The sequence below is a fragment of the Macaca mulatta genome, chromosome 17 (genome assembly GCF_049350105.2).
Source record: "Macaca mulatta isolate MMU2019108-1 chromosome 17, T2T-MMU8v2.0, whole genome shotgun sequence".
NCBI lineage: Eukaryota > Metazoa > Chordata > Mammalia > Primates > Cercopithecidae > Macaca > Macaca mulatta.
Genome location: NC_133422.1, coordinates 32,580,469 through 32,724,647, shown reverse-complemented (window position 1 = coordinate 32,724,647; position 144,179 = coordinate 32,580,469).

The window sequence follows — 144,179 nt, the reverse complement described above, 5'->3', positions numbered from 1 at the left end:
ACATTGATGACTCTAGTTGCTTTCCTTATTAAATTCCTTTTTGTTCTACTTTATTTAGCAGTCGTCTCTAGTGTTGGACTAGCTCAGCCATGCAATGGGATTGTTGTCCTTCTTTGGGCAGTGTACCCTTGGGGACCATGTGGAGATGGTAGTGGTCATTCCAGTTTGAATGTCTCCATTCGGGAGGTAAAACACAGGCAGAGTCAGGGCAGCACATGCAATAGCTATTTTTCTGGATCTCTATTTTGCTCAAATGCTTGCAGTTTCTGTTTAGTGTTTTTTTTTTTTTTTTTTTTTTTTTTTTTTTTTTTTTTTTTTTTGAGACGGAGTCTCGCTCTGTCGCCCAGCCCAGGCTGGAGTGCAGTGGCACGATCTCGGCTCACTGCAAGCTCCGCCTCCCGGGTTCACGCCATTCTCCTGCCTCAGCCTCCCGAGTAGCTGGGACTACAGGCGCCCACAACCGCGCCCGGCTAATTTTTTGTATTTTTAGTAGAGACGGGGTTTCACCGTGGTCTCGATCTCCTGACCTTGTGATCCGCCCGCCTCGGCCTCCCAAAGTGCTGGGATTACAGGCGTGAGCCACCGCGCCCGGCTGTTTAGTGTTTTTAAAGGGTGTCTATTATCTTGTCTGTAACCTAGTAATTAAAAAGACCTAACTTACAGACTGGATGCTAGGAATAAATGAGATAAATGTAAAGCACTTAGTACAATGTAGAGTGCATAGACAGAATTTAACAAATGATAGAGTGTAAAATGTGTCAATAATTGTTCCTGTGTTTTTGGAAGTTTGTATCTAATTGGGGACAAATATACAAAACAATTGAATTGGTAAATAGATGCTTGTAGACTAAGAGATAGCTATGATCAAAGTTGAAAATCAAAGTTACTTTGATAGAGAATAACTGGGAATGAGGGGGCTGTTTTGGAATGAGGGCCATCAGGGTAAGCCATGCTGAGAAAATGCCATTTAAGCTGAGACCAGAGAAGGAAGAGCGAGAAGAGCTGGGTGAGTGGCACTCCATGCACAGCAAACAGAAATTATGAAGCCTGTGAGGTGGGAAACAGATGCGAGTGGCTGGGATGTGGAGAGAGACGGGTGAGAATGGGGTGAGGTGAGGCCGTTTGGATTGTACTCCAAGTACCTGCTACTCAAAGCGTGGTCCGCACATCACCTGGGAGCTTGCTGAAAGTGCAAAAACTTGAATGCCACCCCAGACCCCCAAGTCAGAATCTGCACTTTAACAAAAACACCTGGGTGATCTCTTTCCCATTTTGAGATTAATAAGACTGGCTTAGGAAGTCACTGAAAAGTTTAGACAGCACAGTGGTGCGATCTGCTTTATATTTCTTAAAGAATCACTTTAGATGTTATAGCAAACATTGATTAGAGGGCAGTGTTTTTATTGCTATTTTATTACTCCTTTTGAAGTCTTCTGCTTAGTTTACTGCTCATTCCAAGACTGGATCCTACTGCAATCTGGCCATCTTCCACCTGAAATCCAGCCCACTTGGCCCCAGCCCTGTGTTTCTGCTTATGCAATGCTCAGTGCCCCTGCCTACCTCCCTTGTACTTTTGAGGGTCATGTGCTCTTGTATTCGCCATATCCCAGCTCTGACCAAATTAGAAACCTCCACCCTTGTACATCCTGATGAATGCCTCTGAGGCCAGAGACAGTGCCTGTCCTTGACTGTGCATGCCACATCTTCAGCTGGTTCTTCCAGACCCAGTCTCTGCCTCTGAGGTGGTTTCATGCCACATCCTTTGGTTCCCACTGCATGCCTCTTCCATGCCCCAGAAATTCTGGGACCATGTGAAAGAATGAGCATTCCAAGTGACTTTAATTAGATTCCAAAGATGAGAAAGGAGTTCACACATAAATGCTAGCCACACTTATATTAAAAAATAAAACTTTTTAATCGATTGTTGGGGGGAGCTGTTAATGAGCTAACTACTTTTAATTTAATATTTGACAGTAATTGCAACAGAATTACATTTAACAAGACAGGAACCTCTATGGGTTTTTAGCAGGCAAATGAGGTAACAGAACAGTTCCTGTTAAGGAACTGAAATATAATCAAAGGAGGCTTCATGCCTGTGGCTGAGTCTGAGTGACAAGACTACCAACAGTAACCCCCAAAGACGGATGATACTGGTTGTGTGGAATAAGAAACAATACAAGATTTCCCTGTGCTTGGCATAGAACAGTCAAAACGCAGGGCCTGATGGAGCATATAGGTTGTTGAGGATGGTTGGAGATCTTGTTCAGCTAAAGCTGTCAAGGAGGCTGGGAGCCAAGGGAATAAAAGGCACTGCTTAATGAGTTCTAATAGAAGTTAACAGGTAACTTTCACAGTGATGCTACGAGTAGATGTAATCCCTCTCCATTATGTGGCAATATTAAGGAATACTTTTTTCTCATTCCATGTGTGCTCTGGAGAGAAAAAAAAAAAAGCAGATCGTGTTGCTGCTCAGCATCCTCTCAGAGCGGCATCATAAAACTCAGTCCTTATATTAGCAAGGTTCAATCAGCCCCACGAAATGAGGGCAGCATTAAAAGAGGTGTTTCGATGAGGGATAGAGGCAGGTTGGTGGAAGCATTGTAAGCATTTAATCAGGTCACGTTGCATTTCATCCTAGGGCTGCCATGGGAGATCTGAGTTAGGCAGCTGGGAGTACCGGAGAGGCATGGCTCCAAAATTGTCTTCATTATGCACTTTCTTGAAACCCTCTGAAGAAGCTCACCTTTCTCACCTCAAATGGCTATGTCATCACCTTTATTTCGGCTCTAACTCTGGCTTTAATGGATTTTCTGAGCTTCCAGCTTTGAAACCCATATAGAAAGAACGACCTCAACTGAGTACCATAGCTGTTACTCAGATCAAATGTCACCAGTCCTCAGGGACAGCTTTAACTTCACAATGATGTTCAAATTTGGACAGTGTAAAGCCAAGCAAATAGATTCTATATATTTTCAATGGTCTCTAGAAAAGGCATCAGAAAGAAGACTCATTTTCTCTCAGTTTAACACTATATTTGTTATAAAACAAACAAATAGGTCAAATGCCATTTTTATACAATTTTATGGGGGGAAAGAATGTGAGAAGAAAGAAAAATAGCTAACAAAATATTCACATTGCTATATAAGGAAAAGGAACCTTTGGATACAAAGTTCATATCTGACAGGTAATGTGACAATAAAAGAGGGAAAAACATGAATTAAAATGCAATGAAAAGTTCATACTCTCCGTGCACAGAGAAATAAGTGAATGTCCTTAAATTGATCACTTCTCCAGCTGGAAGAAGGGCTTCAAATGATTGATGGATGTGTGATGCTTTTTTTTTAAAAAAAGATATATGTTGAACTATAGTGAGATTAATCTAAGTCATTTTTCAAATAATATATAAATGAATTTCTAATATACTGTGCTTTGCATACAGTAAGAAGTTAAAAGTGCTTTTAAGATTAATTCAAAACTAAGGGATAGGTTGATAATAGAGAACTATGAACCATACATATTTAGTATGAGGAAAAAATGCTCTAAATATTGGGATTAACTTGAGAGTTAAACCTAAAAGATGGTGTCAGACAGAGGCACATTGTGCAGAGAGCCAGTAACAGTCATCACAGTGACAAACCATTGGGTGACTCCTCAAATTCTCATCAATGAAACCTAGCAGACCCATCACCAATTATACATGGCAAGATATAGGTTTTTATAAAATGTTGAAACAGACCCAAATTGCATGCAAAAATGTAATTCTCCAAATTAACTGCTCATGAAAATTACATGGGAAGTTTCTGAGAGAAGAGGCTTTAAGATCCACTCTACAGGCCAGGCGCGGTGGCTCATGCCTGTAATCCCAGCATTTTGGAAGGCCAAGGGGCGGATCATGAGGTCAGGAGATCGAGAACATCCTGGCTAACACGATGAAACCCTGTCTCTACTAAAAAAACATAGCCGGGTGTGGTGGTGGGCGCCTTAGGAGGTTGAGGCAGGAGAATGGCATGGACCCGGGAGGTGGAGCTTGCAGTGAGCCGAGATTACACCACTGCTCTCCAGCCTGGGCAACAGAGCAAGACTCCATCTCAAAAAACAAATAAAAAGATCCACTCTCCACTGACTGAATCAGTACCATAGTTTGGACCCCAGACTATTTCCTGTAGTTCAAAGCCTCTGCTCTTTTTCAGCCTAAATAGGCATATTTTTTGATGCCAAAAAAAAGGAAGGGGCACCATGTTTATAATTGTAGTGCCTGCTACAGCTGCTGAATGAAAAACTTTGCAAGCATATCTGGACTATGCTGACGATCAGTGATTGGGAATGATTGATTTAGAACATAAGTTTCAGGAAGACAGAAACTATCTTCTCCACCATTGGTTTCAGATGCTTACAAGGTACCTGCCACATAGTGATCACAAAGCATTCATTGAACTAATCAGGAGATTGGGGGACCTGCAACTATCTATTGCTGTTTTTTTCTCTCTTTCATGTAAAATTGAAGATTTATGAATGTCACATCCAGAGGCAATACAGGTCAGGCACAGCGGCTCAGGCCTGTAATCCCAGCACTTTGGCAGGCCGAGGTGGGTGAATCACCTGAGGTCAGGAGAGACCAGCCTGGCCAACATGGTGAAACCCCATCTCTACTAAAAATACAAAAATTAGCCAGGCGTGATGGCGGACACCTATAATCCTAGCTACTTGGGAGGCTGAGGCAGGAGAATGGCATAAACCGAGGAGGCAGAGGTTGCAGTGAGCCTAGATCACTCCACTGCACTCCAGCCTGGGGGATAGAGCGAGACTCTGTCTCAAAAAAAAAAAGAGGATTAGAGTGGAAAGTCTTTCATACCCACATTTTGTAAGGTGTCAGAATATCTGGACCCAGGAACCTTACCTGCATTGACTTTTGAGACCTATGCAAATTATTCAGCTTTGTATCTTCCCTTGTGCATACAACAACCACAGACTCATAGGAGGTGTACAATGAATAGCATTTATTGAACTAATCAATGTATTGACTTTCACAGTCATTAAGGTAATTTAGATTCATTAGTTACAAGGACAAATTTTATAGTAGACCTCTTCTAATTTTTTTCAAATAAATGGACACTAAAAAGAAACTATGAACTATATTTAAGCTATATGAATCTCACATTAATTCATACAATTCACAGATCAAGAGAAAGCTATTTGAAGTTTCTTCAATGGCTTAACATTTTAAATTTTTTATCAGTCCTTCATTAAATCAATAGAAATGAAGGCATGTAAAAGCCCAAGGAGTTTCTCCGTAATATTCAACGTGATTTACCCATTTCTGTGGATTCACCAGCCAGACAGAGTGAGAGGTAGAATTATATCTTCTATCTTAGAATTTCTGTCAGCTTTCATTATCCACAGCACCTCTCTATCCATGTGACAGAGTTCTGATCAATGGGATATGAGCACAAGTATTCTAGCCAATTTCTGCATCATCATCTTAAAAATGAAGCTGCCTCTCTTGCCTTCTTCTCTTTTTTTGTTTCTACTGGATGGCATCTGGACTTGTCAATGACCTAGCTTCAACCAAATAGACATGGACAACACTCTGGAGGAGGATGGAGCCACATGATTGAAGGAATTTGGGACCCTGAATGACTGTCTTGAGCAGTCTTACCTACAATCCTGAACTGCTCACCCTTGGTCTACATGTGAACAAAATAATCTTCTGCCTTGATTGAGTCTCTTTATATGTGGGGTTTTTGTTTCAGTAAAGCATTAGTAAATATTATACTTCCTATTCGAAGATTCCATAATTTCATATAATCTGACAGGCCAAACATCTCATGTTTCTTCTACAAGAGGTACGGATTGCCAGTTTTCCCCAAAGTCTACTGTATGGGTTCAAGCAAGTATTCTACTTTGTTATCCTACACAGCTGACAACCAGCAAAGAAAGTGTTCTCAGGTAACTGCGCCAAATACAGTAGTGAAAAAGGTGAGACCAGGAAGCTAAAAATATTATGATACACAGCATTTTTGACCTGGATATATCATCCGAAGGTGCATTTTGTTTGGCATACTGTAAAGACATCCTTTGTGACAAGAAACAATATTTGTGAGCCTATTTCTGGTCATGTGCATACAGTTAATTAGCAAACTTCCAACTTACTGTGCGTGCAAATTTCAAAGTTCAAGAAGTGGCAATTTGCCCACATAAACCTTATACAGCTTTTATTGTTTTGTCAGATCTGCTCATTTAAATGCACAAATTAAGTACTATGTGTTGTACCTACTTAAAAATATGGTAGGATTCCTTGGAAGACATGAAAATTAAAATGTCAGAAAGAAAAAAGCTTTTCTATCTTACCCTCAAAGGGTGCTGTGGGATAAAAGCCAATTTTGGAAATGTGTTGCCTACCAGGCCAAATGTGGCAACAAAATCTAATGCTTCTGTTAGATCCTTCCCACCCCAACTCTCTCTCTCTCTCTGTGTCTCTCTCTCTCTCTCTCTCTTCCACAGATGCCCTGCAAGAAAAGTCTATGTTTACTGGGCATTGAGAACACATGAGCTTCAGGGATACAATGAACGAGTTCACCTCCCCTTTTGAAAATGTTCCATTTAACAGTTCAGAACCAAAAACAGATCCAAGATTCTTTGGTCTAGATTATTCCTTTTTGTTGTTTCACATAGAACAGGCCTCTTCATTCTTATTTTTTTCCAAATTTGTTCTTGCATTACTGTTTTACCACTTTTCCCTTTGCCCTGGCTCCTTCATGACTGGGACTATCCTCTACTAAAAAAGATAAAGTTTTCCTCCACAGTAGTCTATGAAATTGTGTTAAACCATAGTTATTCTCTCGGTATTTTTAAATGCTTTGTGTGAGACTACTTTGAAATACATGACTTATTCCTATATTTACTGAAATTGTTCAATGGTTTCCATCATAAATTAAGTCACTTAGACATCCTTGAAGATGATGAATGAACTCCTCTAATTATATTTGGCATTTCAAAAAGACACAAACACGCGTGCATGCGCGTGCACACACACACACACACACACTTACTCTTGATAATGCTGCCCAGGTTAGCAGACATAAATTGTTTTGCTTTAGGCTAAAATTATTTTAATTCAATATAGCTATACCAGTTATCTTGTTGCAAGCTGGTCAGAAACTCCATCAACAGGTATATAGCCATGTGTGTGTGTGTGTGTGTGTGTGTGTGTGTGTGTGTGTGTGTACAATTACCCATCTATCTGAGGGTTTCTGCATCTCCAGATTCAACCAACCATTGATTGAAACCCCCAGATACCGAGGACCAACCGTACTATGTCATTTTATATGAGGGACTTGAGCACTTGTGGATTTTGGTATCCACAGGAGTCCTGAAACCTATCCCCCATGGACATGGAGAACTGAATAGATATATACACATATATAGCCATTAAAAATTACATTAATCCTTCTCCTTCATAATTTCATATATATATATGTAATTTGTTTCTGGTAAATGTATTTTTTTTTAAATAATGGGCCTACTGGAGTGTGAAAAATAATACATTTTTGTGGCCCTTAAAATTTAGGATAAATCTATCATCTCTGGAGATTTTAAAATTCTATCCCTAAGTGATTTAAGCAATTTCTTCATGATATGAACTGTCAAACTATTAACTAGAACAATCATGAAAAGTTCTGCTTGTGTTCCACACATCCCTGCTTAATTTTGTTATTAGAGCAGGTGGCAATGCCCTATCAACAACCAAAAGGAAAAGAAACCTCTCCTATTTCCCAATCTTTTACTATTCAGAAAAATAAGCAAAATAGAACGTATACCAATTTTGTTCTCCTGACATTTTCCTATGCGGAAAAAAATCCTCATCACTGCCCATTCTACCCTCCCTTGTTTTTTGTTTCAATTTTTAATTTCGAAGTACATTTTTGACTGAATAATTCCCACCCTATTCGCATTTCCAGAGGCAGTTTAAAAGAACATAAAAGAGAGAGAATGTGGCATCATATTCTATTGTCACTGTTGCTCTCTGCACCAAGCCCAGCCATCTGAAAGATATCCACATCTCTGGGTCTCATGTCGAGTGTTTACTTTTTATCATTTCAAAGCGTTTCTCTCTGATAGCTCTCCTGTCAAATTTATGAATAAGTCTAGAAATTTTCAAGATAAGCTGAAATCAGTCTTATTTGTTGGCTTTCTGACTCAAATTCCCTCTACCTCTTCAGGGAGGAAGCTTCTGATTTTAGAATCCAACTGCTGTATGTTTCTTTGCCCCAACTCTCTCTGTAAATCACACTTGGTTTCACAGATTTGATAAAGCCTGCAAGCTTATAATGTCCCTGCCAGAGCTAGCCAAGAGTTACTTCCTGGGGAAATGAAGCCAGTCGGCAGCACTTCTAGCAACATAAATACGATCCTATTAGATGGAAGTCAGTGGGCCTGTCTAACGGTGGGGATTTGCCCAAACAACTCCACAAAGTAGCATGATCAAAGTGATAAAAGAAATTTCCTAAAATGACAGGGGGGGAAAAAACAACAGAGGGTTCTGTTTTGATTTTGTCATCTGCCCTTCAACTCTGCTTGGATTCCACAGCAAGAAGGATTTTCTACCAATACATGACCTGTTTCTATATAAAAATGAAAGCTTATCCACTACTACAGACCATCTCTCACACTTCAGACCCCATATCACATCACAAGCTACTGTTTTGAGAAGTTTAAGCACAGAGACTTATATCGAGGTTGACAGTGGTGGAAGAGGTACCAGTAGTTATAGAAATGGAGATATCGAGTTTATGCAATTCATGTCTTTGAAGAATTGTACTATCACATTGACCGGTATTTTATCCATGAATAAAAAGGGTATATATGATAGAGCTGATAACGTATTATTATCTTAAGAACTGCCTTGCTCGGTTGGTTCTTATTTGACTTTATCAAAGCCCATCAGCTAACATGGAAATACGTTGCCTGAATGTTTGCTACTACATACACACAGTACATGCATTTGCTTCTATTACTGACACAAAGAACGCCCATGCATTGTTTAGGGCAGGAGGGGAAGAGCTAGACAAGCCATTCAAAATCTAAAAGAAAAAAGGTCTGTTTGGGGTTTTTCTCCCCCTAACATAGAAGCATATTATTACAGTTTACTCCCAGATGAGGGTATTTGTATTTCACTAAATTCATGAGTTAGAGTTCATCAGTATTAACAGTAAAGTCTGAGAATAAAGAACCCCAAGCTTTAAGTACTAAATTCAGTTATGATAGTTAGACAGGTTAGATTGAATAAATGATAATGATGCCATTGTTTTTACTTCTAACACTGTCTTTAATAAAATACTTTTTTAAAAAAAGATAATTTTAAAAATCTGACAGGACCTTAAAGATCAATTAGTCCAATATTATGATTTTGTAGATGAGCAAACTGAAATCCACAGGGTTGAGTTTCTTAACACTGAACAAATAATTGTGGGATATAGGAATTACTAAGTGCATAAAGAGGTTGAGATTGCATCCAGTATGACTTGTTGCTATCTGGAATAAGAATTGGTGTTCAGACTCATGCCTGTGTTATGGGCTCCTTGTTCAGATACTTAGAAAAAAGTATAATAAAATGTGATTAAGAGACATTTTTCCTCAAGGCCCTGAAAGGGTTTTTCTGACAGGGAGAACTTGCTTTCAAGTTTCTCTTTCAACATTGTCTTGACAAATTAACGGATGAAACGAAGATTAAAGTGTCTCAAATTAGACATTAAATTCTGTGAGTTGTTTTTACTATGTAATCAGAATTAAAATAAAAATTGGGAATCTGCCAGTTCCCAGAGCTTCTCAGGTCTTTACAAAGGAGGAACTCACTGTCCCTTCATCTTGTTATTAGGAACAAAACTCACCAAATAAGCATTGCCACCTTGGATAGTTAGTAATGGGTTGCATTTCATCATGAGTGAGGCCCCTACAAAGGGTCCAATCATCCGATCATTTTAAGGAGACACCGTAAAAAAATAAAATAAAAAATAGTCAGTATTGGATGGAATGCCACTCATTTCATCCTCAGTAAGCTAATAGATGCCAGCCACTGTGTCGCTTGACAACCAGCTTGTGCCAACTTGCTTGACAGAGAAAAGGCCATTCTAAACCTGTCATTTAAAGTGCATCTGCTCTGGCAGAACCTCATACGAGGAATCCCTTCGTAAAAAGATCCTTCTGAGGATAATATAAACCTGCTGCAAATAAAAATAACCATCTCAGTCCAAAGAATTAATACAAATGGTGATATAGTGCATTCTTGCTTTCTTCCCACAACCCATGCCAAGCAAAAAACACGAAGTTGTTCATCGAGATAATTTTAGTACAGTCTCATGAGAATCATACCAAGAGAAGTATTCTGAGGAAGCTCCTGTGCAGACTCCCATTTTCCAGGAGTAGTGTTTAAAGTAGGTCAGCATAACACACAATGCCTCATTTCATTTCCATTCTGAATCCTCTTCCAAATATTTACTCTCGTGACTTTGTTGAAGAAGACAGTGATAGTTCTCCTACTGCCTTCCATTGAACAACGGTGAAAAATAGAAAAATCTGTTCAGTCTCTCATTCAGCTTACAAAGTCAATTAGTAGAACCCACCATCTAGTGAGACTAGCCCTCATATCTCATGTTCAGAGACATTTGAGAACATGTAATAAAGTTCTGAAATGGTTGGTTTGAGCTGCCATTTTCAGACCTTGTGAATTTAAGTTTACAGTGTCCTACCCAAGAGATGACAGAAATATTTCTCTTGATTAATCATTATTTCTACATTTTTGTAGCACTCTCCAGTTTTCAAATAATTTTTAGACTTACCATTTCATTTAATCTTCACAACTTTATGAACTATCAATTTTAAAGAAGAAGAGAATGAGGCTCAGGACATTTAAGTGGTTTCCTACAAGTCACACAGCTGGGAAATGTATATATTTGAACCCATGTGCAATGGACTCTTGTCATGTTTTGCTCAGCAGCATTCCAAGGCACCCCTAAATGGAGAGAATGCACTATTGTGTGTTCTTTGGCAATAGACTCCAATTAGCCAACTGTGTGGAGTATAGTTGAGCCAGTAGACATTCTATAGGTATATGCTCCATAAATAACAATGTCCTTTTCAGAACTTAGAATTCCAATCAACCATTGCTTCTCACTACTGACACTTTTCTTCTGCACTATCTTTCTGGTCAAAGCCTGCCCACTCTTCTTTAAGTAAATGTCATAGGAATCAGGAAAAGTTTGATTTTCCTCTCCCAAGTCTCTCATAATTAGGGTACAGAGTCACAAAATGCAATTATCTATTCAGAAGTTCATCCTCTGGTCCCTAAAACTTGAGGGAGGAATGAAAGGCACAAGGAGCAGCGAGTCCTGAGAGAAGTGATAGAGAGATGTGGCACCTAGCACAGTGGTGGTGACTGTTTGGCAGGAATAACTCTGAGTGCAGACAGCTAACCACCCAGTTCTTTAATAAATATTTGAAATTCAATGGTTGATTGGTGCAGAAGATTCTTGACATCTATGATTGCCCAATATTATTTAATCAGAAGTTGATATGAAATGATCAGAGAGAAAGGAGTATAGGAAGAGGATGACAATAATTATAGGTTGTATATACAATTCTTATAATAGGGCTTCAGTGAATATAAACAGACACACATACATATATAAATTATGTTTATATATTTGAAATACTCAGTAAGTTTACATTCTACATGAAGAGATCTCCTTCTTCCTGTCTCCTTGCCCCTGACTAAAAAAATCGGACTATGGAGCTCTTGGTAATTGTCAATTTTTTGCCACAGACTCAATCTTTTCTAGCCATAACTACATCTAACAAAACAAAACAAAAAGCCTTTGGTAAACACACACAGTAAAACAGAGAATCACTCGTGGGAAATTGGTAATGGCACGTGCATATTTTTAAAACATTTCTTTCAATTGCCAGTAGCCTTGTCTAATCAGGGCACCTCTATTCTGAAGGAGCAAATATCAAAGTCAAGATGAAATGTAAATGCAACATTATAATATATGGCATGTAGAATGAAGATATGGCAAAGGTTGACATTGATGATGATTAAACCGTTTGGGATTTGGTCGTAGAGACATGAGGATGGAATCCATAATCACCAGCCTTCCTCTCATCTTTATACAGTACCTGCTAATATACACCAGCTTTGTAATTACCTACTAAAAGATAGGTGGGGAGTTCATTAACCACGCTAATTACAAGAACAATTTATGCTAAATCATCAGCAGGAATGTTAAAAACACTCCTTGAAAGCCAAAACAATGTAAAACCGACCTTAGTGGATGCAGAACATCTGTTCTCTGGGTCAGGATAAAAGAGGAAATCACCAGAAAACAGAGTGGATGACAGAAGAAAAATATTTTCTTTGTCATTCCCAACTGAAAGACAGGTGCAAGTCTATTATGTGAAGAGAAGGGTATGTGTTAGAGATGCTGACCTCACAGGTAAAGGGGACCACTGGCAACTGCTGGCTCCTGGATGCTTCACCACTTGTCACCCAGTAGCCCGGTCTGTCATCGCTTGGAGAGATTCCACCGTCTGCTTTCTTCTCTCTGAAGTATGAGTCAGACAGAGAAGAGCAATATTCCATAAGTATTTTGAGATGTTTTAAATGTCATGTCCATTTTTACGTAACTCTACCACATGTTCAGAAGTCAAAGAACAAAAGATGATGGCTGACTAATGACTTGATGGTGCATGATAGAGAAGTTTAATTGTAAAATTAGAAGAAAAAAATTACTGTCAAATATACTTTAAGACATCACTTAGTAAGTATATATAGGCACCAGGAGCTAAATTTTACTGAAGGGTTTCTTTGAACCTTAGAGTTTTAGGACTATTATTATTTCATGATTATGAAATAATTCCTTGTGATTAGGTAGTGTCAACTAAAATTATTTTTTTACAAAAGCTATCCATACCTAAATGCATATAATTACCTTTTTCCCTGCAGGAATAGAATTTTTGAAGGGGGAGCTGATTCAGGTTATGCTTTAGGTTCTCTTTAAAATGGAAAAGCTTCTTTGGAAATTTTCCATGTAATCGTCATCAGAAGCCTCCTTGGTTCCAGCTGCACTAATTAGAGGTATGCACATGAGGTTCTATGTAAGGAGAGGGGAAAGGAACATTAATGACCCAGACTGTTATATCACTTGTGAGATCCTCTTTCCACTGATCTGATACCAAATTAAGTTCCTTCCTGACTTTTTTTTTTTCCTTTTTGAGACAGAGTCTCGCTCTACTTTTTTTTTTTTTTTTTTTTTTTGAGACCGAGTCTCGCTCTGTCGCTCAGGCTGGAGTACAGTGGCTTGATCTCTGCTCACTGCAAGCTCCGTCTCCTGGGTTCAGGCCATTCTTAGGCCTCAGCCTCTCGAGCAGCTGGGACTACAGGTGCCCGCCACCAAGCCTGGCTAATTTTATGTATTTTTAGTAGAGATAGGGTTTCACCGTGTTAGTCAAGTTGCTCTTGATCTCCTGACCTTGTGATCCGCCCAACTCAGCCTCCCAAAGTGCTGGGATTACAGGCGTGAGCCACCGCACCCAGCCAGATCTTCTGAGTTTTAAAGACAGTTCACAACTCCACATTGGTATGTGAAATTAAGTCTTAAAATATTGCATCAATGTTTTTGATACTAAGACTGAGTAGGCTAAACAACACTTACACATAAGCATATCTAACAGTTAATAACAACTGGTACAGAACTATCTCTTGTCTCTTACTTCCAAGGAAACATCTTCCTAGAGCACATTCTGGCTAGAATCAAAATTCTATAAAAAGGTTATGCAACCTCGTCTTCTCGTTTTAAGAATGAGAAGACAGAAAGTTGAGATGTCTTGGCAAAGGTCATAGTGAAATAATCTTGGTTAATATCAGCGTCGCAGTGAGAGTTTTGTCAGCAAAGACAAAAGCAACTTAAACTTTTCTAGTAAGAAGAGATTGAATACAGGGACACGAGTGATAAGAAGGGTGAAAGAGTGAGAATCTGGGAAAGCTGCTTCTGCTTGTCAGGGTTGTTGCTTACCTTCCCAGTCAGGAAACTGCAGAACTGTGAGAAACTCCTAGCAAGAGAACAGCTACCTGAGCAACAGGGTAAGCAACTCATAGAAAATGAAGCCTATCAGCCAGCCCTCTGCTACCTGAGGAGCAATAGGGGGCTCCTACTTTTTGAAATTTTGCACTCATGCTTCTTTTTGGCAAAATCTAACCTTGAATTCTATCAGCAAGAGATTCTGAAAACAATGTAGTTCACAGACTTTCAACCCCCGCAATACAAAGCAGAGCACACAAGAGGAGCGGGGACATGCTGACTTAACTGAGAACCAGGCAATCAGCTAACTAATCTAATATTTAATCTATGCTGATGCCTACTTTGGTCCAATTTGTTACAAACTCATTGTCACATAGGCCTTCATGAGATAGCTTTATGCTTATTTCATGAGAGGACTAACAAATCTATTGTCAAGGACAAACTATTCTACTGGGAGAAGAGCTTAGGAAGAAATGGAAAACTTTATCTATTGGAAGTTCACTCTAGAGTAAAAAAGATATGATGGCCCAATAAGAAATAACGGTCAATAACAAGTTAATTTATATGAAAAATCTGAGCCTGCATAACTATTTCCACCCTAACTTTAATCATGTTACTAAGCTGTACCTTATTGACAGCATGTATTTAAAATAAAATAAATAAGACGCGTAATAATGCTAAGGAGATATAAGTAAGAGTACAAGTGTCTAGACCTAGGGCAGGTACAAATCAAACTCAAAACAGTCAAAACACAGAAGCAGAATTTGAATTTATTAATGAATTATATTTTTCTTTGTCTTTTTTTACTTTTTGAAAGCAACTTTTAATGTATTAGTATGGTAAATACCTTCCAAAGGTATAAATTGCTCAGTATTTGATAGTGAGAATCACTGTATATACATTTTATATCATACAAATTATGAACTCACTTAGAAAACACAAAGAAATCACTTATTTCTATCATAGAGAACTTCCAGAAGAACATTTCTTATTTTCTCTGCCAAAAAAAAGAAAAAAAGAAAAACAGAGAAACTCTAGAATAAGTCACTAGATTAGAGATTTTAAATGTGAGACTTCAAACTATCAGAGTCCTAGAAGAAAACCTATGAAATACCATCCTAGACATCAGCCTTGGGAAAGTATTTATGATTAAGTCCTCAAAAGCAATTTCAACAAGAACAAAATCTAACAAGTTGGACCTAATTAAAGCAAAGAACTTCTGCAGAGCAAAAGAAACTATCAATAGAATAAACAGACAACCTATAGAATGAGAGGAAATATTCACAAACTATGTATCCGACAAAGGTCTAATATCCAGAAGCTAAAAGGAACTTAAACAATTCAACAAGCAAAAAACAGATAAACCCATTGAAAGTGGGCAAAAGACATGAACAGACACTTCTCAAAAGAAGACATACAAGTGGCCAACAAACATGAAAAAATGCTCAACATCTGTAATCAGAGAAATGCAAGTCAAAACCACAATGAGATATCATTTCACATCAGTCATAATGGCTGTTACTAAAAAGTAAAAAACTAGGCCAGGCACAGTGGCTCACAGCTGTAATCCTAGCACTTTGGGAGGGAGAGGGGGGCAGACTGCCTAAACTCAGGAGTTCAAGACCAGCCTGGTCAACATGGTGAAACTCTGTCTCTACTAAAAATACAAAAATTAGCCAAGTGTGGTGGTGGGTGCCTATAATCCCAGCTACTTGGGAGGCTGAGGCAGGGAACTGCTTGAAACAGGGGCAGAGGTTGCAGTGAGCCAAGATCGCACCACTTCACTCCAGCCTGGGCAAAAGAGTGAAACTCTCTCTCAAAAATAAATAAATAAATGAATAAAATAAAAAAATCAAAAACTACCAGATGCTGAAGAGGCTGCAGAGAAAAGATAATGTTTATATACTGTTGTATATTGTTGATGGGAATGTAAATTAGCTCAGCCACTATGAAAATAAGTTGGGAGATTTCTTAAATAACTTAATAAAAAACTACTATTTGACCCAGCAATCCCATTACTGGGTATACAGCCAAAGGAAAATAAATAAGTCTACCCAAAAAACGTAGGCACTCATATGTTCATCACAGCATTATTCAAAGACATGGAATCAACCTAGGTGCCCATCAATAGTGGATTGGATAAAGAGAATGTACTACATATACACCATAGAATACTACATAGCCATAAAAAAAGAACTAAATCATGTCCTTTGTGGCAACATGGATACAACTGGATGCTATTATCCTAAGCAAATTAATGCACAAACAGAAAACCAAATGCCACATGTTCTCACTTATAAGTGACAGCTAAGCACTGAGTACTTATGAACATAATGATAGGAACAACAGACACTGGGGACTACTAGAGGGGAAAGAGGGAGGAGGGGGCAAAAGCTAAAACCTACCTATTGGGTACTGTGCTCACTGCCTGGGTGATGGGATCATTCATACTCTGAACCTCAGCATCATGCAACATAGCCACATAATAAATCTGACCATGTACCTTCTGAATCTAAAATTAAAATTGAAATTAAAAATAAAAAATAAAGGCTGGGCACAGTGGCTCACGTCTGTAATCCCAGCACTTGAGAGGCCGAGGCAGGTGGATCACGAGGTCAGGAGATCAAGACCATCCTAGCTAACATAGGGAAACCTCGTCTCTACTAAAAATACAAAAAATTAGCTGGGTGTGGCAGTGCATGCCTGTAGTCCCAACTACTCTGGAGGCTAAGGCAGGAGAATCACTTGAACCCAGGAGGCAGAGGTTGCTGTGAGCTGAGATTCTGCAACTGCACTCCAGCCTGGGCAAGAGAGTGAAACTCTATCTAAAACAATAAAAATAATAAAATAAAAATTAAAAACAAAAAAAAATAAGTTACTGACCCTTAAATCGAAGATCAGTTTGTGACCAGTGGGAAGTTTACCCCTCTGAGCCCCAATCTTTTCAACTGTAAAATAGCAATATGGTTTGCAAAGCTGCACTAAGATTAAAGGAGATGATGCCTGATACCTAGAAGAAATGCAATAAATATCTATTTTCTTTTCATCTCGTTTGTAAAATTACTTCAGTAGCATGCCATGAAAGAAAATGTTCATAGCAGTGTTTCCCAAAGACGAAGCACTCAGAAATATTGCCTAAGCAACAATTTCCATAAGTATTTAAGGAAAGCTGGAAAAATTACATTTTCATTCAAATACTTCCAGTGCATGTTTAAAACAGTTAAGCACTGGTAAATTCTACTTGGATGTTTAGAGTTACTGATTTGTAAGTCTTCTCTACAATAGGCCTGCTGATGAAAAGTCAAAGTTCTTTTCTCCATTATGGCACTAATTCACTTTGTAGCTCTGAACTTCAGTTCCCCACAAGTAATATAAGAACTTACAACAGCTTAGTTATAGAATTATTATAAAACATGCCTCTGTAATAAAAAGGTAATAGGAACAGACATTCATAAGAGTGCCAGTGGGCATAAGCCCATGGTAAAACTGCTTCAGAGAGACAATGAAGCACATAAATTAGCTCCTCAGTTTTCTTATTGATTCAGCTCTTTTCTACTGAATCATGATTCAGAGAGTGAGTGGGGATGAAAGACAGTTTGATCTGATGTCAAGCAAATACAGTATAGTTGGGCTGTTGAATAATAATAACTAACGTTTTCTGCAGTTTACCATGTTCCTGGCATTTTTCAACATGTATAAACACGGTATTAATTCATTTAAGCCTCAAAGCAACCTTGTGGAGAGTCTACTATGACCTCCATTTTACAGGTGAGGAAACTGCGACACCAAAAGGTTAAGTCAATTGCCCAAGTTACACAGCAAGACAGTGACAGAACCAGGTTTTGAACCAAGTCTGTCTATCTTCTTAACCACTCAGCCATTCTGTCACTGAATATGGTTTTCAATAGAGTTGTATCAGTTTGGTCATTATGGAACTTACCCTAAGTTTTAGCAAATGTGAGTCTTTTTCTTGTTTGTTTGTTTTTGTTTTTTGAGACGGAGTCTCTCTCTGTCGCCCAGGCTGGAGTGCAGTGGCCCAATCTCCGCTCACTGCAAGCTCTGCTTCCCGGGTTCACGCCATTCCCCTGCCTCAGCCCCTTAGTAGCTGGGACTACAGGCGCCTGCCGCCATGCCCAGCTAATTTTTTGTACTTTTAGTGGAGCCGGGGTTTCACCATGTTAGCCAGGATGGTCTCGATCTCCTGATCTCATGATCCGCCCACCTCGGCCTCCCAAAGTGCTAGGATTACAAGCGTAAGCCACTGTGCCCAGCCAAAATTAATTTTTAAAATAGCAAGAATACCTATATTCATATATATATAATTAGAGTTTGCACATTTGGCATATGTTTAGTATGCATTTTAAAGGAAGTACATTTATTCACATATACTAAAAGAAATTCTGAGGATGTCTGCTTTCTGAAGTTTAGCAGGCTGTTGCTTTCAACCACCACTTTAAAGTATTGCACGTGTTTTCTCAAAGCTTTAGCTGAAATTTCCAAGAATCGCAGGTCACTCACAGAAAACTGCTTCTTTGGTCCTCAAAGTGGGTATCTTTTAAATCAGGGATAAATTACAAGCTAAGAGGAAGAATTTTTACCCATATGTTACGTATTTTCTAGAAAACTCTTTACAAGGCCAACGGTTATCTGCCTGACCCTTTCATCAGCACCAAATTCATATTCAGAGGAAAAAAGAAAGTGATTTGTGTTTGGGGGATTCTCCAATCCTAACTACACAAGTAAAAGCTACTTCAAGCTTTTTGCTTGCTCTGACACCCATCTGCTAAAATTCATTAGAGAAGGCTAAGTGATAGCATATATAAAACCAACATTTCCAGTCGAAAGAACCCTGCTTTTAAGGACACGTTTTTCCAAGCTTCCAAAATCAGTAATCCAAAGAACAGAGAATTGGTCTTGAGTAAAAAAGATTGGATTTAAATTATAAAGCTCCGAATTTACTAAGCCCTCTGGATACCAGTCCTGATAATACTGAGAGCAATAGAAAAGCAGTTATATAAAAACTGTTTTCATAATATTGCTGCTGAAGAAGTCACTGTTTTCATTTTCACGTGTTGAAGTAAAAGATCATTTTTTATTTAGCAAAAGCATGTATAGAATATCTCAAGCTTGTATAAGTGAATGAGTAACAAAAAAACCCAAAAGTCATAATTTCATTAAAGAGCTTTTCTGAGAAACATATTTTAAATGAAAAAATTAATAAATATTAAAGTCTTAAAATAAACAATAAACATTTTTTAATGTGAGAGTATCTTGATGTCAAATGATATTCTGAAAAATTTTAAGTTGAGCTCAATGCACATTTTCAACCCTACATAACAGTTACCTCTAGATGAACCTTTAATTTATATATATATATAGAAAATTTACCTTAAACAGTCTGCATAAAAGAAAAGCATAGCAAAAAAGGAGATGAAGATTATGAAGGAAGAAGGAAAGGGGGAGGAAAAGAGAAGGGGAAGGATCTGTTTGAAGCCTTGAGTCATCCTATATCTCTAACACACCAACGCAGTACAGAGAAAAAGGTAAAGTTTGTTAGCTACCTAATTTAATTAAACTATGTTTAAAACACAACCAAGGATTTCAATTACAAAATTATAAAGCTCCCAAAATTTATTGTATGTTATTAAATATTTGTAAAAATTATTTAAATAATTTTTAAATTATTAAATTAAATTCATATAATTATCAAATTAAATATTAAATTAAAATTCTTAATTTTTTTCAGAATTAGATTAACTATCTAGAAGTATCAAATAAAATGACTAAACAACATCATCACTTTCTATTTTTGAGATTTGCTAGAGGAGAGGGATTAATTGAAAAAAAAGAAAACTGAAAAACACAGTTTGATGCACAACAAATTAAAAACTCTACTTTTATGCATCCACAAGCATGAAAATGTAGGCATTATATTCTTAAGGAGAAACTAGAGTTAACTCTATATCCATGAAGTGAATCCTCAATCAGTCCACTGTCTAGGGCCATGCCAACAATGTAATTTTACCTTACATTAACAATTTTTAGGGAAGATTTTTTTATTTCATTTTTCTGCATAAGTTCTCAAGTCTCCTTTCTGGTTTACCTTTGTAGACCTCAAATATTAGGGGATAGGGAGGAATTCTTAAATAAACTTGCACGAAACCATCTGCCAAAGCGTATTCTTTTTTAATGTGGCTAAATTTGTTGGCAGTGGCCTTTATTTTTCTGGAGAGTTAGAAAATGTTTACTTTTCTTCATTTTTATGTGTCAACTCTAACTTAAGAGAGAAAAAATAGCTTATTGATCAGTTGTTAATGAATGTTCATCACAGGCTGAACATACCAAGTAAAATGATTAAAATTCTCTTCTCTTCTATTGGCTCTGATTCCTTTGTTTGGATCTACTGTTTTCTTCCGGAAAGCAGAGGCATTATTTAGAGAGAAATTTCCTGAATTTTTGTGGGGAATTTACATATTGTTATTTTCTCTTATTCACGGAGTAATGGCTCGAATGTATTAATATTACCAAAGCATCCATTTATTCCCAAACCGTAGCTGCTACACACAATCCCAAGCCTGGTTGCCTCTTAACATTATTTGAAAGATTTGTATTGCTCCCAACCAATACAAAATTAATTCCATTTTAAAAATTTCACAAATAATGAGAAAAAAAGATCTTCTTTCCCCTTGTCTCAGCCTCATAGTGGATGCCAATTTATAATGGTGAAAAACTGCCAAACTGCCCAGACAAGCTCAAAGAAACTTCCGTTAAATCCTGTTATCCAGAATTACCTTTTTCTGGTTTCTGGGGAAAGAGACTTTTCATAAGCTGTATGCTCCTTTTACTCTTTCTGCCAACTAACGAGATGGACAGACCTGATAGTTACCTCTGGGAAAAAGTAATAAGTTTGTTCAGCTTGGTTCCACTAATATTCTTCTTGGGACCTTAAAACTGAGAGGGAGCTGACTTTCCACAGCTGTTCCAGAGACTCCATCCTGTAGAAGTTGGGAGGCTCGCTTGGGCTTGTGCATGGGGGCCACTGAGTATCTGAGTCTGCCTAATTCCGCTAGCTAATACATTTGACTAACTGACCTAAGGCCACATCCTTCAGCCACTACCAGTTATGAAGTGCTGTTTTAGCCTCTACTTGCCATTCTTGGATATACATCTGTTTGTTCAGGGGAAGATGAAGATTCTGTGTTTGAAGAGCTGTTTCAAAGCATCCTCCTCCAACATCACCTACATCCAATAGTTCTTTCTCCATCTGGGACCACCTATAGCACTTCTCCATCTCTCATGCAGGGAACTCCATGTCCTCTACATCATCTCACAAGCACTATCATACAGTGGTTTAAGAACCCAGGCTCCGGTGAACATCTGCTGTCCTCACTTGTTCTTTACAAATTTGGATATGTGTCAGTTTCCCTCAATTTGCTTCCTTCTTTGTAAAATGAGGAATCCAATTTCTTAGTTAGTCTTACTATATAGGTTAAATTGATTAATATATTTAAAACATTTGGCATCAGGACCAACACATAGGAAGCACTAAATTGGTATTTATTATCACTGTTATGCACCGAATTGTGTCCCCACATCAAATGTATGTGTTAAAATCTTGACCCCCAATGTGACTGTATTTAGAGAAAGGGCCTTCAAAGATGTGATTAAGGTTAAATGTGGTTATAAGGATGGGCCCCTAATTCAATAAGACTGGAATCTTCATGAGAAAAGAAAGAGGCCCCCTCACACAGGGAAAGATCATGCGAAGACATAGCAAGAATGTGGCTGTCTGCAAGCAAAAGAGAAACCAAACCTGCTAACATTTGATCTTGGAATTCCAGCCTCCAGAACGGCAAGAAATAACATTCTTTTCTGTAATCCACCTAGTCTGTGGTATTTTGATATGGCAGCCCTAGCAGACTAATATAATCATTACTGCCATTGACATTGTTATAACTCTTCATTTATTATCCAAATAACTAGGCAGAATACAGTTAAACTAATTCATTTATTTAAAGCAAATCATCCATGATCACTTTTGTAAACAAGGTCATTATCTTAAATTTTGTGAAGTTGGTCAGCCTTCAAAGAGGAACATGATCCAGTAATTTCAGAAGCCTCAAGTAGTCAATGTATTAATATTACTACTCTTACTTATTCTTACCCTTTTTCTTCCATTTATACAGCCACAATAACTCTGGTTGATGAAGACCCCACAATGCGAAGATGGTTAGGTGCCAATATCCCATTCTCCCTATCATTCATAGTAATAGAACCACCTTTTCAGTTAAACACATGGCCACCTGCAGTCAAGGTTGTATTTCTCAATGTGTTTTATAGCAAGATGTGACCCTGTCACTGAATTCTAACTGATGCGATATAAGCAGAAATATTTCATTGTATTTCCAGAATATCTCCTTAAATGAGAAGGACAGGCCTTTTGTGCCCCTTCCTAAGTTCTACCACCTTGGATATAGGTATCATTAACATATGATGGCAGCCATTTTACATTTTGAATGTGAACCCACCATAAAGATAGCAAAATAGCGGGCTGGGAAGAGTTTGGGGATCTGAAGATTGTAAAGATGACAAAATTAGTCTGGACTGTCTTCCTCCGGATTTATCTTAAATGTGAAAGAAGTAGCCCTCTACTCTTCAAGGCACGATTATTTCTGAGTTTATTGTTTGTAGCAGATATTTTTGATGTCCATCTTCATAGTTTCTCAGCTCACCTCTGAGTTCACCTGCAGTCTCAGCATATAGTTTTCTAGCCCAAGATCCTGTGTTTCTCCATTCCCTGCTTGAGGCTTTTCTCTAGCCCTATAGAAACTTGGTCAGCAGGGCACAGGTGCAACTTGGTACTATGCACTATAGGGCAGTTACCATCTTTGAGGGCAACCTTCCACTACTGACAAATAATCCCTGTCCTTCTGGTAGACCATTCTCACTAATCCTCTTGATTTGTTAAAGGGGGCTCAGTGTACTTGAGTCCCTAGTTTCCCAAAGAGGTAATTTACTATTCAAAATACACTTAATGGCCTTTCTCCCTTTCCTGTCTCACTTTCTTCATCACCTCACTTGTCCTCCGAGAATCACTAATGTCCTGGTCTCAAGGGGTACTCTTGGAAAAAGTCAGCCAAGATACTATGCCTTGCAGTCTAACCAAATTCTAACTACACATCTTGGCCAAGAATAGCTCAGATATGTTTGCACAAATTCCAGACCCAACTTGGCTGGATGTAAGATTCTCAGCTAATGAACAATTAAAAATGGATGCAAAGGGCTTGACTATTAAGAGGCCTAACCTAAGAGCCAGGGCAACTAGATCATGTGTATGAGAGACAAACATCATCCTTGGTTAAGTCTGATCTTAGTTCTTGGCCAGTTCTTTACAATATATAACCAAAGCAGAATGGAGCAAAGTCTAAATGACCTTCTGTCTCCTCTTCTGTAGGAACCATCACATCTTCTCAGATGAATTTAATTCATTCTCATCCAGACATTGTGGGTAAGCAAAGCATTTTTATTTGCCTCTCAAGCGGAAAGGGGACTATAACTCTCAGTATAACTTAAGGGAATATTCTGTACAATGGCAGCATTCTGATAGAAATTGGAGATGTCTATCCAGATTTTCCAAATAAATTAAACTTTAATTGAATGGTTTTATGGTGAAACATTGTAATGCATTTCAATAATCAAGCTCTCTTTTTCAATCATAAATTTTCTTTACCATTAAAACTCTACTTTTTTATGCCCTGGCTGATAGTTTTGACATAGGCAAAAGGTTTTTGAGAAAAATGCTGTTATGAATCCAGTGATTCATTGGAACATCATTCTAAGAATTAGTTCTTTCAAAATTGGGTCTTTCAAGGAAATACATGTTTTTCAAAATAATTGTCCTTGGATCACTAAACCTGGGTATGTAACATCCTCCCTGCCACAAGGCTGAAAAGATTTTAATGTTGTGGAAGGAACTGGTGACAGTGGTAAAGTTAATAGGTTTCTACTTAAGAAATAACTGGACATTTCTCTTGTTTTATGAGGCAATAATTTTACTCCCTAGTGAATAAAGACTGGAAAAAATTGGATCCCTTCCAAAGATATAACCTATACTATATCAAATAGTGCCATTACATTTCTCTTAACTACTTCCTGGAGGTCATATGGCTGCTTACAGTGAAAGCTTTTCTGATAACTTTTTCTGAAAAATCACATTAAACAAATACCAGCCTAACAATGCAAAGACCTGGTGCTCAGTCTTCCAGAGATGACTTATGTAGCTGACTTTCCAGCCTCCAAAATGTATTGCCCCCATTATTACCATAATGTATCATTGCCTTTTATGTAAATAATCCAGGACACATTTAAGTCATTTATACCATTGTTTAAGTCATTTATACCAATTTTATGGGAGGTTCAAGATTCTTGGCCTGAAAAAAAAAATCTCTATTAAAAAGAAGGGGATTACTGTGCATTTGTTCTGTCTTGCTCAAAATGAGTAAGTATTGAAAAGAAATATTTCAAAAGGCAGTGAATCAAGTATATTTGCACATATATTGCCTACCCCAATGCAAATCCTGAGAGAATCCTTGAAAGTCAGCCATTGAATATGTTTCTGCTTATCTGACTTAAAATAGTTAACCTGACACATAAAATATATGTTCATAATACCTTAACAGGCCTTACAAAAATATACAGTTAAATGATGTGATCTACTAAAGTCAGGAGCCAAGTCAGTTCTCTAGAAGAGCAGTCTTTCGTATTCACTATTAACAAATTCACCTTGGAGACCTCCTCAAGTCACTGATTTAAGTTTTCTGATTTAAGTTGTTGACGATGGCCTAAGAAAGATTGCCACCAAGTTTCTAAAATAGCATAAAATTCCATCTCTAAAGGAAGTCTACCTTATGTGTAGGTATTCCATCATGCTCAGAATAAAGGAATCGACTCATTTGAACCAGGCTATACCTGAGATTAAAATAACTTCTAACAATTTTCAGTATGTGTTAATTTTGCCCACAAGGATATTCTACGGGTAATTGTGAGTTTCTAATTATAGTGCTGTGCTTTGAATTTGCTGATTGATGTGAATTTAAAATCTTGTAGTTTTAACTCATTTGCCCTATTAAATAGGTCGGGGGTTGATATTATTATCCACCTACATGTCTAAATACTTAGTTCAGCTGAAAGGTTAAGCAACTTTACCACCAACATATAATGAACTCTTGTTTCATTCAAGCTCATTTTCTTTCTGCCCCTGGAAATTGTTTCTTCAATGCCCATTCTCAACCTGGACTCAAAGAGGACTCTGGTCTGTGTCTCTACTTCTATACTGAAGAAGGATCTGGGAATTTCTTTGGACTTATCTAGGATGCTTGCAGAGAATCACAACAGGCCTTGCCTCACTCAGCCCATGACACCCCTGTTTTGTGGCAGGGAAGTTCCCTAATATTGTGCATTGAGGGAGCCTATCCTTTCTATGTTTTCTCTCCAACCCACAACTCTCAGTACTACTGTAAAAGTCATGGAGAATTGGCAGAAGCTGGTCAAACCAGGAAGATAGTTGCATCATCTTTGGGGTACTCTCACCTCTCCTTCTTCTAACCTTACTTCCAAAATCAGCACAAACCCTCTTTTTCTTTCTTTTATTCAGAACTGCACTGTATCTTGTTCTCAAGACATCTTGCTGTTTAGGTTCATTAAAGGAATTCAGTGAGTTCATAAAACTGAGATCTTGAAATTGAAGTAATAAAAGACCTCTGGTTTCTTGATAGAGCCCTACTCCCCTTTACATGTGGGAAAGGAGGAGTTAAAATAAAGGTGTAATGGTTAATTTTATGTGTCAACTTGTTCAAGCTATGGTGCTCACTTGTTTAGCCCAACATTAGTCTGGATGTTGTCATGAAGGTATTTTGTTGACGTGATTAACATCCACAGTCAGTTGACTTTAGGTAAAGGAGATTACGTTTTATAAGATAGAGGTGCTTCGTATAATCCATTGAAGGCTTTGAGAGCAAAAACCAAGGTTTCCTATAGTAAAAGGAATTCTACCTCAAGACCGAAACATAGAAATCCTACCTCACTTTCCAATCTAAGCCCGCTGTATGGATTTCAGACTCAAGACTGCAACATCAACTCTTATCTGAATTTGTAGCTGGTTGGCCTACAAATTTCAAACACCTCCCTCCACATTCACCGGAGCCAATTCCAAGTTGCTTAAAATAAATCTCTCATGTATTTGTGTGCACATATAAAGTTCTATTGGTCTTGTTCCCTGATTGATAAACAGAAGGGAAATAACATATTTGATATGTATCTGCTATGTGTCTGGAATCATGCTAAGCAAGTTACATATATTAACTCATGTGTGGAGGTAAAGATTTTTATAACCACCATGCAAAATTGTCTAATTTATATTATTCAATTGTCATAAAAGACTCTTCCAAATATCCTTGAGCCATCTCTCATCCTTCCTCACCAAGAACTGCATAATGTGGTGACCAATCATAAATACTACTTCTGTCCTAGGAGAAGAGTTCAAACACAGCAGAAGGCAAATGAATGAACACAGGCCTACAGGAGTTTGAAGCCTACTATAAAAATGAAAAAGAAAACTCCTTGATAGTCTTCTATAAAACATAATATTCAAGAATGAAACATAGAAAGTAAACACTGTGTACTGCTAAATATTTAAAAATATAAAAAACTGCTACACAGATTCCATTTTAAGATATGCAATTTCACACTTTCTAGAGGGGAAAAATAGGAATAATGTAAAATGCTATATAAAAAAGGAAGCACTTTGCAATTTATATATTCTCTGAGGTCAATTCCCATAAATTTCCAAAAAAAGAAAGAATCCAAGTGCCTAGTTAGAGAGGAAACGAAAGAGGTGGAGTGGTTTGCATGCCATTATACATTTGCCTGAAGCATAAACCACATTTTACTTTATTCCAGGGAGAATAGAGCCTGGCTAAAAGATGCAGATGAGAGATTTTAAAATCAACAGCATAATTGGGATATGCTTTGGCGCATTTTTCCCAAAGAAATATAGATATATTTTACCCTCTGATCAACCTAGCATAGGCTATTAGACCCTAGCATAGGCTATTAGACCTTAGCATAGGCTATTGGACCCCAGGCTGTGATCTCTTTGTAGTTTCTTCTTAAATAGGAGTAAGTACCTAGCAGCGGCACAATAATATCGACAACTACAACAAAACAAACAACAATATGAATAATAACAACAGCCATCATTAATTGAGGAATGGTTTTGTGGATTCTATTTTATTTTTTAAGACATTCTACAAATCAATAGCATATAAACTTCAATTAAAAAGTGGTAAATGGCAATGAAAACAGCATAAAAATACAATTTACATCAAATCTAGGGCAAAAAAAGTGCAACCTTGCTAATAAATAAGGGGAATTAAAACAGGACTCCATTTCCATCATTTTTTTGTTTTATTTTGTTTTGTTTTGTTTTGTTTGTTTGTTTGAGATGGAGTTTCACTCTTGCTGCCCAGGCTGGAGTGCAATGGTACAATCTCAGCTCCCTGTAACCTCCGTCCCCTGAGTTGAAGTGATTCTCCTGCCTCAGCCTCCTGGAGTAGCTGGAATTATAGGCAGGAACCGCCATGCCCAACTAATTTTTGTATTTTTAGTACGGATGAAGTTTTGTCACGTTGGCCAGTCTGGTCTCAAACTCCTGACCTCAGGTGATCCACCCACCTCAGCCTCCCAAAGTGCTGGGATTACAGGCATGAGTCACCATGCCTGGCCATTTGTTTTTTAATGAAAATATTCAAAGGAGAGGGAAACAGGCTCCTATCCATCACTAAGTATTAGAAACTAGTAAAACCTCTCTGGAGGACAATTTGGCAACTGGGACTAAAGCCTTCATAATGTGCATACTGTTTGACCTAGAAATTTCTTTTCTTTAAACTTATCTTCAGGAATGATAAATGTGTACAAAGACTTATGTATAAAGATATTTATCCCAGTATTTACAGAAGTGAAAACATGAATATAACTTAAATGCACTAAACAGATATTTAATAAAAGTATTCTGGCACGACCAAATGATGGAATATTGTCCAGGCCAAAACAACATGCTTTAGCAGAATATTTAGCAGTAAAGAAAAATATTAAAATATTTTCAAGTGAAAAATAAATATAAAGGGATGTTATAATTCTAGTGATTGTGGCTTTGCACAACACACTTAGTTTTCACTGGGCCTCTATTTCATTATCTTTGAAATAAGAAGCCTGGTCTGAACGAGGGCTGAGATCTGTTTCACATCCCCAGTGCTAAGGTTCAACATTTTTTGGTTTTGACTAGAAAAGTTTCCTTCTACATTTAAGAGATAGCTAATGGCTTCTGGCACATTCAGCTCTAGGCCAGATCTAATATTACTCCATCAGTAGGTGCCACTAATTCTAACTATACAAATTTTATTTCAAGTGAAAGCCAGTTTAAACAGGTAGGGGGGATAGACAGCATCATCCTTTGAGCAGGAGTTGATGTGGTCTGGAGGCAGAATTTCCTCCTTTTCTAGGTAATCTCAATTTTTAATCCTAAGGACTTTCAACTGATTAGATGGGGCCTGCCCATATAATCTACAGTAATCTCCTCTACCTAACATCAACTAATGGTAAATGTTGACCACATCTATAAAATAGCTTCCCGGTAACACCTAGATTAGACTTAGATTAAATAATTAGGTGCTGTAGCCCAGCCAAGTTGACACATATGACTATTTTTCTCCTGACACCAGGCTGCAATCAGTCCCTTTAAAGCGACACAAATTTTGCTTGGACTTGCAAGTAAGAAAGAAAATAGATTGAAGAGGAGTAGAAAGAGAAGCGATATTTTTAAATGGGTAGGTCTTGAGAGAGGTAAATTTATTCAAAAATGTGCAATGGGACATATGGAACTGAGAGTTTTGGGGGTGGGAGGGACAGGGTTGTACTCTGAATAATTTGAATCACCAGGAAGGCAATGTGCATGTACCAAGAGAATGGAGATGTCATGTGAGAAGATGGAACCTGGAGGAGGGAAAAGAAGTACTAACAGCCTACTGGCATTTTGTTTGATGGTTAGAATGGTAACATTAAGCCCTGGTGTTCATCTCCTGCTGCCTTCACCGGTCTACTGTGGGCTGCCAATGCCTGCTCTAGGCTAATGAAGTGCATGTTGCCTCCATTAACAGGAAAAGTCAGAGTTTCTTTTAAAATAAACATACCAGTTTAATAAGAAAGAAAATGATAGCCCATGATCACCATTTAGGTTTCAGGCACACAGATAAATGTCATTTGAGTTTTGAACCCTAGGAATTGATTAGGAATATGCTCTTTTTTACAATTTCAAAGTTAAGTGATTTAGCATATCCTTGCCTGCTCAGCAAAACACATTCCATTCTTCTATATCCAACAATCTGCCAGCAGAACTCCCCTATTTATCTAGCTAACCACCCTTTCAAAACCATTTATCAAGGGCCTACTGTTTCATTAAACAGCGAAAAACTTAAAATTTTAGAATCAATCTTGACGTTCACCTCCTGTCTATTCTACACCACATATAATAAGACTTCCTATACACTGCCAAAGTGATTGATTATTGATTATCATGTTTTTCTCTTTTATTATAAACTCCTAAATCTCCCCTTCCCAATAGTTTCTCCTTTGAGTACCAGGAAACTCTTCAGAAAGCGAAGTTTGTACATTTCACTGCCCTACTCAAAAAGTTTCCACAGTTCCTCATTTTTTTTATAGAATACACTTTATTTTCTTTATCAGAGACTTCAAAGCACTTCTTATCTAGAACTACCTCCCATTTTTTCCATTTAATGTATACTCCAGTTTGAATACATTCTGAGATTTTCTGCCTAGATGCCTTTGCTCAGGCTGTTTCTTACCAGAATGGCTATTCAACCTTAGCCCAGTAATCCGTATTCAGTATATAAGTCAGTCATTTTTTTCAACGCAAGTGGAAGAAATTGAGCCAAAAGTATCCTACACATAAAAGCAAAATTGTTGGCTTATGTGCTAGAAAACTCCAGAAGTACAAAACAGCTTCAGGCCTAAGCACAGATCTGGTTTTAGGTTTTCAATCTATCTCATTTCTTTATGTGAGCTTTACTTTCAGGCAGTTTCCCTGTATGTGGTGACTGATTAGTAAAATTACTATGTAAGAAGACAGAGGAGGGAGATCAGAGTAGACATCTAAACATATGAATATGGGTAACTGGAGCCTTTCCTTTGCTTGTGTCTGTAGCCACTTTGCAGGGCCTAGAGGCTGTTTTCCACTCAGCTTCTATTACCAATTATCAGCCTTTGTGTAAAGAACTCTGCCATGACTGTGACACAGCAGGCCTAGGCATTTGCTCTGGCCTTTCCTTGCTGTGTTAAATCCACATACCCTCGTGTGGGAACCAATATGTTTACTTTAGAAAGTCATGATTTGAGAAGTTGCACATAGTTTAAAATGCAAGTTAGAACAAAGCAAACGGTCTGAATTATTTAAAACAAGCCTTACCAAGACAATTGCTGTCACTTATTTCTGTAGTTTTTCTAACTCAACTGATGAAAAACGATTCCATTTTCAAAAATCTCATGCTGTCATTTGGTTACCTTGCCACTAGGTGAAAGACATTTATAAGGATCATGATCTTACTGTGCAAACCATAAAACATAAGCCCTAGGCGTATTTCACTGACGTCTTAAAAATTTTGAGACTCACTGCCTGAACTTTGAAGTGAGCCATTCAGTGTCTTCCCTTGTTGGGGGAAATGTATACATATACGTGTGTGTGTGTGTGTGTGTGTGTGTGTGTGTGTGTGTGTATGTGTGTGTGCTTACTTTAAGTAATCACTAAATCACCACTAAATAAAAAATTAAAGGTAGAAGACTCTAGATTTGATAATTTCCTCACTATTTCTTACCTGTCTTTGAACTCGTATTGGAGCCCAAGGTCCACCTCAGTAGCTTATCCTTGATATCTCTCCTGGCTCAGCACCAGTGCCCCTCCGTTGCTTATCTCTCCACTGCTGAATTATGTCTCCCTGGCCATACACGCCTGTGTTACCTACTTGGTCAGTGCAAGATAATCAAAAGAGAAGGATTTATTTTTGCCTTTTCATGAAGTCATAAAATTTTCATTTGGAGATCTCTTAAAGCTATCCTAATCCATCTACTTATCATTGATAAAATTAGGCCTGGAGAGGGCAGGGGATTCTTCTATCAGCATTTAGCTAGCTAGCGGTCAGGCAGGAACTAGGACCATCAATTTTAGGAAACAAAGTTACACATAGCTCAAGCTAAAAGTGCTAAATAGCTGATGGGAGGAGGAAATGAAAACAGTAAATAGGAAAGTGACATCATACTGGTTAAAGGAAATTAACCCCAGTACCATTGTGGTTGTCATTCACCTGTTCCACCTTATCAGTGTCTCCTCTCCTTCTAGGCCAGCGGTTCCCAATGCCTGGGCCACACACCGGTACCAGTTTGTGGCCTGTTAGGAACCGGGCTGCACAGTAGGAGGTGAGCATTACCGCCTGAGCTCCGCCTCCTCTCAGGTCAGTGACAGCATTAGATTTTCATGGGAGTGTGAACCCTACTGTGAACTGCTCAGGAGGGGGATCTAGGTTGTGCACTCCTTATAAGAATATAACCAATGCCTGATAATCTGAGGTTAACAGTTTCAGTGCCAAAAAGGTTGGGGACGGCTGTTCTACGCTCTTGGTAGGATTGCGCTTCTTGCTTTCCCGATGGCTGGGTGAGGCCATGTGACTGTTTCTCTGCATTGAGCTGGGAGTGGAAGTGAAATGTAGCCCATCACCTGGGCCAATGACTGAATGCGATAGACCATAATACTTGTTCTTCCTATTCCCATTGAGTTGTAAGTGACATGAGTCCCCTCAACCTGAGTCCCTGAATAGGATGATGAGGATATGGAGTGAAAGTCCTCAGCTGATTCATATTGGATCTGTAGGGTAAAAAGAAATGCCTTTGTTATTTTAAATATTGCTATTTGGGGAATGTTTGTTAATTGCATTATGACTTAACTCTGTCCAATATAGGCATGTACCACAAAACGATATTTTGGCCAAGGACAGGTGGGTGGCCAGGAGGTGGGGGACTGGGGAATCACAATGGAGGCTGGATTCCTCCCTTCCTGACCAGGCCAGAGGAGCCAGAGGACAATGTCCCCAGGAGTCCTTGCCACGCCAGTGACAGCCAGCTCAATGGCCCTAGTCTGAGTCACATGGATAGCTGGGACAATGGAGACAGTAGCTCTCAGCTGCAGCCAGGGAGCCACCCCTCCTCCTACAGCCAATGTGGCAAGACTTACTGCCAGCCAGGTGACCACTTGAACCACAACACCCACAAGACAGACCAACACTACTGCCTGCTCTGCTCCAAGAGTTCTTGAATCCTGTGGCCACTAAGAGCCACAACGACAACCACACAGATGTCCAGATCTTTGCCTGCCCTGACTGTGGCAAGGCCTTTAAGTCCCACTGCGAACTGGCCAGCCACCTCTGCAGGCTCATGCCAGGGGCCACAGCCAGGTGCCAGCCCAGATCGAGGAGGTCAGATGTCCCAAACCCAGGACTATGGAGGATGAAGTGGGCCTCCGTGGTCAAGGGAAAGCCCAGGAGGCCCCATCAGAAACACCCGGAGGCCCAGGAGAGAGTGCAGAAAGAACTGGAGGAGGAGAAGCGGTGACGTCCATGGTGGCTGAGGACAAGGAGCGGCCCTTCCGCTGCTCCCGGTGCAGGCGCTTCTACCGCCAAGCCGGCAGCCTGCTGACACACCAGAAGGCCCACATCATGGGGCTGTACCCCTGCTCCCTCTGCCCCAACCTGCTGTCTTTTAAGAACCACAGCAGGACCCACACGGACCCCAAGCACCACCACTGCAGCATCTGTGGCAAGGCCTTCCGGACAGCTGCCGGGCGGGAGGGCCATGGGCGGGTCCACGCACCCCGAGAGGGGACTTTCACCAGCCCCCATGGTCCTCGCCACTTCTGCCACAGAATCGGCTTCGTGCAGCACCAGCAGCAGCTCCAGCAGGAGTGGACAGTGGCCGGCTCTGGAGCCCCAGTGGCACCAGCGGCAGGCAGAGGGGACTTGTCATTGCTCCCTCCACCCACCCCCAAGACCCCATTTCTGGGCCCTTCATCCCAGTGGCCTGGAGACCTCAGCTTCTCCCTCTGAACTTCAAGTTTCCAAAGATCAGAATCTGGGGGAGGGGGCGAATACAAAGAGGGGCTTGATCTCCACGTTTTCTCAGGAGCAGTTCGGGCTCCCCATCTCTTCTCCTCTCCCCTTGCGAAGAGGACCAAGATCTGGCCTCTTTCCCAAGAAGACGGTGGTGTGCTCTTCGCGTCCCTGTCCTTGAAGGACCTCCTTCTCCCAGCCTTTGTCACCATGTTCTTCCCAGTGCCAGCCTCTGCCAAGATACCAGGCCACCCTCACCAGCCAGATTGCAACACCAGGGAGAGGGGATGCAGAGCGCCACGGGTGGGAAAATTGTCTGTGGAAGGGAGCCTTTTGCTACAATTTGTAACTTATTGTCTAAAGTCTATTTTGTAACAATTTATTTAAGTTTGAAAAAAAAATGAAAATTGCTGCACTCCCAAAAAAGAAATTTTCAAAACAAAACAACAAATATATCTCAAGGTAGTCCCATAAGAATATAATGGACCTAAAAATTCTTATTATCTAGTGTCATTTTAGCCCTCATTAACATTTTAGCGCAATACATTACTCATGCATTTGTGGTGATGCTGGTGTAAACAAACCTACTGTACTACCGGTCATATAAAAGTCTGGCACATACTATTGTGTACAATACAATCGTACACTTGATAATGACAATAAATACCTATGCTAATGGTTTATACATTTACTATACTATAATTTTATCATTATTTTAGAGTGAATAATTTTTATAATTCTAATTATTACAAAGTTCACTATAAAACAGCCTCAGGCAGGTCTTGCAGGAGGTATCCAGAAGGCCTTGTTATCATAGAAGATGACAGCTCCATGTGTGTTAGTGCCCCCTGAAGACCTTTCAGTGGGACAAGATGTGGAGGTGGAAGACAGCGTCATTGATGATTCCGACCCTAAGCCTAGGCTAATATGTGTGTTTGCGTCTTTGTTTTTAACAAAAAAAGTTTTGAAAGTAAAAAATAAATATTTTTAAAAATAGAAAAAAAAAGTTTATGGAATAAAGATATAAAGAAAATTTTTTATAACTGTACAATGTGTTTGTGTTTTAAGCTAAGTGTTATTACAAGAGTCAAAACTTTTTTTAAAAATTTACAGTAAGTTAAGGCTAACTTATTAAAGAATGAAAAATATTTGTATAAGTTTAGTGTAGCCTATGTACAGTGTTTATAAAGTCTATGGTAGTCTACAGTAATGTCCTAGGCCTTCATGTTCACTCACATTCACTCACTGACTCACCCAGAACAACTTCCAATCCTGCAAGCGCCATTCATGGTAGGTACCGTATGCAGGTGTACCATCTTTTATCTTTTATGCCGTATTTTTACTGTAACTTTTCTATGTTTAGATAGCCTTAGAGACCCAAATAATTACCATTATGTTACAATTGGCCACAGTATTCAGTACAGTAACATGCCGCACAGTTTGTAGCCTAGAAGCCATAGGCTATGCCATATGGCCTAGGTGTATAGTACGCTATAGCATCTAGGTTTGTGTAAATATACTCTTAAAAATGTTCAAACCATGATGAAATCACCTAATGATGCTTTTCCCAGGACATATCCTTGTCCTTTAAGAGGTGCATGACCATACAATCATCATGCTGCTACATAGTGTTTTGTTGTTTTGTTTTGTTGCTTTGTTTTGTTTTGACAGTCTCATTCTGTCTCCCAGGCTGAAGTGCAGTGGTACAACCTAGGCTCACTGCAACCTCCACCTCCCGAGTTCAAGTGGTTCTCCTGCCTCAGCCTCCCAAGCAGCTAGAACTAAAGGCACACACCACCACTCCCAGCTAATTTTTGTATTTTTAGTAGAGATGGGGTTTTGCAAAGTTAGCCAGGCTGGCCTTGAACTCCTGACCTCAAGTGATCCACCTACCTCAGCCTCCCAAAGTGCTGGGATTACAGGCATGAGCCACCACACCCAGCCTATAGTTTTTGACTTTATTTCTTATCTGGCATTTGCAAAGAAAGGAAGTAGGAACAATAAAAGTAGAGAGTTTGAGTCAATGCCGCATTTTGGATCCGAACTACAGTTCTATCACTTACTGTGTGGCCTTCAGAAAGTTACTTAACCTCTCTGGGCCTTTCCCAGAAATTAGTGATAATACTTTTGAAAGGGTCATTATGAAGATATATCAAGCATGCCATACTATCCTGAAGCTTTTCAGTTACTCAATTAACTGCTGTTTCTTACTACTGCCATTAGAAACCAGTTCTTCAGGTTCCCAAGCCACTGCTCTCTGCATGGCACCATCTTATCTCACATTCTCTATCTTACAACTCCTGCTTCTGTTCTGAATGTGTAACAGACAGGGAAGAAATGGCATCATATTTCTAAGAGTGTTAACCTGACACCACCACACCACCACTCCTACCCTGCTCAAATCGTTCATCAATCAGTAAACTCAGTTTTTGAATTTTTTTCTTTTCTTGGATACTCAAATTTCAGAACTAGAACTATATGTGATTCTGGTTGCATTTAAAAATTATTTAGGTCAGCAAAGATTAAATGTTATTACTAATGGCTTGAGATAGGCTAGTAGGGTGACCAAGATTTCCTTTGGAAACCTTTCTTCAATGAGCAAATTTTCTTTTATATAGAAAAATACAATTTGAACAAGATTTTTACCAGAAATTTAATTTAAACAGAGATAAGCTCATAAAGAGATATGAAAGTGATGCAGGATTTTTCTCTTGGCCCCTTTGCCAGACTCCCAGCAGGGGTGCCCCGTCTACTCAGCCCACTGTGCTCAGCCCCTTACAGGAGGGAGCATGTGAGCAAGTGAGTGTGGAATCTGGCCAGCCACTCCAAGCACTGACATAGAAGCAAGCACCGTGCAAGGTCTGTGGCCAGAGCAGGCATGTTGCCTCGAGGGGAACACAACAGTACCCAGGCAAGGGTTCCTGTGACCCTGAAGCCCTAGAGATGGTGTTAGTGAGCTAATTACCTCTTTAGTTCCACTGTCCACAGTCCGATGGACAGCAGTGTGTTAGTAGCTCAGTCAGCCCCTGTCCCCGTTGTGCGAGGCAGCTGCCCTCTACTGACAAGAACAAAAGGACAGTATCACAGCCTTTCTGGGTACCCACACCCTGTGGGTCCCAAGCTCTTGTCCAGCATCCAAGAAGAATGAGGATATGCTGACAATCAAAGAGTGAGCAAGGCAGGGAGTTTTATTGAGTGATGAAACAGCTTTCCATGAAGAGGGGACACGGGAGTTGTCCCCCTACCTGAAGGCAGGAAAGTCCCCCCGGGTGGCTGAGTCCAGGGCTTTTATGGGCTCAGAATAGGGGAAGGGCAGGCCATTGGTAGTATTGGAAAAGGCAACATTTGATCAGTTAAAAGGCATTATTCAGAAAGAATCAATGGGGAAAGGGCAGGCAAACAGGAGCAGAAGTTCTCACTCTGGGTCACAGGTTTCATTAGGGACCAGCAGTCTGGTCTTTCAGCCTTCAGGCTGTGTTTTGGCTTGAAGGTGGGGTTTCACCAGGAACCCCCCATCATCTGCTTAGGCATTTGTCTGCCTTCCATCACTATCAAAACGAGGTACATTTTATTGGCTAAAAAAGAACGAGAAGATGTCCAGTTAATAAGTGTTGCCACTCAGAAAAGAGGAATGGATTCAAGTGATCAACTTAATGATGAAACAAAAATCATGGATTTGACCTCTTGAGATTTAAAGGTCTAAATTGCCTTGAAAGTGATTACCAAAACCATTTCAGCTCACTCACTTTTTTGGGCAACAGAATTTGCACTGACTGATTTTGCTGTTATTGATAGGACACTGTCATATCAATATGACATATGGCACCTTCACAGAACAGGAATAGAGCACCTTCTTACAATAAGTATTGAGTTCCTTTGGTGAAAAGTCTCCTGTGTACACATTGTGTTGGGTGTTCTAATTTCATGCCTGTCTCTTGTTAAGCCCACTCTTAACAATTTAGTCACTGGACTCCAAGTTTATTTTCGTGGATAATTTAGATTATATCTTCACATGTTAGATATTTCTAACTGAATTGTATTAGATTGCTTTCTCCCCACCTCAGTTAAATTTCTGTTCATTCGAGTTATTTAAAATGAACTGTGAGTTGTAAAAACTAAGCAACTAAGTGACCAATTAATAGGATGTCACGTTAAACATTTCCTTCCACAGAGTAGAATGTCCTTAAAATAAAACCATTTCTCCCTATGTCTCTTGGGGATACAGAGAAGAAAAGTGAGTAAGTATGGATTCATGAAACTTTTTTTTTATTCACATTCTGACCAAGGCTGTCAGGAGGTAGGACATGTCTACGACACTTAGGGAGATCACATGTCCTCAGGGAGAGTTTAACTGATATATACACAAATTCTTCCCCCATGACTTAACTTCTGTCACATAAACCACCCAGATTTCTCCCAAGACCTCCCACTATTCTCTCTACCACTGGGGATAGTGGGGGACAACTATTTACTTCATTTACATAACATTTTAACATGATACCACCCAGAAGATGGATCCATGGTAGAGATCAGCTAAGATTTAAGATTTACTTCATTGTACGTGAAATGTGTGCTGTAAGTACTGTTCCTTCTGCAACTGCAAGAATACAAATATGGTATTGTCTTTTTCTTCTCCCTATTATATATGCTTCTTCACAAGTGCCAATTTAGCATAGTTTCTCTAAATTTTACTCACTTAACTCAGTTTATTCCCCTCCAAGATGATTGATAATTTCTGTTTGTCCAACACAATAGCTTTCCTCATTTTATCCATATTGCCATTCAACACTTTCAGATATAGCAATAATATGGCATTCCCCAAATAAAACATTGTTCTGGAAATGTTAACATGTGTTCTGGGGGGAGGGAGATAGTCATTGGTTTTGGGAAAGCTTGGAAAATGTTGGATTAAAGATTTTTAAAATGTCTTTATTGCAGGTCTTTTCAGAGTCTTTACACTGTTATGTGCATCGTAAAGTGCATAAAGAGGAATATAGAACATATAATCCCATATACTCTATGACCATGGTTCTCTTTTTTAACCTAGCTGTCACAGAATCATTGCATATGGAAAACAGTGCTAAGTTCAACAGCAGTTAGTTCAGGATTACTAAGTAACACTCCATAAAATAGCCCTATTAATGACCTGTATGGCAGTCTTTTTGCTACAGCTATCGTATTTATTTATACTATTCCTTATACCAAAAAAAAAAACTTATTATGACTTCAAACGTGATTTAAAATACCATAAAATAAAAACTAAATTAAAACAGAGACATCAGAGTGCAAAAATATGGAAATAATGCTAAAGTAAAGCCAGAGTGTAAAAAATAAATAAATAAATAAAAATTTATTCTAGAAAGTCCAATCCTACACAAAAGCTAATGGGGGTCAAAATTGCTCTGAGCTTATAGTCAAATCTAAAAGAGAAAAACAATTCATTATAACATTTATAATTGTCCTGTAAGATCAAAAGGTACCAGATGCTTTGGAAAGGCATAAAATTTCCTGGTCCTATGGGCTGAAAAATGTTCTCTTTTGGCTCTTTTTAAAAGAGACAATGTGTGATTTAGCAAAATGATTTCCAAATCCAGCTACATATTAAAAATCACTTGGGAAGGAGCATAAAATACATCTTCTCAGTGCCAACCACGAAGTGACTGAAGTAATACTTTTAATATGGTCCCTAGGTGATTCTCCAACCAACCTGCAAGATCAGAAGTCAAGAGCTCCTATTTTAATAAGCAAGGTCTTACAAATGGCCATGTTACAGTTGCTTGAGAAGTTACCTTAGCCCAAGATTTCACCTCCACAAGAAAACATAAACTTGGTCAATATCTTACTTGAAGTTATTCTTTTCATGTATTTTCTGTTGTGCCATTGTTCAATAGCAGAGGAATCTTTTATAAATTAAAATTATATTTGAGCCCTACTTCTCTGAAAGCCTGTGATTCCATTACCCAATTGAAGTATTCAATAAAGTCAGTGAATATTTATTTGGAAAACACTCAGCTACAATAAAACACAACTTAAAAACAAAAACTTTCATTTATAAGCAAACTCTCTTCTCTCTAACTCGAAACCGTCAACATTAATTGGCAACAGAATTCTCCACTTCTGAAAGCTATATAAACAAACACAGATGTCAAACAAGAAACAAATTGATAGGGTACACAAAATTATCTCAGTTGCCTTACAAGGTGACACTGAATATATTAAACAAAAGTTGGAAAGAAAATTTAATTTACAAATTTCACAAGAATATTGGTTTTATATTATAACAGTTAGCTCTTATACTATGAATTTTCCCTCAAGGGGGGAACACCAATGGAGTATAATCTCTAGAAATTTCACACTGTAGTACAAAACAATAAACAGATCAGAAATTATCTAATCAATGTTGGAAGAAATGTCAAAATAAAAGCACAGATTTAAATTCCTTTCAGAGCTGCTTAAAACTGCTTAGTTTTGAAAGGGGAGAAACTGAGGTTTTTTTTTTTTTTAAAGAAGGTGTTCGACAGACAGTTGTAAGGATGACCTCAAAGAGTGGCAAGAGGTCACTTGATCAACTTAGGGTCAGAGGACTTATCCTCACAAATTGCTGCTGTTGGTTGAAAATGCTAAGGACCGCAAGGATATTGTTTTTCTTATTTATCTCAAGTCCAAAATGAGCAAAAAACATAAAACCCAGCAACGGTGAGAGGGGCAAGGAAATGAAATGTTGCTCAATCAATGGAAGACCCCTGTAGCAATCAGAAACCAAGACTGACTTTCCCAGTACTAGACAAGTTCAGGACTTAGGTCACGGACAATTGGACTGCGATGTCGTGGAGCAGTGGTTCTCAGGCTCCAGTGTGTATCCAAAGCCCCGAGAAAGCTTGACAAATAGTTTACTAGGCCAGATCTCCAGAGCTTCTGATTCAGTACGCCTGGGCAGAAGCACTAAAATTACCATTTCCAACACATTTTCAGCAATGCTAACTCTGTGGGTCTTGTGGATCAGACATTGAGAACTTCAGTTGTAGAGTATGGGTGACAAATTCACATTCCTGTAGGATCTAGACAAGGTTACTAAACTGAAACTAATTGCTGCACTGGGTATATATAGGCTAAGTATTCTGGTTTCTCAACTTAAGTCAGAAGCCCAAATTGTTATGTGAAATTGCTTGATTTTTAAGCATTGACAGCTGATTTTTTTTAATTTTTAGACACTGAGCAAACTAAACAATACACATCCATGGGCCTGATTGCACCTCAGAAAGATAATTCTGTTTTAAAAACATAGATTCAGTGTCCTTCTAAAACCAAAGGTCAAGTTTAAAGACCCAAGTTGTCAAAAAATAATAAAACATCAAGAAGTAAAAACTATAATAATAAATATCTTACATCTTTTCCAGTTTACTAAATCCTTTTTATATAATACTTCAGTCTATCCTTAAACCCATAAATGAGGTAAGGATTTTACTCTTATTTCCACTTTCCAGATTGAGAACCTCAGAGAAAATCAGAGAAATTAAATTTGCAGAGTTTTAATACTCTCTTATGAAAAACTAAGACTATTTTACTATAGCAATAGCTTTATACTTTTAAGGGTAATTCACAGCCATGTCTAAAAAATCTCCTTATAACATTTGGGACAAAAGTCCTTTTAAAAGTCTAACAAATGTAGATTTGGCTTGGATTCCAGGCTGGCCCCAGAGCAGGTAGGATGGGCAATGACCAAGGGAACTATCATCAACAAGAATTATTGAGTGGCACTAAATTCAAGGCACTGTGCTTGTTAAAATAAAATCTCCTGTGGAACTTATGGAAAATGCAAATGCCCAGTCTTCTCTTCTGAAGACACAGATTCCAGAAGGCCAAGGTCAATGGAAAGAAATGGCCTTTTCCATCGGCACTTGTCATTTATACTTCAAAACTCTGAAAGAAGATGAATTGGGATGGGAAATGTTTTTATCCTGCTCTGTATTGGAGTTGATCAAAAATTGTGACCATAAAAAGAAAAAACAAACTTATTATGGGAATCTTCAAGGAAAAAAGTACTAAACTGTTTCAGTGGATGAAAATCTATTTTGTTTTTTCAAAATAGACAGAGAAAAAGATGATTCAGTTCTTTTCAGACATTCTATATCCAAGAATTTTCAGTCCTAGAAGTAATTCTTTTCTGACTTAAGCTTTTAGTTGAGCATCTGTAGTTTATGTGTTAATTCATGACCCATGGCACACTGACCTCTCCCTACACATTTTTCTCTAATACATCACACACCACAGCTCAAGATCTAAGTGATTGGTGAAGTTTCTTAAGGAGATTTTTTAAAAAACAGAAAAGGAAGAATGACCGTATTTTTCCAAAAGAAACATCACGATATAAATAATAGCTTTCCAAGTGTTTGAAGTTAAAACCATCCAAAAAAATGATGGACACTGGTTATTTGATACAATATGAGCATCTACATGTATAAATCTATTGGTAAAGTATACCAATTCAGCCTCCGTTCTCTCCACTCTGAGACCTGAATGGATAATTGTCTTCCTGCTCCCAGTGAGGAGAAACAGGAAAAGCATGGACTTCAGAATTACACTTGCTAAGTCACGTGACTTAAAGCACATCACTTAACTTCTCTGGGTCTCAGATTCCTCCTTTGACAGAAGAAAAATAATAAAACAAGAAACAATTATACTTAAGGGAATTTCTATGAGGATTAAATGAAAGCAATGACATATGGTAATGTGTATATATCAGGCCTGCAGTAACTTCTTGATTTATTTTTATTTTCTTCCCATCTTCTCTCCTCCTGTTCCTGCTTTCAGCATTTGCTACTAAATCTGGTTAGCATAAATCAGAACTTCTCAGCCTCCTCAGCACTATGGACATTAGAACCAGAAATTTTTTGTTATGGGGGCTGTACTAGGTATTATAGGATACTTAATAGCATCTCCGTGCTCTCTATCCACTAGATGCCAGCAGTACCCTCCTACACACAGTTGTGACAACCAAAAATGTGTCCCAACATTGCCAAACATCCCATGGAGGGGGGTGGGGAAGAATCAGTCCCAGATGAGAACCTCTGGGGTAATACAGGGACAGTTGTAAGAAACAGACTCAACTTCTGCTTGCCAATTTTGACCACTCATCTGAGAGAAAAGAAATAAGTGAGTGAGTAGCCTTAAATGTATCTATCTTTAAGTCCTAGCATTAGAGGATATAAAGTAGAATTGTCAAAGTAATAGATGACCAACCTCTTCACTAAGGTGGTATGTATTTGAAAGATAAAGACAGAAACAGAAGAGCAAATCACACTTCTGAAATGCTTTCCTCTTCAGACAGACTTTTAGATTATAGTACCATTAAAAAGGTAATTCTCTTTCTCTCCGTCTCCCTCAATCTCTCTCTCTCCTTCCCTACCCCTCAACAACATCAAGTATACTTTGGGTCTCAATTCATTAGTGTAGTAAAAACAATGCTAAAATGCATACTTTATTGAGAACATTTCTCAGGTACAGTATTGCGAAGAAAGTATCTTGAATAAAGAGATTGTTGTTTTAAACTGAATTCATGATACTATTAAGTTTTCAACTTCATAGTCTGGAGAGGAGCATTTCAAAGATAAACTATCTTGATATTTTCATTTCAAAGACAGGTAATAAGTGGAATACAACAATTTCCAGGAAACTCCAGACAGGCATAATCTACTTTATGCAACCAGTCACCATTCTGAGACTTCTCAAAGAGGTTTACTTTATAGTCAGTGTGTGCAGCTGCAGGATTTGTGGTGACGGTACTGCCTACACAGTAAAGATGGATTATTTGATTAATAAATTCAGAGAGAAGGAGATAAGAGGGGAGGACAAGGTGAAGTGCAGAACTAAAATGAAAAGATAAAATAGGTAAGGAAAAACACAGTCAGGTGAGGAGAGAAGGAAAAAGCAGTTAGGATGCTGCCTTTTTGTAGGTTGAATATTTGGATAGACTCTATTTCTGAGAAAATGTGATTGTGAAATATGAAATATTCTCTTCTACCTAGGATTATTCCTCCTCCCTCTCATATCTTACTTTATAGGTAACAAATGTACTCAAAGATATACAATGCTGATCTATTCCGACTACCGTTTGTGAGACACATGTCTTTTCAGAGCCAGGAACAAGGAAATGTCCCTGTACCTAGGGAGTCCAAAGTAATAGGAAGGAGAAAAGTGTTTCCATCACCCAGTATGAATAAGAAAACTGAAAATTAAACAGAGCACTGCTTGTGCTCCGGAACTTGTGGTTAATTTAATCAGACACTCTTGTGGTTCGGGGTCTTAATGAGAAAAAAGCAAGTTTTCTTCATAGCCGAACTTTTTTTTTTAAGTTAGAGAAGTACAGGCTTGAAAAATGCAGAGGAAAATGCATCTCATAGGAGAAGATGCTGTGTGAAATGGTAGCAGCAGCACTTCAAGAAGATTTAAGAGCATCACAGAGTTTACGAGGATTATGCAGCATCTCACAAAGTGAGGACATTGCATGTAATGCTCTGGCCTGAAAGACTGCAGGACATGCCTTCGTGAAAGCCTCTCTCTGGGTGATTGGGAAGGACAAGAGTCTTTCCCTACCACTAGTCCTAGAGATAGAATAGGTATCTGTACACCCCGTCAAGCCACTGCTCAGTGTTCCAGAGAAAAAGCAGTAAATAAGCAAGTGTGTTGATTCACAGACCCTGAGGTATATGGCTTGAATATAAAGATTAGGAAAGCAAGCCAGGAGAGCAAGCTTCTGCACAGCACTGGGGCTGCCTCTGCTCGGGCGGTGGCTTCCCTCTGAAGTGCTTTTCATGGTTTTCCTCCCCCTCTGCCTTCCCTCCAGGCTTGGGCTTCTGTCCTGTCAATCAAGCCCTTGCCAACATTTGACCCATCACCTCCTGTCATGTACATGAGGAACAGCATTTGAGTTAAAAAATCATTTGAGGTGCAAAGAGCAAATGCCTCGGTCACAACCACGCTTCAAGACCCTGCAAAAAAATCAGAAAAATAAAACAGATTTCTCCTGACCATTTTTCCACTCAGGACTCTCTCTGCCCTCTACCCTCCAGTCAAGACTTACAGAGTCCCACATGGAAAAATAACATTAGCAACCAAGTTTGTCGGTGTGAAATCTTCACCACACCACAAAAGACAACTGATTTGATATTCAAAACAAATAAGGGGTCCTAAAGTTAAGTGTCCTGAGTCAGTGCCCTTTGCTTAGCTTCTGATCTCTTTGTTTTCTTCATAGGCAATGAAATGCAGATTCATACTGCCCTGAGGCTCCTCAAACAAGCCTGGATGGCAGAACTGCCTTGATATGCTGTCTGCTCCAACAGAGGGCACACACATGGATTTCTTTCAATCACCAGCTAAATTAGGGACTGTCTTTAAAGCACCCTCTGTGTCTTTAACTATGGATTATATTATGCAACTGTCCTTTTGAAAATGATATATCAGCCGGGCATGGTGGCTCAGGCCTGTAATCCCAGCACTTTGGGAGGCCAAGCTGGGCAGATCGCTTGAGACCAAGAGTTCAAGACCAGCCTGGCCAACATGGCAAAACCCCATCTCTACTAAAAATACAAAAACTAACCAAGCGGGGTGGGGGGCATCTGTAATCCCAGCTACTCAAAGGCTGGGACACAAGAATTGCTTGAACACGGGAGGCAGAGGTTGCAGTGAGCCACAAATACACCACTGCTCTACAGCCTAGGTGACAGAGCAAGACTCCATCTCAAAAACAAAAATAAAAAATAATAAAGAAAATGATGATTTCGCTCATGTTCTGTGAAAAAATTCACCATTTAAATACACCTTAAAAATGAAAGGATACGGCGTCAAGATATAGGAGAGATAAGCAAGAAGTGCTAAAAAGAAGCCCTCAAGGTTTTAACCAGCACTTTATATCCAGACATATTCCACTGGGGTCCTGCAGAGCAAAGGCCTAAGCACTACCCCCAAGGAATCATGAAACCATAGCTCTTCAAACTCACAGGGCCCTTACCAGTAATCTGATCTAGACCAACTCCTTTCACTTACAAAAGATAAAATAAGAGACTCGTAGCGGTTAGGTTCCTTTCCCAAGATCACCCAAGCTATGTTCTATTTTGTCATTGCCAATAACTTTGAAAGATGTCACATTTTACCCTACCTAAAATCTAACAAGTTAGCCTGCCACATCATCGTGAATGCTAAGAGAAGACACAAGTCTCTTGGGTAAGAGGCAAAGGTCTGTATTACTCACAGCAACAATTGCAGCCAGAATATCAGCACTTTCTTGTGCCAGTTCCGCAAGCCCCACTTTCCATGGGGAGATTTGAAGAGGACAAGGTGATACCTGCACACACAGTGGACTGAGTTACAGGATGAAAACCCTTAGGTTAGGAGATCTAATTCTTGTACAATGGACACTAATCATGATTTCTCTTTGCTCCAAAAAGACATTCATGATCATTAGGAAACCAGAATCAAGACAGTCAAGAACAAAGGTAGTCAGCATCTCTGCTTGCATGCTGTGCAGAAATGTTGGAGACACATAGAGAATTTACTTCCAACAACATGCACCCTGTTTTCTACATTGTGTTCACTTTTGGTAAATTTTTCTGAGTATACCAATCACTCAGTCACTCTAATCAATCTTAAAAATTGAGGCAGGGACCAAATCTGTCAATTTGCCTTATACAATATTTCATGAAGTCTGCTATCACAACCAGCTGAACAAACTCCATTAACCATTATGATCTACCTTAAGAAACAAGGTTGACTTTTTAATTATGCTTTGATATGATTCTCCATTTCTTCTAAGTTATCAATTAACCTAGGGTACATCACAATGTATTTGTGATTGCACGTACTCCATCATGGCCCACAAGGAGAAAATGTAGGGCAATTTTATTATCCAAAATAATCCAGGCAGTTTGTGAAAGCTGACCTGAAATTAACAGGCTAAAGACAACCTCTACTCTGAATGACTCCATAGTAAGGCTAATTGCCCAGAGCATGCATAAATAACTAATCAGTTATATTTCTGGGAACAGTAGAAGTGGTTTGCACCAATTCAACCTAAAGCTTATAAGAGTGAATATGTCTCCTCCATCCTTTCTTTCCACTTCCTGCAGGTGCATGCAGATCGTGAATTGCCCAGGAAAAGATGGAGACACAGTTGGAAGACAAATGAGTTGCTGAGTCACTTCACTGAGGAGAACCACCTTGTGTTACTCAAGGTTATCCAGAGAAACAAAACCAACAGAACAGATAGATAGAAAGATAGGTAGGCAGGTTGATAGGTAGATAGATAGATAGATCGATAGATAGATGGATGGATGGATTGATAGATAGATAGATAGATAGATAGATAGATAGATAGATAGATAGATAGACAGACAGACAGACAGACAGATAGATTGTTGCAGGAAGTTAGGGACCCTGAATGGAGGGATCAGCTGGAGCTGCAGCAGAGGAACATAAATTATGAAGATTTCATGGACATTTATCAGTTCCCAAATAATACTTTTATAATTTCTTATTCCTGTCTTTAATCTCTTAATTCTGTTATCTTCATAAGCTGAGGATGTACATCACTTCAGGACCATTGTGATAATTGTGTTAACTGTACAAATTGATTGTAAAACATGTGTGTTTGAACAATATGAAATCAGTGCACCTTGAAAAAGAACAGAATGACAGCGATTTTTATGGAACAAGGGAAGACAACCATAAGGTCTGACTGCCTGCAAGGTCGGGCAAAAATAGCCATATTTTTCTTCTTTCAGAGAGCCTATAAACGGACATGCAAGTAGAAAAGGTATCGCTAAATTCTTTTCCTAGCACGGAATATTAATATTAATACCCTGGGAGAGCAATGCATTCCTGTGGGGAGGTCTATAAACAGCCACTCTGGGAATGTCTGTCTTGTGCAGTTGAGATAAGGACTGAGATATGCCCTGGTCTCCTGCAGTACCCTCAGGCTTACTAGGGCAGGGAAAAACCATACCCTGGTAAATTTGTGATCAGACCAGTTCTCTGCTCTCAAACCCTGTTTTCTGTTGTTTAAGATGTTTATCAAGACAACACGTGTACTGCTGAACATAGACCCTTATCAGTGGTTCTATTTTTGCCCTTTGCCCTGTGATCTTTGTTAGACTCTTATTAGTAGTTCTGCTTTTTGCCCTTTGAAGCATGTGATCTTTGTACCTACTCCCTGTTCTTACACCCCCTCCCCTTTTGAAACCCTTAATTAAAAACTTGCTGGTCTGAGACTCAGGCGGGCATCATGGTCCTGATATGTGATGTCACCCTTGGCGGCCCAGCTGTAAAATTCCTCTCTTTGTACTGTCTCTATTTCTCAGCTGGCTGACACGGAAAATAAAAAGAACCTACGTTGAAATATTGGGGGTGGGTTCCCCCAACAATAGATAGATAGATAGATAGATAGATTGATAGATAGATAGATAGATAGATAGATAGATAGATAGATAGGCAGATAGACATATATAGACAGATGTAGATGTATTGTAAGGTATTGGCTAATGTAATTATGAAAAGGAGGCTGAGAAGGCTATGATCTACTGTGCGCAAGCCAGAGACCCAGGAAATCTAGTAGTGTCATTTTAAGGCCTGAGAGCTGAAAAGCCCGTGCTATAGATTCCAGTTCCAATCCCAAGGCCAGAGAATCAGGAGTACTGAGGTCAGGAGAAGACTGATGTTCCAGCTCAAGCACTCAGGCAGAGAACCAACCAATCCTCCCTTCCTCCACCTTTTGTCCTATTCAGTTTCTTAATGGGTTGGATGAAGCTCACCCACATGGGAAAAGGTCATCACTTTTGCTCAGTTCACCAATTTAAATGATAACCTCTTCTATGAAGTCACACCTTACAGAAACACCCAGAAATAACGTTTAACCAGATAATCTGGGAATCGTGTGATCCAGTCAAGTTGACACATAGAGTGAACTATCACACACCCACTGATGGGAGCACCTGTTCTGGGACATTATGAGAAAAGAAATGAACTTTTTTGTGGTATCACAGGTTTTCTGACTTTCAGGAGCCTACACTAAATCATGATACAGCAATTCCACTTTTAATGTGATCTTCCCAAAGAAACATACACATATGCAAAAGAAGCCTCAGTGATGTCAAACAGAGCTTAAGTAAACCATGATTGACTGAGACAATAAAATACTATACAACAGTTAAAGTGAGTATACTAGATTTGCATACATCAATATGGTTAAATCTCAAAAACATAATGCTGACTGCAAAATGCAAGGTGCAGTGCAATGATATATACATTCTAATGTCATTTATGTAAAGTCATAAACCACATAAATAACAGTATGTTTTGTTTCTTCATATCTACCTAGCAAGTAAAAATTTAAGTCTTCAAGAAAATAACATAGATCAACCAACTTCAGAATAGCAACTACTTCTAGAGAGCAGGGAGTGGAAGTAATGCAAAGAGGAGGCATTAGCTGTATTGATAACTATTCTATTTCTTTAAAAGAAGAGAGAGAAAGAGGTCTGAAGCATATATATATATATACACATATATATATATACACACACACACACACGTTTATATATATATATATAAAATGGCAAAATGTTGACATTTATTAAATCTAGGCACAGGATGCATGGTCTTTATTACATTATTTCATACACTTCTCAGCATGTTTGAAATATTTCATAATTAAAAATAATCTTTAAAGCAATATAGGGATATTTCTCTATTCCCAGAGGTCTGTCACTGTGAACTCCTAGAGTTTATCTAGCCTACTTACATGTGAAAATCTTTGGGGAGAAAGAGACATAATTTTACTAAAAGTAAGATGTTATAGAATTCATGCTCTCTAAGGAAATAAACAACACACAGTAGCTGCTTCAGATGCGTAGTCAACAGGGAGTCATCCAATTTCACTCATCTTCAGCAAATGCAGGGAATCAAATGCAAAATTTAACCCTCTGGGGCCATGTTGTGAAGCCATGGCATTCCCTGGAGATCTTCAGGTACATGAAATAATTAATGGACTATGCTCACCCATAACTAATTTTCTCATCTCTAAAAGAACTTATGGGAAATAGTCTTCATTTAATAACTAATCAGAGTATAACTCAATATGAAGCAAAAATAATTTTTACATTTTTTAACCACCTCAGACCACTGTTCAAATAGTAGTTTAAATGTATTGAAATTGTTGATTCAGACATGGGAGTGAAGTGGTAGCTGTTAAGTCAGCATGGGCCAAGCCCTACCCGCTCTACCATGGGACATTCCCTAATCGTCAAGTCTCTAGAAAGTTCCCCCTCTTCTAACCTCTTAAATACTATATTGAGTCTACCCTTAATTTCTACTTATGTCATTAGTCAATATTTATCATTGTTAAACCAGTTGAATATGCTTTGTTTCATGCCATAGCACCCAGTACAAGTCTTACACAGATTAAATGTGAAATAACAGAACTTGTTTTTTATAGATAGACCACTAGCCAGACTAATAAAGAAGAAAAGAGGGAAGAATCAAATAGACACAATAAAAAATTATAAAGAAGAGATCACCACTGATCCCACAGAAATACAAACTACCACCAGAAGATACTATAAATACCTCTACACAAATAAACTAGACAATCTAGAAGAAATGGATAAATTCCTGGACACATACACTCTTCCAAGACTAAACCAGGAAGAAGTTGAATCCCTGAGTAGACCAATAACAAATTCTGAAATTGAGACAGTAATTAATAGCCTACCAACCAAAAAAAGCCCAGGACCAGACGGATTCACAGCCGAATTCTACCAGATACAAACAGGAGCTGGTATCATTCCTTCTGAAACTATTCCAAACAACAGAAAAACAAGGACTTGTCCCTAACTCATTTTATGAGGCCAGTATCATCCTGACACCAAAACATGGCAGAGACACAACGACAAAAAAAATTTCAGGCCAATATCCCTGAGGGACATTGATGCAAAAGTCCTCAATAACATACTGGCAAACCGAATCCAGCAGCATATTAAAAATCTTATCCACCATGATCAAGTCAGCTTCATCCCTGGGATGCAAGGCTTGTTCAACATATGCAAATCAATAAACGTAATCCATCACATAAGCAGAACCAAAGACAAAAACCACATGATTATCTCAATAGATGCAGAAAAGGCCTTCGATAAAATTCAACACCGCTTCATGGTAAAAACTCTCAATAAACTAGGTATTGATGGAACATATCTCAAAATAGTAAGAGCTCTTTATTACAAACCCATAGCCAATATCATAGTGAATGGGCAAAAGCTGGAAGCATTCCCTTTGAAAACATGCACAGACAAGGATGCCCTCCCTCACCACTCCTATTCAACACAGTATTGGAAGTTCTGGCCAGGGCAATCAGGCAAGAGAAAGAAATAAAGAATATTCAAATAGGAAGAGGAGAAGTCAAATTATCTCTGTTTGCAGATGACATGATTGTATATTTAGAAAACCCCATCGTCTTGGCCCAAAAGCTCCTTAAGCTGATAAGTAACTTCAGCAAAGTCTCAGGATAAGAAATCAATGTGCAAAAATCACAAGCATTCCTATACACCCGTAATAGACAAACAGAGAGCCAAATCATGAGTGAACTCCCATTCACAATAGCTACAAAGAGAATAAAATACCTAGGAATACAATTTATAAGGGATGTGAAGGACCTCTTCAAGGAGAACTACAAACCACTGCTCAAGGAAATAAGAGAGAACACAAACAATGGAAAAACATTCCATGCTCATGGATAGTAAAAATTAATATCGTGAAAATGGCCATACTGCCCAAAGTAATTTATAGATTCAATGCTATTTCCATCAAGCTACCATTGATTTTCTTCACAGAATTAGAAAAAACTACTTTAAATTTCATATGGAACCAAAAAACAGCCCATAGAGGCTGGGCGCGGTGACTCACGCCTGTAATCCCAGCACTTTAGGAGGCTGAGGCGTGTGAATCACGAGGTCAGCAGATCAAGACCATCTTGGCTAACATGGTGAAACCCCGGCTCTCCTAAAAATACAAAAACATTAGCTGGGTGTGGTGGTGGGTGCCTGTAGTCCCAGCTACTCCTGCTGAGGCAGGAGAATGGCATGAACCCAAGAGGCAGAGCTTGCAGTGAGCAGAGATCATGCCACTGCACTCCAGCCTGGGTGACAGAGCGAGACTCTGTAAAAAAAAAAAAAAAAAAAAAAAAAAAAGTAGCCCATAGAGCCAAGACAATCCTCAGCAAAAAGAAAAAAGCTGGAGGCATCACGCTACCTGACTTCAAACTATACTACAAGGCTGCAGTAACCAAAAGGTACTGGTACCAAAACAGATATATAGACAAATGGAACAGAACAGAGGCCTCAGACATAACACTACACATCTACAACCATCTGATCTTTGATAAAACTGGCAAAAACAAGCAATGGAAAAAGGATTCCCTATTTAATAAATGGTGTTGGGAAAACTGGCTAGCCATATGCAGAAATCTGAAACTGTACCCCTTTCCTTACACCTTATACAAAAATTAACTCAAAGATTTAACTCAATTCACTCAAAGATTTAAACATAAGACCTAAAACCATAAAAAGCCCTCGGAGAAAACCTAGGCAATCCATTCAGGACACAGGCATGGGCAAAGACTTCATGACTAAAACACCAAAAGCAATAGCAACAAAAGCCAAAATTGACAAATGGGATCTAATTCAACTAAAGAGCTTCTGCACAGCAAAAGAAACTATCATCAGAGTGAACAGGCAACCTACAGAATGGGAGAAAATTTTTGCAATCTATCCATTGGACAAAGGACTATTATCCAGAACCTACAAGGGGCTTAAACAAATTTACAAGAGAAAAAAACAACCCCATCAAAATGTGGGGAAGGATATGAACAGACACTTCTCAAAAGATAACATTTATGCAGCCAACAGACATAAAAAAAAAAAAAAAAAAAAAAAAGCTCATCATCACTCGTCATTAGAGAAACACAAATCAAAGCCACAATGAGATAACATCTCATGCCAGTTAGAATGGTGATCATTAACAAATCAGGAAACAACAGATGTTGGAGAGGCTGTGGAGAAATAGGAATGCTTTTACACTGTTGGTGGGAGTGTAAATTTGTTCAACCGTTGTGGAAGACAGTGTGGCGATTCCTCAAGGATCTAGAACTAGAAATGCCATTTGACCCAGCAATCCCGTTACTGGGTATATACCCAACGGATTATAAATCATTCCACTATAAAGAAACATGCACACGTATGTTTATTGCAGCACTATTCACAATAGCAAAGACTTGGAACTAACCCAAATGCCCATCAATGTTAGACTAGATAAAGAAAATGTGGGAGGGCGGAGCAAGATGGCCGAATAGGAACAGCTCCAGTCTCCAACTCCCAGCGCGAGCAACACAGAAGACCGGTGATTTCTGCATTTTCAACTGAGGTACTGGGTTCATCTCACTGGGGAGTGCCAGACGATCGGTGCTGGTCAGCTGCTGCAGCCCGACCAGCGAGAGCTGAAGCAGGGCGAGGCATTGCCTCACCTGGGAAGCGCAAGGGGGAAGGGAATCCCTTTTCCTAGCCAGGGGAACTGAGACACACAACACCTGGAAAATCGGGTAACTCCCACCCCAATACTGCGCTTTAAGCAAACAGGCACACCAGGAGATCATATCCCACACCTGGCCAGGAGGGTCCCACGCCCACGGAGCTTCCCTCATTGCTAGCACAGCAGTCTGCGATATCGCGGCAAGGCAGCAGCGAGGCTGGAGGAGGGGCGCCCGCCATTGCTGAGGCTAAGTAGGTAAACAAAGCTGCTGGGAAGCTCCAACTGGGTGGAGCTCACAGCAGCTCAAGGAAACCTGCCTGTCTCTGTAGACTCCACCTCTGGGGACAGGGCATAGTAAACAATAACAAAAACAGCAGAAACCTCTGCAGACGCAAACGACTCTGTCTGACAGCTTTGAAGAGAGCAGTGGATCTCCCAACACGGAGGTTGAGATCTGAGAAGGGACAGACTCCCTGCTCAAGTGGGTCCCTGACCCCTGAGTAGCCTAACTGGGAGACATCCCCCACTAGGGGCAGTCTGACACCCCACACCTCACAGGGTGGAGTACACCCCTGAGAGGAAGCTTCCAAAGCAAGAATCAGACAGGTACACTCGCTGTTCAGAAATATTCTATCTTCTGCAGCCTCTGCTGCTGATACCCAGGCAAACAGGGTCTGGAGTGGACCTCAAGCAATCTCCAACAGACCTACAGCTGAGGGTCCTGACTGTTAGAAGGAAAACTATCAAACAGGAAGGACACCTACACCAAAACCCCATCAGTACATCACCATCATCAAACACCAGAGGCAGATTAAACCACAAAGATGGGGAAAAAGCAGGGCAGAAAAGCTGGAAATTCAAAAAATAAGAGCACATCTCCCCCGGCAAAGGAGCGCAGCTCATTGCCAGCAACGGATCAAAGCTGGACGGAGAATGACTTTGACGAGATGAGAGAAGAAGGCTTCAGTCCATCAAACTTCTCAGAGCTAAAGGAGGAATTACGTACCCAGCGCAAAGAAACTAAAAATCTTGAAAAAAAAGTGGAAGAATTGATGGCTAGAGTAATTAATGCAGAGAAGGTCATAAACGAAATGAAAGAGATGAAAACCATGACACGAGAAATACATGACAAATGCACAAGCTTCAGTAACCGACTCGATCAACTGGAAGAAAGAGTATCAGCGATTGAGGATCAAATGAATGAAATGAAGCGAGAAGAGAAACCAAAAGAAAAAAGAAGAAAAAGAAATGAACAAAGCCTGCAAGAAGTATGGGATTATGTAAAAAGACCAAATCTACGTCTGATTGGGGTGCCTGAAAGTGAGGGGGAAGATGGAACCAAGTTGGAAAACACTCTTCAGGATATCATCCAGGAGAACTTCCCCAACCTAGTAGGGCAGGCCAACATTCAAATCCAGGAAATACAGAGAACGCCACAAAGATACTCCTCGACCTCGTGATCCGCCCGTCTCGGCCTCCCAAAGTGCTGGGATTACAGGCTTGAGCCACCGCGCCTGGCTAACACGGTGAAACTCCGTCTCTACTAAAAAATACAAAAAACTAGCCGGGCAGAGTGGCGGGCGCCTCTGGTCCCAGCTACTCGGGAGGTTGAGGCAGGAGAATGGCGTGAACCCGGGAGGCGGAGCTTGCAGTGAGCTGAGATCCGGCCACCGCACTCCAGCCTGGGTGACAGAGCCAGACTCAGTCTCAAAAAAAAAAAAAAAAAAAAAAGATACTCCTCGAGAAGAGCAACTCCAAGACACATAATTGCCAGATTCACCAAAGTTGAAATGAAGGAAAAAATCTTAAGGGCAGCCAGAGAGAAAGGTCGAGTTACCCACAAAGGGAAGCCCATCAGACTAACAGCAGATCTCTCGGCAGAAACTCTACAAGCCAGAAGAGAGTGGGGGCCAATATTCAACATTCTTGAAGAAAAGAATTTTAAACCCAGAATTTCATATCCAGCCAAACTAAGTTTCATAAGTGAAGGAGAAATAAAATCCTTTACAGTGTTATGCCCAGACTGTTTGTTCCCCAAAGAAGACCACCAGAGTCCAGAGTCAAAGCCAAGCGGCAAGGATCTTTACTACAAGTTCGAACTTGGTCCCTCCTTTACACAGTACACAAGAGGGCCCTGAACAATGCGAGCGTTTGCTTTTTATAGCCCGAAAGTTGTAGGGGAACAAAGAAATTCTTTTGGCTCCTGTGCTTTCAGTAACCTTGAACGGCTGTCCCCTTATCGGAGACTTTCCAGGTGGTGTTTATACTGGGCTCAGGGAGTTTGAGAGATATATGGTGGTGGGATGGGAGGATGGGATGTGTTTGTGCTAGGCTCAGGGAGTTTTGAGCCCGGGGCTGAGGAATGTGCCCAGCTCCTTTCATTCCCCCCTTCTTTTCAGGTATCTTTAGAGCCAATCTTGGGTCTTATAAGTCTGATTCTGTTTCAGCATTTACAGGTTGGTATTGGGCTCTGAGGACCATGAGTTGTACGGAGTCAAATCTCTCCCTAACAAATTATAAAATTCTGTTAACAACACAAGGTCCTACGGTAAGCAGAAATAGTAGACTTAGCAGGGGTCCAAGGAAGGGGGCTAACAGAGAAAACATAGAGGAATTCCACCATTGGTCTGCAGCTGAAGCAAACTGCCGTGTTTTTACTTCAGTGCTTAACTTGCGTAACTGTTGGACCCGGTCCTCTACAAGTCCTGATTCATTTATGTAGAAACAACAGTCTTCTTTTAGAAATATACATGTACCACCTTTTTCTGCAGTGAGTAGGTCTAGGGCTCTCCGGTTCTTCAAGGTTACCTGAGCTAGGGACGTGAGCTGCCACTGAAGGGAGGCAAGGGACTTAGCCGACTCCTCTATAGCAACGGCAAATTGTTGGTACAACTTGTTACTTTCTATGAGGGTGTGACCTAGGGCTCCCCCCGCTAGTCCGGCCGCAATGAAGGATGCGGTGAGGGAGATTCCTGCAATGAGGGGGAGAAATATGGCTCGTGCAGGTCTTGGTCTAGGGTCTGGGTGAATAACAGCACTAGTCCAGTTACCGGTATACCCTAGGAACTCGCCAGCAGTTAGTAGAGTCAACCGGGGAACTAATGTGACAGGGAGACACAGTAGGTTATTAACAGAAGGACTAGGTAGGTTCTTAGATAAGGTTCTATTACACCAGAAGAATATGCCTGATGGAGCCCTTAAGGTGATATTAGGGGGCATTGCGTGATGCTGCAGAGGCTGGAATTGGTTCCTGAGAAACAGTAGGGAAACTTCTCCTGACTGGGGTTTAGGTATAGGGGCACGTTCAGGATAGGAGCATATGAGAGGTTTTGGAGGTTGTTAGCTTGGGCAAAGGTAGAGGATCCCCATGGCAAAGGGACAGTGGTTAGCGGTGGACGCCCTAGAGTGGCGCACAGAAAGCAGCCAGACAGGCTATGAAGTCCTGTAAGGTTAGCAAGTTCTAGTCCTTCTTGTAATAACTTTAACCAGGAGAAAGGACGTAAGTCTTGTGTTAGTCTGTTTTCCTGTCGTTGGATATTCCCGTGGACCAGGGGCAGTACTTGCACTAGGCCTCGCCACAGATAGAGGTGACTGCTAGGCCATGTGGAGGAGGGGGAGTAGTATACAGCCCCATGTTGTGGTGTGGTCCAGCGGGAGTTCCAGGGGTCTCTAACTATCCATGTATATGGAAAGTCTCTATCCCGTCTACGATAGAAGGGCCATTTAGGGTCTGTTTTCTCTTTCCCCAATAACGGGGTCTGTGGATGTTACAATAGTTATAAGGACAGCCAGCATTTTGGTGCCACCAATAGTGTTTACAATTGTATTTAGTCTGATCAAACTCAAAGCATATTATTGGTGTCATAGGTTTGGCTATTTGAAAACCAGTAAAATTTAGTAGAATTGGGCTGTTGCACCCTGAGGAAGGGCAATCAGCACTGGCCAATAATTTTCCGGGCTTATGAGGTTGCCCAGGGTGGGTTCGGTTTTCATAAAGCCAGAATCTCCAGACAAAGGGATTATGAGCTGGTTTTGTGATTTCTCCAGCAGCCACTAGGGCGACTAACGTTAGGGTTAGACTACCTAACTGCATGTTTGCAGTGAGCTATGCTGCCGGCGCAGGGTGAGTTTTAAGGGGTTGTTTCTAGCTCTGTCCACAGTCCACGCGTCCGGTGTTTCAGCCGCCGCCGTGATTGGTCCCAGAAGATCGGAGGTTGGGTCCACTGGCTTGACGTGGGTGTAGTGGATCCACGATGCGATGCCTTCTACCTTCAGGGCGGTGGGTGTGGTCAGGAGTACCTGGAGTGGTCCTTTCCACCTGGGTTCTAGGGTCTCTTGTCGGTGTCGCTTGACCAGGACCCAGTCTCCCGGCTGGTACGGATGGGGTGTCGGCGGGGGACCGGTCTCATATAGTTCCTTCAGCTTGGGCCAGATTTCTTGATGAATTTTCTGCAAGGCTGGGGAGGATATCTTCCAGGATTTTCTTTGCTACAACCTGAGCAGTTTCTTTCTTGGTGGGGAATGCTTCAGTCCACCCTGAAAAAGTATCTACAAAGACAAGTAAGTACCGATACCCGTATTTTCCTGGCTTTATCTCAGTAAAATCTACTTTCCAGTAGATACCGGGCCTGGTTCCCCTGAGCCTTGTTCCCGTTGCAGCCTGGGATTGGGGATAGACGTTGTTAAGCTGGCAGACTTTGCAACTTGTCACGATGTTGCTGGCCATCTCGGCTGTATGTCTGAATTTGAGCTTAGAGCGTCTGATCAGGTCTATCATCCGCCGAGCACCCAGGTGGGTGGTTCAGTGGATGTGTTCTAACACTTGTTGTCCTAATTTTTCTGGTAGGATGCTTTGGTCATTAGTATCAGTCCACCACCCATTCTGGATCTGTTTCAGGAGAAGCTTGTCAATCCACTGGAGATCTTGTTCTGAATAATCAGGGAAATATGGCAAGTCCCGGGGGCCCGGGTCAGGGAGCTGGAGTGCAAGGAGTTGGCTGGGAGTCTTTGCTACCTTTCTTGTAGTTTGGTCCGCCAGAAAGTTGCCTTGAGCAGTTGGAGTAGTTAGTTTTTGATGCCCTGGGCAATGCACAATGGCTAACTTTTCTGGCCTCCATAGAGCTGTTAGCAGGGCTAGGATTTCTTGCTTGTTTTTTATTTCTTTTCCTTTAGCCGTCAGTAACCCCCGCTCCCTGTAAATGGCCCCATGTATATGCGCTGTTGCAAAAGCATATCGGCTGTCTGTATATACCGTCAGCTTTTTCCCCACCCCTAAGGTTAGAGCTTGGGTGAGCGCTATCAATTCGGCCTTCTGGGCCGATGTCCCTGGGGGCAGGGGCTCCGCCCAGATTACCTCAGTCTCTGAAGTCACTGCCGCTCCAGCGTACCTCTGGCCCTGATGCATGAAGCTGCTCCCATCAGTGAACCAGACGAGGTCGGCGTCAGGAAGTGGGCGATCCTGCAGGTCTTCTCGAACTCCATGCACCTGAGCTAGTATCTCGGTGCAGTCGTGGAGTGGGGCGTCCAGGTCCGGGTTGGGCAGCAGCGAGGCAAGGTTTAAGGTCGTTGGGGGCAGGAAAGTTATCCCAGGTCTTCATGGAGGGCCTCATCGAACAGGGTAGGAGAGTTTTTGAATCCTTGCGGCAGTCTGGTCCATGTCAGTTGGCCACTTATGCCCTTATCGGGGTCATTCCACTCGAAGGCGAAGAGCTTTTGGCTCTGAGGGGCTAAAGGCAAACTTCTGCCGTGTTGTAGTCCCATGCCGGCCTGGTCAGAGGAAAGGTCGCATTTATGAGGTCGAGGTTGGCAGTCGGTTGACCGTCGTCCCCCGGGACCAGCTTTCTAGCTTCTACCTGTATTCTCTCTCGCTCTTCCGTGGTAAACAAGATTCGGAGGAGCTGCTGACAATCGTCCCAAGTGGGCTGGTGGGTGAACATGACACTATCCAGTAAAGCCAGTAGATCTTTGGGGTTGTCTGAAAATCGAGCATTCTGAGTTTTCCAGTTATACAGATTACTTCTGGAGAATGGCCAGTACTGGAGCCTGGGGATTCCTGTGTCATCTGGGGGTCCTATTTCCCGGAGGGGTAAAGCCACCGTGGAGTCAGGCGGCTGGGGGGGACTAGTCCGCGAAGTGCGCCCTCGCATTCGCCCCGCCGGCCCCTCAAAGTTACTTTCCCTTTCAGCAGGCCCGTGAGTGCCGGCTGCCTCCCCTCCGCCTGCTCTCTCCTGCTCTTTCATTCGCGCGCGCTCTCTTTCTCTCTGTCATCCCGTGTCCTTTCTCCTTCACACTCAGTCTCTTTTTCTTTCTGTCTCTCTCTCTGACTCTCCACGTCTGCCGTTTCCTCCCCTTTCTCTTTCCGATTTCCCTTCTCACTTTCTCCCTCTCCCGTCTCTTATGGTCTCTCTCTCACTCATTCTCTCCCTCTCCCCAGTCTCACTTTCTGTGTCTCTTTTTGTAAAGGAATGTGGGTTAGAATCCCTGTAAAGGAAATCTGTGCCGGAAGCCGGGAGCCCGGGGACCGGGGCCGCAGGCGCGGCGCCGGAAGCCGGGAGCCCGGGGACCGGGGCCGGGAGCGCGGCGCCGGAAGCCGGGAGCCCGGGGACCGGGGCCGGGAGCGCGGCGCCGGAAGCCGGGAGCCCGGGGACCGGGGCCGCGAGTGCGACGCCGGAAGCGCGTGCCGGAAGCCGGGAGCCCGGGGACCGGGCCGGGAGCGCGGCGCCGGAAGCCGGGAGCCCGGAGACCGGGGCCGCGAGCGCGGCGCCGGAAGCGCGCGCCGGAAGCCGGGAGCCCGGGGACCGGGGCAACTCAGACAGCGAGCGCGCACCCGGGGACCGGGGCAACTCAGACAGCGAGCGCGCACCCGGGGACCGGGGCAACTCAGACAGCGAGCGCGCACCCGGGGACCGGGGCAACTCAGACAGCGAGCGCGCACCCGGGGACCGGGGCAACTCAGACAGCGAGCGCGCACCCGGGGACCGGGGCAACTCAGACAGCGAGCGCGCACCCGGGGACCGGGGCAATTCAGACAGCGAGCGCGCACCCGGGGACCGGGGCAATTCAGACAGCGAGCGCGCACCCGGGGACCGGGGTCAGATTCAGCTGTCGCCCGGATCGCGAACGCGCTCCGGCAACTCAGATCGCAATTTAAATCAGAAGAGAGCCAGGGACGTCTCCCACCGGTCTCCACTGGCTGTCCTATAGTGCGTCCGCCAGGACTGTGCCAGCTTCAGTTTCAGACCTCGCGAGTCACAGATTCAGATTCAGAACAGACACTCAGACACAGACAGACAAACGGAGACGAGCCAGCTCACCTATCAGTAGATCGATCTTAGCAGATCCATTGACCAGGGGTCTGGTGGCCTTGGGGAATCCCGGACGAGCCCCCAGATGTTATGCCCAGACTGTTTGTTCCCCAAAGAAGACCACCAGAGTCCAGAGTCAAAGCCAAGCGGCAAGGATCTTTACTACAAGTTCGAACTTGGTCCCTCCTTTACACAGTACACAAGAGGGCCCTGAACAATGCGAGCGTTTGCTTTTTATAGCCCGAAAGTTGTAGGGGAACAAAGAAATTCTTTTGGCTCCTGCGCTTTCAGTAACCTTGAATGGCTGTCCCCTTATCGGAGACTTTCCAGGTGGTGTTTATACTGGGCTCAGGGAGTTTGAGAGATATATGGTGGTGGGATGGGAGGATGGGATGTGTTTGTGCTAGGCTCAGGGAGTTTTGAGCCCAGGGCTGAGGAATGTGCCCAGCTCCTTTCAACAGATAAGCAAATGCTTAGAGATTTTGTCACCACTAGGCCTGCCTTACAAGACACCCTGAAGGAAGCACTAAACATGGAAAGGAACAACCGGTACCAGCCATTGCAAAAACATGCCAAAATGTAAAGACCATCGAGGCTAGGAAGAAACTGCATCAACTAACGAGCAAAATAACCACTTAATATCATAATGGCAGGATCAAGTTCACACATAACAATCTTAACCTTAAATGTAAATGGACTAAATGCTCCAATTAAAAGACATAGACTGGCAAACTGGATAAAGAGTCAAGACCCATCAGTCTGCTGTATTCAGGAGACCCATCTCACATGCAGAGACATACATAGGCTCAAAATAAAGGGATGGAGGAAGATTTACCAAGCAAATGGAGAACAAAAAAAAAGCAGGGGTTGCAATACTAGTCTCTGATAAAACAGACTTTAAACCATCAAAGATCAAAAGAGACAAAGAAGGCCATTACATAATGGTAAAGGGATCATTCAACAGGAAGAGCTAACTATCCTAAATATATATGCACCCAATACAGGAGCACCCAGATTCATCAAGCAAGTCCTTAGAGACTTACAAAGAGACTTAGACTCCCATACAATAATAATGGGAGACTTCAACACCCCACTGTCAACATTAGACAGATCAACGAGACAGAAAGTTAACAAGGATATCCAGGAATTGAACTCATCTCTGCAGCAAGCAGACCTAATAGACATCTATAGAACTCTCCACCCCAAATCAAGAGAATATACATTCTTCTCAGCATCACATCGTACTTACTCCAAAATTGACCACATAATTGGAAGTAAAACACTCCTCAGCAAATGTACAAGAACAGAAATTATACCAAACTGTCTCTCAGACCACAGTGCAATCAAACTAGAACTCAGGACTAAGAAACTCAATCAAAACCGCTCAACTACATGGAAACTGAACAACCTGCTCCTGAATGACTACTGGGTACATAACGAAATGAAGGCAGAAATAAAGATGTTCTTTGAAACCAATGAGAACAAAGATACAACATACCAGAATCTCTGGGACACATTTAAAGCAGTGTGTAGAGGGAAATTTATAGCACTAAATGCCCACAAGAGAAAGCAGGAAAGATCTAAAATTGACACTCTAACATCACAATTAAAAGAACTAGAGAAGCAAGAGCAAACACATTCAAAAGCTAGCAGAAGGCAAGAAATAACTAAGATCAGAGCAGAACTGAAGGAGATAGAGACACAAAAAACCCTCCAAAAAATCAATGAATCAACAAAATTGACAGACCACTAGCAAGACTAATAAAGAAGAAAAGAGAGAAGAATCAAATCGACGCAATTAAAAATGATAAAGGGGATATCACCACCGACCCCACAGAAATACAAACTACCATCAGAGAATACTATAAACACCTCTACGCAAATAAACTGGAAAATCTAGAAGAAATGGATAATTTCCTGGACACTTACACTCTTCCAAGACTAAACCAGGAAGAAGTTGAATCCCTGAGTAGACCAATAGCAGGCTCTGAAATTGAGGCAATAATTAATAGCCTACCAACCAAAAAAAGTCCAGGACCAGATGGATTCACAGCTGAATTCTACCAGAGGTACAAGGAGGAGTTGGTACCATTCCTTCTGAAACTATTCCAATCAATAGAAAAAGAGGGAATCCTCCCTAACTCATTTTATGAGGCCAACATCATCCTGATACCAAAGCCTGGCAGAGACACAACAAAAAAAGAGAATTTTAGACCAATATCCCTGATGAACATCGATGCAAAAATCCTCAATAAAATACTGGCAAACTGGATTCAGCAACACATCAAAAAGCTTCTCCACCATGATCAAGTGGGCTTCATCCCTGGGATGCAAGGCTGGTTCAACATTCGCAAATCAATAAACATAATCCAGCATATAAACAGAACCAAAGACAAGAACCACATGATTATCTCAATAGATGCAGAAAAGGCTTTTGACAAAATTCAACAGCCCTTCATGCTAAAAACGCTCAATAAATTCGGTATTGATGGAACGTACCTCAAAATAATAAGAGCTATTTATGACAAACCCACAGCCAATATCATACTGAATGGGCAAAAACTGGAAAAATTCCCTTTGAAAACTGGCACAAGACAGGGATGCCCTCTCTCACCACTCCTATTCAACATAGTGTTGGAAGTTCTGGCTAGGGCAATCAGGCAAGAGAAAGAAATCAAGGGTATTCAGTTAGGAAAACAAGAAGTCAAATTGTCCCTCTTTGCAGATGACATGATTGTATATTTAGAAAACCCCATTGTCTCAGCCCAAAATCTCCTTAAGCTGATAAGCAACTTCAGCAAAGTCTCAGGATACAAAATTAATGTGCAAAAATCACAAGCATTCTTATACACCAGTAACAGACAAACACAGAGCCAAATCAGGAATGAACTTCCATTCACAATTGCTTCAAAGAGAATCAAATACCTAGGAATCCAACTTACAAGGGATGTAAAGGACCTCTTCAAGGAGAACTACAAACCACTGCTCAGTGAAATCAAAGAGGACACAAACAAATGGAAGAACATACCATGCTCATGGATAGGAAGAATCAATATGGTGAAAATGGCCATACTGCCCAAGGTAATTTATAGATTCAATGCCATCCCCATCAAGCTACCAATGAGTTTCTTCACAGAATTGGAAAGAACTGCTTTAAAGTTCATATGGAACCAAAAAAGAGCCCGCATCTCCAAGACAATCCTAAGTCAAAAGAACAAAGCTGGAGGCATCACGCTACCTGACTTCAAACTATACTACAAGGCTACAGTAACCAAAACAGCATGGTACTGGTACCAAAACAGAGATATAGACCAATGGAACAGAACAGAGTCCTCAGAAATAATACCACACATCTACAGCCATCTGATCTTTGACAAACCTGAGAGAAACAAGAAATGGGGAAAGGATTCCCTATTTAATAAATGGTGTTGGGAAAATTGGCTAGCCATAAGTAGAAAGCTGAAACTGGATCCTTTCCTTACTCCTTATACGAAAATTAATTCAAGATGGATTAGAGACTTAAATGTTAGACCTAATACCATAAAAACCCTAGAGGAAAACCTAGGTAGTACCATTCAGGACATAGGCATGGGCAAAGACTTCATGTCTAAAACACCAAAAGCAACGGCAGCAAAAGCCAAAATTGACAAATGGGATCTCATTAAACTAAAGAGCTTCTGCACAGCAAAAGACACTACCGTCAGAGTGAACAGGCAACCTACAGAATGGGAGAAAATTTTTGCAATCTACTCATCTGACAAAGGGCTAATATCCAGAACCTACAAAGAACTCAAACAAATTTACAAGAAAAAAACAAACAACCCCATCAAAAAGTGGGCAAAGGATATGAACAGACATTTCTCAAAAGAAGACATTCATACAGCCAACAGACACATGAAAAAATGCTCATCATCACTGGCCATCAGAGAAATGCAAATCAAAACCACAATGAGATACCATCTCACACCAGTTAGAATGGCGATCATTAAAAAGTCAGGAAACAACAGGTGCTGGAGAGGATGTGGAGAAATAGGAACACTTTTACACTGTTGGTGGAATTGTAAACTAGTTCAACCATTATGGAAAACAGTATGGCGATTCCTCAAGGATCTAGAACTAGATGTACCATATGACCCAGCCATCCCATTACTGGGGATATACCCAAAGGATTATAAATTATGCTGCTATAAAGACACATGCACACGTATGTTTATTGCGGCACTATTCACAATAGCAAAGACTTGGAATCAACCCAAATGTCCATCAGTGACAGACTGGATTAAGAAAATGTGGCACATATACACCATGGAATACTATGCAGCCATAAAAAAGGATGAGTTTGTGTCCTTTGTAGGGACATGGATGCAGCTGGAAACCATCATTCTTAGCAAACTATCACAAGAACAGAAAACCAAACACCGCATGTTCTCACTCATAGGTGGGAACTGAACAATGAGATCACTTGGACTCGGGAAGGGGAACATCACACACCGGGGCCTATCATGGGGAGGGGGGAGGGGGGAGGGATTGCATTGGGAGTTATACCTGATGTAAATGACGAGTTGATGGGTGCTGACGAGTTGATGGGTGCAGCACAGCAACATGGCACAAGTATACATATGTAACAAACCTGCACGTTGTGCACAGGTACACTAGAACTTAAAGTATAATAATAATAAATAAATTTAAAAAAAAAAAATGAAAAGAAAATGTGGCACATATACACCATGGAATACTATGCAGCCATGAAAAAGAATGAGTTCATGTCCTTTGCAGGGGCATGGATGAAGCTAGAAATCATCATTCTCAGCAAACTAGCAAACTAGCATAGGAACAGGAAACCAAACACTGTGTTCTCACTCGTAAGTGGAATTTGAATGATGAGAACATATGAGCACAGGGAGGGGAACATCACACACCAGGGCCTGTCAGGAGGTGGGGGATCAGGGGAGAGATAACATTAGGAGAAATACCTTATGTAGATGACGGGTTGAGGGGTTCAGCAAACCACCATAGCACATGTATACTTATGTAACAAACCTGCACGATCTGCACATGTACCCCAGAACTTAAAGTATAATTTAAAAAAAAAAAAACAGAGCTTGTTGATTAACTAATATCTGCAATAAATAGCCCAAGTTTAATTTTAAGATTATGTGGCCAGGTATGTTGGTTCATGCCTGAGTCCTAGCACTTTGGGAGGCCAAGGTGGGAGAATCTCTTGAGCCCAGGAGTTTGAGACCAGCCTGGGCAACATGATGAGATTGCATCTCTGCAAATAACTTTAAAAAAATTAGCTAGGTATGGTCGTATGCATCTGTAGTCTCAGCTACTTGGGAGGCTGAGGCAAAGGATCTCTTGAGCCCAGGAAGTTGAGGCTGCAGTGAGCTCTGATCTTGCCAGTGAATTCCAGCCAGGGCAACAAAGCAAGACCTTGTCTCAAAAAAAAAAAAAAAGATTGAAGGATGTGACCCTTACATTGAACTTCATGCTCCCTCCTCACCTTACTTTCCAATCCAACATTCACCCTTTGGCATGTGATCAATGTTTCCTGATAAATCAGTCAATCAAACAAATGAATAAATACATCCACATGTCTTACACAGTTATGAGTAAAGACACATTTTTTTTTCCATGTCAAATGATAAGTTTGGAGGTGGAAATTGATCATTTTGCATTTAATCTTCTTTTTGTTTTTCCTCCATTTCTTCTACAAGGAGAACAGATCTGCGATTTGCTCACTATGCTCCAGCACAATCATTCCTGAGCTGTATACTTAATGTGGCAGGAAGAACAAATCAAAAGCTAACAGCATGTGTTCCATCCTTTACTTGGAAAAAAAAAAAAAAAAGATGTGGTCAAAGGCCAAACCTTGGTAATAAGCTAGGCTTCACAAGAAGGGTATATATCATCTCGAAAATTATGTCACCATAATCTATGCCAGGGAAGTATTTCTCAGGCAGTTGAGACATATTAACTTTGACATATCCATTATTAGCCAATGACAAAATAACAAAACCCTTATAAAAGGAATTGAAGAACTAACACCTCTGGACTAATGAACACAGCATCTGTAGGAAACATCTAAAAGAGGCCAAAGTCAAAAATCTCTGCTTCATCATGGTATCACAACCACAAACCAAGTTTTCCCCATGTTAATTTAGAATATGGATAATGTGGACAATTGATTTAAATATGCAAATAATTATAATTGTGAATTTTAACCCAATATGTGCCCTTCCTTTGTTCTCCCGCAAATCACAAGTCAAAATTACTGAATATGTTGATTTTAGATTGGCCAGAGGTACTCCCCTCTAGAAGCCATCAGTGGATTTCTTTTACCTAGGAATAACGTTCATGCTCCTTAGCAAGACATTAAATGTCCTTCATGTCCAGGTTCTGATTTATATTTAGAGGCCTGTATCCTACGACATCTCTCCGTTGACCTTGTAGTTTTTACATGCCAATCTATTTACCAACCCAGGTATAGAACACTGATATTGTTTGGCTGTGTCCCCACCCAAATCTCATCTTGAATTGTAACTCCTGTAATTCCCATGTGTTGTGGAAGGGACCTGGTGGGAGATAACTGAATCATGTAGGCAGTTTCTCCCATACTGTTCTCATGGTAGTGAATAAGTCTCATGAGATCTGATGGTTTGATAAGGGGTTTCCCCTTTTGCTTGTCTCTCATTCTCTCTTGTCTGTCACCATGCAAGACATGCCTTTTGCCTTCTGCCATGATTGTGAGGCCTTCTCGGTCATGTGGAACTGTGAGTCTATTAAATCTTTTTTTTTTTTTTTATACATTACCCAGTCTTGGGTTTGTCTTTATCAGCAGCATGAGAATGGACTAACACAAACACATTCTTCTACTTGGTGTCTTTCTTTGGTGTCTCTTCTTCTTGGTGTACCTTCAGCCTGGGAGGTTCTTCCACACTTTCTTCCCCCATTGAAACTTCCAATCATCCTCTAAGACTCAGTTTAGTTGTTTCCTCTTCTGTGAAGCTTTCCCTGATTCCTCCAGACAAATTAAATACTCTTCTGTGGAACAACAGCAAACTTCTTGCACACTGATTTAGCCCCATTAACAATGACATCTTGTGTATTGAAGGCTATTTGAATGTCTTTTTCCCTTCCTATATTATACACCCCTATGGTTAGGATCTATTCCCAGAGTCACAGTGCTTAGCATGCTGCTTTGCATTCAAAGGGACAACGAGTATATATATTTTTGATGACTGAATGAACAAATCCAAGTGTAGAGTTGTTTATAGTATATTTTTAACTTGTGATATTATAATACATAGAGCATCCAGTAAGTTATAAAACCATTACAACCAAAGGAAATAGGAAGACAGGTAACCTACAGAGTAGATTTTAAACACAGAAGAAGAATAGGATAGCAACATGAGGTGTTTATTGCTATAAATTTCTCTCAAGATAGGAGAGCCAAACTTCAGTGTAAAATTAATGCTGCAATGCCATATAAGGAGAACACTCATTTGGGGACCATTGCACCTGAATTCATATTCTGACTCTACTGTTTAACTCATCAGGATCTATTTCTTCTTCTACATAATGGAAGCAGAAAGCTTTATATGTCAGTGCTGTTGTAAGGACCAAGTGAGATCATGTGTGTGGTAGAAATGGGGAGTGGAGATAAGAGAAAGGCTACTATTAGGAGATTAACCCATGTGATTTTCCCGAATTACTATAAATTCTGGTCAGGTATGATTCTATTGCCTCAAGGAAGGCATCAAACAGCAGAAAAAGTATAAACAGGAACCAATCCTTGGGTTTGGAATTTCAGGAGCCTAACTTGAGAGGGAATGGAAAAAACATCATGAGTTTCTATCATCAGTTTGGAAGAGAATGTTATCAGTAAGAGCTAACTTTCCTTTTTCTTATCCCCACTCCAGGCTTCAACTTTTAATTACACAAAATCTTCCAGGCTGGACAATGGAGGCAGACCTCAAATCCTTTAGATGCTGCAAGGCAAGGAAAGTAGAACCTTCTATGGGGACCCACCCCACGCTGAGCTCTGGGGAGAATGGGGAATCACTGCGTACGTTTATGGGATTTGAGAGCAAAGGAGGCCTGTGCCTCATTTCTCATGAGGAAGCAAACCCCTAAGAAGAAATTATTGAAACGTATCTGGAGAAGAAAGAGCTTTAAAAATTTTCACTACCTCCTTGTGGCTCAGTGTGGCCAAGAAGTAATAGAAACATCAAATGAACCAACTGTGACACGGAAGTGGATGAGGCCTACCACAGCCTCCCAGAGGTCCTACAACCCCAAGTGGGAGATACATCACATTTTCTGTAAATCCCAAGGAGGCAGAAAAGATGCAAAGACAGGCATATCCAATGGGACTTTCAGGATGGAAACAAGAAACAAAGTAGCTGGTCTTCATAAGTGAGTGACAATTACTTGACAGCAGTGAGGCTGATGACAGGAACCTGCCCATCCAACACCTTGGTACTGTGCACTTCCCCTCACCCAGAGGACAGATAAAATCCAAAGGAAAGAAGAGAGGGAAAGACTGAATTAACTGAACTAACAGGGATTTAACACATCCAAGAGGACGGTGTTTCATAATAGAAATTACATAAAGTTTTAGAAGAAAAAGAAGGGAAGCTACATCATTTACTCCCCTGAGTTTATAGACCTGGGCTTTACTTACACAAAGTGTCCAACCTGGAGTTGACACGGAGTTCTCAATTAATGTAGTTCCTTCCTCTCCTCCTCTTACCTCCCGGATGGACGTGATCAGGATTTTAAATGGATATTTAGTATCTTATACAAGACACAAGGGTTGACACACTTTTACTATAAAGGCAGATCATAAATATTTTAGGTTTTGCATGCTGCAGGCTCTATTGCAACAACTGTGTTCTGCCCTTGTAACATGAAAGCAGCCATAGACAATACATGAACAAATGAGTGTGGTCATTTTCCAATAAAAATTTATTTCCAAAAGCAGGCAGTGGCCTAGATTTGGCCTGCAGGCCATAGTTTAGTGACCCCTGGACTAGAGGAAGGGAAAGTAGCTGAAAGAGGCTATTAAAATAATTATGAGATAATATAGGCCTGAGTTAAGATCACAGCTGTAGGAATAGAAAGGCATAAATAAATTAGGGAAGAGCAGGCAAGCAGCTACAGAAAGAAGAATCAGTGAACAATTCACATATGACTTCTACCTTTGTAGACTGAAAAAAATGAGTAGTACTGAAAAAAATGGAGCAGTTTGAAAAAGTTTGGAATCCTAAGAGAGAAGAGAATATAAATACCTCCCTTACCACAAAGGGTCTTAGTGTCCTTAATTCTACATATGTAGAGTTCAAAGGCAGAAAGAACAAGAAAAACAACTGTTTCCGCAGGTTCAAGCTGCCACACTTCAGCAGTCATAATAGGGTAATATAATATTTCACAAGTGCCGTCTGGACTCAGTGCCGAAGTCATGGTTGAAAACTCTTCAATTCTTCACGCAGGCAATTTGCCGTGCCCCAAACCCAACCACTTTTCTTATCAGACGTCCACTCTCCAGAGTCACTAGGCACATATCCCAACCTTGCCAGGGCCAGGTACCAAACAAGCAGGGACAGCATCTTTGCCCCAACTCCCTGGAACTATGCAAATTAGCTGATCCCCAGGAAGCCCCGAACCTAACTTCCTCTCACTTGCCACACATAAGTCATCTGCTACATTTTCAACTTGCTGTTAACCTGTCGCCAGGTGCAATCCTCTGTGTGGCCCTTCATGGCAACCTTCTCTCCTCTGGAGCTGTAAGTAGTAAAGTGTACTGCCTTCCATCTATCCAATTTGTCCTTGTGCTGTATCATACCATCAAAAGAATCTTTAAATCTTTAAAGCATATAGTTACCTTATAACATTGATTTGAGAGGTAACTGAAGAAGAAAACTTTTCCAAATTTGATTTTGCTCCAATTCTTATTTTAGGCAAACAGTTCAGTCAAACTGAACACTACATGTATAACATAGTACTCACCCAAACATTTCCAAACAGTTTTCCAAAGCAGAAGCAAACATTCAAAGAGAAAATTGAGGGAAGGGACTTGCCGTTTGATTATCACAATACATCTGTTTTTTAAAAGTCAATCCCACAATGTTCCTAACAGGAGGTTATTCTGCTACTCCTAAAATGCAGTCAGCAAATCACATCAAGGAGTGAACAGACTCTCCTTGATGAAAACTGGAGGAAGCTTTGTTATGGGAGTCATGGGAGGTGCCTCCTCCCATGACTGTCACATGTAAATCACTGATAGGGATTGTGAAGTTCCCTGGAAGTGGATTTGAGTGCTCTCCCTGCAGGATGTCCATTTCACAGGCATTTGTAATCTGCTGTCTGCAAAACTTGCTTCTTGCCATCTGTTCCGAATTTGTCACCCTTAGTTTACATTACCTAAAACTGTAAACTAGATTGACATTAAGCATGCAATTTGAGATTTTACTTCTATCAATAAATTTTCTCATAACCACCAGTTTGGGCTTTATGTAGCTTCTCTCTGCTCTCCAATATTGGTGCACTTAAATACCACTCTAGATGCCCTTCACTTCTGTTTCATAACCATTTCTTGAACTCGCCTTAATACCCCATCCTGTCCTCTCCCCTCAACATACTGCTTTTCCCCCATTCCCAGCTTAACCTGCTCCTCCTTGAGTCCCTTTTCTGAGCCCTCTTTTTACTCCCACCTTCCTGGCCTTTTCTTCATTTCTTATTCGGTACCTCCAAGAAGCTTCTCGTTACTTGATCTCTTTATTAAAATAATTCTCCAAATACCAATATCTAGAGCCTCCTCAAGACTTTTTTCTCTAGAAGTAAAATATTTTGTCTCAAGGAGTAACAGAAAGCGTATGAACTTCAGAATTTGAACCCTATAGTTTATCAGCTTAATTTCCTGCCAAGTCACCTACACTCTCTGTTGTGGTCCGAATGTTGGTGTCTCCCTCACATTCACATGTTGGCACTGAACCCCAATGTATCAGTATTAAGAAGTGGGCCTTTAGGAGGTGATTAGTATGAGATTAGTGCCCTTACAAAAGATGTTAAAGGGATCTGCCCTCCCATCTGCCAAGTGAGGACGCAGTGAGAAAGTTCCATGTTTGAAACAGAGCAGGCCCTCACCGGATATTGAATCTGTTGGTACCTTGATCTTGGACTTCCCAGCCTCCAGAACTGTGAGCAATAGATTTTTGTTTTTTATAAATTACCCAGTCTAGGGTATTTTGTTATAGCACCAGGAAAGGACTAAGACATTCTATAAGTCTCTGTTTATTTATCTATATAATGGGGATGAAAAAGTTACTATCACACAGGATTAATGTGTGATAGTAACACACATTAAGATGTAAGATACCTAACATAGTATTAGATGCAAAGTAGTGCCCAATAAATGTTATCTACTGTTTTTATCTATGATTTATAGTCTAATTAATGTTCTAGTTGAGTTTAAATTATTGGCTTATTTACCATCTATACATAGGATTCTCAATACTGTTTTTTCAAAGTATGATTTAATTATTCCATCACATTATTTTATATTTATGGGTATACTTTGCAAATCCGTTGAAAGAGTTTTAATTATAAAGACTGAGGTAGAACAAAAATAAGATCTTCAAGGTAAAGAGATAACCCACTAGTTGGACCAATAACTAGGGTCTTTATTTTAACAACTATCAACTGAAAGCTAATTTTAGAAATCCCAAGAAGTTATATTGCATTTTGACACTCCTTGGGAAACTTTGATCAGAGCTCAAAAGTTTCCAGTTCTAACACAGTGAAGGTGTTAATTTATACTCAGTTTGAAGAGGACAAAACACCACCATATTTGGGGTTATTTGTACAATTGTTTGGGACTAACTTTATTTCACTTTTACCCTTTCTTTATATTCTGACCTCAAATACTACCCCTAATGAAGAGAGCCATCACCTAGGACCCTGGATGGTGGCAATAGCTAGGGCTGTCCTGACTTTCACCCAAAGCAGGGTGCATACAACCCACAAATATCTAATCTATGAATTCTCTTATTGTTACACAATAGGAAAAAATTATTTTTAGCCCAAGGCCTATTTACTGCCTAGATTTACTCAGGACTGAAGCTCTAATTAAGGAAGAAGAAGGAGGAGAAGTAGAAAGATGGAGAAGGGAGAATCACAATTCTTTGATTTTTAAAAATATATATACAAAAGAATTATCATAGAAACAAACATTCAGGTAGAAAATTTAGAAGATATAAAAATATGCAATACACATAAAAATGACCCACAATACTAAATAATAACAATCATTGTTAATAATTTGTTACTTTTTCACAGTGTTTAGTGTATATATTCTCACACACCAGCATACTATGAGTTGAATTATTCATGCATTTTAGCATTTAACTTGTGTACAGATTTCAGGACCTATTTATTGCTTTTCCCAAGATGAATCGTCCTACCTCATTAAATTCCTATAATAGCAAACTGTTCTATTTAATTGAGTTAATATTTAGAGGCTTAATAATAGAAAGAGGGGAATTGTTCTTGAAGAAAAGCAGGAACATTTCATAATTCTTGACCCAGCCATCTTCAATGGATTTCTAGGGATCTGATAGCTATTTTAAAGAAAGAATGGAGGGATGGAGCAAGATGGCCGAATAGGAACAGCTCCAGTCTCCAACTCCCAGCGCGAGCAACACAGAAGACCGGTGATTTCTGCATTTTCAACTGAGGTACTGGGTTCATCTCACTGGGGAGTGCCGGACGATCGGTGCTGGTCAGCTGCTGCAGCCCAACCAGCGAGAGCTGAAGCAGGGCGAGGCATTGCCTCACCTGGGAAGCGCAAGGGGGAAGGGAATCCCTTTTTCTAGCCAGGGGAACTGAGACACACAACACCTGGAAAATCGGGTAACTCCCACCCCAATACTGCGCTTTAAGCAAACAGGCACACCAGGAGATCATATCCCACACCTGGCCGGGAGGGTCCCACACCCACGGAGCCTCCCTCATTGCTAGCACAGCAGTCTGTGATCTACAGGCAAGGCAGCAGCCAGGCTGGGGGAGGGGCACCCGCCATTGCTGAGGCTTAAGTAGGTAAACAAAGCTTCTGGGAAGCTCGAACTGGGTGGAGCTCACAGCAGCTCAAGGAAACCTGCCTGTCTCTGTAGACTCCACCTCTGGGGACAGGGCAATAACAAACACAGCCGAAACCTCTGCAGATGCAAACGACTCTGTCTGACAGCTTTGAAGAGAGCAGTGGATCTCCCAACACGGAGGTTGAGATCTGAGAAGGGACAGACTCCCTGCTCAAGTGGGTCCCTGACCCCTGAGTAGCCTAACTGGGAGACATCCCCCACTAGGGGCAGTCTGACACCCCACACCTCACAGGGTGGAGTACACCCCTGAGAGGAAGCTTCCAAAGCAAGAATCAGACAGGTACACTCGCTGTTCAGAAATATTCTATCTTCTGCTGCCTCTGCTGCTGATACCCAGGCAAACAGGGTCTGGAGTAGACCTCAAGCAATCTCCAACAGACCTACAGCTGAGGGTCCTGACTGTTAGAAGGAAAACTATCAAACAGGAAGGACACCTACACCAAAACCCCATCAGTACATCACCATCATCAAAGACCAGAGGCAGATTAAACCACAAAGATGGGGAAAAAGCAGGGCAGAAAAGCTGGAAATTCAAAAAATAAGAGCGCATCTCCCCCGGCAAAGGAGCGCAGCTCATCGCCAGCAACGGATCAAAGCTGGACGGAGAATGACTTTGACGAGATGAGAGAAGAAGGCTTCAGTCCATCAAATTTCTCAGAGCTAAAGGAGGAATTACGTACCCAGCGTAAAGAAACTAAAAATCTTGAAAAAAAAGTGGAAGAATTGATGGCTAGAGTAATTAATGCAGAGAAGGTCATAAACGAAATGAAAGAGATGAAAACCATGACACGAGAAATACGTGACAAATGCACAAGCTTCAGTAACCGACTCGATCAACTGGAAGAAAGAGTGTCTGCGATTGAGGATCAAATGAATGAAATGAAGCGAGAAGAGAAACCAAAAGAAAAAAGAAGAAAAAGAAATGAACAAAGCCTGCAAGAAGTATGGGATTATGTAAAAAGACCAAATCTACGTCTGATTGGGGTGCCTGAAAGTGAGGGGGAAAATGGAACCAAGTTGGAAAACACTCTTCAGGATATCATCCAGGAGAACTTCCCCAACCTAGTAGGGCAGGCCAACATTCAAATCCAGGAAATACAGAGAACGCCACAAAGATACTCCTCGAGAAGAGCAACTCCAAGACACATAATTGCCAGATTCACCAAAGTTGAAATGAAGGAAAAAATCTTAAGGGCAGCCAGAGAGAAAGGTCGGGTTACCCACAAAGGGAAGCCCATCCGACTAACAGCAGATCTCTCGGCAGAAACTCTACAAGCCAGAAGAGAGTGGGGGCCAATATTCAACATTCTTAAAGAAAAGAATTTTAAACCCAGAATTTCATATCCAGCCAAACTAAGTTTCATAAGTGAAGGAGAAATAAAATCCTTTACAGATAAGCAAATGCTTAGAGATTTTGTCACCACTAGGCCTGCCTTACAAGACACCCTGAAGGAAGCACTAAACATGGAAAGGAACAACCGGTACCAGCCATTGCAAAAACATGCCAAAATGTAAAGACCATCGAGGCTAGGAAGAAACTGCATCAACTAATGAGCAAAATAACCAGTTAATATCATAATGGCAGGATCAGGTTCACACATAACAATCTTAACCTTAAATGTAAATGGACTAAATGCTCCAATTAAAAGACACAGACTGGCAAACTGGATAAAGAGTCAAGACCATCAGTCTGCTGTATTCAGGAGACCCATCTCACATGCAGAGACATACATAGGCTCAAAATAAAGGGATGGAGGAAGATTTACCAAGCAAATGGAGAACAAAAAAAAAGCAGGGGTTGCAATACTAGTCTCTGATAAAACAGACTTTAAACCATCAAAGATCAAAAGAGACAAAGAAGGCCATTACATAATGGTAAAGGGATCAATTCAACAGGAAGAGCTAACTATCCTAAATATATATGCACCCAATACAGGAGCACCCAGATTCATAAAGCAAGTCCTTAGAGACTTACAAAGAGACTTAGACTCCCATACAATAATAATGGGAGACTTCAACACTCCACTGTCAACATTAGACAGATCAACGAGACAGAAAGTTAACAAGGATATCCAGGAATTGAACTCATCTCTGCAGCAAGCAGACCTAATAGACATCTATAGAACTCTCCACCCCAAATCAACAGAATATACATTCTTCTCAGCACCACATCATACTTACTCCAAAATCGACCACGTAATTGGAAGTAAAGCACTCCTCAGCAAATGTACAAGAACAGAAATTATAACAAACTGTCTCTCAGACCACCGTGCAATCACACTAGAACTCAGGACTAAGAAACTCAATCAAAACCGCTCAACTACATGGAAACTGAACAACCTGCTCCTGAATGACTACTAGGTACATAACGAAATGAAGGCAGAAATAAAGATGTTCTTTGAAACCAATGAGAACAAAGATACAACATACCAGAATCTCTGGGACACATTTAAAGCAGTGTGTAGAGGGAAATTTATAGCACTAAATGCCCACAAGAGAAAGCAGGAAAGATCTAAAATTGACACTCTAACATCGCAATTAAAAGAACTAGAGAAGCAAGAGCAAACACATTCGAAAGCTAGCAGAAGGCTAGAAATAACTAAGATCAGAGCAGAACTGAAGGAGATAGAGACACAAAAAACTCTCCAAAAAATCAACGAATCCAGGAGATGGTTTTTTGAAAAGATCAACAAAATTGACAGACCACTAGCAAGACTAATAAAGAAGAAAAGAGAGAAGAATCAAATCGACGCAATTAAAAATGATAAAGGGGATATCACCACCGACCCCACAGAAATACAAACTACCATCAGAGAATACTATAAACACCTCTACGCAAATAAACTGGAAAATCTAGAAGAAATGGATAATTTCCTGGACACTTACACTCTTCCAAGACTAAACCAGGAAGAAGTTGAATCCCTGAATAGACCAATAGCAGGCTCTGAAATTGAGGAAATAATTAATAGCCTACCAACCAAAAAAAGTCCAGGACCAGATGGATTCACAGCTGAATTCTACGAGAGGTACAAGGAGGAGTTGGTACCATTCCTTCTGAAACTATTCCAATCAATAGAAAAAGAGGGAATCCTCCCTAACTCATTTTATGAGGCCAACATCATCCTGATACCAAAGCCTGGCAGAGACACAACAAAAAAAGAGAAATTTAGACCAATATCCCTGATGAACATCGATGCAAAAATCCTCAATAAAATACTGGCAAACCGGATTCAGCAACACATCAAAAAGCTTCTCCACCATGATCAAGTGGGCTTCATCCCTGGGATGCAAGGCTGGTTCAACATTCGCAAATCAATAAACATAATCCAGCATATAAACAGAACCAAAGACAAGAACCACATGATTATCTCAATAGATGCAGAAAAGGCTTTTGACAAAATTCAACAGCCCTTCATGCTAAAAACGCTCAATAAATTCGGTATTGATGGAACGTACCTCAAAATAATAAGAGCTATTTATGACAAACCCACAGCCAATATCATACTGAATGGGCAAAAACTGGAAAAATTCCCTTTGAAAACTGGCACAAGACAGGGATGCCCTCTCTCACCACTCCTATTCAACATAGTGTTGGAAGTTCTGGCTAGGGCAATTAGGCAAGAGAAAGAAATCAAGGGTATTCAGTTAGGAAAACAAGAAGTCAAACTGTCCCTCTTTGCAGATGACATGATTGTATATTGAGAAAACCCCATTGTCTCAGCCCAAAATCTCCTTAAGCTGATAAGCAACTTCAGCAAAGTCTCAGGATACAAAATTAATGTGCAAAAATCACAAGCATTCTTATACACCAGTAACAGACAAACACAGAGCCAAATCAGGAATGAACTTCCATTCACAATTGCTTCAAAGAGAATCAAATACCTAGGAATCCAACTTACAAGGGATGTAAAGGACCTCTTCAAGGAGAACTACAAACCACTGCTCAGTGAAATCAAAGAGGACACAAACAAATGGAAGAACATACCATGCTCATGGATAGGAAGAATCAATATGGTGAAAATGGCCATACTGCCCAAGGTAATTTATAGATTCAATGCCATCCCCATCAAGCTACCAATGAGTTTCTTCACAGAATTGGAAAGAACTGCTTTAAAGTTCATATGGAACCAAAAAAGAGCCCACATCTCCAAGACAATCCTAAGTCAAAAGAACAAAGCTGGAGGCATCACGCTACCTGACTTCAAACTATACTACAAGGCTACAGTAACCAAAACAGCATGGTACTGGTACCAAAACAGAGATATAGACCAATGGAACAGAACAGAGTCCTCAGAAATAATACCACACATCTACAGCCATCTGATCTTTGACAAACCTAAGAGAAATAAGAAATGGGGAAAGGATTCCCTATTTAATAAATGGTGCTGGGAAAATTGGCTAGCCATAAGTAGAAAGCTGAAACTGGATCCTTTCCTTACTCCTTATACGAAAATTAATTCAAGATGGATTAGAGACTTAAATGTTAGACCTAATACCATAAAATCCCTAGAGGAAAACCTAGGTAGTACCATTCAGGACATAGGCATGGGCAAAGACTTCATGTCTAAAACACCAAAAGCAACGGCAGCAAAAGCCAAAATTGACAAATGGGATCTCATTAAATTAAAGAGCTTCTGCACAGCAAAAGAAACTACCATCAGAGTGAACAGGCAACCTACAGAATGGGAGAAAATTTTTGCAATCTACTCATCTGACAAAGGGCTAATATCCAGAACCTACAAAGAACTCAAACAAATTTACAAGAAAAAAACAAACAACCCCATCAAAAAGTGGGCAAAGGATATGAACAGACATTTCTCAAAAGAAGACATTCATACAGCCAACAGACACATGAAAAAATGCTCATCATCACTGGCCATCAGAGAAATGCAAATCAAAACCACAATGAGATACCATCTCACACCAGTTAGAATGGCGATCATTAAAAAGTCAGGAAACAACACGTGCTGGAGAGGATGTGGAGAAATAGGAACACTTTTACACTGTTGGTGGTATTGTAAACTAGTTCAACCATTATGGAAAACAGTATGGCGATTCCTCAAGGATCTAGAACTAGATGTACCATAAGACCCAGCCATCCCATTACTGGGGATATACCCAAAGGATTATAAATCTTGCTGCTATAAAGACACATGCACACGTATGTTTATTGCAGCACTATTCACAATAGCAAAGACTTGGAATCAACCCAAATGTCCATCAGTGACAGATTGGATTAAGAAAATGTGGCACATATACACCATGGAATACTATGCAGCCATCAAAAAGGATGAGTTTTTGACCTTTGTAGGGACATGGATGCAGCTGGAAACCATCATTCTTAGCAAACTATCACAAGAACAGAAAACCAAACACCGCATGTTCTCACTCATAGGTGGGAACTGAACAATGAGATCACTTGGACTCGGGAAGGGGAACATCACACACAGGGTCCTATCATGGGGAGGGGGGAGGGGGGAGGGATTGCATTGGGAGTTATACCTGATGTAAATGATGAGTTGATGGGTGCAGCACACCAACATGGCACAAGTATACATATGTAACAAACCTGCACGTTATGCACATGTACCCTACAACTTAAAGTACAATAATAATAAATAAATTAAAAAAAATAAATAAAATAAAATAAAATAAAAAGACAGAATGGTTTGAATTTCCAAAAATCTACATATAGGCCTTTCCTTTAATTCTTTCTTTTAGTCTAACCCAATGGTTTTCAAATTTCAAAATGTATAAGAATTACTCAGTAGTTTGTGTATACATAAAACTATGTGTATTATTATTTATGGGTGAATTAAAATACTTCTCAGCATAATTTTCACTATAAGTGATCTCCTAATTAATAGATGACTTAATTTTATGTAATATAACTTTATTCTATGCATACACACATTACTTTTACACAATGTATATTATTAAATAACCTACTGATTTAAGTTAATACAGACATTTTTCCATATTATTAAATATTTATCTACAATATTCCTGTTAATGGCTGCATATTATTTCAATCTATGAATGTACCATACTTTAATCAATACTCTACTTTTGAAGTTTCTAAGCTGTCATTGAGCAATTACCCCTCTTAACATTTCAAAATGTGAGTTCAGCTCGGTTAGAGTAAAAATACCCAGAATCATTCAGAAATAATTAGCACAGCTCTATAGCCCCCTTCTCCATCTTATAACAAAGACTCAGATGGAGACTCCAACTCCAAGAAAACATAAACAAATTAATTATGTTTGCAGTTGTTCCATCTTCATGAGAGAGGTACTTTCTCTTCTCTAGAATGTGCAAATATATACATAAATCAAATCTTTCTTCCTTGGGGGAATCAGAAGAACAAATGGAATCATTAGATGGAGGGTGAGAGCCATAATGTAATAATTGATCTGGTAAGGACCATCAACAATTGCTAACACTGAATGAAAGGTTGTTAAGACAAATGATATCCACACAATTTCATAATATCATCCACAGATGACTTAACATTTTCAAAGAAGAGAGGGTCTATTGATCACTGCCTGTTTCATATGATTAAATGTGACACCACCAATAGTGGTTAACTTGATATTTTGTCATGTAAAACGACATAGACAAGGAGGAGTGACATCAGCAAGATAGCAGAATAGAAAGCCCAAGTACTGCTTTCCCAGTGGAGAAGACACTGATTCAAAAATAATACATAGACCAGTTCCCTTTGTGAGAAACCCAGAAATGAGCTAAAAGACTTTCGCACCGTGGACAAGTGTAAAATCAGCCATATCGAGCCAACAGACAAATCTGTGGCATCCAGTTACCATAGTCCCTCCCTTTGGCTCAGTTTGATGCAAAATGAGAAAAAATGGCCAGCTCTCAGCTTCTCACTCAGCAGGGGGGAAAAAAGTCTGAAACACAAGTTTCAGACTCTTTGTGGGGCTATTGGAGGAACCAGTTTTTCTCTTGCCTGAATCTAAGTGCTGGTAGGAAGAGGTGCCAGGTGTGGCACTATTGAGAACAAGAGCAATAATTTAGACTAGCACATACTTACTGGCCCCAGTCCCTTCCCAACTCAGCATGAAATAGGAGGAAACAAATCCCCATCTCCTGGTTTCCAGCTAAGAAGAGAAAGAGCTGGAACATGCATACCATATTCCAGCTTTTTAAGAGACTACCCAAGAGAATCAAAGAAATAGAAGGAAATTACCTCAACATACATGTAAATCCTACAGTTAACATGCTGCTCAATGGTGAAAAACTGAAAGATTTTCCTCTAGAATCAAGAACAAGACAAGGATGCTCGCTCTCACAATTTATATTCAACATAGTACTGGACGTTCTAGCTGGAGCAATTCGGCAAGGGAAAGAAATAAAAAGACATCCAAATTGGAAAGGAAGAAGCAACATTATCTTTTTTCAAAACTGACATGGTATTGTACGTACAAAACCCTAAAGATTTTACTTTAAAAAATCTGTTAGAATCCATAAATAAATCCAGCAAACTTGCAGAATTAAAGGTCAACATGCAAAGTCAGTTATATTCTTATACATTAAAAAACAATCAGAAAAGGAAATTTAAAAAATAATCCCATTTACATCAAAAAAGAATACGATATTTAGAAATAAATTTTACCCATGAGGTGATATGTTTGTACACTGAAAACTAGAAAACACAGAAAACAAGGGCTTAAAGAAATAAATAAGATAGAAATAAATCAAAAGACATCCTGTGTTCATGAATTGTAAGACTCAATATTATTGAAATGTTCATACTTCTCAGAGCAATCTACAGATTCAATGTAATCCCCATCAAAATCCTAAAGGTATTTCTTGCAGAAATAGAAAACAATCCTAAAATTCTTATGAAAACATAAAGGACACTGAATAGTCAAAACCATCTTGAGAAATAAGAACAAAGCCACCTGTCTCATACTTTTGGACATCAAAACATATTACAAAGCTACAGTAATGAATGGTACAGTGTAGTACTGGCATAAAGACCAACATATAGACCAGTGGAACAATAGAGAGTACAGACATAAAGCCACATATACATAGTCAACTGATTGTCAATGAGAATACCACGATACACAAGGGGCAATAGATAGTCTCTTCAACAAAGAGTGTTGGGAAAACTGGATATCCACATGCAAAATAATGAAATTGGATCTTTATCTTATACCATATACAGAAATCAACACAAAATGCGTTCGAGGATTAAATTTAAGACCTGAAACTATTAAACTCCCAAAAGAAAATATAGGGAAAAATCTTCATGATATTGGATTTGGCAATGATTTCTTTTATATAAAACCAAAAGCACAGGCAACCAAAGCAAAAATAGGTAAGTGGGACCTACATGAAACTAAAAAGCTTCTGTGCAACAAAGGAAATAACGGGGTGGAAAGTCAACATATGGATTGATAGAAAATATCTGCAATCTGTACATCTGGTAAAAAATTAATATCCCAAATATATACAGAATCCCTCCAACTCAATATCAAAAAAGAAACAAGTAACTTGGTTAAAAAATGAGCAAAAGTATTTGAATAGACATTTCTCCAAAGAAGACACATAAATGGCCAAAAAGTATACAAAAAGATACTCAACGTCACTAATTATCAGGGAATGCAAATCAAAACCACAATGAAATATCACCTTAAGGCTGTTAGGATAGTTATTATCCAAAACAGCAACAATATCAACAACAGAAAATAACAAGTATTAGAGAGTGGGGAAATTGGAATCTTTGAGCACTGTTCATGGGAATGTAAAATGGTGCAACTGCTATGGAAAATAGTATGGAGGTTCCTCAAAAAATTAAAAATGCAACTACCATGTGTTCCAACAGTACCACTGGGTATTAATCCAAAAGAATTAAAATCAGGATCTTGAGGAGGCATATGCACTGTCATGTTCATTGAAGCTTTATTCATGATAGCCAAGAGATGGAAACAACCTAAATATCAACCAAAGAAGACTGGAGAAAGCAAATGTGATACATGCATGCAATGAAATACTACTCAACCTTAAAAAAGAATGAAATTATTGTATATGCTACCATGTGGATTAACCTTGAGAGCATTATGCTAAGTGAAATAAGTCAGTTACAAAAGGAAAAATATTGCATGATTTTCTTATGTAAGGTATCTGTAGTCAGATTCACAGGAGAAGAAAGTAAAATGGTGATTGCCAGGAGACGGGGGAAGGGGAACTATTCAATAGATGTAGAGTTTTACTTATGAAAGAAAAGAAAGTTCTTAAGATCTGATGTACAACAATGTGCATCTAACTAAATATTTGTACTACATGCTTAAAAAGTCAAGAGGGTAGAGCTCATGTGTGTTTTTTAGCACAATAAAAAAAGAAATAGACATGATTGCTATCTCACATCTCAGGATTGCTATTTTACTGTTAATATTTAACCATAAAATCTCAGTGGCATCCAACAAATAAACATTTACTTTTTGCTTTCACATCTGTAGGTTGGCTGGGGTTCTGCTGATCTAGGCAAGGCTTGGCAGCAAGATGAGTTTTCAATTCAGATTGAGTCTATATATCACTCAATTTTCTGAGAGCCAGAAATTGTTCCTCTTATGTAATGGCAGGAGCACAGAGGATAATCCTAATTGCTCTACTAAGTTTGACTAAGTTCCCATTGGCCTTAGCAAGTCAAGCTCAAAGACTTGGGTAGGAAATATGCTCCACTAAGGAATGTTGGGGAAGAAAAGGGGAGAAGAGGAGTGAAACTTTTTTGGACACTAACTTCTATACCACAGTCATTTTTGCAACATCCCTGCCAAACAAAGGTCTAACTTGATTCTAATCAAGAGCAAACAATCAGACAAATCCAAAATAAACAACATTCTACGACTGGCCTAGATTTTTGAAAAAAGTCTGACACAGAAAGTAAACAAATGAAAAAGATTAGGAGAAATTATTTAAATTTAAAAAATACTAAATGCAAAATTAAAACTTGATTGGATCCTGGAATTATAATAAAATAGCTATAAATGGCATTTTAAGACAACTAGTAAAATTTGAAAATGAGCTGTATGTTAATTAATAGCATGCGAGTCTTTTTAAATTACTTGGGTGTGATAATGATATGTGGTAAACAGGAAAACATATTTATTCTTAGAAGATCAGTGCTAAGGATTTATGAGTGAAATGTCATAATATCTATAATTTATTTTCAAGTAATTAATCAAAAAATACATGCATTTATATAGAGATGGAAAAGGTATATTAAAATTTGATTAAAGATAACTATGAATTAATCTAGGCAAAAGAAAAACAGATAGTCATTGGACTATTCTTTCCCCTTTGTTGTAGTTTCCTGATTTTTTTAATGTTAAAAGAAAAACAAAGGGTTGAATTAATTGCCTGAAGAATTCAGGACAATTTTAAATCACATTGAGGAAAACCTAGGGGTTTTACATTGAATTAAACAGATTGAGGGCTATAAGAATTGTATTCTTCAGAGGATTGCTTAGTGAACCATTTCAGTTTACCCCACACTGGTTGTAAGATGCTCGACAAACCTAAAACATTGAAGGCTTGATACAGAGCTTGGCCAATTAGAGCGCATAGTTTAATTTGATGAAATAATTAATAATGATACAGATAACTAAAGATTAGGGAAATATTTGAAGGTAGAAGGTAGGGATCCCAATAAGGGACAAAATATCTTCTAGGCCAGGAGTCCCCAACACCCGGGCCATGAACCAGTATTGGCAAGTGAACAATGCTTCATCTGTATTTACAGGCACTCCCCATCTCTCACATTACTGCCTGAGTTCTGCCTCCTGTCAGATAAGCGACAGCATTAGATGCTCTTAGAAGCACAAACCCTATTGCGAACTGTGCATACTAGGGATCTAGGTTGCACATTCCCTATGAGAATCTAATGCCTGATAATCTGTCACTGCCTCCCATCATTCCCAGATGGGACTGTCTAGTGGCAGGTAAATGAGCTCAGGGCTCCCAGGGATTCTAAATTATGGTGAGTTGTATAATTATTTCATTATATATTACAATGTAGTAATAACAGAAATAAAGTGCACAATAAATGCAATGTGCTTGAAACATCCCAAAACCATCTCTCACCCAGGTCCATGGAAAAACTGTCTTCTACAAAACCAGTGCCTAGTGCCAAAAAGGTTGGACACCACTATTCTATGCCAGAGAAGGCCCAGCTGCCAGAGCCAGGGTGTTTCCCCACTCCTTGGTAATTCTGGAAAGTCCATTTATATGATCACACCTCCATCCCAAACCACACTTTCTGGAAATAAAATCTGCTTTGGTTTCTATGAGTTACTTCCTCAACAAATGCATCCTTTAGCCAACTCACAGTTTCTCACCAAGAACCACAGTTCATGTTTCTTGTAAATAAGTTTGATAAAGCTCATTAAGAATTTGATCTTTTTCAAGCATCAAATTCTCACTTTGCTTCTGATCCCAAAAGATTTCCTCTTATGGCCCTGGGTCCCTGTTCAGGGAGGAGCAGGTACAAAACTAGAGAGAACAAAAGTAAATTTGAGCTGGCTGTTATTATGCATATCCCTTGAGTGATTATTTTCTTATCCACATACAATAAATTCAGCAAACGTTTTCTGTTCCTCAATCTCTTTGGGGAACGATAGTCCATCCTGATGAGGAGTTTGCTCATTAATAGAAAGGGGAGTTTAAAGATTTAGTATTGTTTAATTCCCATTTTTCTACAAAACAGAAAAAGCCAGTTTTCTCAATTAGGCCAGTACCTGGTAGAGAATAAATTTTATCTCAGAGAGTCACCATATTTTGATTTATTTAAGCTCTGGTGGCAATATCATTTTAAAGTCATTCTTTAGCACGTACGTAACAAATTTTTCTGTTTCAAAGGAAGTTCAGTTGCATAATCAACCTCTGAGAAATATCCGTGTGGTCAAAGATAATTTTATCCATAAGATGAAGTTGGAAGACTTTTGGATTTTTCGTTTCTTTATTCTTTTATTCCCTTATTTATTACACATCTTTTCTGTCCCAGTTTTATTAGTTTCATGTCGCCTCTGATGATTCTAAAACCACAGCTTTCAAATATAAATCAGGATTTCTCTCTCAAATGGGGCCAGAATCAACAAAATCCCCAGCTCCCACCCACACACACCCTCCACGGCCTTCCTTGATTGGGAAGCCAGTACTGTCTCTGGGCACAGGTCTCCCGAGGCAAGGATGTTTTTTCAGACCAATGCCAACCTTGACCTCAAATTGCTGGGTTTCAGGGTCTTCACGACTACTTTTGGCCCAGGAAAAGTGAACTAGGCAATTACACCTGGTATAGCAAGGACTTAACCTGACAATGTTTAACTTCAACTGAGAAATCTAAAGTGCCCTATAGAAGACCCAGGTGTCACTCCACATCTTAGAAAAGTGCTTTGTGTCTGTTTGTTTTTTGGACAAAATAAGCCTGACTTCTCAAGGCCAAGAACAGACATATCGAATCTTGGTGGATTTACAAAGAACCTGGAAATATAAATCATCTTGTTTCTACTGTGCTATCTTCAATGGCTCTCTAGCGCTCCATCAAGAAGGAAACTATAGCCAGAAGGACCCTGGGCAAGGCAATTGTGTCTAAAATAACCTGAAGAAAAGTGTCTTTGGGCCCAATTGTTCTTAAGTTACAGAGGAGAAAGGCCAAGGGGCTTCAGTTCACAAAATTACTGGATGACAGAGTTAAGACTAGAATTTACAGCTCATATTCCTAGTCCGTCATCCCATAGTCCCTACTCTTCCTACCTTTTCAGACTTTATCTTCCATTTTACAGATATATGTGGCAAAATCCAAAAAGAAATCTGGCATCAATAAATAGGCAAAAGTTTGACCTTCTGCCCCTGTAAGTTTCTATTACTTATAATCATTTCTTAAAATTATGAACACTACCTCAAACATGTATAAACAAAAAGGCTTGATTTGAACTGTTCTGATTTCTACAATAAACTTCTGTTGTCATCTACCTCTGAACCAAATGTTGTCCAGCTTCTTCAGACCAACTATTGATGTTTTGTCCCTCTTTATTTAATAGCATCAACAATGTTAGCCACAAGAAAACAGTATTTTCCTTAGCTCTTCAATTTTAGGAGTGCCTGAGATTTCATATGTGATTAAAATGCCTGGTTGCTTTAATAGTATTACTAATTCTTCTTAATAAACATGTTAAAGGAGAGGAAACTTTATATAAATTTCTGTATATGTATGAAAGGTATATATAGGTACTATAAATACACACGTACACATATACATATATATTTAAAAAACACATTTTATTAGATCTGTGGGCAAAAATATGCATAATAAAGGCAAAGAGGATGTTATGGCATTATTGCTTTCTTCCAATTTTTAGCACATAGAATACCACAAAAAATAAATATCTGATTAAAATATTGAGCTTTAAATTCTGTTAATTGCTATATAGTACCACATATCTTTAAAGTACCGGGGTGTATAAGAAACTGTTCTTAATATACCAAATGTACTATAACTCATAAAACTGCAGCATAAACTCAGCTCACCAAGAAAATATTATTTTGAGACCCTGAGTTTCCTGATTAAAAACTGTAGGTAGTTAAAGTCATAGCTGCTTTGAGACTCCTAAAAAGTAACTACATGTGTGAAAAAAAAGTACAAAGAGGTGTTCCAAAACAAAAGAAGCCCTCTGAAAAATAAGTCTCTAAAAATATATGAAAAGTATTCCAGTCTTATGCAGACAATGGAGTGCTGATTTGGAAAATATAAGTGTAAGAACGGACAATGACAGATTATAACTCATTAAAAGTAAATCAGCTCATTGTGTATCCTTACCTGAAGGAAAATTATTCTTTTGTAAAAACATGCGTGCTCCTTTTTTCTTTTTATATGCAATAATCCAGCAAGACCGTTCTCAGGTTTTAATGTCTATTCCTACTCCTATGGTGGTGTATTCTACAAGAAAAAAAAAAAAGGCCAAGACATCCAGGCATCCAGGACATATGAGAAACTTTGTTGAAGAAACTTTATTTGACCATCAGCCACTGGGCCGAAACAAAAAGCAGACAATACTGTCATCATGGTGTCTGTGGGGGTTTTATGTGGAATTCTAATTAACCAACCCTCATTTTCTTTTCAGATATCGAAAAAAAAAATCTGACTAAAGTTCCTAAGGAATTTGGAAGGAAAATATGAATGTATATGTGGCATACATTAGAGGGGGCTCCCTGCAGATTCTTCAGGAGACTACTCGAGCATCTGTTTAAAACATTTCTGTAAGTCTTGAAATTGAAATGCCACTCATCAGAAACTGAAACCCCTAGAAAATATCTACTTACAAAACAGAAAACTGCAGCATTCCAGTGTCTTGGGGTTGAAGAATAAAGTTTAGATTATAAATTTCTGACGCACAAATCCCCTTTGTAAGTCTCTATTTAATGGCTAGCCCGTCTTGGACTCTCAAGCCCCAGGAAGGACATGACGGGGTGGCTTGTTCATTGCTCCATCCCAAAGGTTAGGGAGCACAGTGGCTAGCACACAGAAAATAGCCAATAAACATTTGTTAAGATTTTTTTTTCCAGTAACTCCTTTCTAGGCATGGAAGAAGCAGAGAAAATGAACAAGATCAGCAAACCTCAATTGAGAACTAGGAGCTTTTAACAAAGGAGCAGAAAGAGAATGCAGAGAAGTAAATCTTCATCTCTCTGTTACTGTTGCTGGAACTTTTCTCCCCACCTTTTGAAGAAAACCTCATGACAGTAACAATAGTAACAGTGGCATAAGATAAGCTGCACAGGTATTAATATATTTTCCAGATTTTCTTTGATCTTTAACAAAGCATCATATTTGCATGATTTGCCCCAAGAGTCAATAATCTGCTGGGAAATCCGTGAACCACTGATGTATTTTCGAACAAATTCTTAATCAACACAATGTTGGGCATCAGAATTCAGTATTTGTTTTTGAATTATTGATCAGTACTCACACTTTAAGACCTATAAAATTTGCTTTAAAAATATGAAACCAGTACAGATGTTCACTCATATGATGAGAATCATACAATGTATAAAACTCAACATACCCGATATAACATTTTGGTTTTAGCTACCTGTTCATTTGGGAGACATCTGTGACGTGTTTGGAAACTAACATAGGTGAAACACAGAAGACCTATAGACTCCCAGACAGGCTGGTGTCTATTCCTGCCTGTGAATTATTCTGAGCCAGTATCTTGCTGTTCATATGCTTCCTCTGACTTTGATAATTATTCCACTAGGCTGCATAAAGCCTGTTTTCACTCGGGACACAATTACCATAGGTAATTGCGTGTAGGCAAATATCTGCCCTTCCATTGGGTAGTCACAGCATCACCCGTGTTCCAAAGCACCAAGCCCCCTTTTCAGGGATGTACTTGACATGTCATCGTTGAAGTAATTAACATGCTTAGGGTTTTTTAAAACTGTATAAAAGCATCAAATTTTCACCAGAGACTTTTTGTTCTTGTCAAAATCTCTACCATAACAACCTGTGAATTACAATAGAAGGTAATTGGAACACAATGTTCCATAGGAACATGTTGAAATATGGAGCTATCTCTCTACAGCATTAGCTAGGGAGACAGGTGCAAATATTTCCAAGCTCTTGATGCCATTTTCATGAGTTTCTGTTCACACTGTAACTAAAGAATTTCTAGTGCATGAGCCTGAACTAGTAACAATGGAATGATGGCAAGAACATATTAAAAGCGAGGAGTGTTCTGTGTAATGCAGACAAAGCAATTCAAAGCACAATACAGAATTCAGAGATTTTCAGTGCTCACTTGTCTGCACTGATAGTAGCAATGGCATTATCGATTTTATTTACTTACATCTTGATCCAAAAGCTGTAAATGTACTTTATAAAATACAAACAACACACTAGGGTTCCTTTTTAGGCAACTTCAGAACTCCAGGAAAAAAAAGAAAAAAAAAAGGGAATGAAGTCAGAGGTGAAATAAATATTAAAAATGCATGCTATGATGTCCAAATTTGACACCGAGCTTTGTAGTAACACAAAGAGAGAAACATAAGCAAATTCAAGATATCATTTTTCAAGAGGAGCAAAACAATTCCTGGTAAGCAGACTGGTAATTCTCAAATTCTATTTGGTTTTAAAAGGTACCTTGTGATTTACATTCTCCACTGAATTTGCTTTCCTAAATATTATTGATTTTTAGTTATAATGAAAATAGCTTTATTTATGAACACACATCTTCTAAACTGACATTATTGAAATTTTGAATTACTCAAAGTATATTATAAAATCAAACTTTTTATTATGATCAACATTTTAAGAATAGAAATGATTAAAATGTAATGCACCTTGATAATTATTGTTTCCTGAAAATTTTGCTTTAATTTTATACATACAGTTAGCTCTTCATACCCACAAGTTCCACATCCATGGATTCAGCCAACCACAAAGAGAAAATATTTGGAAAAGAACACAATATAAAAATCACAGTACAATTAAAAATATTATAACTTTTTAAAAAATACATAATGTGGACAAGTAAATAGTTAGATAGATGAAATAAGACCTAATGTTTGATATATCAGCAGAGTCACTATAGTTGACATTAATCTATTGTACATTCCAAAATAGCTAGAAGAAAATAATTCAAGTGTTCCTAGCATAAAGAAAAGATAAATATTTAAGGAGATGGATATCCAAAGTGCCCTAATTTCATCTTCACACATTATATATGTCAAATTACCACTTGTACCCCCAAAATATGTACATCTCTTATGTGTCAACAAAAATAATTTGAAATACTGTATAATAACCATTTATGTTGCATTTATATTAGGTATTATAAGTAATCTAGAGATGATTTAAAGTGTATGAGAAGATGTGCATAGGTTATCTGAAAATATTATTCCATTTTATATAAGAGACTTCAGTATCTATGGACTTTGGTATCTTTGGGGCAGAGAGGTGGGAGGAAGATTGTGAAATTTAAAATATATTTTTTATTATGGGTGTTTGTTGAAACAAAAATGTGTGAAAACCCCTGAGCTAGTCTGAAGAAGTGTCTGCTTGCATTCATTGGACAACCACAGGAAAACAGACATGAAAAATCCACAGAATTGAGAGAGAGAGAGGTCTGTGCTTCTGCACCTTGTGCAGCGAGAGTAAGTAAGGCAGCTGTAGGTAGAGGAGGCACGTTATCTGGAGGATTCTAAGTAAAGCTTTATAACTGCAGAAAGTCCCAAAAGACAATTATCTTCAACTACTCTCTTGCTATTACTTTTGATGATGAATTTTAATTAGTAGTACTAAGAGGAGATAGTAGATACTAAAGTTATCTTTAAATCACAATTCAAACGACAATACCACACCTGATTCAGGACCTAGTTCAAGGGAACCTGGGTCTGCGTTACTCTTCCACCCTCAACACTCCCAGGCACAATCAATGACTCCCTCATTACATGAGGATGCTACATGCCTCAGCTGGAGTCCTGACAACTTTCTCACAGGCTCTCACTGGACTCAGAACCTTAAAAGAGAGATGGTGTCTACCCAGCAGTAATCACACTTCTCAGCACTTTGTAGATACTCAAGGTATATTTCTGGATAAAATGAATGCATGAATGAGTAACTGAATATTCACATGACTCCTGTATTTCTATGATGCAATCAAAATGTGTTCTCACAGTGATGAACACCTGACATTCCATGATTCTACAAAGGCTTAAGAATTAAGAGAAAAAAAGGGGACTTTAATGTTAATTTAATACATTTTAATTTTTCAAATTAGTGTTTGACCCTTATCAAAGACGGCAGATGAGTTACAGCTCATTCACTGACACTTAGGGACTGGCAGCAGTTCCCCGGAGTACCATGAGAGAAAACATTCTGAGGCTGGCTCTGAGCTGAACTGGCAGAAGTGAACACCAACATTGTTGAATGGTGCACACAAGAAGTTGACATTGGCTCACAAGTCGCATCTATGATCTCCAAATACTCAATCAGAAGACCAGAATATTCACGTGCAAGGGTACTGAAAATTGATTTTGTTGAAAGCAGCACTCCCAATTGCCCCAGTTACTCCTGTAAAACAACTGACTATAAGGAGTTTGGGAATAAGCAAGTAACTCATGCGTATGTTTCATTCACTTCGGTTTCATTGGTGACACTAACAGATAGTATAATCATGAGTTCCCAGGAGGGAGAGACATCAATGGAATTTATTATACAATATCTCTTCTCCCTGGGGTGGGGCAGAGAAAGAGAAAGAACAGCCACATAAACACTGCAACTCCTCAAACAGGTATTTAATAACTGCTATTAATATTTCTCAGTAATTTTTTAAAAATGAAGTGAGCAGCTGTGGTAAATATAGTCAAGTTGTCAAAACTTTTTGGTGTTTGTTATTTTTTGATAGTCGGCTAGTCCCTCATTTCCTCTAGGATCTCCAGGGTTGAAATAGGGTAAGCAGCTGTCTTAAATGCTACATGAGACATTCATTTCAAAGAGGGTCTTTTGTTTTGTTTCTTTTTTCTTAGATCTGTGTTTATAACCAAGATCTCTGTGAAGTAGAAAGCAATGAACTCTAGAGGAAATTGTTTGCAAACCAAAGAGAGAATTCAAAATTACAGGTCAGAGCCATTTGCTTGCAGTTATAATGAAAATTCATGGTTAGATTTCAGAGCACTACTTGATCATTAAAGCATTGTTTGTAGTACCTTACTTGGGAAATTAGATAATGAGCTCTTAATCTCACCCATACCTCCAAGTAGTTCTGAATAAAGGTAAGTCACCAACAGTTGGAAGAGTTCCATTAATGTCCTCTAGTTTGAAGAAAAGCTTCCTGATGGAGAGTAGGCCCATGGAACCCATTACCTCCCACTAAAGTTAAGGAGAGCATTATCAGGGAGAGCAAAGTTAGAGAGAGCATTATTACAGAACTGATGGGCTGAGCTGGAGGAAACACGGTGAAGCCCACAAAAGGGAATGCATCCTGCTCTGGACAGAGAGGGATTTCAAACAGAACATTTAAATAATAATTTTAAAAAAACGGAAAGAGCCCAGTTAGGGCTGCATTTGGTGCTAGAAGAGCTCTCCATCTGTCCCACCTCCATATCCTCAGACCACAAGGAATGTGCAGAAGGCAACGCTCAGGCACAAACTGTAGCTGAGGGAAGGAAGGCGAGGTGGTTCTGAGAAAGAGAAAACAGGTAAATAAGAGACCTGGGTAGAGCCACTCAGGTTAAAAAGGAGCAAGATAGAAAGGAAGAACATGGAAACTTTGCAGACTATAATCAAAAGGAAAGAAAGAAAGAGGTAGAGAAAAAGAAGAGACCATAGTATGCAAAGAGAAAGTAAAAACTCAGACTGCCAGTATAGAAGAAAAATCACAGTACTACAAATGAAAGCAGTTAGAATATGCATTATTTAAAAATTAACAAGAACACAACATCTGTAAAACAACTGCCCAAACTAAAGTGATAAATAGCAACAACAAAATGAAATGAAAGGCAATACACTAAATACGTTTGAAACAGGAACAAAAGAATGCACATGATTAACAATCAATCACTTGAAACGTGAGTCTTCAGACTTTTCTGTAAAGGATCTAATAGTAAATATTTTAAACCGTGCAGTCCATGAGTTTTTGTCTGTCACAGCTATAAAACTCTGATGATGTATCCAAAAAGCAATGTGTAAACGAATTAGCATGACTGTGTTCCAATAAAACTTTAGTAAACAAAAACACGCAGAAGGCTAGATTTGGCCCCTGGGCTCTGGTTTGCCAACCCCTGCTATAGAGAACTGAATATATATGAAATAGAAAAAATATTCAGAGATAAAACTCAGGAAAATTTCATAAGACTATACAAAGAACTGAATCTCCAGGTAACAATAGGATGCTGGACACCAAGAAACATTGTACAGATCATCGATGTGATGCAGTATGACACTACTGAGACAGGAAGTACAGTGATTATGGCCACACTGTGGAGCTGTAAGACTTGGGACTAAATCCTGGCCCTGTCACCATAATTAAGGTTCTTCACTTAAATGTGCATTACTTTGTCAGATAAATATGAATAACATTACCTGCTACCTCAATAAAATGGTCTGCAGGATTAAAAATATTAATATACATGAAATTCTTAGAATAGGACCTAGACATAGCAATTTGGCTATGATTATGATCAATAGCAAAACATATCCAAGTTAAATCATCAACCTTTAAAAATAAAGAAAAATATCATGCAGGAATCTAGATAGGAAAATTACCCACAGTAGGAAAATTCAGATTGGCCTCATGCTTTTCCACAGCAATATTTCATTCCAGAATTCAACAGAACAATGTCTGTAACATACTAAAGGGCAGCCTGTGTAACCAAGAATAGTACACCCAGTCAAGTGTTGCAAGCATAAAGGCAATAGGCTGGCATTTTCAAATATGAAAGAACACTAAGAAGGAAGAACTTATAATCCCCTTGCTAAAAAAATAAATTAATAAAAAAAAATTTTAACTACATGACAATAAAATCCAGCCAACCAAGTGATAAATTAAAAAGTAAACTCAGTAATGGAAAAGTTATGGTAAAAGGACTAGCACTGAGCAGAGCTTCCATTTAAATAGAGAACTCATAATGATCAACAGAGGGAATTATGTTTGCAGAACAAAATGTAATGCTACAATGCTGACCAAAAAAAAGTAATTTGAAACAAAAATCAGGATGTAAAGGGAGGGGAGGAAAAGTGAAAAGTAGAAGAGTCCTTATCATCCTAGCAAGTTGCCTATAAATACGATTTAAAGAAGAAATATGTAATTAGAATTTTTTTGACTTCAATCTTGTAAAAAGTCTTTATGTCCTTAGTGGGATGACATGAAAATTACCATTTCTTATTGATGAAGAAACATTGGCAATCCTTTAAATGTCACTTCAGTTGTTTCTTTTTCTTCTAAAATTTAACTAAGTTTAAATAAGCTTTAATCTAAATGAAATTAAATGTAGTATGTTTATGCAGAGAATGATTGCACTATTTCAGCATTATTTTTCACTTCTATATTCAATTGTTTATCCATTCACTCTCTATATGTCTAGAAAAGATACACAGAATGAACAGAATGATGTTCCTCAAATAATTTTTAGATGATAGAATTTAGGGTGATTTCTTTTTTCTTTGTATTAGGCAGGTACAAAAGTAATTGCAGTTTTTGCCATTACTTTTAATTACTTTTAATGGCAAAAACCAGTTACTTTGGCACCCACCTAATACTTTACTCCACCATGTTTTTTGACAAGCAACATATGGAATTTCAAGCTGTCTGCCAAAGTCCTTTCTTCCTTCCTGCCTACAGTCACGGCTATATTGTTTTCCACCCTCTCTCATACCCATGCTTGTCTATGTGACTAAGTTCTCTTCAACAGATGGTGAGGAGAAAAAGTAGTGTTCAACTTTGACCAGGCGTGATCCTTGACTTTTTCTTTCTGCTCTCTGCTTGGTGACTAGACCCAACTTAGAAAGCACATATTGTAAATGGCAGATGTGTCAAGCCATGAGTGTGAAAAAGTGTGTGGAAAGAGCCACTCAACAGCCACAAATGTTCACCTTCATTGTGTTGCCTGGTAGCGCAACAAAGGTTGAGTTCTTACGCCATATTATTGTGATTCTTCTTATAGACCATTCTATTCTTTTAGTATAATTAACAGAAGCATGCATTATTTTATTAGAATATATAGTAAGCCAATAATCTAAAAATAGAATCAATGTAGTCTAAAAAATAAACAAAATGGATGACAAACTCTCTGCACATAAGCCACAGATTCTGATTAGTCTGTCAGTAGTGTAAGAACACATGTGGTCACCCCATCATGACTAAGGGTGCTCTCACAGGCTGGAGGGCCTGTTGATAATGATGTAAGTGGCCTCTCAAATCTTCTGAATTTTGACTTGTTTTGTGTGTCTACTTTTTAAAGAAAGTTGAGTTTATAATGCCTCAGATTATTCAAGAGAATATGTTCCCCTTGAGCACAGAGGATATTAGTCTTGAATATCATTACCCTTGCTATCCAATCAGACTTGGTTCTAAGACTATCAACTGGATCTAAACCAAACTGTCTTCTCTAAACACTCTTTCATACTATTTAAAAAATTAATTTTGACACAGAACCCTTTTTTCATAAATTAATTTAATTCCTTTGTCCAGAACACAGTCAGTCAGGGAAATATTGCCAATATTCCATCTACTGTGTTTTTGACATGTAACAAGAGATTATGACTCTATAGCAGTGCATAGGGCTATTGATAGCCAGTGAAATTCTTTGAATCATTTGGATACTAATCCTGGAAGCTAAGTATTTATAGGAAAAAATAATCTGAAAACTGGAAGGGACCTCAAGAGACCATTTGGTCCAGGCGCTTCAGAGTAAAGTATCAGATATTTTTCTAAACTTTTTAATTATGCTGCAAGATGACAGGTTTCCAGATTTTATTTATCACCACTGAGATAAATGGTTTTCAAATAATCACTGAGGAGAGGAACGTGGGAGGTTAAAATAAAAACTCTCATTTAGTTCCCTTCACACATCTGCCCCTGGAAAATCTTTTTTGGACTCCAATTTTTTTTTTTAATTTTATGAAAGAACAAATTGGAATATGAAAGGCATGAGAATCCTAAACGTCTGGCTCACTTCCTCTCAAGAAATAAAAATCTTTCAACGATGTGTTTATAAGTTAGAAGCCAGACACAAACACTAATTTTTCAGTCCAGAGATATCCAATTTCCATTATAATGAATTTAAATCTCTGCAAACTAGAGTGTTTTTAGAAACCATGCCAGTCAAAGATGTCTAAAACAATGTTGCTTGATTCTTTTCCTAAGTTAGCTTTATACCAATTAGCTATTATTTCTAGTGAGTAGTCAGCCCCCTCAAAGATAACCATTCTATTCTCTTTATTCTTGACTATCTTATTAATTTTGACATTTTTCCTTTTATACATTAAGGTAGCAATAGCAGCACTATCAAATTCATCAAGTAGAGAAAGATACTTCCACCTTGAAATCTAATTAATTTTTCATGTTCATTATCTTTTAAAAGTGTTTCTTGCAAAAGGACATTATCAGCTCCTCTTTTCATGATAATTGATGCACTGCTTCCCCCACCCTTTTATTTTTTTCTAATAGGTTAGGAAAGACCTTTAATACTTACACTTACGATTCTTGCCAATGACTTTTTAAAGGATAAGTATTAAATATGTCATTCAAGATGCATAATGTGTTACAAAAATTAGATCCATTAGAATAAGAAACTCATTAAGGGGTAAGTTTAAAGGGTTTACAGAAGTACACCATTACTTTATGAAGTACCGAGTTGTTAATACAAAACATGCTAACATTCATTACCTTTTGTTACAGAAATCCTATAAACAAGAAAACTCTTTAAGTGAAAACATAACAAATTCTATAATGAATATTTTGAAACACTGGCTCTCAATTACATATAATAAACCACCCTAAAGGAAAAAAAAAATGAATGTTAAGAGAAAGGAGTGAGCGAGTGTGTCCATCCACTTGTGTTTTAGGAAAGAAAAGGGAAATAGTCAAAGTTACTTCAAGTACCTAAAGTACTAGCTGAACATTGAAAAAAAATAAATAATAAACCAATATTTTATGTAAAATTCTAATAATTTTTAATGCTGGCAGTAAAAACATAGAACTGAGTTAACTTTTTTTTTTTTCCACTTGCCATTGGGAAACAATTCCCTATAATATACCTACCTACCAAGTCTGCTAAAGGAATGTCTGAGACTGTGTAAAAGGTCCCAGTCTCTCTTCCTAGTTGTTCTACCCTGATGAGCCATAAAACTATTGGTCACTAATAACTGCAGGAGAGTCCTCAATTGTCAGTCAAAATAAAATGCATATAGGCTTTTTAGTATTCAGAGAGAGGGAGAAAAGTAGGGTTAAGCCAGCTGAAATGAAGGGAATCCTAACTAGTAGGCTAGCAGGTCCCTTAAAACAGTACCTGCGTTTAAAAAAAAAAAAAAAAAAAGTGAGGGTGGGGGGCATGCACCAGAAGCCACCTGCTTTTCAAACTTAACTTGTGACAAAGCATTTGTCTCTTCAGAGATAAAGATAAATTGAGTCTCAGAGAAACTATTAGTCCTGATCAATCCAGGACTGTCTAGCATGACAAAAAGAGAACAGAAGGTCCAAATCCGAGCTACCAGTAAGATTTATTAAAACATATACTAGAGTGTTATTCATTGTCCACTCTTTTTCTAACCAACTGTGATGCTGCAGATGCTAATTCTGTCCTTGCTTCCATAGAATACCCTGAGTTGTCTTCTCAGCAACGGACGTATACTTTCTCACTTGGAATCAACAGAACATATTAGCAAATTGAAGCCATAGCTTTTGCCTAATGAGGGGCATTTTTCTCTGTGAAAATCTGGCTAGTTCATTAACTACGACTGAAACCATATACTCAGTTTCATTAGGTACATGTCTATGCAACTGAACTATCCAGCCCACGAAAACATTAGAATGCATGTAGCATAGACAGAGAAATCCTGAAGATTCACATAAACATATACCTTTGCTTCTCTACTCAGGCACAGATTTAAGAATATTAAAGAGAATATTTAAGGGAATATCAAAACAGCTAGCAATTTATTTTTAAAAAGGAGACATGACAAAAGAAAATTAGAGAACTGAAAAATTTTACCTGCATGATTCCATGTCTCACCTTTGGAAGAGAATGGGGTTTGGCAGTTTTTTGAAAATTTACATGGCAAAGCCCCTGCTGGGTAATCCACATCCCATGCCTAAGAATTCACACCAAAAATAAAGCAGGCTCTCAGGAGTCATAATTGCTTTTTAAGTTGACTTAGAACATAATTTTAACACTTTCTGAAATTATAGGATTTTTTAATGCATTTGTCCTACTTACATCTCAATTCATTTTTGCTATCATTAAAAACAAGATGAGTAAAATTCAGAGAGGGAGGCTAAAAGGTGAGCTGTTTTATAGAGAAGAATAAGCTAACATTTCCCTGGTCATGACATATAATGCCATATAATTTGAGAAGAAAATAAAATGAATCTCATCTTCAACCTATGAGTCTTCAAATGTATTCTGAATAAACCCAATCATGACACCATTATCTTCTCCACTTAGTTTTCAATTAGATATGCAGGGTTTAAATGATCACGTTTCCTTGGGAATATGCATACTCCCTCCCTGTAAGAAATACTATTGCCTGTCAACGTTTTGTTGATACCTTCTTCAGGAGAACTCATTTCTGTGTCCTACAAAAGTGGTTCTGCTGGCATGATCATTATCATCATTAAGCATTTATGAAGCACTTTGGAGTTATTTACTAGAACTCATGATATGCCTATAAGATAGGTTGGTATAATAGTCTTCTTATAAATGAGAAAATGGAGGTTAAATAACTTAGCCAAGGTTACATAGATAATTTGGATAAAAGATTCAAAGTCCCTGACTTCCTGTCTAGTATATAAATGAAAACCCTTAAGTGGCATAAAAAGTTATCTGCTTCAAAACTTTACACCTTAACGGTTAGTGGGCATAAATAACTAGAGAGATGGTGTTTTGCTCTAACCCTGTGGCTGACAGAATTGTTTCAGTAGATCTGTGATGTCAAGGCCAGTTTCTCTGCAATTCTCTTGGTGGTCCCTTCTTGATCTCAAGATGTTAGCTCCAGCTTCAGGCAATATGTCCACGTTTGAGTATAAAAGAAAGAAGCTGTGTTACCAACCCTGTAGATTCCCATCAGGAAAGCAAAAACTTTCCAGAAAATCCCCAGTGCAATTCTACTTATAGAGCTTTGTCAAGAGAGGTTGGTCATATGAACATTTAACTTTCTATTGTTCGTACTAGATCAAGAAAGGCAGTTGTGCTGGTCAACCAACGGTATCCTCCAAAGTCATTCACAGAATTTTCTTTTGGATATTTATTTGCTCAACATTATTTGGTTGCATTATATGCTAGCATTTGTTAACAGACCAGTGGGACCCAGCCCCCTAATATTTTTTAACTGGGATAAAACTTCTAAGTTGAGAACATTTTATTCACTGACTTAATTTGATGGGTGGAAAGAAATTATACAAAGATAGTCATAAATTAATTTGAATGGATTAAATCCATGGTCTAGTTTATTATGTTCTAAGGAAATATAGTTCAAAAATTACTATTTTAGTATAAGTAGCCACACATTTTCTAGCTTCCATGCCTTTCCTTTCCTTGTATCAGCCCCCAACAGATATATTTTCTTCATCCTCCTCCTTTTTATCTAAATCCGATCGCTTTTAAGGTTTGGTTTAGCTCCCACCTCTTCTCTGAATGTTCTCCATCCATTCAACCCATGATTCAATCACTTCTTCGGCATAACACACAACCTTATCTTGCTGGGACATTCATCACCTGCTATAGGGGCATTTACCAATTATAAACATTCATTATATAATTTTTTATTTACATTTGTCTCACATCCCCAAGGAGTGTGGTCTCTCTTCTATTTTGTATACATCCACACAGCACAATATATGGAACAGCAGCTAACATTGACTGAATAATCAGTATGTGTCAGTTAAATAATTTCTACATATGATCTTAATTCTTTCAACAACCCTGTGTGACTAGTACTATCATTATCCTCATTGAATAGATGAGGTAATCCAAATTCACAGAGGTTAAGCAACTCACTCAAAGACTAAAGTAATGCAGTTTGAATGTCAATTCAGGCAACCCCTCTGAATCACTATGCTTCTACTCATTCTTCAGTGAAAGAAGGAAGATGGAAGGAAGGAAGAGAGGGAAGAATGGAGAGAGGGTGGCAGTCAGCGAGGGAGGGAGGGATGGAGGAAGGGAGGGAAGAAATAAGGAAGGAAAAAAGAAAGACCTGGAGGGTAGCAAGAATGGAAAAGGCAAGCAGACAGGTAACAGACAGAGATGGACTTACCATAACATTCATGAAACTTAAGTGTCAGGGCCCTGCAATCACATAGGCTTTTCCCAGTCCTTGAGAGGGGCTCTAGCAATATGCTTTTGTAATTTTGTGAAATTATCAAGAGACAGTTTAACTGCAATTAATTAAGACATCTTTCTCTTTTCATTGTGACTCCGCTTCTGTTATACTTGCCCTCGTGTTCAGGGGCATTGGAGTGGCCATGGGTAATTTGGGATCCAGTTAAAGTAAGTTGTGTTTAGGATGCATTTGGATCTGGCAGAATGTATTTATGTAGTGTGCAGTCACTTGCTATATAGCTGCTATTTCAATCATCCTAGTATAGAAATGGCTTCTAGGAAAATTCCTATTGCCCTTTGTGTCAACTCAACAGCCTCGTTATATGAAGGTACCATATATCCCAAAGATAACCTCACCAAATGAATGTGGACTATGCTGCCTGACTCCAAAAGTAGATGGGAGTGCAGGAGAAACAAAGATTGAAACACCTGGAGCCAGAAGCTAGTCTGTAGAAAATTCTTCCAAGTATTGGATACGTAAAATTGTAAGCAGGAAATCTGCCTACTGCCTAGTCAAAACGGAAGCTCTTGCCTCTCAGGAATATTCTAGCTAATGCAGATTATTCCATTATAAAGATTCTTATATTTATTTTCTTCGTAATGGGAATTGTACCAAATAGACTTTATCAGTATCCCTGTGTTTGTAGGGTGCAAACTTGTAATAGGGCTGCAAGCAGCAAATACATCTCTGAGTGAATCCACATTTTATGTATTCTCATGTGCCTTAGCATGACACTACCAATAACAAAAAGTGTAGCAAGAACACACTTTTTTGAATTGTCAATAGAAAGACAGATTCCATCAATTGTAATAGAGGAAAGAATGGATTTTATTTTTCTCTTGATATATATAGAGAGAATTACTAAATCTTTGCCCTATAAATAGGCAATTAAAAGGCATATAACCAATAATGTAGAAAAAATGTTGGTGTCTCAAGTGGTAAATTAATTAAGGGATACAATGTTTTTTATAAACTGTATGATGATTGTGGTTTTGTCAGCTTTTAAAAATTGTAAGTTGCTATCATATATTTTTATTTTAGATGAATATTAATTTTATATTTGCAACTTTGTATTCCTTTTCTTAAAGAGGTCCCAAATATTGCCTGAGCTTCAGAATTGCTCATAGCACGGTTCTGCCTCTAAAAGAAAGAAGAAAGATAACACTGTCTAATCAGCATATAAATGTTTCCTTAAGAAATAACACAATGTGTACACTCTTACAAAAGACTACAGGTGTGAGCAGCGAAGATGTTTATCAGGGTGGTGAGAAAAGCATCCTTTCCCCAGGATATAACTATGGAAGTTCTGTTTGAAGCCTCTGTTAGAACTCAGGATTATCCAGATCCTTTGCAGGGAAGCTCGGTTGTAAAAAGTAGAAAAAGTATTCATCAATATAACTTTTGAAGATATTCAATGTTTGTCTACATACAACTTTTAGTACCAAATCAAATATACCAATTTAGTATAGTAATAACTATATGAAGAATAAGCAAAAACATTTTTAAACTAGCTAAGGAAGAGTTCAGTTTCTGAAGCAGAAAGAATGAAAGCAGTTGGAGAAGGCTCTCAGCAAGACGAAGTTGCACCAGTGACTAGAATAGAGAACCATGTATGAAGATGAGAACCAAAAGGAAAATCACAGCTAAAAAGGGTTAGCAAGGAGAACTCAGAAAAATGATGGCAGAGTGAGAGCCCAGCACTGATGCAGCACAGCTCATTTAAGCATTGCTTCTATCCGCACTTCTGCCATTTGAGGGTTTCTGGAGCTAAATAAATGAATGGCTGTGACACAGGGCTAATAGCCCAGTTGGGATGAGTACATTGTCAGCCCACCTTTCACTAGCTCAGGCTACTACTAGAAAAGAAATAAGAAATAAATAGAACTAAATAAGAGAGAATGGAGAAGACACTGAGAATGTAGGAGAAAGATGAAAGAAGAATGACAGAAAAGAAAGTCCCACCCATTGTGGAGAAGGGAGGGGCCCCCACTTAGACTTGAAGAAGTTCCAGATCCACAGGTTGTCCCACTCTGACTCTATCCCATACCATAATGTCCCTTTCTCTGCTTTTACCAAATACAATTTGTTGATGGAGAAGAGGATTCTTGAGGTAGGGCTTTGGGCTGAACTAGAGCCTTGGGGCAACCAGTGATTTTCTAATAGAAGGCAAGACAAAAAGAACCAAGATACCTTGGAATGAATTGTCAGCTGCTTTTGCCTAGATGTGCCCAAATGGTAAGAATAAGAGTAAATGCTTGTGCTGAGTATGAGCAGACCAGACATTAGGCTACGCACTTTGAAAACATTTATTGTGCACAGCAACACATTGAAGTGGCTATAAATATTATTTTCATTTTATAACTTGAGAAAGTTCAGGCCTAGAAAAGTTAAGAAATATGCCCAAGCTCACATAGCTACTAATTGGTGGAATTTCAGGGTAGTCTTCCTGAATACAGAGTTGAGGTTCTTTAAAACCACATCATAGTAACTACTATTAAGTTAGACTCAACTCTAACTTAAATTAGAAGTAACTTCCGTTTGTGGTTTTGCTCACTTAAAGCTCCAGATAGGACGTTATTTCAATTCTTTTCATTTTTCTGCCTTTTACATTCACCCACGTACATCTGTGTCTGCAGAGAAGGCATTTCACTGCCTTACTTCCTCAAGTAAAAAACATTAGAAGAGTATATTTTGAATCTCTCTTTTTTCTTTCATGTTTCTTGATAGAAAAAAACAGTCTCTGGTACCAGTCTCCTAAGGGAGCACTCCAGCCAAAAACTAAAGTCAGATTTTGGGCCATGTTTTGTATCCCACCCTTAGAGGGTAATGAGCTTGGGTTCCATGAAGAAACACCCAATGACTCTCAGCATTCCCTTAGAATCTGTGTTATCAAGTCATTCATTATAGAGAGCTCTTTTGCATGAAGATTGAAGATAACTGTGCTGTTCTTTAAATCTCAGTATCTTACCAGTTTAGTACATTTATACACTTATAGAAAATAGCTAAGGAACTAATGGCCCACAAAATTTCTTATCTTAGCTTGAAACTGTGTTTAAGTTAGAAGCCACTAGTTTTCCCTTTACCCTTCTATAACTTAAAATGTCCAAAGTTGAATTATATTGTTTTACAATATAATATGTAGATTACTATATTCATAAGTAAAAAAAAAAATTAACAACTTTTAACTTCAAAGGAAATTTAGCAAATGTGGCCAAATTATAAATCTTTCAGGGAAAAAGTTCTCCAAGACTCTGGTGAATTCTGACATAGATATTATAGTCATTTAGAATGTAGATAAGATTTCACTGAATGGTAGTGTATTTTCCAACATGTGATTAACAAATAGCAACCCTGGGCTCCAGTGTTATTTCAAACATTCACACTGTATAAGCTCATGGTAAAGGTATAATGTTTAAAGGTTCTAGGTCTAGGACAAAAGTATGAAATATGTGTCCTAAGTGAAGAGCCATGGTCCCTGGGCTGCTTGAATCCATATGAAAGTGTCTGCAAAATTCTAGATCTTTGGATTTCAATCATACATATCAAATATTGACTTTGATATTGAGTAAGTCACAAAACTTCTGTGAATTCCAGCCCCTCCTTTGTATAATTGGGACCGAAATGCCTCTTCCACTGTTAGTTGAGTGCTAAACACAGCATGTATAGAGCACAAAGCATGGATAAGCACAAGGCATGGATCAGCCTATAAGGCATCGCTTCTTAAATATCCTCCAGGCACTTTAAACCCAACACATGCCAAAAGTGAACTTATGAATTTCCCTCCCTCCACCATCATGCCTGTCCCATTCCAATGACTCAAATCAAAAATCATAAGAGGCATCACTGACTCGCCTCTTCTCCTTGAGTTTCCATATCTAGTTGTACCTGTAAATGCTGTCAAAACTGTCCCCTTAATAAATCTGGTCTCTGTCTTCTTTTATGCTAGCTTGAGTCTTCATTCTTTCTTCATGGAATCATAGCAAGAATGACTGGTCTTCCTACTTTCTGAGCTTTTTCCCTCAGATCCAACCTCCCCATTGCTGGCAAAATGCTATTTCTAGATTGAAAATCTGATACTCTTGCTTCCCCACCTAAATCCTTCCAGTGGTCCTCTCATGACTCCAGCATCACCAAGTCCAAGCTCCCAAAACAGAATAAGGCACTCAGTGTCCTCCTGTCCATGACCATGGTTTTACTCTTCACTGCTAACACTGCTCACCCCACATGTACTGTAACATTAGCAATACTGGGTCACTTGCAGTTCCTGGCAAGTCTCCCATGCCCAGAATGCCCCCACCCACTTCTCTTCCTCCCCTAGATAGGTGCTACTTCATCTAGACAGTCCACAGCAGCGGCTTGTTAGAAATGCAAATGCACAGGCCCTTCCCAGACAGACAAATCAGCATCTCCGGTATGGGGCTCAGGAATCTGTGTTTTAACATGTTCTCCATGTGATTCTGATACGTGCTAAAGTTTGAGAAGCACTGACCTAGATGATTCCTACTTATCCTCTGAAATCTAAGTTAGGCATCAAATCCACAGAAAGCCCTCTCTAAGGCTCACAACATGAATGAGATGCACTAGATGCCCTCTTATGAAATCCCATAGTGTTCTACGCATAGTGCTCATCATTCATTAGCAATTGTGTGTTTGAATGCTTATTTCCTTCCATGGATTGTGAGTTTCTTCAGGGTGGAATATATATCTCAGGCTGATTCCCCAGTATCTAGCCCCTAATATTTTTAATAACAGTAGATAACACTTATATAGTGCTTATGATGTGACTTACCTTTTCCTAACTCTACCTACATGAATTCACTCAATCATTGCAATAACCCTAAAATATAGGTACTATTATTATTAACCCCATTTTGCAGATGAGAAAACTGAAACAAAGAGAGATTAAATGAAATTTCCAAAATAAGCCAGTGAAGAAGTAAGATTTGGAGCCGTGCAAGGCTGACTCCAGGGTTCATGTCCCCAGCCACTGTAGGGCACTGCCCCTGCAGAATAGAAAGTGAATGAATACATGAATTGTCTGGAACATGATTGCTCAGTGAATGAAACAACCACTCTGATTACCATCACCACCAGATTCCCACAAACCATGTTCCTTGCCTAATCCTGCACAAAAGGCTCTACTCACTGCTGCTTATTCATTGGCTCAAATACTCTCCCTTCAGCTCTCCTACTAAAATGTAGCAGGGGTTGATGTAATGTCAAGGCTGCCTGGGGAAAATGTAACATTGGCTTCATCTCTTGGCCCCCTTTTCTTACTTTTTAAAAGATCAGGAACCTCATGTAGCATAGGGTTTGCCCCTTCCGATTACACCCCAGTCTAAGCCTTCACTGATAGTTATTACCTTAGAGTGTCCTCTTAGTGACAGTGTAAGAAAATGCTAAGACAACTTCCAATTCCATTTAAAACCATCAAAGGCAATCATCCCCAGAGCACTGATAGCATTCTCACTCCATCCTAATGTACAGATATAATGTGGTGGGATAACAGAAATATTGTGAAATGCTTATCAATGTATTTTCCCTTCCTGGTAATTGTTTTAGATTGAAATGTGACCTTATTTGCAGATTAGGTCTTTACAGAGCTAAGGAAGTTAAAATGAGGTCATTAGAGTGGGCCCTAATTCAATATGACGAGTGTTCTTATAAGAAGAGGAAATTTGGACACAGACACATAGAGAGGGAAGATGATATAAAGACACAGGGAGAAGATGGCCATCTACAAACCATAGAAAGTGGTCTGGAACAGATTCTCCCTCCCCGCCCTCAGAAGGAAGCAATCCTGCAATACCTTGATTTTATACTCTGGCCTTCTGGATGGTGGTACATATTTATATCAACTTTAGCAAAAAGACACAGTCATCCCTTAGTGTCCATGGCAGATCAGCTGCAAGACCTCCCTAAGGATACCAAAATCCACAGATGCTCAAGTCCTTTATATACAATGGCGTAGCATTTACCTATAACATATGCATGTCCTCTTATATACATATACTTTAAATCATCTCTAGATTACCTCTAATACATAATACCATGTAAATGATATGCAATAGTTGTTATACTATATTGTTTACGGAATAATGACCAAAAAATTGTCAGTACAGATGCAATCATCCGTTTTTTCCCTACATTTTCAATCTGCAGTTGGTTGAATCCACAAATGCAGAACCCACAGTTACCAAGGGCCAACTGTGCAGCAACACAGATTTTTTTTTTCTTACAGTCTTTTCATCATCCCTGCAGCCAGGGAAGGGGTGGATGAGGCCCTTCAGAGGATATAAAGAAGATGGGATATAGGAGCAGCTCTTGCCAGCTGAAAAAGAGCACAGAGCCCATCAAGAGTCAAGGGAAAGGGCCAAACTGGGGGAGAAAGAAAGGGAGAAAATGAGAAAATAGAGAAGAAGAAAAAATACAACAAGAGAGAAGGCTCAGAAGTGTGTTAAATTTCTGCCATCCTTAACTCCAGAGTTGAAGTTCTGAGAAGAGGTACAGTAGAAACACCCCTTAGAGGTATTGCTTCTCATTTATCTGGCAGTTTGCAAGCCCCTTAGAGACATTCTGAGTTGGTCAAGATGCTAGAGTACTATGGTTCCAACTGGCAAGAGGGTAGAAGTACAATTGTCTGGGGGGACTGTCGAGGTGGATGGATGGAGACAGTACCCCTGATTCTCCCCAACCCAAGGATATAGAAGCCCCATGTGCTCCCCTGGGGGATATGTGAGTGCTGAGGAAAGTTGTAGGCTAAGAGAAGCATGAGTCAGAACAGAGGCCACAGGGTCAAGTCAGGGTTAGGATGACGAGAGGTGGTGGTACCCCTGACTCTATCAGTGACTGCCAGTACATGCCCAGAGCACAAGGCAGGACTGGCCACACATCAGTGGACACTCGCTAGCTTGCTCAGTGACCAGATAGGGTGAGATATTGCAGAGAAAGCAGACAAAATCCCAGAGGACAGTAAGTAAACAATGGTCTTTACTCCCACGTGAACACTTAAGTATCTGCTTGCACGCAGAGGACATCTCACATAGAATAGAGACAGGCGAGATCCTCTGTGATGGCAGAAAGAGAGAAGTTTGAACTTTGAATGGATTAAATGTTTACCACAATGTAAATCCTATTTTTACCAGAAGATACTGAGCTACAGGTACCTGGTAAATGGAACTTTTTGCAGCCATCATTAGGAAGGGGCGTCCCAGGTAGGTAAATCTGGCTATAAGATAGTCATTGTTTTTATCTTGTTAATCTGAAGTGTACTGAGTAAATTTCTAACCTCATCCCATTAGATAATGAGCCTGAATGGCAGGTAGTTTAAACTAAAAAACAAACAAACAAACAAAACTAAAACAATTGACATTTTATTGTGCAAGGAGGTGCCACACTAGTCTTTGCAAGGGATTAAAAGATGCCTAGAGAAGCAGACCCAGAAGGCTTGCCAACTCACAATTGTCACTGTTCAGTGGGCACCCAAGGCAAAAGTTTCCACTGCCTAGGGTGACATACTTCACACTCCAACTTGTCCTTCTGGTGTGCAGTGCTGAATCCTTCTTAAAGGCTTTCAAAAATAGGCTGGAAAAAAATATTACGGTGGGGTGAGTAGGGTGGGATAAGTAATACATGGAATAATCTCCACTTTCAGAATCAATGAAGCTTATGGCTTAGCTCTCTATGCAGCAAGCCCGCATCTCCTAATCTATATTCAGGTAATGATCTTGAGTATTATGCAGCTTGAAAACTTGAAGTGAATTTTCTGGGTGGTTAATAAGTGATCTGTACAAGTATTAATGAACAGTGACCTTGCGCTGGAACCAACGCTCCCTAAGTGTTTATCTCTTCATTACTTCTCTAATATCATAGTGTTTTGCCTCCTTACTTTCCTGACTCTTTACTGTGAGCCAATGTTTCTACCTTGGAAAATCAGGCATGCTAAGTGGGGACATTGGATGTGTACCCACATATCCTTCAGAAGTCATACCTGAAAGATGTGACTACATCTCTGAACTGTTTTCTTTAACTTTCATTGGTGTCCAGTGTGCACTCATATAGTCTGAAATATATGTATAGGTATGGAGATTTCAAATAGATCAATCTGATTTTTTCTTGAGCAGCCAGTATGTGCTATGTACTGTCCTGAATGCTAATATATTGAAAAGATGGAGACTATGTAGTCTTAAGAACTGTTTACAGAAAATTCAGAATAGTCTACATTTATAAGAGATGTACATGTAATAAAAACATTTAAAATGTGATACACCATAATCACCCCTTATCCATGGGGGATACATTCCAAGACCTCTAGTAGATGCTTGAAGTCACGAATAGTAGCGATCCCTGTATAGGCTGTGGGGCTTTCTTCTGTAAAAACCTACCTACGATAAAGTTTAATTTATAAACCAGGCACAGGAAGAGATTAACAACAAATAGCTAATGATAAACTAGATTAATTATAACATTTACTGTAATAAAAGCTATCAGACACTGTGGCAGTAACTCCTACAGTTTGAAGTGCAACAACAAAACTAGCATGAATTTCTGTTTCCTTCTTTGCAATTTCATGGACAGAAGATTCATTCTTACCACAGATCTTAGCAACCGTGGCATTGAATTTTTTATTTAAAAAGTGGAAAACTTTCACTTTACACTTAAAGCAAGCACTTTAAGGCTTCTCTTTGGCATATCTGAATTTCCAGTATCATTACTCTTGCACTTTGGGGCCATTACTAAGTAAAATAAGGACTACTTGAACACAAGCACCATGTTCCAAGATGGCAACTCAGTGACTAACTGGCAGGTGGTGTAGACAGTGTGGATATTCTGGACAGAGAGATGATTCATGTTCCAGGCAGGACAAAGGGGCATGGCACGAGGTTTCATCATGACAGAATGGTGGCAACTTAAAACGTATGAATCATTTATTTCTGGAATTTTCAATTTAATATTTTTAGACCATGGATGACCACAGGCAACTGAAACCTCAGAAAGGAAAACTGAGGATAAGTGGGGGAGTACTCTGTGCGTGTGTGTGTGTGTGTGTGTGTGTGTGTGTGTGTGTGTGTGTATACATTTCTAGCAATTGCCTCCCACAGCAATTCTATTCATTAGGTAATAGTATTAACTCATTAGGTAATTTTATAGATGAGACAAATTGCCTAAAGTCCTGTTGCAGCTGAATTGTGGCGAATCTACTTTTCAAACCCAGGGCTCTCTAACCAATATCAAAAGGAACACTCTTATCTCACATACATTTCTATTTTTGAAAATACTGCACAAGAAACTCCATTTTATATATATATATATATATATATATATATAGAGAGAGAGAGAGAGAGAGAGAGAGAGAGAGAGAGAGAGACTCTGTATCAGCTAATTATCAAAATTACCTGAGAAGCTTTTTGAAAAAAAAAAAAAAAAATATATATATATATATATAGGTTTCACTTCTATAGATTCTAACTAGGTAGATCTGGACTGGACTTACAAATCTGGATTTTTATAAAGCTACCAAGCCAACTTTAACAACCAGTCAGGTTCAGCAGTTACTGCCATAAGAGCTCTAGAAGCAGGTCTACACAGATCAATGAGAGAAAGTGCTGAAAAATATTCACATTACTTATTGTATTTTTAACAATTAATTCAGAACAAAAATAGGGGGAAAAGTAGCCAGGAATCCTAATAAAACATCTTGATTAGTCAAATTTTTTAGAGAAAGGAAGCAATCTTTCTTTATGTGATAACCAGAGTGTCACTGGAAACTGACTCATGGGGTATGAAAATAGTTAACCTCTTGTCCCTTGAACAGCAAAAGCTACAGTCTTGACAGATAGGTGTTTTTTCCCCTAAAATGGTTTCCCCTGGGTAGATTTTTTTTTCCCCTAAATTGGTTTCCCCTGGGAATTTTCTGCTAAGTTCATGTATTCACAGACTGGGATTAACTTTAAGACAGTCAATAAAGGCAAGACCCTGCCTTCAGTGATAGACACACAGGTATGTGGGTTGTCTGTGCAAACCTTCAGGGAGAACAAGCATTGCCTTTTCAGGCTTTTTCTCAGGTCATGCCCTATATATGGGGGGCACTGAAAAATATTTGTGGACTTAGGGTCTCATCCTTTCTTGCTTCTCTTAGAATTATTTCTCTTGAATTCATAACTTCTCCTACCAAAGAGTTAAACCTTATGAAAAAGAATAATTGATCATCCAAGATTAACATAATATGATTCTTCTTTAGTCTTAATATCTGAGTTCTCTGGTTGATTAATTACGTCCAGTCCCCACCCACAGTATTGCCCTTCAATCCCAGAATAACTTGCTATGGGTTCAATTCATTTCAGGAGTAGGAGGCAGTCTCTGGGTGCTTAATTATGTATGTAGAAAAGAAATCAAAAGTTCCTCAGTGTTGTCTATCATGTGTATAAAAGTAAAAAAATGAAATGAGTTTGTTGTCATAGATACTGCCACCAAGAACAGATTTCTCTTAGTCTGTCCCTAGAAGACAAGATAAAAATGAAAAGGTATAAAGGTATTTTAAGTTTTCAGTTGAACTTAACTTGAGCACTATTGTTTCTCCACTCAAACATCTCATTAACAAAAGCACCGTAAACCTCAAATGTCAACTTTGAAAACTGTTACACTGCCGCCAGTCATTGCTGTTTTTGCTTTACCTCTGCCTGTCAAACTCAGAAACTCTCTCACTTACTCACTCATATTTTCTCTCCGCTTCATTTGTAATTTCTTGGCCAAGGTAGATGAGTAACTATGATGAACTAAACTCCCAAGTGTCAGAAGGAGACTAGAAAGAAAGCTATCGTGCACACACAAATCACTTTTATGCAGTGCGACTTGTCACAGTAAAAGGCCTCTCTTCCCGGCCCCCTCCACTTACACAGACTTTCAGTTCTGCCCCGCCTCCTATTCCCAGTAAAATTGCAGAGGTCAGGGATAGAGAAAGCAGAGTTTATCATAGCAGAAAGTGAATGTGCCGAAACTAGTAGCTTGGAATGGAGGTAATGGGTTGTAGAAGCAGCTGTCTGCAGGTCACCAGGTCTATTCCAGCCCAATAGAGGAGTCTACACATCTACATCTAATGTGAAGTCTGGAGATGAAGTACTTTTCTGGATAACATAGTTGCCTTTTTGGAGAAAAAAAAAGTATTTTATATTAGAAAAACTCTCATATTGAAGTGTCAATATCCTATTTAAGTATAAATATATTAGATTTACTATCCCTTTTTTTTTTTCATTTTACAAAGCAAGAATTTATACGAGGGTATTACCTTTGGGTGATTCTATGTTAATTGCTCTTGTTCAGACATGCTATACATAGATGTACCAATGGACTTGATCCCCTCTCCTAGCTTTATGTGATATGGGAGAAAATGGGCCACAGAAGAAGCAGCTATAATTCCACTGGAAAAGAGAAGAGTTACAATTACTTCTTGCCCTAATAGTATTTTAAGATTCATGCCAATGTTTATTCATTCAACAAACATTGATTGAGTACCAAATATGGCCAAGAAATGGACTATGTCCTGGGGCTACAGTGGTGATTCAATGTGGAGGAAATGCCTTCCTTGTACTTCTGGAGTCCATGATCTAGCAGTGGAGAAAGATGATTCTGTAACTAATAGCAATCAAGTACAATGTGTGTTGCTATGGGAAAGTTTAAGGAGCTACAGGCACAAATGGCAAGAGGAGCTAACCAAGGCCTGAAGGGAGGGATGGCTCCCAGAAGAAGTGACACCTAAGAAGGACATGAATTTAGAGTTTTCTTGGCATAGCGAAAAGCATCTGTGAAGGCCAGGAGGTAAAAGAGAGCTTGATATATCTGAGGACCCAGAGAAACCCAGGTTAGACATGGAGGGTGAGAGAATGGATTAAATGAGAGGCCCATGAGGTCAGCAGGGCCAGCTGGTGGAGGCAGCACCACCCACAGGAACGCCTGTCCTGCTTCAGGGCAGTGCTTTCAAGATCTCTGGTTGAAACTCTCCCTGCTTTCCATCCCAAGGATTCCAGTCATTGCCACATTCCTTCACTTCCTTCTTACTCTCAGAGGAGGGCCTCACCTCTTCCTTTAATGAGGCAATTCCCTCCTGTATGGCTTAAAATGGTTCTGTGTGTTCATTCAACTTCTCCTTGCTCCCATTTCAGAAGAGGAAGAGCTGGTCAATGTAAGAAGCCAGCATGGAACATTTATGCGGCTTAAAACTTTGTGCTTGGAATTGAGTGGATACAGTTATGAGAGAGAATGCCAACAAATAAAGCTAAGAATAATAACCCCCACAGCCCTCTCTCCCCTGTGGTGTCAGTACACTAGTTCAGCGGGCAGGAAGGAGAGTCTTGTGAGGAATAAGTGAATGAGGGCATCATGAACCTGAATTTGAAAAGGGCAAGGCTCTGTACACATATCCATTTCTTCCTTTCCTATCTTCCTTCTTTCTTCTTCTGAAGCATTTGACATGGGAGTGAGGGGACAGAAAAATAACGCAGAAGGAGGTGTGTGTTTTCTGTATGAAAAGCAACAAAACAGAAAAGAACAACAGTCAGGCCTAAGACAAAGGGCATGAGGGGTGACCTTGCTCTGGCCTATGAGAAAAAGGATAAAATGGGGATCCGGAGTCCCTCCTGCTCAGCACATCAAAGTAAAAGAGCAAATAGGAGTTCAGGGAATAACAAAAACAATTACTAAAGGGAAAAAAAGAGCCAGGTTGCTTGGTTGGTGCTTTCAGGAACTGTGAGATATTGACAGAAGAGAATTAAAGAAGTCACAGAATCACCTGAAGCCAGCGAGCAAGACATGCACATCAAATTGAAGGGACGCACTGCCTTCAAGAGTGTCGTACTGATTACGAATCTACCATTACAACTTACTTATAAGCCAACTCAAATTTACTTAAGTGAGTCAAGACGTGTCATCAGGAGTCAGCATCTCTCCATCATTCAGTTCTGTCCTCCTCTTTGGGGCTTCATCTTCAGGGTCCATGTGGTGGCAAGATGACCCCCAGCAGCTCTAAGACTGTAGCATCTTGGCTTCTAATTCCACTGAAAGGAGCACATCTCTTTCCTCACCAGATGATAAAACTTTCATAGCTCTTACTCTGTGACAGACAGCAGTCTAAGAGCTTTCTCAGTGTTAATTCCTTTGATCTTCAAAACAATCCTGTACTACACTGAGAGATAGAGGGGTGAGATAACTTACCCAAGTCACTCATCCAGTTAGTGACAGAGGTAGCATTTGAGCCCGGCTGTCAGGACCCAGAGTCTGGACTTTTCTTTTTTTTTTTTTTTTTTTAATTTATTTATTATTATTATACTTTAAGTTGTAGGGTACATGTGCATAACGTGCAGGTTTGTTACATATGTATACTTGTGCCATGTTGCTGTGCTGCACCCATCAACTCGTCATTTACATCAGGTATAACTCCCAATGCAATCCCTCCCCCCTCCCCCCTCCCCATGATAGGCCCCGGTGTGTGATGTTCCCCTTCCTGAGTCCGAGTGATCTCATTGTTCAGTTCCCACCTATCAGTGAGAACATGCGGTGTTTGGTTTTCTGTTCTTGTGATAGTTTGCTAAGAATGATGGATTCCAGCTGCATCCAAGTCCCTACAAAGGACACAAACTCATCCTTTTTTATGGCTGCATAGTATTCCATGGTGTATATGTGCCACATTTTCTTAATCCAATCTGTCACTGATGGACATTTGGGTTGATTCCAAGTCTTTGCTATTGTGAATAGTGCTGCAATAAACATACGTGTGCATGTGTCTTTATAGCAGCATAATTTATAATCCTTTGGGTATATCCCCAGTAATGGGATGGCTGGGTCATATGGTACATCTAGTTCTAGATCCTTGAGGAATCGCCATACTGGTTTCCATAATGGTTGAACTAGTTTACAATCCCACCAACAGTGTAAAAGTGTTCCTATTTCTCCACATCCTCTCCAGCACCTGTTGTTTCCTGACTTTTTAATGATTGCCATTCTAACTGGTGTGAGATGGTATCTCATTGTGGTTTTGATTTGCATTTCTCTGATGGCCAGTGATGATGAGCATTTTTTCATGTGTCTGTTGGCTGTATGAATGTCTTCTTTTGAGAAATGTCTGTTCATATCCTTTGCCCACTTTTTGATGGGGTTGTTTGTTTTTTTCTTGTAAATTTGTTTGAGTTCTTTGTAGGTTCTGGATATTAGCCCTCTGTCAGATGAGTAGATTGCAAAAATTTTCTCCCATTCTGTAGGTTGCCTGTTCACTCTGATGGTAGTGTCTTTTGCTGTGCAGAAGCTCTTTAGTTTAATGAGATCCCATTTGTCAATTTTGGCTTTTGCTGCCGTTGCTTTTGGTGTTTTAGACATGAAATCTTTGCCCATGCCTATGTCCTGAATGGTACTACCTAGGTTTTCCTCTAGGATTTTTATGGTATTAGGTCTAACATTTAAGTCTCTAATCCATCTTGAATTAATTTTCGTATAAGGAGTAAGGAAAAGATCCAGTTTCAGCTTTCTACTTATGGCTAGCCAATTTTCCCAGCACCATTTATTAAATAGGGAATCCTTTCCCCATTTCTTGTTTCTCTCAGGTTTGTCAAAGATCAAATGGCTGTAGATGTGTGGTATTATTTCTGTGGACTCTGTTCTGTTCCATTGGTCTATATCTCTGTTTTGGTACCAGTACCATGCTGTTTTGGTTACTGTAGCCTTGTAGTAGAGTTTGAAGTCAGGTAGCGTGATGCCTCCAGCTTTGTTCTTTTGACTTAGGATTGTCTTGGAGATGCGGGCTCTTTTTTGGTTCCATATGAACTTTAAAGCAGTTTTTTCCAATTCTGTGAAGAAACTCATTGGTAGCTTGATGGGGATGGCATTGAATCTATAAATTACCTTGGGCAGTATGGCCATTTTCACGATATTGATTCTTCCTATCCATGAGCATGGTATGTTCTTCCATTTGTTTGTGTCCTCTTTGATTTCACTGAGCAGTGGTTTGTAGTTCTCCTTGAAGAGGTCCTTTACATCCCTTGTAAGTTGGATTCCTAGGTATTTTATTCTCTTTGAAGCAATTGTGAATGGAAGTTCATTCCTGATTTGGCTCTCTGTTTGTCTGTTACTGGTGTATAAGAATGCTTGTGATTTTTGCACATTAATTTTGTATCCTGAGACTTTGCTGAAGTTGCTTATCAGCTTAAGGAGATTTTGGGCTGAGACAATGGGGTTTTCTAAATATACAATCATGTCATCTGCAAACAGGGACAGTTTGACTTCTTCTTTTCCTAACTGAATACCCTTGATTTCTTTCTCTTGCCTGATTGCCCTAGCCAGAACTTCCAACACTATGTTGAATAGGAGTGGTGAGAGAGGGCATCCCTGTCTTGTGCCAGTTTTCAAAGGGAATTTTTCCAGTTTTTGCCCATTCAGTATGATATTGGCTGTGGGTTTGTCATAAATAGCTCTTATTATTTTGAGGTACGTTCCATCAATACCGAATTTATTGAGCATTTTTAGCATGAAGGGCTGTTGAATTTTGTCAAAAGCCTTTTCTGCATCAATTGAGATAATCATGTGGTTCTTGTCTTTGGTTCTGTTTATATGCTGGATTATGTTTATTGATTTGCGAATGTTGAACCAGCCTTGCATCCCAGGGATGAAGCCCACTTGATCATGGTGGAGAAGCTTTTTGATGTGTTGCTGAATCCGGTTTGCCAGTATTTTATTGAGGATTTTTGCATCGATGTTCATCAGGGATATTGGTCTAAAATTCTCTTTTTTTGTTGTGTCTCTGCCAGGCTTTGGTATCAGGATGATATTGGCCTCATAAAATGAGTTAGGGAGGATTCCCTCTTTTTCTATTGATTGGAATAGTTTCAGAAGGAATGGTACCAACTCCTCCTTGTACCTCTGGTAGAATTCAGCTGTGAATCCATCTGGTCCTGGACTTTTTTTGGTTGGTAGGCTATTAATTGTTGCCTCAATTTCAGAGCCTGCTATTGGTCTATTCAGAGATTCAACTGCTTCCTGGTTTAGTCTTGGAAGAGTGTAAGTGTCCAGGAAATTATCCATTTCTTCTAGATTTTCCAGTTTATTTGCGTAGAGGTGTTTATAGTATTCTCTGATGGTAGTTTGTATTTCTGTGGGGTCGGTGGTGATATCCCCTTTATCATTTTTAATTGCGTCGATTTGATTCTTCTCTCTTTTCTTCTTTATTAGTCTTGCTAGTGGTCTGTCAATTTTGTTGATCTTTTCAAAAAACCAACTCCTGGATTCATTGATTTTTTGGAGGGTTTTTTGTGTCTCTATCTCCTTCAGTTCTGCTCTGATTTTAGTTATTTCTTGCCTTCTGCTAGCTTTCGAATGTGTTTGCTCTTGCTTCTCTAGTTCTTTTAATTGCGATGTTAGAGTGTCAATTTTAGATCTTTCCAGCTTTCTCTTGTGGGCATTTAGTGCTATAAATTTCCCTCTACACACTGCTTTAAATGTGTCCCAGAGATTCTGGTATGTTGTATCTTTGTTCTCATTGGTTTCAAAGAACATCTTTATTTCTGCCTTCATTTCGTTATGTACCCAGTAGTCATTCAGGAGCAGGTTGTTCAGTTTCCATGTAGTTGAGCGGTTTTGATTGAGTTTCTTAGTCCTGAGTTCTAGTGTGATTGCACGGTGGTCTGAGAGACAGTTTGTTATAATTTCTGTTCTTGTACATTTGCTGAGGAGTGCTTTACTTCCAATTATGTGGTCGATTTTGGAGTAAGTATGATGTGGTGCTGAGAAGAATGTATATTCTGTTGATTTGGGGTGGAGAGTTCTATAGATGTCTATTAGGTCTGCTTGCTGCAGAGATGAGTTCAATTCCTGGATATCCTTGTTAACTTTCTGTCTCGTTGATCTGTCTAATGTTGACAGTGGAGTGTTGAAGTCTCCCATTATTATTGTATGGGAGTCTAAGTCTCTTTGTAAGTCTCTAAGGACTTGCTTTATGAATCTGGGTGCTCCTGTATTGGGTGCATATATATTTAGGATAGTTAGCTCTTCCTGTTGAATTGATCCCTTTACCATTATGTAATGGCCTTCTTTGTCTCTTTTGATCTTTGATGGTTTAAAGTCTGTTTTATCAGAGACTAGTATTGCAACCCCCGCTTTTTTTTGTTCTCCATTTGCTTGGTAAATCTTCCTCCATCCCTTTATTTTGAGCCTATGTATATCTCTGCGTGTGAGATGGGTCTCCTGAATACAGCAGACTGATGGGTCTTGACTCTTTATCCAGTTTGCCAGTCTGTGTCTTTTAATTGGAGCATTTAGTCCATTTACATTTAAGGTTAAGATTGTTATGTGTGAACTTGATCCTGCCATTATGATATTAACTGGTTATTTTGCTCGTTAGTTGATGCAGTTTCTTCCTAGCCTCGATGGTCTTTACATTTTGGCATGTTTTTGCAATGGCTGGTACCGGTTGTTCCTTTCCATGTTTAGTGCTTCCTTCAGGGTGTCTTGTAAGGCAGGCCTAGTGGTGACAAAATCTCTAAGCATTTGCTTATCTGTAAAGGATTTTATTTCTCCTTCACTTATGAAACTTAGTTTGGCTGGATATGAAATTCTGGGTTTAAAATTCTTTTCTTTAAGAATGTTGAATATTGGCCCCCACTCTCTTCTGGCTTGGAGAGTTTCTGCCGAGAGATCTGCTGTTAGTCGGATGGGCTTCCCTTTGTGGGTAACCCGACCTTTCTCTCTGGCTGCCCTTAAGATTTTTTCCTTCATTTCAACTTTGGTGAATCTGGCAATTATGTGTCTTGGAGTTGCTCTTCTCGAGGAGTATCTTTGTGGCGTTCTCTGTATTTCCTGGATTTGAATGTTGGCCTGCCCTACTAGGTTGGGGAAGTTCTCCTGGATGATATCCTGAAGAGTGTTTTCCAACTTGGTTCCATTTTCCCCCTCACTTTCAGGCACCCCAATCAGACGTAGATTTGGTCTTTTTACATAATCCCATACTTCTTGCAGGCTTTGTTCATTTCTTTTTCTTCTTTTTTCTTTTGGTTTCTCTTCTCGCTTCATTTCATTCATTTGATCCTCAATCGCTGATACTCTTTCTTCCAGTTGATCGAGTCGGTTACTGAAGCTTGTGCATTTGTCACGTATTTCTCGTGTCATGGTTTTCATCTCTTTCATTTCGTTTAGGACCTTCTCTGCATTAATTACTCTAGCCATCAATTCTTCCACTTTTTTTTCAAGATTTTTAGTTTCTTTGCGCTGGGTACGTAATTCCTCCTTTAGCTCTGAGAAATTTGATGGACTGAAGCCTTCTTCTCTCATCTCGTCAAAGTCATTCTCCGTCCAGCTTTGATCCGTTGCTGGCGATGAGCTGCGCTCCTTTGCCGGGGGAGATGCGCTCTTATTTTTTGAATTTCCAGCTTTTCTGCCCTGCTTTTTCCCCATCTTTGTGGTTTAATCTGCCTCTGGTCTTTGATGATGGTGATGTACTGATGGGGTTTTGGTGTAGGTGTCCTTCCTGTTTGATAGTTTTCCTTCTAACAGTCAGGACCCTCAGCTGTAGGTCTGTTGGAGATTGCTTGAGGTCCACTCCAGACCCTGTTTGCCTGGGTATCAGCAGCAGAGGCTGCAGAAGATAGAATATTTCTGAACAGCGAGTGTACCTGTCTGATTCTTGCTTTGGAAGCTTCCTCTCAGGGGTGTACTCCTCCCTGTGAGGTGTGGGGTGTCAGACTGCCCCTAGTGGGGGATGTCTCCCAGTTACGCTACTCAGGGGTCAGGGACCCACTTGAGCAGGGAGTCTGTCCCTTCTCAGATCTCAACCTCCGTGTTGGGAGATCCACTGCTCTCTTCAAAGCTGTCAGACAGAGTCGTTTGCGTCTGCAGAGGTGTCTGCTGAGTTTGTTTAGTTTACTGTGCCCTGTCCCCAGAGGTGGAGTCTACAGAGACAGGCAGGTTTCCTTGAGCTGCTGTGAGCTCCACCCAGTTCGAGCTTCCCAGCAGCTTTGTTTACCTACTTAAGCCTCAGCAATGGCGGGCGCCCCTCCCCCAGCCTCGCTGCTGCCTTGCCGGTAGATCACAGACTGCTGTGCTAGCAATGAGGGAGGCTCCGTGGGTGTGGGACCCTCCCGGCCAGGTGTGGGATATGATCTCCTGGTGTGCCTGTTTGCTTAAAGCGCAGTATTGGGGTGGGAGTTACCCGATTTTCCAGGTGTTGTGTGTCTCAGTTCCCCTGGCTAGGAAAAGGGGCTCCCTTCCCCCTTGCGCTTCCCAGGTGAGGCAATGCCTCGCCCTGCTTCAGCTCTCGCTGGTTGGGCTGCAGCAGCTGACAAGCACCGATCGTCCGGCACTCCCCAGTGAGATGAACCCAGTACCTCAGTTGAAAATGCAGAAATCACCGGTCTTCTGTGTCGCTCGCGCTGGGAGTTGGAGACTGGAGCTGCTCCTATTCGGCCATCTTGCTCCGCCCTGAGTCTGGACTTTTCATCACCATGCTACAGTCTGATGTCAGTGGGGGGAAGTGGATCAGGTGTGTATTCCTGCACCAATCCCCTTGAACCTCATGTTTTGATTAGCCAGATCTGAATCACATGCCACATAGATCTGGGAGCAGACTCACCGCCACCTGAACCCTGGGCTGACAGTCGTCAGGATGGTTATCCAGAGAAAAACCAGGATGCCACCAGCGAAGGGAAAGGAGTGAACAGATAAACAAGATGTCCGCTACAGAGTAGAAGCAAAGTGCTGCCTACCCACACCTCTGATCCCATTCCCACCCATCTTCTTTTCTCCCCGTCTTTTCTTCCCTTCTGCCAAATACACAGAAATGCTATGTATACTATGTACCAGACACACAGATGGAACATTAACTAGAACAAAGCCTTTGCCCTCACAGAACTTATGTTTCTAGTGAGGGTAGTGGCACACAAAATATAAATGTGTAATATTCATCGGTGCTGTAAAGAAAAATAAAGCAGAGCAAGGGGCTAAGAATGATAGCAGGAGGAAGAAAAAGTGCTGTTCTATATAGAATGGTCAGCAGAAGCCTCTTAGATGGGAAATATTTGAGCAGAGATCTGAATAAAGTGAGAGACAGTGAGCTGTGCAGATTCTGAAGAGAGATATAAGAATGAGAAGAGCAATCCCAAGGGCCCTGATGTGAGAACGTACTCAATGAGTTCCTGGAATGGCAGGGAGCCAGCATGGCTGGAGTGGAGGGAACAAGAGGAAGTGGGAGACAAAGATGTCAGCAGAGCTTCTCAGTCTGCTTCTTCAGGGTCATCTTGCCTAGGCTGTAGCTCCTCTCTGTGAGCAGATAACTGGGAACCTAATATCTTGCCAAAGGAGCAGCCCCTATTTCCAACCACCTCAACATCAACATCCCAGTAGCATCTCAGACTTAACATGTTGAAACTAAAATCCTCTTAGACTCAGACCTAGTTCTTCTCCTAGCATCTTCATATTTGCTGGCAACCACATAATTTCCTAGTTGCCCAGAAATGATGACGACTTCTCCCTTTCACCCACCAAGACCCATTCAAATTGTTTTCATTTTTATCCTCTTCCTGGAATGCCTCTCACATCTGTTGCTGATTCCATTCTAGGAAGACTCATCATTTCTTGTCACAGACAATTGCAACAATTGCTACCTACTCTCACAATGTCCACCACACTCCTTCCCAAGCTGGCCATTACACAGCTGGGAGACTAATCTTCAGAACACACAACCCTAATCACTACTGGGTAAACCTCAACACATTCTAATGCCTTCCTGATCAAATGTAAACTCTCAATGTGGACTTAGTACTCAAGGTCTTCGATAAGGAAGATCCCAGAATAAGATATAACCTTGGCTCCTACTTCCAATCAGCCAAGCTGAAATCACTTGTCATTCTGGGCTTCTCTACCTTGCTAACTTGGTTTAACATTTTCTTCTGTTATAATGTATAATTCCAACACCACTTCAAGGTTCCGTTTAAGTACCTCCTTTCATGTGAGCCTGTCCTTATTCTTCCAACTGGAAGTGATTTCTCCCTAATCATTTCTCAAAACCCTATTTATCCCATTTCATCTTGTTTGACAATATAGTCTTTTATTTCTCTAAACTGTATTCTTAATTTCCTTCTCCAAAACTGTTTCTCCTCTCTCTTTTCCCTTCTCAATAAATAGTATGGACATTTATTTATATTTTTTTCAGGTGACAAACCTAGATAACAATCTTGATTCTTCCCTTTCATCTCACATACATACCATCAGTAAATACTGCTGGCTTTTGTTCTGATAGCTTCCTATTCACCCCACTGGTGAGGGAGAGAACCCTCTCCCTAAATAGTATGAAGATGACAAACACACAACACTGGGCAAATGAGAATGACAGCAGTTCATTAGTCACTTTTTTTTTTTTTTTTTTTTTTTTGAGACAGAGTCTCGCTCTGTCGCCCAAGCTGGAGTCCAGTGGCGTGATCTCGGCTTACTGCAAGCTCCACCTCCCGAGTTCACGCCATTCTCCTGCCTCAGCCTCCTGAGTAGCTGGGACTACAGGCGCCCGCCACCATGTCTAGCTAAATTTTTTGTATTTTTTTTTTCCAGTAGAGACGGGGTTTCACCATATTAGCCAGGATTGTCTCGATCTCCTAAACTCGTGATCCACCCGCCTTGGCCTCCCAAAGTGCTGGGATTACAGGCATAAGCCACCACACCCGTATATATTCACAGCCCGGGAAGGAAGACACTAAATGCTGTGTAGGGTCACACTGGAGTTGCATTCAGGAACAGAGTAAACAAGAACAGGCTGTGAGAAGCACGCTTTGTAGTAACAAGAGTCTGAGGTGACCCCTGGTTCCAGTGGAAGGATATAATTGGCTTGTTTGAATAATTTTTCAGACCAACAGAGAAGTGAAATCCATCAGGTTAAGGACTGGATGGGGTACAGCTGGTCCAATGATGTGAGAACTAGCTGGGTGGGGACATATCTGAGGAGAGCAGGGGACTTGGGCTTAGGCCTTTGGGGCCCTGTGAAGCACAAAGTTGTCAAGACAGCACTTCATATTGCATCTTAATTTTAACGCTTACACCACATTCAATCCTTTGATAACTTGAGGTTAAACTTTTTTTGATAACTAAGATTTTTAGAGAGTGGAAGCATTCCCCTTGGAAGGGTCATCCACATTAACCAGGAAGGATAGGGTCACATGGTGGCCTAGACACCAAGAACATGAACTTAGAGGTAGCTCCCTTTATGGCCACTGAAGATAATTGATAGACCCGTGGGACATAAGTTGAGGAAGTGCACATCCCTAGGGGTGTGAATTGAGATTAATCAATACCTATGGCAATAGCGATACCCAGTAGGCGGTCCATTTACCACTTGATAATTTAAACAGGAGTTATTTGGGGAGCTCATTAGGCCTCACAGTGAAACCAATTTCCTGGTTTATAGTAAAAGTGGAAGTTCCATCGAATGTCTTCTTCAAGAGCCCAGTACTGTATATTCTGAGAAGTGAATGAGTGTCATGTCACCATTGGTGATGTCCGGAACTATTTCACAGGGGCTAAGGAGTGTACTGGTGAAGACTTGTGTTGTGACCTTAGCATATGTAGAGACATCTCTTACCTTGATTTATATTTTGGGTATCTGTGAGGCAAGAGATTTCCAAAGCTCTTTATCCTGAAGGGGGAAACTCTTAGGCAGTAGTCCAAGGGTATGTAAAAATGTGTACATGGGGTCATTTATTGGACAGAACACCCAGTTAGGTAAGATGACTGTGTAAAGTTTGGCCAATTGTGCTTAACCTTGCGTACCATCCTTTATCAGGGTTGTCTTAGTTAAGAGATGGAAACCAGCAACATTCCACTGGGCTCCATCATATATAATAATGGTAATTCCATCTGTGAAGTGTACAAAATCTTACTGCAAATAACTCCTTTAATTCCAAGGAGGTTCCTGGGTAGCCAAGGAGCCTGGAAAAGTGGTGTCTTTCTCCAGTGCCAAAACATGGCAAGAAATTGAGAACAGAGAAGGCCATCCTCTCCTGCAAGTAGAATATATAGATAGCCCAGATTTGGCCCCATCCTGTAGCAAAGAGACCTTGGTAGCCATGCTGAGCTTTGAGGGTGACATAAGGCATAATGGGCAGCTGGATACAGAGGGTAACAGCGGATGCAGAGTCTGTTAAAGCCTCTGTTTCCAGGAGAACCCAGTAAGTGGCAGGCTATTGCCGCTCTAATGATATATAGTGCAGGTCTGAGGAAAGGCAGCTTCTTGAATTAGAAGTCCGTGGACAACTAACTATGGCCATCATAAGTAAGCCAGCGACTCCAGTGACATAGAGAATGTTACTAAGGGCTCTACAACAAAGGACTCTCTAACGGCACCAAGGGGAATTCCTGATTATTTCAACTGGACATATTCTAGAATCTTTTGTTAAGAGGGGCTTATTCAAGGTGGGCTGATTGCAAGTGACAGCCTAAATATGTCAGGGAAAAATTTAAAATGTGGACTCTACTGCCTTCAGAATCCCAAAATTACTAAAAAAAAAAAAAAAAAAAAAAAAAAAAAATTAACTTGTATAAACATTTGAAAAGGTCAATAGCTGTTTGTTTCTTGATACTGTCAGGAATGAAACATCTCTTGATTCACCAATAATTTTCAAAAATGTAGCCAAGGTGGCAGGGCTTTATACTATGTGGGACAATTGCCTGTTCCCTTTTTATAAGCTATTTTATATTTTTATGTCCTTAATTAATGTGTCAAATGACCTCAGGAGGATGTCATCAATATCGTTTCATAGCAGTGCTTCTGGGAAAGGTAGATGCATTGAAGACGTTCCTTGCAAAGACCGTGTGCAATGGCAAAGCTGCTGGTGTACTCCATGGGCAGCCTGGCAAAGGTGTGCTGGGTCTCTTCAGAGGGAAAGGCAAACTGCATCTCAGAGGCTGCTGAAATAGGCACTGAAGAGACTGTATTAACTAAACCTATAATAGCAAATATTTACTGATTGCTGATGAGATTTTTTTAAAGTAATTTCAAGAATATTGGGTGTTGTGTATGGGGACCTTAGCAGATGCAACCACAGGATTGAGATTGTAGTGATCTACCATAAAGTTCTGTTATTCTTTCTAGGTATAAGAAAGCACAAAATTGGGCTGTCAAATGGAGAAGCAGTGGAGATAATCATCCCGTTACTAATTAGATCTTAGATAATGAGGTTTGATCCTTTAAAATCCATATTTATACTGGCCATATTAATGATATTAACTAGGGGGGTTATGTAGTTCCATTTTGTCAAGCCAATTTTTAGGTACCAAAGACTTAATCTAATTTTGATTTTTATTATTTATGATTGAGTCAGATTATCCATGCTTACTGTGAGACATTTTAGAGCAATGGGTGCTATTACCATGGCAATTTAGTTCCCAAAGCAATATTTTGATGGTTAAGGTGAGGCATACTTATTTGTTCTTTATTTTATATTCAGTAACTCTCCCAAGATTATAGGGGTACCTTGTTTAAAGTTAGTAGGCCCCCCCAGATATAACAATAATTTGAGCCCCAGTGTTGAAGTACATGAAGAGCCACAAATTGTTAATTTCAACAGATATTAAAGTGAATTCAGAACCTATATTATAGAGACCCTAAAGCCAATTAGCAGTTCTTTATCTTGTGGCTGTTTAAATTATTTCTAGTAAATTTTGAACTTCAAATTGGGCCAAATTGTGGACCTATGTTTTAATTTAATTACATATATATAAATTACAGAAATTTAAACATGCATATGCACATATGTTTAAATTTTCTCTCCTCCTGTATCCAGGTTTCTTTCTCTCCCTCTTTTTTTCTGTTTGTCACTGGATGTACTTCAATGGGGAGGGTCCCCTCTACTCTACCTATATTTTGCCTATATTTATAAAAAGTCTTCTTCCAGAGAGCCTCAGTATTGTCAGGCTTAGGTGCCTCCCAGGTGGCAATCATTGTGATTTAAGGGCCCTAGGTTTAAGTCAGGTTTGCATAAACACCTTTGCTGTGCCACAGGGGGACCAGGAGTGTTTTGTTTTTTGGGGTTTTGTTCTAACCCTGAGGATTATCCTCTGTTGTGACAAAGCCACAGGCAGCCCAGTGATGCAGCAAAACAGCACTGGCCCACAGCCCCGAGGCTGGGGAATAGAAACCAGCCTCTGCTACAGCACTGCCTTTTTCTGCAGGGGGTGCTCCCCTCAACTACTTATTTTCTTTCTGTACAAATTTCCTCAGTGTATTTTGGTTTTTGGCTGCGTTAAGCCACGGATTTCAGTTTCTGTCTCCATCCAGTCACTCATAGTGCAGACATTCTGGCCCTATCCAGAACCAGCCGGTTAGCAAAGAACACATAACTAAAGCTGCAAGTTCTTGGTGGTGATTAAGCCATGCTGCTTTTGCCATCCATTGTTCGGATTGCCTCCTATTCATTCCATTGGTGAGGGAGGGATTCCTTGCTTTAATTAGCACAACATGGACAAATACAAGCAACCCAACACTGGAGATGTCATATATACTCAAGCAACCCAACACTGGAGATGTCATATATACTCACAGCCCAGGATAATGGACCACGCATACCATGCAAGGTCCCACAGGGTTGCACACTGGAACAGAGTGAACAAGCAGGGGCAATGTTGGGGAGAGACTTTGTAGTAACAAGAGGGTGCAGTGACCCCTGTTTCCCATAGGAGAATATGATTAACTGGTTTGAATAATTTCACAGACTGGCAGGGAAGTGAAATCTGTTGGGTTGAGGACCTGCTAGAGTGTAGCTGATCCAGCTGCTGCAGGGACCAGTGGGCAGGGAGCATATCTAGCAATAGCGGGGAAACTTGCTGTGAAGCCTCTGGGGCCCTGTGAAGCTTAAAGATGTCAAGGCAGCAACTGCAACTTCATTTCAGGCCCCAAAGCTCTATCCCCTGGATCCATCCTGAATTTCATCCACTTCTCACCCACTCCATGTCTACCATTAAGTGCCAGCTCTCGCCTACCTCACCTGTTCTACCCCAATGTCCTCCTGTGCAGTACCTACACTTCACTCTTCTCTCCACTACCCAACGCCACCATAGCCCATACTTTACCCACGTCTATGATAAGTGTCTGCATTTTCTACTCAAAATGCATCATTATACTCACATCACACTTTGAATAAAATAGAAACCCTTGGCATGGCCTATAGGATCCTATGAGATCTGGACTCCACCTCCTTTCTTTCCCAACATCAGTTCCTGACTACTCTTCTCATTGCACACTCTCCTCCAGCTACACATTCTTCTTTCCTTCCCTCCACTACGTCAAGCTACTTGTAATCTAAGGGCCTTCACACTTACTCTTTCCTGCCCAAAGTCATCTCCCAAAAAATATTTGCAAAACTTCCCCTTTTCATGATTCAGGCATCAGCTTTAGCTTCACCAGGCTGTTCTTACCATGCTTTATCTTCTTCATAAAACTCATCCCTACTGGATTTTATATTACACATTCTTTTTGTTTGTGTAGCTCCTACTGCGATATACATTACAAGGCAGCAGAGATCTTTTCTGTCTATTTTCTTCTATATTCTCAGCAGCTAGAATGTGCCAAATATATAATAAGTGGCCAATGAATATTTGTTAAATGAAATAATAAATGAATAAAGGATGAGTGTAAAAATGAACAAATGAAATTGTCTGTATCATACTTGGCACAAAGTAGAGAAATATTATCTATCCTCATTAGTAGGATTATTAGCATTATAAGCTGACCTTTTCCTAATTATGAGCATGCACTAGGGGTCATAGTATGATTAAGTTTACTTGTTATTAATAACTTAGAACCCTCTGAGGAATGGCACACTTCTTAATGTCAGGCATATCTCATCTTTATTCCTATTTCTCCCCAGCAGCTACAATAAGCAAACACTAGGTGCTTAATAATTAAGAAGCTCACATACCATGTGTCAGTTCCCAGTCTAAGGACTTTATATTTATTAACTCACCTAATTCTCATTAAAAGCTTGTGAGATGGATACAGATGGACACTATTGATATCTTTATTTTACAGATGAAGAAATTGAGGAACAGAGAGGATAAGATATTTTCCCAAGGTCAGTTCAGTTAATAGATTTGTCAGCCAGGGTTCTACTAGAGAAACAAATCGAGAGACAGACATAGAGACAGAGCTAGAGAGAGACAGAAAGAAATGGAGAGTTCAAAAAATTGTCTCATGTGATTGTATAGTCAGCCTGGGCAAGTCTGAAGACTGTGGGGCAGACTAGCAGCAGGCCAGAAACTCCCAGGCAGGAGCTGAGGCTGCAGTCCACAGGAGGGATTTCTTCTTCCTTGGCAAAACCTGTTTTGCTCCTAAGGCCTTTCAACTGATTAGATAAGGCCCACTCAGATTATCAAGATAATCTCCTTTACTTAAAGTCAATTGACTGTAGATGTTAAGCACATCTACAAAAATGCCTTCACAACACCTAGATTCATGTTTAATTGAATGACTTGACCTAAACAACTTGACACATAAAACCAAACACCACAATAGATTTGAATCTAAGCTTCTCACTTCAGGCCTAAATACTTAAGCATTGTGATACCCTATGTTTCACCTAGTATTTTTTGAAAGAATGAAAATGAAAGAATGACTCCATCATGACAAAATAGATGACTGTTGTACTTCCTGAAATAATTGTATTCTCCCATTCACTGTCCTCAGCCTTGTTGAATACTTCAATTTGTAACTTGTTTCCAGGATTCTTTGAGCAGGGCCATTTAAAATATATTTGAAAAGAGATTTGATGTGTGAAGCTTACTCGTTTTCTAGCCGGAGGTCTCTCTATATGTTAGGGATTTGTAGTGGAAAACTCACAAATGGAATTTCAACACATCTGAATTCAAATATCCTGGTTGCCTGACAATAGGATTGGCAGCCTAACAACTTCCAAGCTGACACCATCTTGCTTTCCTGGGGAGAGTGTCTAAAAGCAATTTACACATTACAGAGGGCTGAGAGTGTCTTTTCTTTATCTGCCATAGAAGAGCACAGTAACCAATATCAGTATGGACAGTCAGAAAGTTACCTCTATATCCTCCTTAGACTGACTCAAAAGTTGAATTTTGAACATCAATCTCCTTCTTATCACTCCTCTACTTGCTTAGAGGCTGCCATCTTGCTTTCTAAACCACCAATCCATGCCTTTTCCTACATATTGTCAGGAATTCATGACACCCAGGAAGTACTAATTAAACCTTGGAGGATGCGAGAATTTTCTTTTGCTCAACTATTTTCCAGTCCTACTTCATTTCCTTTCGAACCAATCAACTGTCTGCAGCTTCTGCAGACTGAGCTTTTGAATAAGAGGTCTGAAACGAAAGCATATCTGAGAATGAACACCTGGAAATGAGTACCCTGAGTGTAGTCCCTGTTTCAGGCTGTTGTTAATTCTTTTTAATTCTCTCAGATACTATAGAATGCTACTTAAATTTGTTACTCAATTTCCTTTAATAAAAACAGGATAATTGAATTCAGTAAATATTGGCTCAGTGTTTACATCACAAAAAGTACTCTAAGGGAAAAAAGGTTGACTGCAACACAGGCCCTTGAAAAGCTTTAACTATAAGAGGGGAGGAAAGTACACAAATCTAGGGTAGGTACATAAGAGAGCTTAAAGCTATGAACATGGAGCTTTTCATGGAGGAAGGAGCATTTCAGACTCTTTCTCTTGGGGAATCTATATCTATAGACTGGCCTTGAGCTGAGAACTGGCAATCCAGTGAGTACTTAACAAAAAAATTAATATCCCTCTTTATGTGTGAGAAGCCAGATAATAAACAAATGATAAGTACATGAGAATTTCAGCGAAAACTAGACAGACCAATGGATATGGAGTTTCTCAGGGAAGGAATTCTTTTCTGCATGATAATTGAGGACATCCTCTTTGCAGAGGTAACATTTGAGCTCAGTCCTGAATTTTAAGAAGCAGACATTTGGGGCTAAGTAGATTCTATACCGATTGAGCCATACATGTAAACTCTCTGAGGGATATATACTTCAGTTGTCCAAGGAACAGAAAGAAGACCCACAAAGCAGGAATATATAATATAATAAGCCAGGAAAGAAGAGTAGGCAGTGAAGCTGAGGAGGCGCCAGAGACCAGATCACCTAGAACCATTGCAAGCCACTGTGGGGTTTTAAGCAAGGACTGAAATGATCTGATTCATACTTTTACAAAATCACATTGGTTTCTGAATGGAGAATTGTTCATGTGGGTCATAAATGTAACTAGAGAGACCGCTTAGAGGGCTGTCTGCTTTGGCCATCCAGGCCAGGTGCTGGCTTGGATGAGAATAGGCACTGGGGAGATGGTAAGTTCTTGGAATATGGGTAACGTTTTTTGATAACATAATTGATACTTGTTGACAAATGGTGAAAGAAGGGAAAAGAAGAAATCAAACAGACCCCTATGTTTTCTTCCAGGCAACGTGGTGCCTGATGATGCCATTCACTGAATTGGGAAGTGTCTTGAGATAAACTGAATCAGCAACATATAGAAGCACATTTTATACAAGATGAGAAACATGGACAAAGTCCTGGAATCAAGAAAGGAAGCAAAGCTTTCAGGAAAGTCAGTGAACATTTGGCTGGAAAGCAATATACATGTCAGGAAGCTAGGGGGCACTAGACTGAAGAGGCCAAGGTTGTATATCGAGGCTGTATAATATTGAAGGCCATCGATGTTGTGGTTAGGGTGAAGGGTTAGGTAAGTATTAGACAAGGAAGCCACAAATAATTCAAAAAATAAGAAAAACTGGAAGATCCTTATGCACAGACTTATTGCTGCCTTACTAAACCCAGAAACCAAAGGGACCCAAGTTGGCCACTCAAAAACCACACAGGCCAAGTATAGAAAGTGCCTATACGCCATCAACAACTACTCAATGTCAGGATCCTTGGAGGTGAGTTTTATGTACCCACTTCCTCTGAATGCTCTTCATAGCAGGCAGATGGGCACCTACTTATTGAACACTGGCAGAGCAGACTCCCTTCCTGACAATCCCATTGCATGGGATCCAGCATCTTAGTTGCCATCATTAACAATAAAATGGCTATCAAGAATAAGCTATTTGAAACTCTCAATACCTTTATAAAGTACATCTAAAATATCAATTTAAAGAGAAGTTGGGGGTTATCTAATTCTCTTTCCAAAATGCACTGTTGAAACATTTTCCCCACCTAAACAAGGGCCATAATTTTCAAAGAAAGAAGGAGAAACCACACCCTCTCTTCACCACCGGGCTGCATCAGGATGGCCTGGAGATCATTCAGGCCGAGGGTGGTGGCTCAGGCCCGTAATCCCAGCACTTTGGGAGGCTGAGGCGGGTGGATCACGAGGTCAGGAGATCAAGACCATCCTGGCTAACACGGTGAAAACCCGTCTCTACTGAAAAATACAAAAAATTAGCCGGGCGTGGTGGCGGGTGCCTGTAATCCCAGCTACTGGGGAGGCTGAAGCAGGAGAATGCAGGCCTGAATCTGGGAGGTGGAGCTTGCAGTGAGCCGAGACTGCACCACTGCACTGCAGCCTGGGCGACAGAGCGAGACTCCGTCTTAAAAAAAGAAAAGGAAAAAAAAAAGAAGATGGCCTGGAGACCATTCAAACCACACAGCTACCTCCCAGAATTGCTGAAACTCCTGCCTGCCTTACCTGCTTGCCCAGTGGTATGTGACTCACCACCTCTAGAAGGATCCACATGGAAAAATGGAAGGCTGAGACCCTCTGAGTCAGGGTGCTACAGGCATTTGCTTTTTGTCCATTTAAGTCACTGATATGCAATTTTATATCACGAGGCAGAGTCTAAGGAAAAGAAAAAGGATCAGACAGCTTTTTGAAACCAAATTATTGCCTCTCTGACAGATACCACTGTGCTGCTTACAAGTATTTTTCCTATTAAGTTTTAGCAAGTACAAGGGCTATAGTAAATAACCTTTCATCTGCAGAAGCTTTTCAAGGAACAAATAAGGAGCAATGCAAAGTAATCCTGGGAGAAGTTTAAAGAGAGATTGTATCACCTGAATTTAAAGTAATAGAATAGAAGGAAAAGTAGAAACCTATATACAATTGCTTTGGGGAGGGGGGCGAGTAAGCCCTCTTTCTAATATATAATTTATATGCAAATTGTTGTTATTATAAAAATAATTACGCCTACTTGGATTGGAAATATATGTATATATATGAGATTACATTTGAGGCAATGACCAAAATCTGACATTAAGTAACAATACCTTGAGACATTTAGGAAGGTTTTGCTATCAAATAGTTAATAGAGAATTCAGTTTTTACTTTCTTATTTTGAGTTTTTCTTTTTTTCTCTCTGCTAGATGAGAGAAATGATTTCTGTGGCATATGATGGTAGACTTGTTGCGAGGTGGTATTTTTATTTTTTCAAGGCTCAACTAAACATTTTATGCAGTAATAACCACATTTCCAGGAGAAGTTAAGAAACCTCATAATATTACACATGAAAAAGAAACAACAAGACCAGGAAAATGCTGGAGTTTGCACTGGTTTGAAACAAGCCGTGCATAGCTAATCAGTCAGAAAACCTTGGATTACAACCAAACCATAACAGAAGAATATAAATGAACAGAGGGCATGTGAATGATTCTTGCTGGAGAAAAAAAAAACTTGAATTATCAAGTAGTTTTCTGAAAATTGAAAAATAGCAAACACTCAATTATTGGCAGCACACATCCTCGATTAGGCAAATCTGTGTGTCAGTCAACCAGAATATACAATAGAATAATTTAGGTTCATTCTTTCTCAATCTACAAACATAATCATTTTCACATGGAAACTTGGCAATGTCACACCTCATTTCGCAGCAGACTTAAGAACAGTGTGCAGTCTTGAGGTGTTTTGGATCACCTTTACAAAATGAATCCCAGTACATTTCCACTCCCCTTACAGATTGTTATCACGTACAATTAAATCTAAACTGCACTTGTCAAAACAAGATAACAAATCATAGTCCCCATTGCAGTAGCCCTAGATTTCTTTTTAATCAGGCTTTGTCACCTGCTCTTAAAGTTTACCAATTGAACCATTTGCAATACAATCCCAATACTTACCAGTAAGACAGCCATAGTTAAAACTTTACACCAACAAATAATTAGTACCTAACAGCTTTATAGGATGTTTAAATGAAACGGCAGTAATTTTCCAGAAATAAAAATTCAGAAAAGTGACAATTCTTTTTTTTTTTTCTTTGTCTTTCTGTTTTGGAAACTTGTATTATGATAAAATAAAACCAAAGCCTAATTTAGAATCTAAGATCTTTAAAGGAAGAATACAGTTTTACATATGCATCAACAGACTGAATGACTTTGTTCTTTTCCAGTTTATCAGTTAAGATGGGCTATGGCACCAAATCTCAGTGGCTTAACATGACAAAGTTTATTCTTCATGCATGCTAATACCTAATGTAAGGTAGCAGTGGGGATACTTGCCCAATGTATTCATTCAGGCAGGGACCAAAGTGAACAGAGGCACCATCTCAATACATGCTTCCAAAGCATAGAAAGGAAAGCCACACATATCACTTCTGTTCAATGTTCACAAATCTTTGGCAAAAGCAACTCAGACCAAAGCCTATATTCAAAAGGAGGATAGATGTATTAGTCCATTTTCATACTGCTACAAAGAAATACCTGAGACTGGGTAATTTATAAAGAAAAAGAGGTTTAACAGACTCAGAGTTTCACGTGGCCGGGAAGGTCTCACAATCATGGCAGAAAGCAAAAGAGGAGCAAAGGCATGTCTTACATGCTGGCAGGGAAGAGAGTGTGTGCAGGGGAACTGCCCTTTATAAAACCGTCAGCTCTTGTGAGACTTATTCACTATCAGGAGAATAGCATGGGAAAAACCACCCCTATGATTCAATTTCCTCCTACGGGGTCCCTCCCCATGACACGTGGGGATTATAGGAGCTACAATTCAAGATGAGATTTGGGTGGGGGCACAGCCAAACCATATCAGTAGAGATGTACAGTCCTACCACATGCCTGGAAAGCTACCTATTTCCAGTATTGAGGCAATAGTTTTACAAAATGTTTAATATTCCATATAGAGAAAACCTGAAATTATCAATAACAAAGTGAATAAATGAACAGTGGAAGAAAATCTTCTATTTTAATTAGAATCATAGATACTCATTTTCCCATTTGGGTCCCCTACTTACACATCAATCAATGAACAACTATAATAATAAGTGACAGAAATGGATTCTTACCCTGCCAGTACTGTGTGGGAGATGCTGGTATCCCGAGATCTAGTCTGGGAGCCCAGAAATGAAATGTTACTGACCATTGTAATACTAAAGGGAACTTGACCATGTTGTTCATAGACAGGAAGTTTTGCCTCTGCCCGTTTGACACAGCCATTCTGATGCCATTGTTTTATCCAGGGAGATATAGACAGCTATTCTGACACATCTACTTTGACATAATCTTGTCAAAACTGCAAAGGCCAGATGTAATAATATTTTTTATTGTTGTTAAAATATGTAACAGACATTTCTAACCTTCCAAAGCCTTCTTTAACACCAGTATACACTGTAGCAAATCAGAGCAGAATAAAAACATTATTTGTGTATTGTTTATTATGTAATAGTTATAAATTGTCACTGACCTTCATCCTATTATTGAATTTCTCTCCATTCTTTAATGTCAATTCCTCTCATGTGTTTGCTAGCACTTTCAAACATTCTCTACCCTCCTCATTCCATCCCAAAGTCAGCCCCTTCCTTGCTCCTCTTCACTGATGTTGTCTAGCCTCAGTATGTACAATCACTGAAAATTATTCATAATATATTTTTATCATCTGTAAATCCATGTTTTGCCGTGACAGGAGATTTTGTAAAATATTCATAATAATTGGTGCTCATTAAGTGTTGGACCAAAGATTGACAAAATAATTTCACAATTAACCCACAGGAATTTGAGAGCTACTCTTCTCAGATACTTACAGAGAGTTTTATTTTTGTATTCCCTCTTTACATTTTTGAGATTTTTCTATCACTTCTAACCTTTCCTTCTTTTGTAATGTATGTGTCCTTTATCTTTTCAATGTTAGACTGTGAGTTCCATCAACAAGCTCCCAAATGAAAATATCCCTTTTTAAATTTCGTTTGTTTCTTTTTTTTTTTTTTCTTAGATGGAGTCTTGCTCTGCCACCCAGGCTGGAGTGCAATGGCACAATCTTAGCTCACTGCAACCTCCACCTCCCAGGTTCAAGTGATTCTCCTTTCTCAGCCTATCAAGTAGCTGGGATTAGCACGTGCCACCACGCCTGGCTAGTTTTTGTATTTTTAGTAGAGATGGGGTTTCACCATATTGGCCATGCTGGTCTCGAACTCCTGACCTCGTGATCCACCCGCCTCGGCCTCCCAAAGTGCTGGGATTGCAGACATGAGCCACTACTCCCGGCCTGTTTGTTTGTTTCTAAAGTTGATAGATGCCTTGAACTAGGGGATCACTTATTATCATTATTTATTGACCTATTATGAAATGACTTAAGATGACATAAAAATAATGGAGCCTGACATTGTTCTTGATCGTGTATGTACGTGTGGCTGGTGAGTATGCACATAAGCAGCTCATAGATGGATAGATATACAGAGAGTAGACTCTTCCAACCAATTTTAAACTGGATGCAGTCTTTCAATTTTGTTGCCTTCTGAGACTTTAAATGTACATTTTAGTTGATAATAAAGCATCTTTATTATTTTAAAAAGGCGCTAAAAGAGTGGGATGGTGGTCAGAGGTAAGTATCAGAAATGCACATTTCAAAACATTACCTAATAATGAATAACAGAGTTTTAAATAAGGGGAAAAAATAGCAGTGGGACAGAGGCCAGGAATGAAATGTACACCGCCTTTGTGTACATTACTCATAAGTATATAAATGAACTTAGTTAATTTGTTGTTATATGTTAAAATAAAGTCAAAATTTCTGCTTCAAACTGTCAAAATGTGGTTTATATTTCCCAAGATTGTATACCTGAATAACTATTCTATTTATTTCAAATGATCTGCAGACTAACCTCAATGTGCAATGCACTGTGCTTAAGCATTTTAGAATAGATTAGAAAAAAACACAGAACTTGACCTAAAGATCTCTCCAACTGAAAAGATAGGTATGGTAAGTACCAGTGAGGGCAGAGAGTCACTAGCCCTGGATGATGGCTCTTGGACTTCAGAGAGGGGAAAGCTAATTTAACAGACTTAGGCCGGTGATTTAGAAGTCCACGGTTTCAAAAAGAAATGCATATCCATTCTTACGTATGACTATCCTTTGGAGGTTGGACTTGGGTTCATCATTCCGAAAAATTTGAAAGCTGAAACCACCAGGCACGTTTAAGTGTGAATTCCCCCAATTTATTTTCTGAGCATGCAAAATTTGATCTTCAAAATATCAAATGTGTGCAGAAGACACTCTGTGCTGAGACGCACGCATCTGTTGAAGTGCCAACTGGTCTGGCTAAAGAAAGAACAGCTGCCTGAGTCTTCAGGCAGAGATGGGTTGGAGACATCTCAGCCTCCAAGGCTAGTTGACTTAAAACATGGTCGGTAAGAAGAAAAGCCTCACCCTTATCCTGTGCCTTCAGCATCTACATCTGTTTCCTAAGTTCTCAGTGAACAGCTTGCTCCTGTTTCTTCACAGAAAATGTAAATAATCAGCATTTTCCAAATAGCAGCTTCATGGTACCTGCCAAACAGAGGCCATGTATTTAGCATGTATTTACTAAGACAAGCTTTCTTCCCATCATGGGCCTGAACAGAGTGTTCTACTCTGCTAGGTAGACACCTGGAGATTAATGTTTCAATTGCATTGCCAGGTATGCTACTTTTTGCTGTTATTCTCTTGTATGTCATTGTCCAAAATGTGTATGTGTATATATATATATGTGTGTATATATATATATGTGTGTATATATATATAAAACATGTTACGTAAGTAAAGGGTGAGTTGTGGAGAGAAAGAGTTCCAATAGATTCTATAATTACGTTTTCTATCTACTAGGTTTTATTAGGTTATAAAAGTGAGCTCCATAATTAAGATTCTGTGGTCATCCCTCTTAAGGACTCAGTATAATATTTGTTGAATATGGTTGAAGTTCACAATTTGTATCATGGAAATGCATCCTTGGAAAAGTATGTAAATAAAGTCATTCTAAACATCTTAATCCTAGGCAAAATTGTAAAGTAGGTTCATGTTTTATCTTCAATGATGTCTTTTTTCTCTAAATCCTTTCTTCATTAGATTCTAATTTTTTGAATTCCCACACCAGTGGGAAAACTAGTGCCTCCTGATGCCCCCATCCCTCCAGTCATAGGGGGGAAAAAAAAGCTACTCTGATAAATTCTCACATTCAGCAAGTTTACTAGTCCTAAACAACAATGGGAACACAATGGATTGCTTCTGTCAAGTTGCCTATAGTCTAGTGAGGGCAACAGATACGTAAACAACACCTCCTCTCTACAATTACAGCCTATACTAATCAGTCTTACAATAAAAGGAAGCTCAAGTTGTAGCTGGAATACATGGGGCATCAGTTACCCAGACTCTTTAGACAGAGTTCTGCAATTGGTGACAATTATTTTGAATCGTGACAAAAAGATGATATCAAAGCAAAAAAATGGGTTTATTCTAAGCAGAGGCAACAGCATGTGCACAGTCACAGAAATGAAAAAGGAGATGACCATCAGGAGTGTAACCCCTCCCAAGATGGGTTCACCTAAAGCCAGGTAGAGCCAACTGGAGCCCAAATCGCAGACTCTGACCTGTGGTTCTGGGCTCCACACACTACAGACAGGCCAGACACATAGTCCTGACCTCAGTCACTCTAATGCCCCGTAAGAGTTTTTTTGTCCTAGAAAATCCACAGATTCTTCATGCTCCACCTCACTGATTAAATTAAAATTAAGCCCACTATTAGCAGTCATTTGAATTCTTTGTATGATCAGCATATCAAAAATAGGAAAATTGAATAATGATACAAGAATAATAAACATTTCCGAGTACCACGTCAGGCACTGTTTATAGAATGTACACGTATTAACATTTTAATCCTCACGACCCGACAAAGTAGGTGTGTTGATTATCCATTTTGTGAGGCGTGAAGAGATGGTGCTGATAAGAGGTGTAACTGGCATACTGAGCCCGGCACCAACCTCCCACACCTCAGAGCACACATCATTTCTCTGCTTTGAGCTGAGGTTTCCAGGATCATATGCTTGGATGCTATTCACTGCCTGATCCCCAAATTCTAACTCTAGACTTCCTGATGGCAACAGAAGGAGCAAATATAGACTTCAGAACATTAGGTTTTATTCCTATTTTCAGAAATTAACCCACGCCGGCCTCACAATGTCCCTAGAGAGATATGTACCATTGTCCCATTTTGTAAATGGAAAACCACTGCAGGTTTCTAAGCAGGAGAGGAACAAAATCAAGTTTGCACTATGCAAAGATCATTCCAGCTACAGCGTACAGAATGGAATAAAGAGATGGAAGGGTGAATGTGAGGAGATGGGTTAAGAGGCTGTTGCAGTGAGGGGTGTGAGAGATGATGGTGGCTGGGCCCCAGGTGGTGGCAGTGAAAAGGAGAGAAATGAGCATATTCAAGAGCCCTTTAGGAAGGGAACCCTCAGTTCATCCTCCAAACAGCAGCAAGATTTGGAAGGCAAGTCAGATAACAACTGTCCTCAATTTAAATCCTTTCAAAGGCTTCCTGGTGCCCTTGGGATGAAATCTGGAATCATTTCCAACAAGACTGTCTCCGGGACTCTCTGGTGTCTACATTGCCAGCCCCTGGCTCTCTGTTTCCATGTTTTTCATGTGTTAGTTCTTCTGCCTGAAGCCCTCTTCTGACAACTTCCACACTGAGGGCTCCTCCTTGTTTTTTAAGCCTCAGCTTAAATATACCCTCCTCCCAGCAAACTTCCTGGACCATCCCATCTATGTAAGTACCACAGTATTGCCTACCTCAATGCCTTATCCTTTCCTTTCTCAGGCCTTAGAGCAATTTTTCATCATTTGTCTGTTTCTCATTTACTACCTATTGTTTGTCATGAGAAAAGTAAGATCATGTGAGCAGGAGACCTATCTGCCTTGTTCATCTAGCACAGTGCCTGCCCTGCCATGTAGGGAGTTCTCAGTAGATAAACTTACCAAATTCACAAAGCAATATGTATGGACAGCTTGGGAAGCTTCCATTTTCTAGCAGGCAGAGTTGGCTGGGTGATGGTGACCTTCTCCAAAGATGAGGTTTGGTGGAAAATAGTCAGATTTTAGGTCCAGAAGCTATGTGTTAAACATCCCTGAGATTTTTCCAAGAAGCTAACAAGATGAAATGGCCTATAAATTTTCAGACAACATGTACAGCTTGCCAAATCGTCTTTTTACTGTATTGTCTGTTATACCCATATTTTTGTTTCAATTTCTTAAAAGTTGCCAGCACCATGAAAAGCCGCCATATTAACTAGATGATCAAAATAGCAAAAGGTCAAATTGAGCTGCATTTTGATTACCAAGGAGATTTTTCTGATTACTAAGGGAGAGACCCTAAGGGATAGATACAGTTTTAATTAGTTATTAAATTATTTCCTTTTACATTCTGGAGAACTTTCTATTTGAAATCCCACTTCCAGTGATTAATCTTTATCATTCTCCATAGAAGCCAATGTTTAGAAAATTGTATAATCCCTATATTCTAACTCAGGAAATTGAAGCAGGATGAGATTACCCTGGCCAAGAAAGAGTGATTTTATGGCTGAGTTGGTTTCAAATTCAGACTATATCCCAGGCTTTCAACACTCTACTAATGAACTGTGTACTATTTTCATTTCTGTTTGCTTACATGAGTATTCACCAAGCCACCAGCACCATGTAAGATTAGTATACAAGCTACAAAGTCTTCTCAAATTGCTAACACCAGACATAGTTCAGACTTTAAATACCAGGAAGCAACTGGGAACAGCTGCTTTTGAATCAGACATAAATCTAAGCAATGCTGCAATATAGCAAAAGGGGAAAAAAGACCTTGTCTCATTAAATAGCTAACAGGAGAGTGTATCTGATAGTAAAATCTTGGCAGAACATAAAATACCTGTTTACTGCCAAAATCTAGTCACACAACATTAAGGTTACCTATTTAAGCACAGAGCACTGGCTTCTCATCATATATAATTCTATCAAGGAGTCTCCCTCATTGCCTTTAGAGTGGGTAAAAACATGACTGCCAAGATAACCAGGACCCATCCTCACAGGAATTTATAGATAAAAATTAATTTCTCAAACGGTGTCCAAAAGCAAATCAGTGACTAATGGAGACTATCGAGCAAAAGCATAACCAATCTCCTGGAGCCTGTAGCAGCCAAAGCTTTTGAATAATTTTCCAGGGCAGCTTCTTAGTGGAGAACATAGACAAAATCCCATCTGGGTGTTATCAATAGGAACTATACAAACATGGTCTGTGTATTTTTTTTTTCTTCTTTTTCACGGCCCTCCTCCAATTATTGTATTTGGGTGTCTTCAGTTTGTTATAGCGCAACCAACTCATGACCAGAAAAAAAAAAAAAAAGTGTGTGTGTGTGTGTGTGTATGTATGTGTGCATATATATATGCATATATATGTGTGTGTGTGTGTAAAAAGCTATGTGCGTGTGTGTGTATGTGTGTGTGTGTGTGTATATATACACCCCTTTTTTTTTTTAATTTTACACAGCCAAAAGATAATTTCAAGAACAATCCTGGGGAAAAATATCCCATGGGATATTTGTAATCAAGTAGCACAACATTTCTGATATAAATATTGCATAGGGACTGCCATGAAAATAACCCATTAAGTAAAATATTCCAAAATCGAATCTAATAAAGCTGGATAGAAAAATCCATTCTTCTGCTTTGGCGTTGAATGTATAATAAAACTAGGGAAATGTTCGTATGCCATTAAACTCGACAAGCCCAGGGTAATCCAGAACATTCACAGAAAAGCACAGTAAGAAATGGGAAAATGAAAGGGTGATAGCATTCTGCCATGGCCACGACTAATAGATCTACCTTCAAATAAAAGAAAAAGAAAATCAATTCAGTTAGAAAGATGTCAGGATGGAGCAATTATTCATGGCTAATTACTTCTTAAAAGATGATGACAATGGGTTAGTTTTCCCTGATATTGATGAAGGAAAACCTTTGGGGAAATCATTTGCAAAGGTTAGCAAGGATATGAATTATTCTCTGGTATGTTGGAAGGCAAAGAAGAGGGAAGAATAAGTAAAATACTAGTACAGCCTAGTGAAGGTCATCAAGACAACTGAGCTGATACTATGAATTACCGTTTTCTAAAATCCAAACCTGTCATCAATGTGTCTCACAGTGAATTATTTCCTAGAAAAGATGATTTGTTATGAAATGTTCAGTAACTCACCAGACAAATGACTTTAAATAATTGTATTCAGTAGTACATTGTGAAAGCCAAGATTAGATGTAGTTGTTCTACCTATAAATTAAGAATCCTTTTGAAGCAATTACTATAGCACAATTTTAATGTGTGTTCTTGGCTTTGGCCTTAGAAAAGTTGGTGGTGTGTTTAGTGACACCTGCTCACAGAATTCACCTAAAAAGAAAAAAAAATGGTGGTTTTTGCAGGCAGTCTTTGAATATAGGTTAATTATAGATTATAGCCTAGAGCTCTGATCAAAGACCATGCATATTTGTAAGAAATGAGCAGACTGTGGCATATTTGGTCCATTCATTTTCATCATCAAAAGCACCTATAACTAACAAGAGGAGATGCATATCAAAGAAAGCCTTTCCCTTTGGTATGGTGAAGCAGGAGCTGCCTACTGTACACCAAGATTTTAAAGCAACCCCTATTTAAACTCTCTCTCCAAAATACATACACAGTTGGCTCTCTGTAGCCATGGGATCCACATCTGTGGCCGCAACCCACTACGTATTGAAAATATTCAGGAAAAACACAGACGGTTGTGTCTGTAATAAACATGTATAAATTTTTTTCTTGTAATTATTCCCTAAACAATGCAAAAGAACAACTATTTACATAGCCTTTACATTGTATTAGGTCTTATAGATAATCTAAAGATGATTTAAAGTGTATGGGAGGATGTGAGCATGTTATATGAAAATACTACACCATTTTATATAAGAGACTTGAGCATCTGTTGATTTTGGTATCCTCAGGGGATCCTGGAACCAATCCTCCATGGATACTGAAGGGCAACTGTATATGTATATAAATGGATTTGCATATACTAATGTGTATCTATGAGCTCATATTTAAGGCCATGTGTTACCCCCAGACAAAAAGACATGCCACTGAGAACCATTAATAATGGCTGATGTACAGACACACTTTGAGCAGAAAACATGTGTATATTTGCTCTTGTCTAAAGTGCAGTGAACAAAATAAAGATCATTAGCTAGTACTGTTTAGTCATCCAGTCTTTGACACTAAACTTGAGTCAGTTACTGAGACAACAGGGTTAATTCCCACTTGCACAGAAATTTATTTTTCCTGACTTGCTGAAATCACAGCTGCAAATCCTAGTTTGAAAACCAGTTAAATGATTTCATCTTTCATTGGGCATTTTACTAGTCTCCCTTCTCTCCTGTTATTTCCTACTACTTCAGGTTGACTAAGCAGTTCCCTGACCTTCCCAGCTAACCCCAGAACTCTGCAGCTTTCGCCTGAAGCAGTTTTAATTGTGTCAGTTCCTCTACCTGCAGTGCTGTCTCTCCCTGCTCTCCCTTATAGATCTCTTATAGACCAATACATACCTCTACTCTTGGTTACCATAGCTTATTTATACCTCATTTATCAAGCACAACCCAGGAAGCCTTCTCTGACTGCAGCAGCCCACAGTGAGCTCACCATTCTCTGGCAGTCCATACTGTCAGACTTCACATTCTCTTACTACCTCATGTGATTATTTGTCTTTAATAATTATGTCAGTTATAAACCACTTGAAAGCAGGCCAGTGCATAACACATCTCTGTGTCCTTAAAAATAATAGCATCATATCTCATTTATAGTAGGTGGTCACAATATATTTTGATTCATGAATGGATTGATTTTAAATGGCCTTCAATGTTTCTCCAGATTTTATGTGGGCAAATTAGCTTATAAGCAGATGGCATGCATATAAGCAATTGGATGAATTTCTGTTAACCATAACATACATGCCAAAATTCTACATCATGATGTTACTGGATAATAGAATTACTCTTAATTAAGTCAATAATATGAAAAACAAAATGTAGAAAACAGTCGTTATTATCTTAGCTAAAATTTGCCCTTGTTGAGATCATTGTTTTAAGTTCAGAAATTCAGTGATCAAGAAAATGGTAACTCCAAGTTAATTTTCCTTTCATTGTTCTTATTTGAAAATGTTCATTCATTGCTTTTCAGAAAAGCCATTCAGAAAGAGGAAAAGTTGAAGACAGAAGCTGAATAAAGAAGTCTTTCAATGGAAGATACCTGCAATGAAACAACTCTTGCCTTCTTTTTAAAAACACTTCTAGAAATGGGGGGGGGAAATGAAGAAACAGATGGAGAAGGTGTCAGACTCTAACACTCTCAAGCCAGAATATAGAGTACAGTATAATGAAACAACAAAGTCCACTTGCTAAGTCTTAGCAAACATTTCTGAAAACATCCATTAGCCTCTTTTTCCTTTGAATAAGTGACTGTTCTGCCAGAGTGTTGCTTCTTAGCTGGACATTTTACTTCAACAAAGAGAAAGAAAACCCTCCTTTTACCATCTTAACAGAATCAAGACATTAATGGGATCAAATTTTCATGGTCCAGAAGGATTCCAATAACTGATTTTCTATCCTCAGCTGTGTAAGGGAATTCACCATGTCTATTTGTTCATGCGTATTATAAACATTTTCAACATCTTTTGTGAAAATTTCATTATAACCAGCTAAGGGCATTGGTTTTTCAAACCTCTGGAAGTGTTAAGAAGAGTTTGGGTAGACTCTCTTCTGAATAAAAGAATGATTACTCTGATCGTTCTTCCTAAGGAATATTTTAAGATTATGAATGCATTGTATCATGTGCATTTAACTCAACTCTACTTTTTTATGAGCATCTAGTGGCTCTTAAAAACACAATAAAATTTGATCTAAAAGTCCACAAAAACTCAGATAAGAGAAAATTACCTATTTCTGAATCCTCTTTGGAGAATGTTTTAGAGAGTTTGAAAAAGGACATTGATGGATTCCTGCAGAAGGAAGTTTAAGAAGTAATAATATCTGAGCTGGGTGGAAAAAAAACAAAAAGATGCTGAAGTGTTTCCAGTGTATTCTGCTGATGCTTTAAGTTCTGCACTGTAGTAATTGGAATGGGATTTCATTACGAGAAGTTTTTACCCAATCACACCAACTGCATCCTTGTAAGAGTGATGGAGACTAAGCGTACCTGTGATGACCATTACCATAAGTCTCCAGGGAAACAACTCAGGAAGTTATCAAAGCTATAAAAGTATAGAGGAAAAGCATAACATGCTGCCAACAAGCCCAACACTCCAAAATACTTGAAGCTTTAAAATAAAATAAATAAATAACTTACAGAATTCCACCTAAACAATCATGAAGAAAAAAGAGGCTTTCTTTTGAAGATTTTAATACTACAAACAACACATTTCCCTTGAGAAATATTACTCATACTTCTTTTTTCTTCAAAGAATATACAGATTTAGTAAGATTGTCAAGTACAGTGCAGTTGAAAGTTTA